Source organism: Antechinus flavipes, chromosome 2, assembly GCF_016432865.1.
Source record: "Antechinus flavipes isolate AdamAnt ecotype Samford, QLD, Australia chromosome 2, AdamAnt_v2, whole genome shotgun sequence".
Taxonomy (NCBI): domain Eukaryota; kingdom Metazoa; phylum Chordata; class Mammalia; order Dasyuromorphia; family Dasyuridae; genus Antechinus; species Antechinus flavipes.
In genome coordinates, this window is record NC_067399.1 from 42,770,629 (window position 1) to 42,879,536 (window position 108,908).

Sequence of the window (108,908 nt, forward strand, 5' to 3'; positions counted from 1 at the left end):
CAGCGGCCCTCAAAGAGCCGCAGCGAGTGCGAAGCCCGGGGGCCTCCTGCTGAGGGGTACGGGCGGCCCTGAAATCCTGGGGGGAAGAAGCCGGGAAGGGGCCTATGGGAGACCAGACCCGGGCCCTCACACTGAGGAAGTGAAGGAGCCGGAGCAGACTCGGGACAGACGCTCTCCAGCATGTCGGGGTCCGACTGGGCCGGCCAAGGGATCCCCTACTGAAGGCAGGAGGCACCTTATCCACTGACCGCTGTGTGAGGGAGCAGACGGGCGTGGGCGGCCGACCGGGAAGTCCTGGGGGGGGGGGCCTTCAGTAAGTGGGTCAGTCTCCCTCTGCTGGGCCAGGCCAGCTCAGAGCTCCGCCCCCTCCCCAGTCCCTGCTCTCCCAGGAGGGCGCCCCCTGGGACCGCGGCGAGTCCTTTCCACGGCTCCCCCCGGATAATAATGCAAGTACCTCATCTCCATCTCAAGCCTCCTCTAAACGGACAGAGGGGAGAGCAGCAGCCGGACCAAAACTGAGCGGATTGAGCACAACTGGTCTTTCCCTCCGGGGTCTTTGTGTTGCCTGAGCCTCTCATTTGTAGTCAAAGGTGCAGACCCAGGGTGAAGAACCACAGGAAGCGAAGGCAATCCCAGCTGAGGAGAGTTAGGGGCTCACCTCCCACCTGTGTCAGAAAATCCCAAAGTCCCCACGATAAATCCTTTCCCCCAATGAGAAATGAGGATTCTCAGAGGCCCTTTTGCAGAGTGCATTTTTGGCGAGTTTTATGTGTTTTTAGAACCTGGATGATGTGGAAACGTTTTCTGTGACTTTCCAGGAATAATCAGCATTCTCGCTTTCTCCAGGGGATGGGGAGGAGCAAGGAAGCGAGATGCTTGGGAAACCTCCCCTCCCCGAAGCCTCACAGGCAGCTACAAAGGGAAGGACGCCGACTGCAGCCACGGCCGTCCCCATGACTTGATGTTTCCCTCGGTACAAAATGTCACACCCGCCTCCCACACACGGCGGCTTTGAGCCAAGCGACCGCCGATGGCCAAGTCCCATAGAAACGTCTCTCGCGGCCTGGGGAGCAGCCTCAGACGAATGGAGGCCATCGGACCAGCAGCCACACTTTGCTAACAGACTTTCCGGGGCTAAGGGTCGCCGAGAGAACCTGAGAAGACACGAGCTCTTGTCTCTTCCATCCGGATGTCCCGGCTGAGGGCAGCACTCAGCCACCTGGTGGGCTCCAACAGCCTCCCTGTGAGTCGGCACACAGGACGCTGGGGGCAGGGCCAGGGAGAGATGCCCACTCGGGAAGGCTTGTGCCGATCTATGCAGGAGGCCGACCAGACCCCGGGGGGCCCCATCCCCTGCCCATTGCATCAGGGTTTGGAAAAAGTGCTTCTTTCTCCCATGTCTGCATGGAGGCCCCAGGCCCGAAGGCCCTGATGCCAAGTCCAAAGGCTGAAGCTACTCAGGTAAGCACTGGGCCAGGGGATGCGATCAAGCCGGGCATTTCATGGCACCAGCACTCACAGCCTCTCCCCGCTCTGGAGGGCGCAGGAACGCCAGGGTGAAGTCCTTCCCATGGCTCTCTCCTTGGCTTGTAATACAAGGGACCTCATCTGGAGCCCCACGTGGGATGGCACAAGGAGAGGGGGGCATGGGGAGAGACTTCTGGCCCCTTCTGTTTCACTTGCCACATTCCAAAGACAACCCTTGCCGAGGTGGAAGCCTCCCTGGCTTAGTTTGGTGCTACCCTAACCCAACACTGGTCACCTGGAGAAGACAAACAGGCCACAATAGCCCCAGGAGAATCCAAGAACATTCACAAAAACCTGCCTGTAGTCACCTCCCAGCAGCCCATGTCTCTAACCTTCATCCTGGTTCAAAGGACCCAGGGGAATACTCTGAAAGTTAATCCCCGAGATTTCATGTATTCCAACTCCACGTGTGAAATACCTCATTGGAAAAACAGCTGCTCTGGAAAATAGATTCAGAAGAAACAACTTAATTAACGGCAAAAGTACTCTTCGTGAGGTTACTAAAGAAAATTGCTCCCAAATTTTAGAAACAGATGGAAATACTGATTGGAAGAATCCAGAGATCACCTTCAGAAAGAGATCCCTTAAAACCCCCAAGGAACATTATTGCAAAACTCCAATACAACCATCTTAATGAAGGAGACCAGAAATTGCTTCCCCCTCAGGGGAGGGCTAGGGATGGAGTCTGGGAAAAGACATTTGGAGCCTGGGTTGCTTGAGCATTCTTGTGCAGGAAGAGGGGGGACCTTTCTAAGGCTGACATTCTAGGAACACTCTGGGATTGGCATCCAAGGCCTAAGAATAAGATTGAAAAACAAGCTGAGGAAACGTTTCTGCCCTTACTCCTTCGCAAATATTTATGGGGAGAAAGCATCAAACTATGGGGAAAACCTGAGGCCCTCCAAGGAAATGGAGTCCAAGGTGTCACACTGAGTTGCTCATTCGCCAGCAGAAAAATGGCAAACCAACCTCCCCCAAGAGTAGATCTCAGTAAAACGGACTGCAAACAGCACAAGTCCATAAAATACCTTTCTTTTTTCCCCATAGAGCACTCTTGTGAAGGGAAGACAAAGCAGCAGGATACCATGCCCTCTCAAGGGATCCCTCTTCCCAGAGGGTCACCTGCAGAATGCTCATTATCACGGAAGCTTTTGGCCTTCTCTCTTCCCTCCAAGAATGCCAGAAATGGATGCTGAGCTTGACAAAAAGGATCATTGGGTTCCACAGAAGACAGCAGAACAGCAACAGCAGATTCTGGCAGAGAATCTCAGGTACCACCCTCTGCCTTCAAACTATCTGGATCTTTGAATCCCAAATAGATCCTTTACCTCAGCCTGAGTGAGGGTAAATCCAACCCCACGATCATTCCTTCAGGCCAGACCTCCGAGCAGGATGTGACAGTGCCCCCTTCCCACATGCTGAATCAAAATTCACAAGAGAACCTCAAGTTTCACTCCACAAGATCCCACAGATGGTGAGCCCTTTTATTTATATCCCAAACCATTCTTCAGGGTTCACAAAGAGATCATACGGATATCAAGCTATGTCCCAAACAATATCAAACATCAGATAACTTGACTTTTCCTTGCCTCAAAGATTCACTTCATGGGATGCTTAGCAACCAAGACTATCTTAAATATGGAAACAAAGAATTTCCCCAAAGATCGCCAGAGGGAGAGTCCATGGAACTAAATCTTCTCCCATTTCAGATCACTTGATTCAAAAGAATACCTCCCAGCAGGCCCTACACCCCATCCCCTGCCAGTGTCAGCATGTGGGACAGATGAGATAGTCCCCATTATCAACTGCAGGACATTTCTTCTACTCCTAATGGTCATGAAGAGGGAGGTAAGACTACACCTCAAGATCAGCGATCACTTCCATTTAGTCATTAACAATAGGAATAAGGACACCATTTGGAACACCCCCAAGACAAATTCAAGAGCACCAAGGCTATTGCTGTCCTCTTTATCAACAGAAATCATTAAAAAGCAGCTAAAAAAAAACCTAAAATAAATCCCGAGGGCTTCCATGAATCTCAAGCTTCACCAACACCCTCCTCACAAGTGTCCCAGGAGAACAGATTTCAGGGTGAACCTTTAGGCTATCTTGGGGATCTCAAGCCCTTTTATTTATAGGCCCAACCACATTACACAGGTATTTAGCACCCCAAACCATTCCATTACAAGCAGTGCTTCCAGACATTCAGCCAGAGGCAGAGGAACATGTCCTTCAGTATCCCTAGGAAAAAAATTAAAAGGCTGGAAATTAACTGGATGCTGCTAAGTTGGAGAATAGCTGAAAAAAATTATGGCATTTTAACATGAAATTATTTTTCCATAAGAAATGATCAAGAGGCTGATTTCAGAAAAGCCTGGAGAGCCTTGATGAGGTGGAGATGAGTAAAGTGAGCAGAACCAAGAGACCATTGTACATAACATTAAGTTTACATGATCATCTCAACAATGTGGTAGACAATTCCATTAAACTTGGGAGGAAAAATAGTGTGCGTCCACAGAGACCAATGGAGACTGAATGTGGATTAAAAAATAGTATTTTTACCTTTTGTTCTTTGCTATTTCTTGTGGTTTCCTTCCCTTTGGTCTGATTTTTCTCATACATGACATAATGGAAATGTTTTAAGCATCATAACAAGTTTAAACGTTAACTCTTCCGTTCTTAGAAAGGGAAAACACAAGTGTGGCCAATCTCCCAGGACAGAGTGCAATACCCTTGGTCAGAGCCCACAAGCACCAAGACGGGCAGGGTGGGCACCGGATGTGAGCAATAGATAGCCGAGAACGTTTCCACATCTTCCCAACTGGCTGCTGCCATTGTTACTCTCCCTTTCCTACCAGAGAGAAGGTTGTCTCAGAAACCTCCCAACATCACCAGTAGGGAACAACTCCAAGGCTTCTCCCTTGGCTATTGTGTGCTCTATGAATAGTGCAGAGAATGTCCAACCAACATCATCCCAAGGGGATCCCCTCTATTCTTTCCCTTTGACCAACATGAACTAGGAGATACCTGAAAATACCTCCTGGGCAAGGTGAACCCCAATGAATCCTTTTCCTTACTGTTGCCTCTTTACCCACTTTACCTGACACCATCCAAAGGCAATTCCCTTCACCCCAACATCTTATTTCCAGAACCAACAGACATTTGAATCATTTCCACCACCATCTTAAATTCAGAGTTAATATGTACGCAACCTTAATGGGAACATTTCCCCCCACTTGGGCTCCTAGATTCCTTACACTCATTGTACCTTTCTCTTATCTGGATATAATCAATTACAGCAAGATATCCTACCAATTATAAGCTATCTGGAGATCAAAGGGAAATGACAGAATCACATGGAAGAGAATTATGACCTACATCTGGTCTAATGGGAAACAGGGGGACCTCAGCTGCACCACTGGAGGCTGGACCAGCTTCTCACCAATGAAGCAACTAAGATCTGAACTATATCCTCTTCCAATCCAAAGTTCTCTACCCTATTTGCTTTACTTAGTGTCTATGATCTTGTTGGAAACTAAGTACACCTGATCCTTATAAGATTCTGGGGTCATTTCCTCAGCAATTCTGCTCTCCAATGGGGCCCTAATTCTCTGGTCTCATGAACAAGTGTTGAACTCGGAATTTGATGAAAGCCATTGCAAGTGTTGAACTCAGAATTTGATGAAAGCCATTGCCCTCTTGTCTTACCTTCAGCCTCTTGTCCTTTCAGTTATAGCTTCCAGGATCCACATTTTTATATCTGCCATTCATGTGCTCTCTCCCCCTTCCCCCCAATCCCACCCCAGACTCCCTAATTTCCTCTTACAATTCAATTATCTCCAAAAATTGATTCTCAACTGTCCTCCAGGCCCAAAATACCCACTGGATTTTGCACTCAGAATGACCATGCATATTGACAGGGAAGTTAATTTCACAAGTATTAAGCTATTAGATGCCAAATATTGAGGATAAAGATAAATATCCCGTTGTCTAAGCTCACAGAGATTACAATATAAATCATATAGGAATAATGGTAAAATGGGCCAAGAATTTTAAGTTGGAAGAACATTTTGACATTATATAATCCCTAAAAGAAACAATCCCCAAGATTATGAGCAGCTTAAGGTAAGATGTAACTTGACTCCAGGCTTTCAGTTGGGAGGATATCCCAATTTTATCAAGTTGAACCCGCTTACTAAACTGTCCCCAGCCACCCATCTTGCAGAGATCTCCATTCGCTGAGCCCTCAAGTTGTCTGCACCCTATGATGAGGTTGAGCATCCTTTACAAAACCTCTTTGCTTTAGATTTCAGGACCCTGGAATAGGTGGTCGTCTATGAAAGAACAGTTTTGAGACACTGACCACAGGTCTGATTCCAAGATTCCCTCCAACCACCAAATTCCTGTTAACTTTTAAATCCTTTACCCTAGACGTATTCACGCTCAGCATTGTTCTTATTTACATTCCATTTAATCGTGTTGTTCCAAATATCAATCACACTTTTCTTTTTTACACCTGGCTTAAAGAAATCTCAAATAACCTCCCCTCCCCCATCCCCACCATCTCCCAAATGGATTACACACACATTTTCCAGAGAGATAGCTATTTCCTGTGCATGTGACTACAGCCGCCACACTTTCTCTCTTGTGGTCCCCTCTGTGGTCAGTTTCTCGTTTGTAAAAAGGGTATCCTAAGTGAACTGTAAGTAGCTTTCATGCTGTAAATACTATGATCCCATGGAAGTTCATTTTAGATGTGACCAATACTGATTAAAATGGTAATCAAGTTATCCTGTACCCTCTCTCTCCTACAAGGTAGGTGACCAGCTGATCCTACCATATTTTATTATTTGTCTAAATGCCCAGCACCTGGATTTGCATACAACAGGGGTGTTCCGGGTGAATCCAAACCCAGGAATAATCATTTGAGAGTTAACTACCTACAAAAATGTGAGAAATGACACAGACCACAGAGTAAAAAAGGTTGTAGCCAGGGGATGCATGGGCTGGGAAAAAGCAAAAGAACACTCACACTCAAGGGGGAAAAACGTCCTTGGGTCCATGTTTCATAGGATGTTGATGTCTTTTCAACAGATCCTCAATGCTTGAATGATAATAAACATCTTTCCTTGCATCCCATCCCTAATCCCCCAATGTGAAGAACAGCAGACAACCATAAAAGGTGATCAAAACACTTAATTACTGACTCAGTTTCACTATTAGAAAACTAGATCACGAATAATTTAGTGACAAGATTTTCCATAATTGGTTCAATTCTTAACATAATTGGAAAGTAGAAACTACAATGAAGCACTTTTTACCAAATAATATATGACCCTCAAGTTGACAATTTTTTTTTTTACACTGATTGGTAGCATATCCCATTTCTATTTCATTAAAACTCCCAGCAAAAGTCAGCCATTCTGCTTAAAGGGCCCCCAAGATGCCTCTTCCCCAAATAGAAACTAACTATTCCAACTCACTACCTTGGACTAGGTGACACCAAAGCTTCTCCCTTGCCAAAGGGCCCAGGAAATAATCTAAGGGATTCTTCAATGTTGCACACTGTCTTATTGCCACAGGTTTTCCCAGAGAGTGAGTTCAAAACTCTTCTTTTCTTCCCCTGGTCTTCAGCAAAGCCCTGCAGAGGTTAAAGTAAGGAACAAACACTGGGGGAAAACCTGGGGGCGACACATCCATACCTCTGGAGATGGCATTTTATAAACAACTTGTACCTAAAGTAATGGAGCTGTTAAATTTCTTTTCAGAGACTGGGGAGACATTGCCAGGACAAAAAGGACATCCAGATAAAGACAGAAATGGGGGGGCAGGAGCTTCCCTTTCTCACTTGGGCCTTCCTAAAGGCCGAGACCAGGAGCCTTCAGTGTTTCCTTCAGAAGGCTTTGTTTCTCCAGTCAATTCTAAAATCTATTGGAGAACTGTGACTAAGTTAATGGGGAGTTGGCTTTATCTTCTCCTCTTCTCCCAGATAACATTTAAGTCAAAACAAATTATAGCTCTTGTTCCTCCCCCACCCCCATCCCACCCCATAAAGGAGGCATAATCCCTTAATTTCACCCAAGGAAAGGATAAAGTCAAGACTGTCAAACTTTCCCATGGTATGGAAGAAACCTGAAGTAAGAGGAAAGATTGGAAACCAAAGGAAGCAGAAATTCAAAAAAAAATTCAGAAAGGGAAACTAAAGCAGATCAGAAGACAGAATTGGCAGCGTCCATCCAGAGGCCAACAATCTACCCCAATGTTGAAAGCCACAGATAATGCCAGAAGCAGTTTGAAGAGATTCCACAGCTTCAGGAATTTCCCCAGATCCCCTCCAGTCTCCCTGCTGTGATGCTAAACTCTAGGGAGCTGAAAACAAGGAGCTGACATTCAGGCAAGAGCCCCAAAGCTCCATCTGGCTCCTCCTATTGCAAGGGGTGTACAAGGAAGAGTTGAGAAGAGCTAGGCTCCATCACCCAAACCCATTTCTCCACATGAGCCAACACATTCTGGGAACCAGACTACATTCTACCAGCCACGCCATGCTGGCAAAATCAATGAGACACAAGGAGGTGCTGATGACTTCTTCCCACAGGACTGATCTGAATAGCACAATGGGTTGTTAGAGATGTCGTCTAGTGGTGAAAATTGTGGGACCCCAGAATCCAGGGAAGAGTTTGGACTGCTTTTTTCCGAGGTGGAAAGTCACTTCTTCTATAAGGCCCTAAGAAGAAATTAGGTTGGCTGGGCCCATCCTATATTAGGGTTAGGGAGCAGGTACTCGGCAGCCTTATAAATCTTGCTGTCAGGCCTTCTCATTGCCTCACATTTCCAGGTCTTCCAACTAGTTTCTATGGAGAGAAGCTTCGAAGCAAATAGCACACCAGAATTCAGGAGACAAGACAGAGTTGGGGATGTAAGTGGAGGCCCTTAAGGGGAGAGTGAACACTTAATAGTCCCTTGCTGTACATGATGGTCCAGCCATTTCTATTGCTACAGATGATAGAAACCTTTCTTCAGTACAATTATCAGGGACCTGAAGTGATGTCCCAAAGCTTACATGATTTTCATTGAGAGAATATTGGCCAGGTACCTTGCCAGGACAATGAAGGCATGTAGCACTCAAAACTTCTCTGGGGAGATGGTATCCTCCTCCTATGTCCCTTTTCTAGGGCCTCCTCAAGTCACAGAGGCAGAGACCTGCTGCCTTCAATGCTTCCAGTGGAGAACCCCAGTCCTAAGATCATCTATCACCAGTTCCATGTCACATTTCCCATAGGTCCTCAGTATTTGGGGGACCCTGTTGTGAAATTAACCTGGCAATGGAATAAAGTCACTATGATTCCATAATGATAATGTTATGGAATTGATACTGGGAACATTGTAGAAGTCAAACCCCACCCTAGGTTTAGTTCCTTTACATATCTTGTGTATTGTTATTATCACCAAACAATTTTTTCCTGCTGTGGATGGCAGGAAGAAAAGAACTGCTCCATCCCAACATGAGATCTCTTCCCAATCCTTTTTGGCTTTGAAGCTGTCCAACAGGCCCATCTAAGCTGTGTCTTTTCACCTCAGCGCTGTCCTTTTACATTTTGCTGCAGACAGGTTGGCACCCTGGGATATTCTTGTCTGGGATAAGAGAACAGAACCACAGTGGACATAGAAGCCAAATTATCCAGATGTAACAGTTCCCTAAGGAGAGTCCTAAGATGGGAACACATTGGTTTTTTCTTTTGCTTGTGTTGCAAAGAGATTTGTTCAAAAGTTAATTTCCATCCATGTACACCTAATCATAAAAGCTTATGTAAACATTTTTCTTTCTACCTCCCCCCATTATTTGCACAATTATTTTGTTGTTGTTGTTAAATCCAAACATAATTTGAAATGAGGTAGGTAATTTCTATGTATTCCCGCCTTAGTCCTTTTTTTGGTGACTGGCCGAGAGTTGTGCCAATTTGAAAAACAAACAATCCAAATGGAACTGATGATGCACATCCAGAGGGCGTAGGTCAACTCGAACCAATGCTTTTCAGTTGGCTATTTTCTCAATCTCATCCAAATCATCCGTGTCCAATCTGTCAATCTTCTTATCTGCAAAGGAATTCAGCCAGACACAATCAAAACAGGAGCACCTGGACAGTCTATTTCGGCTACTGCTGCAACATGAGCATAACCCTTAAACTTCTGCCTTAGCTTTACCTCAAAGGAATATCCAACTACTGACAAAGAGGTCTCCCCTTCCTCATTTGACTCATGAAACCTTAATGTAACCGAGCGCAGCATCGAGCAGCTCTGGATACTTTTGTGTGAGGGCTTTGGCCCTCCAACACAACAGTGGACTCCTCTCTTCCCTCCCCCTTCCCTGGTTCTCTAACAACAAGGAGGGAGATGGCAGAGGAGAGAACCAGGGCTCTGCTCAGGAGCCCTGGCCTTCCTCACTTCACTGCCCCACAGGGGAGATGCTCTGAGACACTCACTGAAATGCTCTTGGATTCTGTTGAGAATGTTCATGCTGTGCTTGCTGTCCACCATGTTCACGGCCAGGCCCCGCTTGCCAAAGCGCCCCGTGCGCCCGATCCGATGAAGGTATGTCTCGTTGTCTGGATTCCCATCCTTGTCCACAGGCAGGTCAAAGTTGATAACCACAGACACTTGTTCAACATCGATACCTGCGGTGCAGGAAGATGGCAAAGCTGACAAAAAGTGCCGACAGCCACAGTCTCATGGGGCAAACTTAGCACTAGCAGCTGGTACCCACAAAACAAGATAAAGGCCCAAGGGCTATAACAACAGTACAACCTGAATGGATCAGATCCACTCAAGATGATTCTCTCCTTAGAGGGAGAGTCAAAGCTTTTTCCCAGGGAGTTCCAGGTCAAACTGCCTAATGCTAGCCATTTGTCACATTTGTCTACAAGCTGGAGCTATTTAAACAAAAAGCAGCAAATAGGAGGCAGAACCCTGGATGGCAGGGCTGAGGAAAGTCTCTTCTCCTACAGCTTAAGATCAGGAGAGCTCCACAATATCCAAGAGCAGAAAATTCCTAGAGGATCATCTAGCTCCTGACTGCAGACAAACCACCAGAACACAGACCACTGGAAGGCTCAGGAGTCATGTTTGTCACCCGGAGGGGGGACGACCAAGTGGCTTAGCACACGGAGGGACAATCCATCTCCAGCAGACCACTTCTGCAAAGGCAGCAAAGGCTGCTGACTGGGGCTCTGCGAAAACCCAAACAAGCCCCAGGCCTCCTTGCTGGGCAGCCTCTTCTCACCTCGAGCACACACGTTGGTGGTCACCAACACTTTTTCCTTGCCCTCTCGGAAGCGCTCAATCACTGCAGCTCTCTGTTCCACCATCATTTCACCACTCAGGAGGGCCACCTGGTGGCCTTCTTTGGACAGTTCAGCAGCCAGCCAACCAGCTGTTTTGCGGGTCTAGAGTGAAAAGAATTTTTTTTTTTTAAAAATACTAGAAAGTGGTTTCAATCAATAAGTTATTACATGAAGAAGACTTTGTGCTTTAATTAAATAATTAAGAGTCAAATTTCTGAAACCTTTTAAGAGTTTTCAAAAATTTTCCCACTGGGGCATTTAGGACTCTTTCCCCAAAAATATAATGAAAAAGCTAGAAAAGGCCTTCAGTATATTGGGTGGATCTTCTTTGGTGGACTAATAGGAAATCTAAACAAGAACTGTATAGCCTGAGAAGGTATGGATGGCTTCTCTACACTGGTCAATGGCGTAACCACATTAATGAGATAAGAACTTCAAAAGATGATGCTTTTTATGTGATATTAGTCTAAAAGATTTTTAATAATGAAAACCTGTCAAGTTCCATTTTTTTGACATTTGTCCAAAATACATCACCCCATTTTCAAATCAATTATATTTCTGGGAGAAGGGTAGCATCTCCTGTAACTTTTCTTCCTATCATCAGCCAACACTTATTTAGTAATTAAAATGAATTTATCTGAAAGGGAGAGGACATAATTTTTTTTCCAATTTGGTGTTACTGTCTTGCCCTATTGAGTGCTACTCACATGACAGAAGATCATGGCTTGTGCAATGGTGATGGCCCCATAGAGATTACAAAGCGCCTGGAATTTCTCATCCCGGTTATTGCACATCACATAATACTGTTTAATGGTGTCCAATGTCTCTTCTTCTCGTTTCAGTTTGATGATATTTGGGTCTGGGACAACTTTTCGTGCAAATTTCCACACAGACTCCTCAAAGGTGGCAGAGAAAAGCAGCATTTGACAATCCTTAGGGAGCATCCTAAAAGGAAAGGCCAAATGCACAAATCAGAATTTTGAACTGGTAAGTTACAAAATGTACTTTCACATATTAATGAACAGTTCTAGGGATTGAAGACATATCCACTCCCTACCTTCTAGCAAGAAGTATTGCTCATTTCTAGCTTGTATCAAAAAGCATGCAACAAGACAGAGTAAGAGAAAACCCTCTAGGTTTTAATTTTTTTGGCAGCAGCTCAAAAGGAAAATTCATGAGCAATATTCAAGGCTCTGACACAGAAAACACAACTTGGAAGTCAGGAAAGATTATGAATCTCTATCCTAGATTTAACCAATAATTTACTAGGACTTGTCCAAGTCACTTAATTTTCTATCTGGATTTCCTTTATAAATGTGCAATAATAATTCAGTCTCTACTTTGTTCACAATGAGACTGTGAAGACCAAATGAACTAACACACCTTACACCTAACAAACTGAAAAACTAATGAAAAAGGGAAACGTTCAGTGGTGGAAAGTTTGGGGATAATAGACACAAATATATTGTTAGTAGAGTGAAGAATTGTTCCAATCCTTTTATAAAACAATATGTAATTATATGATAAAAATCATGATGTTGTTCATATCCTTTCATCCAACGTTGCTGGGCATATTTTCCAAAAAGGTCATATTAAAAAAAAAAAAAAAAACCCTGCAAACAAAACTGGATACCTATGAAAGGGTGGCTGAATAAGTTTTGTTCTATGAACTTAATGGAATATTACTGCATGCAATATGATATGCCAAGAATTCAAAGAAATGTATGAATACTTGTGAGAACTTATGGAGAATGAAGAAAGCAAAAGCAGAAGAACAGTATCTATAAAGCCCACAGTAATACAAATGAAAACTGCAATAAAAGCCATCAAATGGAAATTATTCACATTGCCTTATGTTGGTCCCAGAGTTCTACTGCCTGAGCAGCAGCAGCAGCAAACTAGGGCATAGGACAGAGATAAGACAGACACCCACTGTTATGAGGACGGTGTGATTTCAGAAACGATAGCGTGGAAAAACAGCACCAACAAAATTGTAGGGAAAAAATAGAAGTGTGATACAAGCACATGACTTATTTTTGCCCTCTATGGAAAGTGTCACCATGGACAGCTCCCTGCAGGCTAAAGCTCACCACCTATTGTGCGTAAGCATCTCTCCAGCAAACATAGGATCCTATCAGCTAAGAGTTGGAAAGGGCTTTTCCTATTATCAATGAAGAAATGATCCCAGAGCATTTTTTTTTCCTCTTGAAGATCATCTACCTGACTAGTGGTTAAGTCAGAACTACTCTTACTCTGTTAAACACAAGATGATAGTCAACTGATTTTAAGAAAACACAAAGCTCCCCATCCCTTTCTTCAAAGTATGGTCAAACTGTTGCCAGCAGAACTCTTTGATCTCCCCTTGACCAACCCGAGAAGGATTCTCTTCCTCCTGCTACGGCATATGCTCCAGAGGAGGAATGACAAAATAGGCAACCTTATGCTGTCAGCTACAGGGGACTAAGTTGCTGGGAAGGGGACAAATAATCAAATAAATGAAATGCTGATATTCAAGTGGACCTCACAAATAAACAAATCCCTGTAATTATAATGTGTGTATTCTGGTGGCAATCCTAAAGCTACCACAACAAAGATCAAGTGTCAAGAGTTTTAAGCATTCTGTCACCTTTTTTTCCCCCCAACAGATAACACAACTATAGCTTGCAAATTGCATTCCTATCTTAAAGCCAAGCAGGGAACTATTCTGGCATCTCTCATTAAGAAATCGCCTGTTTGATTCAGCAAATTCTTCAGCTTCTAGGTCTTTGTGGAAAGAAGGCAGCTTTGGAATAGAGCCAGTTTCCTCTAAGAAGATTCCCTGCCCCTGTCCCTTTCCCAACAAGGCCTCCATACCTCTGGATTCGTATACTCTGATCCTGATGGCCTTGGGTGGCTATCATTACGTCAGCTTCATCAAGAACAAACACCTTGATCTTCTTGGGATCGATGAATTTCAGTTTGGAGCACCAATCCAGAACAGTGCCAGGAGTACCAATCACAATCTGCTCACTGATCTTCTGGCCTCTTTCCACTATTAAAGCAAAAATATATTCTCCATGAGATTGCTTCCGTCATCAAAAATGATTTTTAAAAAGCAAGAGAAATCTACATTTGCTCATTGTCTGCTCTAGAAAGTCTAGGCCCACTATATGTGATCCATCTGCATGTTGTTTCTTTCTTCATGCCTCTGTGACCCTGTCATTGTCATTTCTTTGGCCCAGAATACCACCCTGTCCTGCCTACCCAGACCAACCCTAGCCAACCTTTTGGAACTAGCTCAAGCTTCTATCGTCCTCAATTACTATTTTCTGACTAGTTCCACCCAGATTCTTTGTAAAGTTCACATCTGTAGTGTGATTATGTTTTGTGGACCATGAGCCAATGAGTTTTTCATGCAGCTGTTAAAACTAAGGAGAAGGAGTGAATTAAGTATCATTTTAGTTCAAGATTCCCCAACTTTTTTCAAACAATATTTTTTAGATGACCATCTCTACTGATAGAACCTTCTAACAAACTTGCCCAAAAGAAATTAAAAAACTAGCAAGACTCTTGGTCTGGATTTAATTACACCAATTCCTACTCCACTGAAAAAGCATTTCCTCAAGTTACGACAGATTGAATATTCCAGGGAATGTTCCCTTCCAGAGGATTTCCTAGTGTTTGATTTCTTTCATCCAAAGTCTAAATTGCTCCAAACTGACTCATTTCTTCAAGACTGCTATCTGTGGGTCTTGTAGGTTCACCAAATTCCACCAGTATTTATGTGCAATGTCCCTCAATTCCCCCACACACACACACGCCACCACCATTACCATCTACTAGTCTTTAAAAGTGACTCACATTTGTTGCCTCGAACAGCATAAGCCAGCTTAAGTTCCGGATAAAATTTGCCCATCTGTTCAATCACCTTTCCTGTCTGAAGTGCGAGCTCATATGTCGGTGAGAGGCATAAACACTGAAAAGCACAGAGTACAAAATAAGATGTATTTCAGCATAGCCATTTACTAAGGAAGCCTCCTACATTTTCCTACAAAGCAGTAGCACTGAAAACACTTGTTTTCAGGAACTAAGGCATATAGGGGATGAAGGAATTTTTACTTTTCTGTGATCCAACAACAGATGCAATGAAGGGCAAGGAACAAATCCTCCACCCCATCTTTTAATTACAATACCACTCACAACAGCCTTTTGGCTGCATCATAGTAAGCAGGCAACCTCAGTGTTCTATGCCCTGAATTGATCAACATTCCCAAGCTGGCTTTTCACGGCTGTTTTGAGATTTCTTTTCAGAGACAGATAAAGCATTACCTGTAAGAGCTATAATTATGGTTTTTCTAACATTCAAAGCTCAGGGGCAAAGAACTGCTCAAGTCTACTTGAAGGGCTTGAGATTCAGGGAGTAAGCTTCCCCCCACTCCAAAGACCCAATAGCTTTTCATACACCAAATGTCATCTGTTCTCCAATGGTGCATCAATCAGGGAACCCTCACCCACCATATCCTCACCTGGGGGTATTTGTTCAATGGTTCCACTTGGCTGAGCATAGCCAGGACGAAGGCAGCTGTTTTACCAGTACCAGACTGAGACTGGGCGATGAGGTTCTGGGGCCTGCATCAATACAGAGTAGCAATCTCAAAAATCAATTTTGAAAATCAATTTTGCTTTTAAAATATCTAACAGCCTAAGTTCAAGGATTGATGTGAAGATAATTCAAACACCAACTTTGTAACAAAACTACATTTTTTGGGTTTGTGTTTTTTCTTACAAACTTAGACAAATAATCAAACAGAGAAAATGAAAAATAAAATCTGGCATAAACTCCTAACAGTTAATAAAGCTAAAACAAATGAACTAGACAAAAATACCTTGGCTCAATGTCCCTTTTCAAGTCTGTCTGAAATCCTAACTGGCTTTTTTTTTTCCCTTCTTTTAACATAGTACCAAAGACTACAATCAAATGGATAAGTATTTAAAATTAAGTTTTTAACACTCCTTTTAACTGGCTCAAATATTTCTGAATTAAATGTGTTTCTTGTAAATAGCATATTGATGTAATTCTGTTTTAAAATCAATTGTCATTTTATTAGTGTAGTTCACTAATTATCAAGTTTATCTATTCTTCATACTGTTATTCATTTTCTATCTCTTTTCTTTTGTTTCCGCAGCAAACTTCTGAAATATCTGTGATTTATCTATCTTTGAGAAGACTAATTTCAAATACACCTAAAATAGAAGTGGGAGTTTTGATTTTTCTTCCAAGAATCGTTTCAAATATTTCTGTTTCATGTATTGGTCTACCTGCCATCTTGGGGAGGAGGTGGGAGGAAGGAAGGGAAAAGTTGGAATAGAAGGTTTTGCAAGGGTTAATGCTGAAAAATTTATCCATGCATATATCTTGTAAATAAAAAGCTATATATATTAAAAAATATATAATATATTTCTGTTTCATCTTAAGTATACGGATTTCTGCTGGCCTGTGCTTTTTGCCTCTGCTTATATTACAGTACTATTTCTCCCATGTTTCTGTGGCTCAAGAATTTACAGACTCCTTCTGGACACCTCAATTTTCTTCCATGATTTAACTGTCAGAGCTTGGATGTCTGGTCACATTCAATGCTGGGTTCTGCTTTGTATTACTGCTGCCTATTATTATTAATTTAAGAAAGCTTTCTTCAATAATGTTTTGGACTATCATTGCAATTCTTTACATTTTTAATCTTCCTAGGAGACAACATGGAGAGATGCCTCCTCTCAACTTTCTACACCAATATCTGCATTTCTAACACCGAGATTAAAGATTCCTACATCATGCTCTAAGCTAGTCATCTTTAATAGATTTCTTCATTTTATTAAATAATTTTGAGTAAAGTAGAAGTTAAATATTTCAGGTTAATAAAATTACTAAAAATACTTCATAGCAAAGACATCTTAAAGTCTCAGATGTTATTAATGATACTATAATCTTAAAAATGATTTAAGCTAAACCACACCACTAAAAATAGCCTGTAATTGGAAAACATTAAAACTACATCATAAAAGGAATAAACTGTCCAGATACATACGGTTCAGCCAGCATCATGGGTAGTGCATTCTCTTGTATCTTAGATGGCCGGTTAAAGCCCATAGCATAGACACCTTGCAGAAGCTGTGGTTTCCTGGAAGGAATATAATGAAAATTATAATGAAAATGAGCCATTATTCCAAATCAAATACCTTAAGTGATAATCAAACACTTTCCCATTCTACTTCCCATCCAGCAAGGAGCGGTTCCTAATACTATAAGCCAAAGATTTCTCCAGGACATTGACCTTTAACACCACTATCTTCAACTTCAACACCTTTTTTCAAACTTAGAAAGTTCATAATAACTATCTTTTTAAAGACAACAAATAAATTTCCATCCATCCACAAAAAAGGCCAGGCCTGGATGTTGAGTTTTTGTTCAAAATAACAGGAATGAGGATTATATCAAGTAATTTGTAGCAGGAAATTTTTTAAAAGAACAAGTATTTAAAGTGAAGTGATTTTTCATCATAAAAATATTATTTAAGTTTTAAAATACTAGTATAGGTTTGATTACTTACAGACACTTAAACAGATGTAGGTCAGAATGGGAAAGCATATAACACTAAAACCCAAATAAGATTGTAAAAAATTAATAAATATAACGACAATGACCTAGCCTGAAACTTAGATGTCAATTGAAAAGACCTAACATCTCTCTTAGAAGGAAGATAATTTGAGGGAGGATCTCAATTCTCTGAAAGAGATTTATTCTTGTCCATGGTAATTAAATTAAGATTAGAAATATATTCGTTTAATTTATTTAAGAAAAGAATAGCTTTATTCACCCTTGATCAGATTGAACAGAGTAAAGGTGGAAGTGGGACCCTTGACAGGTTCCTGGGGCTATAGCAGCCACTACTTGCTAACATAGGCCTTCTGCCCACTTTAAACTATAGCATAGGATTGGACTGGGGAAAGAAAAGGTAGTCGGAAAATCTCTTCCTGAGCTCCAACAGCCTAAGTCATTTTCTTCAGCTCCTGATTCAAATATTGTAGAGCGGAAACTCTATTTTATGCTTTAAAAAAAAAAAAAAAAAACCTATTACATTATAGTTTTCTAGTCTTCAGTGATTAAAATCAATTAAAGTCAAAAGTTATATGGTTCAAAAATATGTTGCATTAAAAAATTTTTTCAACTCCTAAATATACTAAAATAACAAATTTTAAAATCTTAATCAGCAATCAAGATTAGATCCATTAAAAAAAAAAAATGTTGTATGTGCTAGCAAAACTCTAAACAAACCATATGCTTATAGTTCTACTCTACTGTAAAATTTCATTTTTTGCTTCCTAATTACTTTAGAATGTATATTGTTAGTTGCTTGGAATAGAGTATTATGATTAGCAGTAGTAGTAAATCCTTTCTCAAAGCAAAAATGCCTGTATATTAATAAACAATCAGGCTAAAATGCAAAGCATAACTTTCTTTTACAATAACAAAAATGTTGCTTTCACAAGCAGGTAGTTGCTATTCTACAAAATGTCAAGGAAAAGGAAAAAATAAGCAAGTACAGAGCAGGCAGCTAAATTCACAATACCACATGAGGCTGCTCTTTTAGCTAGTCTTGCTAGGTGGTTAACACTGTTAACCAAAACCAAATCTAAATTTAGAAGTATGTATTTTTTTTTCCTCTAAAGATTTTCTCCCTATATCTTACTTGTAATTCAACAGGCTAAGGGCACATTTTGCCAGCAGCCTCACAAACACAAAAAGTTCTCCTCTCCAAGTATAGCTTGTGTCCTCATCTGAAAGGACAGTGCCACAAAACTGTTTTCTCAATCTGTTGCCAAGGATATACTAAGGAATTACAGAATGTGAAAGACTCGGCCCATGATTAGTAGTCACTTTTCTTTGATAGAATAAACTCAATATTTCAAATATAACCTAAAATGTATTTTTGAATCAAATTTTAATTCTGTATCTACTGGCTATAGACTATAACCAAAGACAAGAGAATCTGTCTTTTAAGGAGACCGATTTTTTGTCACGTTGAATTCATTCTTTAAACAAAAATAATAAAAAAGGTGGAATAATCCTTCTCCAGTTTGGAAAAACAGCAATGAAAAAGACAAATCCAAATAAAAGCTTGACTGGTGAGTACTGACTTGTGTAGCCATTTAAACAGAATTTAAACAAGTAGGTCAGTGTTTGAAGTCTGTTAAAAAGGAATAAAGAAAATGGATCTCTAATAGAGCTACTGCTTGATCTTAGCTGTCAATTTTTCACTAACAACCTGATTGGATTCCACTAAGCTGTATTTAAATGCTTTTAAAACAAAATACTGTTCTATAAGAAATTCTTATTTAAGAAAAGCCTAAACTTATATGAATTGCTGCTAAATGAAGTGAGCAGAACCAAGACAACATTGTACACATCAATGAGATTATTCAGTGATCAACTGTGATGGACTTGGCTTTTTCAAATAGCATAGTGATTTTCAAGGTAATTTCAATAGGCTTGTGATGGAGTGAGTCATCTGCATCCAGAGAGAGGACTGCTAAGAATGAATGTGGATCAAAGCATGGTATTTTCACTTTTTGTTTGTTTTTCTTCTTATTTTTTTCGCCTTTTGATCCGATTTTTCTTATCCATATGGCAATGTTTAGAAGAATTGCACATGTTTAACCTATACTATATTGCTTGCTGTCTATGGAGGAAGATATGGGGAAGGGAAGGGAGAAAAATGTGCGAAGTTTTGCAACGATGAATTTTTTTTTTTAATTTCTTTGCAAATATTTGGAAAAATAAAAAGCTATTGGGGAAAAATACTAGAGTGTTTTATTAACACGATATAGTCCAGGCAGCCCAGCTCTTGTGGCCCAGTCCAAAAAGGACTGCGGCAAATACCCCAATTATAAACCTTACAAAGCCCTTGGGGACACAAACTCAAACAAGCAAAACCACTCTTATTTTTCGTGGAGTTTATATATTTTAACACAAGACATTAGAGATCCAAGAAGGGCAGGAAAAGAGGCTATGAACAGAGCTGAAGGTGAGACCATGGCCACCTGGTTTGGAGAGTTCAATTCTAGAAGATATTCTCTTTGTGAAAGGCTATACTGGGTATTAGAGAAGTTGTTTTCAGATGGATGAAAACAGCACAGTTTTTATTCTCAAAGATCTGACATCTAAAATGAGTATGAACCACTTCATAGAATTCCCAATCCCTCTATTCTTGTCCACCTGCATTTTTAATTTCCTTCACAGGTTAATTGTACACTACTTCAAAAATTTTGTGCAGCAAAATAACTATATGGACATGTATACATATGTTGTATTTAACTTATACTTTTAACATATTTAACATGTATTGATCAACCTGCCATTTGGGGGAGGAGGTGAGGGAAAAAATTGAAACAAAAGGTTTTGTAATGGTGTTGTAAAATTACCCATGCATATATCTTGTAAATAAAAAGCTATAATAAAAAATTTAAAAAGTTAAAAAGATTTGCCATCTAATCGGAGAGGGGAGGCAAAACAAGAATGAAAGGACTAAGAGCAAGAGAGAGATCCAGACAAAACTCTGAAAGACATCTGGACAGGGGACAAGTTAGGGAAAGTTTCATAGAGGAAGCAGAACCTGCATTGGACCTTAAAGGAAGAGGTGTCCTGCCTGGGAGCCACAAGAAGATTCTGAACAGAGAGGGCATGGGCAGGTTGATGCTTTAGGAAAATGGTTTTAGGGGCTGCATGAGTTGAAGAGAGACCCCAAGAGCAGGGAGACCAGTTCAGAGGCCAACCAAACTGTGTAAAAGAAAAACGAGGACCTGAATGAATTGGCAAAGTGAATGGGAAGAAGAACACAGATCACAAGTCAGAAAAACAAGCGTCTGTTCAATCCCTACACTATGTGAGCTGAGCACTGGGGATGCAGAGAAAGGCAACAACCAGAGTCCTTGCTCTCCTAGAAGCTCCTAATGTCAGGGGAAGCAACAGGCCAACCATGGACCAGAAAGACACAGGCAGGATAAGGTGGAGCCAGACTCCACCTGGGAGATCTTGTCTAGTGAAAGGAAGAACAAGGAAGCCAGGAGGGGCCAGGATTAGGGAGGGGGCCAGGTTAGGGAAGACACGCAATGTCACACAGATGTATGCATTTGAACCAGAAAAGGATAAACTCCAAAACCTGGAATTTACTAAGCAGAGGGTAATACTGTTGGATACTGTCTTTTTTTTTCCTGAGGCAATTGGGCTTAAGTGATTTGCCCAGAGTCACACAGGAGGACCTGAGTTCAAATCTGGCCTCAGACATTTAATACTTCCTTGCTGACTTCAGGGCTGGTGTTCTCTCCACTATACCCACTAGCTGCCCCTGTTGGATGGTGTCTTTAGGAAAATCATCCTCTCAAGCAAGCCAATGGGTTCCCCACAGGCACCCACACAAGAGAGAAGTAAAGTAGTTTGGAGGAAAAGTAGAGAAGATTCCACATAGGGGAATCTTAAAGGAAACTTGGGACTCTGGTGGAGGTGAGAGAGGGCATTTTGGGCATGGGGACAGGAGGCAGAGAGAAGCTATGTTTGGTTGGATCACAGGGAGGCATGCAGAAGGAGGCTGTAAATGTTTATTCTAGGTGAGACAGGGAGCCCAGGGGAGTGATAGCTCAGCAGCTGTGGGGAGGGGGTTTTGGGGGGAAAGACATTGGAGGCAACAACCAACAGATGAGGAGGCAGGCTGCTGCAAGTGTGACAGCTGTGAGTAGAAAAAAGGGGTGGGCAGGGGACAGGTGCTATGGACACAGAAATGGTCAGAACCAACAAGTGACACAGTGGGAAAGAGAGAGGAATCGGAGATGTCAATGTGATCCAAAGGCTGCAAAGACAGAGGTCCCCCGTCTACAGAAAAGGTGGGTGAAATGATACACTCCTGCAAGCCAACTAGGGCTTGAGAAAGGAGAGCTCAGGACCCAAGGGGAATCTTCCAGGCATACCTGAAGAGATGCAAGGGCCTTGATCAAAATGAGGACCAAATGAGGGATTTTCAAGAGAGGCCAAAAGGCAGAAGGAGAAGCAAGAGTGTCAGAAAGCCCAGGCAAGGAGGTAGAGGAGAGTCAAGAGAAACAATCCTTGCATATGTTCAGGGAACAGAATGTGCAACTGCAACCAAAACCTCCCTTCAACAAGGATTATTTGTGATTTTAATTTTAAAAATTAGTCTTTTAGGGCTAAAGCACGTGAATTCTAGGATGTCATTGCTACGTCCAACAATTAAAAAATACATTTGGATGTGATAACTCTTTTATCCATTCCTAGAGCACTGAAAGCTTTATATAAGGAGTCCCTCACATCAAGCCTGGGACTGAGGCAGGGCCCATCTCCCCAGTTAGCTCTCTTCTGTACAAATCCCATCCTGACTTCTCAAATGCATAAATTCTTCCGGGGGGGGGGGGGGGGGGGGGGGGGGGGGGGGGAAGGACAAAAAAAACACAAGTGATACTTACAGCCGAAGCTCTTCAAAAGATTTCACTGAATAGAGGGGAGAATTCGGATCCCTCTGCAGAACTTCCACTTGATTGGTGTTGTCCACTAGATTGCTTCTAATCAGCTTGTTTAGCAAAGACTGAGCGGCTCGGTCTTCTACAAATGGGAGGACACCGGCTACAACCAAATTGCCCACCTACCAGCCCACTCCTCCCTCACTGTCCGAGAGCAGCCCTCCCCAGTCTGGCCCATGATCTGTCCTCCTTAAGATTTCAGAGTCACATTTTTCACTTCTCACTTTGGCATCCAACCTATTCACAAAACTATGAAAAGGATCAAGTTTTGCACAGAAGGTGGAGGAAAAAAAAAAAAAGCAAACCACTTAATGGGCAAGGCTGACATATTGCAATTTTTATCTAGCATCGTGACAGTGCACGCTCTCTCTGTAATTAGCTGACTGACCATTACTTGGAAGCCTGCTAGACAAATGGACAGATAGATTTCATCTCTAGATGACTTCAGGAATTTAGGATTTTGTGCTGCCAGTCCTGTGGAACAAAGCTCTCCGAGAGCATCATATTCCAATCGCTACTTCTGCACAGGGTCTTTGCCAAGAAAACCCCAAATAAGGTCTGATTGAGCAAAGATACCAAAGTGGTTCCTCTTCTCTTCTCCAGCCCATTTGACATATGAGGAAACTGAGGGAGCCTAGGTGAAGTGATTTGCCCAAAGTCACAGCCAGGAATTGTCTGAGGCACATGGAGCAAGTGTCTTACTTTTAACTCACAAAGATTACACTTTCTAATTTTAAGCCCAGTTCTCTATCTTCTGTGCCATCCACCTGCCCTAGACAGTAGGCACTCAGTCTGTTCTAAATAAAAAGATTCTAAGTTCTTATTTTTTAAAAAGCAGCATTGAAGCACAGCCAATTTGATTTGTTTAGAATTTAATTCCCAATGAATTGATCCAAGAAAGTTCCAATAGACCTGGGATGGAAAATACCATCTGCAACAGAGAGAATTATAGAGACGGAATGTCAATCAAAGCATAGTATTTTCACCTTTGATTCCTTTTTCTCTCATGATCCCCCCCACTTTGATCTGATTTTTCTTGCACAACATGACAAATGTGAGAAAATGTTTTAAAGGATTACTTGCTATCTTGGAAGAAAAGATGAGGGATGGAGAGAAAAAATTTGGAACACTTTGTAAATGTTGGGGGCAGCTGTGAGCTATGGAAACAGCACAGAAGATAGAGTATAGGCACTGGAGGCAGGAAGACAAGCTTAAATTCTGCCTCAGACTTTCTAGCAGTGTGACCTTAGGCAAGTCACTTAACCCCAAATGCCTTGTACCCTCCTTCCCAAGGAATGTTGAAAACTATCTTTGTGTATTCAGAAAAATAAAATACTATTGGAGGGGAGAGGGGGGAAAAACTTATTTACCATAATCTACCTTCTCTTGGCTATAAAAATTGCAAAATTACCTTTCTCTTCTTCATCGGTCTTCCCTGCATTCTCATCAGCTTTGACAATATCTGTATCAGAAAGAAGACAGATGTTATTTAAGGGCACCTAACATATTTGGTCATTTAAATACGACAGATTTAATTTCAGCATTATCTAATGGTATAATACTTTTAGTGGCTATTTTGGCCACAACAAATGGCCACATTCACAACAAACGCAAAGAAGAGCCAACATGAGTTTATGTCATCGTAAAGATAAGGCATTGGCACATGGAGCAAAAATTTGCTCAAAGATGATTAAAGCTAATTCCAATGATCTTGTGATGAAGACAGCCATCTACCTCCAGAGAAAGGACTGGGGGAACAGAGTGTGGATCATAATATAGCATTTCACTCTTTTTGTTGTTGTTGTTTGCTTCCATTTTGTGTTCTCATTTTTCCCCTTTTTAATGCTATTCAAATTCAAAGCAGAACTCTCCAAGGAAAACACACCAACTTTTACATTGACTGACGGTTACTAACTACTCACCGTTGGCATCTGGCTTGATTTTCTCTTCCTTGAGATGCAAGTTGCTTAACTAAATGGAAAATAAAAAGCAAAAGTTTCAGGCAAATTATCCAAACAGAGACTTCCAACCCTAAGAGCCTCACCAGAGAGACTGGAGACAGGAATAATCTCTTACTTTTTACAATAACTGAGTCTAGAGATTGGGGTTGAAGGCCAGATTATTCTCTTGTCTTCAAAGTACCTGTTTTCCATGTTTGCTTCATGACTGATGAACCCGGTTGATTCTGTTCGTCAGTCACACATTCCTAAGTGAGTCAGTACTTTTAAGTGGACAGAAGTTGATCTAAGCATCAGGAAAACTGGGTTCAAGTCCTTACTCTGACACGTGCTGTCATGTGACTAAGGCCAAGTCACAAAGCTGTGGATGCTGCAGGCATGTCAGACTCAAAGATACACAGGGTAAGCTACACCTCTGCCACTTGTCATACGAGCAGTGAAAACACAGATTACAAACCGATGTAGTATAGCCTTTGGGAATGATGTAGTAGAAACCCCAATACTTTTCAGGAAACTTCCAGGCCTTAGTAATGTAGCTACTGAGAATGCTGTGGCATAACCTTGGAGAATATATGTGAAAGAAAGGGAGTTGAGCCCGATATCTTTATTCCACACCAAGCTATCCTTCAAGATGTCCGATTTGTCATTCAGAGCTCTGAATTGCTATCTTGCATTTGGACACAAATAATGAGCATTTCTTAGTTCCAAGGACCTTGTGGTTGAGGAACTTACCCTCCTGAGCAGGACTAGAGCGCCCATGTGAGCCCAGTCTCCCCTAAGAGCAGTTTGCTTCTCCTCTGTCTCTGACTTTAGTGCTTTTTCACTCTCACTGCCCCGCCCCCCTCCCCCCAGAGATCCATTTTGATTAGCCGGAGTACCTTTCATGAAATAAGGGGCTTCTTTTGGCTACGAGAATGCCTTTGTGAGTTTTTCCACATTCTAAACTGATCTAACCTAGGCCATTCATCACAAACCACCTCCAAAAACCTTCAGAAACACAAAACGTCACCTAAACATCTCAGACCTATTTAATTAGATTTTCTCCAATGAATCTCAAAACGACATGTAAAACTTAAAGAGTGTCAGTGGGCAAATAAACTAGGGCTTATGGCTTTACTGGGCTCAGGCCTGGTTTCATTACTGTTTAAAACCGTGGTTAACATCCTACAGTTACTACTCTTCATTCCCAGTCACTGTGAGCCCTTATTCATGGAAAGGGTCTTTAGGCCAGAAAACACTCTTGATTCATGATTTGGAGCTATCAAGATCAAGAATTGAATATTCTTTGCTCTAGCCATTTTTTCTGGCTGTCTTTCATGCCTCCCTCCTGGCTTCTTGACTTCCCTTAAGACAACTAAAACCTCCCATCTTTTACTGGAAACCTTCCCCAGTCCATCTCAATTCTAGTCCTTCCCCTTTGCTGTTTTCTATTTATTTTGGTCCCTGAAGTCCCCTGAAGGTAGGAATTAGCTTCTGCCTCTTTTTGTATTCCTACTTCTTAGCACACACAGAGCCTGGTAAATGTTAGGGTGCTTAAATAACGGTTTTTGGCAAATTGTGACAGCAACAGCTTGAATTTATTTAGTACTTTATGATTTGCAATGTGTTTCACTCCCAAAACCTTAGCACGCATGCGGGGCAGATATTTTAACTACCATCTTATAGATGAATAAACTGAAGCTCAGTAGGGTGAAGCACACAAAGAATGTCTGTTTGCATAAGATCTTAGGTCTGTCAGTCTTCACTGCTGGTTCCACAAAGGGAGGCTCTAATGAATGTAACAAAAATTCACATGTATATTATGCTTGCTACATAGTTTAAAAGAGCCCCTAAACAGTATATTGTCACTTTACCGATCAGGAAACCGAATATCCAGAAAGGTTGTAAGTGACTTAGAAAAGGGCCCTCTGAGGTTATCCCGGTCATTTCCCCTCCTCCCCACAACTCCCATAGCTTTGAGGATACCTATCTAATCCCCAAGATCACATGGGGAATAGAAGACAGAGCTGGAAAGTAACCTCATGTTCTGGGGACACATAAAAAACTTGACAGATGTTTATTTCTTCACTTCCAACTTATCTTCAATCACTCAGCTAGCCTGGGGCTTATTCCCATCCTGAAACCAGATCTTAAGTGTTTCAGCCACTGGGCCCGCACTACCTCTACCTAACATTAGATCTCTAAGACAGACCCAACTGATCCAGCTCTAGTCTCTCTCTCTACAGCCCTCTCTCCCATGAAGGTTAAATTCAAACTGCTTCCCAAACTCAACCTCCCTAAATTTCCTACTTCAGTCAAGGGCACTAGCATCCTCCCAGTCATCTAGGGCTTGCAATCTAAACGTGAGATTCAACTCCTCGAGATCTTTTCCCCAAATCCAAATCTATGGCCAAGTCCTGTCAATTCTATTTTCACTGAGGTTTGACCTAATGAGATGCCTACATGCCCCTCTATTTTCATACCACTTCTCAAATACATCCCCTTTTTCTTTCCTCTGACTCATACTGCCACTCCCCACATCCCATAGCAGGCCCCCATAGCCTTACACCTAGAAAACTACCATAGACTGTGTTCAGGTCTGCCTGCCTCAAGTCTTTCCCCACTCCAATCCATCCTCCAACCAGCAAAAGCCATTTTCCTAAAGCAACCATCCAACCATGTTGTCCCTCTAGTGACTGGCTCATCTTCTCCTGGACCAAACACAAAGTTTGGTCATTCAGAGTCCTTCCTCACCTGGCCGCCTTGCTGTTCCTCCCACGAGGAAACAAAACCTCCCAATTGGGAGGCTTTTTTAGGGGCTGTTTCCCATGCCTGGAATTCTCTCCTCCCACCCTTTCTCCTGGTCTCTATGATTTCTATTATAAACCTTTCCCAGATTCTGCAATTCTAGCTCATACCATAACTTGCCATATTGTTGCCATGTTTCCTCCTCTCTGTGCACTCCTAGAGAGCAGAATTCTGATTTTTTTACTTTTTCTGCAAGCCTAGTATGCAGCACATAGTAGGGGACTGAATGAACACCCATTGAGTTGATTTGGGATTAGGCCCCAAACACAATCCTTGACTTTAAAGAACTTTATTCTACTGAAGGACACAACTTGAAGACTGAGAAAAGCACTAACAATCACAAGGAGTAGCCAAATGAAAGCTTCAGAGAATTGAGTCACACTGTGCTTTGGGGGAAAAAAAAAAAAAAAAAAAAAAGCCAGATTCAGAGGGGCAGGGATGAGAAGACATCCCTGGCAAGGAAAGGAAAATGAGGGCACAAACATTCCCCCCCCTCCCATCCATTCCCCCCTACCTGATCCAGGGCCCCATTTAATAAACTTGCTTTTCCTTCTCTTGCCCAGTCTTTTCCATCCTTCCCAGGCATCTCCTTAGCATGCATGTCATCATCACTTCGCCCATCATCCTTATCCTCTTGTCCTACGGGAAACACTCTACAGACAGTTGGACACCCTGTTTCCCTAGCTCAGAACAGGTAACTTTTTGATTTATCTTGACCAGAATCAGAACTAAACACCACTTCCAGTCACTTCTGCAGTGACAGAATTGTTCTCAGCTCTTTTTCTAGCTCCCCTTGATATGGTTATTTTTCTCCCTTAGAATTTTCAAAGGGCTAACAAACTGCATACTTTTTGATCCAGCCATAGGCCTATATCTCAAAGAAATTAAAAAAAAAAAAAAAAAAAAAAAAGGAAAAGGACCTATTTGGTCCAAAAAATTATATTATAGCATCCTTTTTTTGTGGTGGAAAAGAACAGGAAATTGAGGCAATGCCCATCAACTGGGGAATGGCAGGACAAGTTGTGGTAAATGATTGTGATGGCTTACTACAGTGCTATAAGAAATGATAAGCAGAATGCTTTCAGAAAAATCTGTAAAGACCTATAAGAAATGAGTGAAGTGAGAAGAACCAGATTATTGTACACAGTAACAGCAATATCGTAATGACCATCAACTGTGAAAGACCTGGTTAGCACTGAGATCAATAAAATGATCCAAGATAATATCCAAGATAATTCAGATAATTCTATGGGACTCTAAATGAAAAAAAAAAAAAAAAAAAAGTCACCTACCTCCAGAGGAAGAACTGTTGGTAAAAAAGGGGGGGTTGGGAGGAGATTGTCTTCCTTCTTGTATTTGTATCCAAAGTGCTTAGCCCAGTGCCTGACATTTGCTAGATATTAATAAATGCTTGGCTCTTTGTCTCCCAAAGGCAAAGAGTATTGAATTCAGGGAATAGTTCATAGTAGTGGTGAGAATGTCAACTGTATGAAGAGGAACAAAGACTGAAAAGCAGAGGCCACAAAGGATCTGACAAGTCAGTGGGCTACAAGATGAGAACAATGTCCCTCAAGGAAGTCACTAGCCCCAAGGTGAGGGGCTTATCTTCCACTATACCTCCCCTCATTACCCTCTACTGCTACAACAATGGTAGCTTCCCTATTTCCAGGCATCTGGAGCAGCAGCACCAGCAGCTTTTATCTGTGCTAATGGGAAAAAGATCTTTCCCCATCCTTCTCATCACCGACACACACATCTGAGGTTTTGGCATCATATTTGACTCCTCACTCTACATGACTACACATGCAGTCAGGTGCAAAATCTTATTTCTACAACCAGAACATCTCCTTCACCTCCTTCTCTTTGCTCATATGATAGTAACTTCCCAGACTACTTCACAACATAATCGCAAAGAAAACGCAAAGTGCATAAAAATTATTCTTTATTTTTCAATTATATCTAACACTTCCTGATCCCATTTGAGATTTTCTTGGCAGAAAATCTTGAAGTGGTTTGCCATTTCCTTCAAAGTCATGACAGATGCGGAAACTGAAGCAAAGAGAGAAGTGACTTACCCAGGATCACCTGGTTAAATAAGTGTTTTGAGTCCAGATTTGAACTTGACACTCCAAGAAAATCATATTATCCTTCTGATTGGGCTCACTACAAATTTTATGTTACACAACTTCAATAGGGCCCTCAAAATGACCAGGCAATTCTTCTAGCTCTTCCAAACCTTTACATACTTCCTCAAATTTCTCATGACTGTCTTCGCCAGCCTCTTTGAGGACTTTGTCTCATATTTTATACAAAAAATTGAAGCCCCTTGCCATGAGCTCTCTCTTCTATCCTCTTTTCCCCAGCTTTTCACCCTCAGGTCATTTCTGCCACTCTCTTCCTTCATCCCCGTCTTACATAAACTGGCAGCTCTACTTACCAAGGTTAACGGCATTATTTGTTCAAGTGGCCCCATTCCATCCTGTCTCTTCTGTCATCCCCACTATCATTTATTTTCAATCTCTCCCTCTCTACTGGCTCATTTCCTACCATCTAGAAACATGACCCATTCTGCTCTATCTTGAAAAAAGGCCTCACTTGATTTTTCTATCTTCCTGTAACTCTTTCTTCTGTTTGCAGCCAAACTCTCTGAAAAGGTCCTCTACACTAAGATTTTACTCTCTCTTCTCACTAGGCACCTTAATCCCTCTCACAATGTGGCTTCTAATCTAACCATTAATCCATACTATTCTCTCCAAAGTGACCAATGATCTAATTGCCAAATCCCATGGCCTGCTTTCAGTCCTCATTGTCCTCTCTGGAGCCTGAGATCTTCTCATTAGGATATTCCTCTTTTAGTTCTTTGCCTCCTGCCAAACTATCACTTCTCAAGTTCCCTTGCTGGATCCTTGTCCAAACCACAACACTCTCACCCTTCTGGGACACACAGACAGCTCTGTCAGGGTCCTCTTCTCTTCTCTCTCCAGACTACAACCACCTTTGGTGATCACGTCAATTTCCATGGCTTTAATGGCTGTCTACCTGAGGATTCTCAAATCTGCCCAACCTGAGTCTCTCTGCAGACTTTAATCTCGAATCTCCTACCCCATTTTTCAGACACTTCAAACTGAATGTATAAAGAAGCATTTAATATGCTTCTGTTCAAAACTTCATTCTTTCCCTTGAAGCCTCCTCTACTTCTCCATTCTAGATCACTAGAGGAAAATCTCATCCTTTCATCCCTCAGGCTCTCACCCCAGGAGTCATCCAGGGTTCTTTGCTAGCTCTCTGCTTCACTCCTAACCTCCATTTCCAAGCTGTTGCCAAACCGCATCACAGTTCACCCTTATGGCATCTTCTGTCAAGATAGTAAGAGACAAACCATTCTGGAGAGCAATTTGAAACCAAGCCCAAAGGGCGAGCAAACTTCATTCCCTTTGATCCAGCAGTGTCTCTACTGGGCCTGAATCCCTAAGAGATCATTAAAAAAGGAAAAGGACCCACATTTACAAAAATGTTTGTAGCAGCTCTTTTTATAGTGACAAGGAACTGGAAACCAAATGTCTATCAGTTGGGGAATGAACTGATGGTAGTTATGGTATGTGAATGTTTCTTATAGAAGAATAATATTCCATAACAATCAGCAGGATGATTTCAGAGAGGCCTGGAGAAACTTACATGAACTTATGCTGAATGAAGCGAATAGGACCAAGAGAACATCGTACACAGCAACAGCAAGATTGTGATGATCAATTCTAATGGATGTGGCCCTTTTCAACAATGAGGTAATTCAGGACAATTCCAACAGACTTGTAACAGGGAAGAGCATTCAGACAGAGGTCCGAGTGTGAATCACAGCATAGTACTTTCACTTGTTGTTTGCTTGTTTTCTTCCCCTCTCATATCCCCCCCACACCTTTTGATCTCATTTTTTCTTGTGCAGCATGACAAACGTGGAAATGTGTTTAGAAGTATTGCACGTGTCTAACCTACACTAGATTGCTTGTTGTCTGGAGGGAGAAAGGGGGTAGAAGGGAGAAATTTGGAACATGGGGTAAATGGTGCATGTATTTTGAAAAATAAAAAGGTATTATATTAAAAAAAAAAAAAAAGTAGGAAACACTGCTGTAAGCCTAAGTTTGATATAACCACAATTCTTTGTGTTCAGGCTCTGGATAACCTTGACCTCTAGCAAAATCATATAATTACTATATTGCTTTGATCAGCACCCAAGTGTTCTGAGCTTGGACAGACACCAGACAATCTCTGACAAACATCCACATTCTAGTCACAAATCTCTGATAAGACTCAAACTTGTCACACCCTGGGACATCAAGGCCACAAGCTCACTAGCTATTGGCATAAATATTTTGAGACCTGGCTACACTGTCTCCAGCCCCTACAGTAAGAGTGGTGGTCTGGTCCCTGTGTCCTTGCTTCCAAGCCAGTTCCCTCACTTTGAAATTAAGCTTGTTTGATTACTGACTTTCCAGCCTCTAAACTGCTGGTTGGCTCTGGCCATCCAAATTTAAGAGGCCAACTCCATCCAGGTGACTATCCCCAAATGTTCCCTCTTCTCTCCAGACATTGCCAGCCCCAGCACAGGCCCTAGTCCCCCCCAGCAGCTGCTCCTCTTTCCAGCCAAAGTGTTTTCCTAAAGTGCAGGTCTGTGCAGGTCTGCGCACGTCACTTCAGTACACTCCAGAGGCCCCCTTTTCTCCATCACAGCCCCTTCCTGCCTCTGTCGTCTTCTTCCGCACAGTGCACTGGCCTCCTGGCAGAGTTTCTCCCAGACAGAACACTCTCCCCCTCTGCATTTCCCTGGCTTCCTTCAAGCTCCAGCTAAAACCTGTCTTTTACAGAAAACCTTTCCCAGCCATGCTTAATGCCAGGGCTTCCCTCTGTTACTGATTTCCTGGTTTCCCTGTACATAATTTGTATATCTATATTATTTGTTGTCTCTCCCATTAGATTAAGCTCTTTGTCAGCAGGTGCTATCTCTTGCTTCTTTTTGTGTGTTTAGTACATAGTAGATCCTTAATAATTGTTTTAATAACTGATTTAACAATTATTAAGCACTTATTTCCCAGGTACTGAGTGTGCTAAAGCCCTAGGGATACAAAGAAAACATGAGAAGAAAAAAAGTTCCTGTCTTCAAAGAGTTTACATTCTATGGGAAGAAAACAGCAGAATAAATAAACACAAAGTATATACAAAGTAGTTTCCAGGGGCTCTGTTTAGAATGAAACTGTGTGGGCAGATGGTGTTTGAGCAAGTTGAATTCTCTAGCCTTGTAAATCCTTTAAGTTTGATGTATGCATCTGCCACAGTGTAGTAATGGAAAAGGCAATGATTTCTTGTCCAAGGGAAAGGGTTTAAACACCATTTACTTGTGTGACTTTGGCCAAAGCACTCTAACCTCCTAACTCTCAGCTTCCTCATTTGTAAAATGAGAGGGTTGAATTATTTTACCCTCAAGATCTCTAAATCCCACATTACCAAAATAAGCAGAATTAAGGCAATTTATCACTTGATTTTCTAAGATTCAATGTCTACATGAAAAACAGGCTGATGGATCAATTAAGCTCCCAGATAGAGCTAAGTGTGTGATGCCAACAGAAGGTGAGCTCCTTAGGGGGGGCAGAAGACCAGACTGCCAAAAGTGAGTCAATTGACCCAGGCTGAAAAGAACAACTTAAAAGCTTCTTTGCTGATAGTAAAAGAGGAAGGAGAAGGGAAGAAGAAAAGAGGAGTGGAAAAGGAAAGGAAAAAAAACAACATGCATTTAATTATCAAGGATTTTATAATAGAAAGCACAATCAGAAAAGGAAGAATAATGGCTCATTCATTTAAACCATCTGCTCACTAAAACAATAATAAAAAGGAAAAATTGAACAGCTTTCTTTAACTTCCTTTCCTTACAATATCAATGATAAATAAGACCATTTAGGAACTACAACAGAACTGGTTTCTTGGATATCAAATACTTCTTACTAAATAATAAACTGAGATCTTTCTTAGCCTGTAAATATTCCAAGAACATAGTCTAAAACTAAAGCAGGTATTAGCTCATTCACAAATTTATGAACTACTAATCCCCACACCCCCAATCATTCACAAAACTGCAACCATGAGGAAATGAAATAATCATGGGTCTTTTTCGTGGCTCATCAATTCAGAAATGTTAGTGGTTCAGCACACGTAGAATATGTTAGAAATCTAGGTTTCTCAGGGCAGCTAAAAAGAGCACAAACCCTGAAGTCAGGAGGACCTGAATTCAAATCGCACCTCAGACACTTAACACTTACTAGCTGTGTGACCCTGGGCAAATTACTTAACCTCAACTGCCTCAGGGGGGAAAAAAAAAAATCTAGCCTCTCAAAATATCCAACATTTCTTCTTTCAGTTTATCATAAGAGGAGGGGGAAGAGAAGAGGACAGGAGAGAAGGGGAAGAGAAAAGGACAAGAAGAAAGAGGCCAATAACGTCTTTAAACTTCCAGGCACTCACTCTAGAACAAAAATTCTGGGCCTAGTTCTAGTTGCCCTAAATGTTTAATCAAGGACATTTACAATCCCCATTTTGTGTAGAATCATGCATCTATCTTTCAACAAAGCAGAAAAACATATAGAAGATGTCAATAAAGCTCTATTTCTTTATACAAAAACATTCACCATTAACCTCCAGACGTCTCAAAAAAGTGCCTTGGGGCAGACCTGAAACAATGCAATACTCAAATTTCTAAGATACAAAAGTCAGCAACATTGTTGCTACCATAATTTTTCAATGCCTGCCCAACTTTCAGATGTTTAGCCCTGCAACTGAACTATAAATAAATCTTTATGTTAAACTTTGCTATCAGAAAATTAACTGGTCAAAAATTTATCATGATACTGTCCTAATACAGAAGGCAGTTAATTTATCATTACTATTTCTGATAATCCTTTTGGGCCATGAAAAGGGCCACTACAAAAAGTCAGATGCTCATAGCACAAATGCCACATACCATTATAGTGAGGGATGCTTTCTTCAATGTTTACAGAAACAACCTTATTACCTTTAAAGCACCAGAAATTGTCCCCACTGGAAAGGCAAGTCTCAAGTAGATAAATCTGACAAAACTCATCTTTCAACTGCAGAAACAGATCTATAGACCAAGTTGAGCTTGGATATTATTACAGGACCACACATGACACAAAAGCTAAAGATTCACTTCACGGCTTGAACTAAAGATTCAAAAACAAGTCTTAAAGGGAGGGAATTAATTTTGCAAATGATGTCCTGCTGCATCATTAGATGGGAAATTCCCAAATCCCCAGCTGTAGGTACTTCATTAAGTTACTTTCTTACAGCTGATGCTCGGCTACGAAGTCAATATAAGTTTTGGAGGGGAAAAAAGTGACTTTTTGTGGGGCTTTTTAATCTCCCCATCATTTCTAATCAAACTTTTCTCAGGCTCCCCCCTAAGTGCTCAGAACCGTGACACACTGGGAGATACAAAAAGAAAAATGGCAAAAATCAAAGATTGTACCTCGAAGAGACACAAATACATAATTAATGCAAAATAAACACCAAGTAAAACACATCAAGCAGGACGTGTTGGGGGGACTGGGATGGGGGGAGATATGACTACAGGTGAAAATAAGAAAAAGTTCCTTCAAGTGGCACTGAAGCCGATTCTGGCTGGAACTGAGGGAATGTTAGCTGAGGAAATGAGATGGGGGAAGCGGCCAGGTCCATCTCAGGAACCCATAGCTCAAGCTGCAAGGAGTCCTCAGAGTCAGTCCTTCCCCCTAACTCCCGGCCAGAACCCTCTTGAAAACTAACCTAAAAACTTAAAACTAACCAATTCGGTGACTTACATGAATGTATGCCACGTTGCATTCATTCCTTTAGGGCAGAGCGCCAGCAGGTAATTTCACCAGGTCTCTTGGGGTTTGTGGGCTAGGACCAAGCCTTAAAGCCAGATCCCCTGACTCTCATTGACTGGCCAACAATAGGTCCCAGCCCAAGCCCCACCTGGTTACTGTTTGGGCCCCGATTGGCTCAGAGCGAACATAAATAACAACTGTTTCAGTTTGAGGCCATTACCTGGAGGGTTCCCCCTCCCCCCAGAACATTCTGGCCTGACCTCTATCTTAGCCTCAATCAGAGTGGGGGCGGCCAGTTAAAACCATAACACCAACAGGCCCAGCTCCCCCACAGCACCTGCAGCTGCCGATCTCCATCCGGCCACTGGACTCAGAGGACAGAGGCGGGTGTCCTTGCCCAGGCACCCTCCCACTTTGCGGCACCATCAGCCCGATGCCCGAGTCCTCTCCGAGAGGAAGGACCACCCCCCACCAAGCCGCGCTCTCCCCTCCCCTGCAGCCCTTCTTCCAAGAAGGTCTTTTTCACCGGAGGCTCTGGTGCATCACGTTCCATCTCCACCCAGTTGCCTTTCAATGAAGGTTTCGTTTGCATCACTGCGCCGTCTCTCGCTCTATGCTCATTTCTACCAATGGCTTAGGGGAGGGGGGGTCTCCGCTTTGTCTCTAAGCCGCTACAAAGCCCCCGGTCCCGACCTCCCTGCTTCGTCTCCCTGACGCTCCATCCGCAGCAGAACGGCTGGTCCGAGGTCACGCAGACGTGACCAGCGTTTCCCGATTAGACAAAGACACACCAGTCCCTAGCCCGCAGCAGCTCTCCTCTCCCCTCATCTCCGCTAATGGGCGTGGAGAGGCTCGCCTTCTCCCAGCAGGAGGATTCGCCGCTGCCCCGCGCCCTCGGCCGGCCGGGGTCCTAGGGGCCTCCTTAAGAGGCAGACGCGGGGGCAAGCGGCACAGGTGGAGCAGGGGGCGTGGAAAGGGGCGCAGCCGCGGGGAATTACCCAGATTTGGCCTACGTGGTGTGCAAGCGAGGGCCGCAGTCGCTGCACGAGGGCCCGCGAAAAGGAAGCATGGCCACGGCTGGCGTTCCCACGCGACCTGGGCCTCTTCGTAGCCAGTCATCTCCATTTTACGTTAGAGGAAACCGAGGCTCAAGTGGGCCACACAGCCCACCCCAGGAGAGGGACCGGCGAGCCAGAGGCAAGACCCTCGAGCCACCCCGAAGGCCAAAGTCGAGGAACGCCCGCCCGCGCCGGAGACTGGAGCGCGACGTGGGCTGCACGCGCTGCCCAGAAGCCGCCCACCCTCCATAGGGCCTGCCGCCTCCCTTCCTACCCCGGCCTCCTCGCGCTAAGCGCGGTCACTCACCGACTCGGCCGCCGCCTCCTGCTCGTCCACCGCCAGGGCCCACGAGTCGGTGGCCATGGTCTCCAGGGCGCGGGGCGCGGCAGGCAGACTCAGCGGGGAGCCGCGCGGGGGCACGCACACATTCGCAATGGCGCCGCGGACAGGAGAAGGCGAGCGGGTTGAGAGGGAGACCGCGCCGCGAAGGGAAGCTTCAAGGCGCCTGCGCGGCCCCGCCTCGGCCAGCCCAGCCCGTCCCACCCCTTTCGCTCCCTCCCACGCCCCCATCCCCACCTGCTCGGAGGTCCGACCGAGACCTGGGTGCTGAACGGACTCCGGTCCTGGTGACGTGCCGAGCCACCCCCACGGCATCTCCAGTCTTCGGTCAAGCACCTTTTCACGGCGAGTGTGCTGCCCGCCCCAGAGACTCCCTGCCGAGTGCAACGTTCCGAAACTCCAGGATCTTCCGCAGCGAATACGCCCTCCAGTGCAGCGCCCGTCCGCTTAAAAAGCCTGCGGAGCGCGCCGCCTCGGCACTGCAAGGGGCTCCGGGGCGGGGCTATCCCGCCCCGAGGCCGGAAGCCCGCCTTCAAGTTCCTTCCGTGGTGCCCGCCGGTTCTGCGAAGCGTTTGGGTCATCCTCCGCGATCGTGGTAGTCCCCCACTACGAGAAAAACCCCGCCAAACTGGCTTTGCCTCTGACCCCTGGTGACGTCCCGGCCGTCCCGGAGGGCGAGAAGGAAACAGGGCGGGGCACTGCGTGTGCTCGAGCCTCCGTTCTAAGGTGGTGTCGGCCCGGCGTCCCGTGGGCTTACGACCGAAGGGCCCAACCCTCCTGTGACTCCGCTCGGGCGCCTCTCGGCCAAGATGCTCATTTGAGAGAGGAAAGCGGACCCCGGGGGCAGCTACTTGCGCGGGCTCACCCAGGACTCCCAGACCGATGCTGCCGTCAGACTTCGCTGCCATTTCATTTACAGGAATGGACTTTTCCACTTTAGGCCCCCAAGTCTGATGTTACGATTAACTGTCATTTTAACCAAATTCTACTGCCACGGTTTGGGGTTAGTCTAGGGACGAGATTATTCCGGAAATCATTCTGCATTCATTTAATTCCATTACAGAAATAGGTTAAAGAAATGCATCCATGATAGAGGTGTCCCCCAGCTGGTCAATCAATGGAAAAATCAGTCTCCAAAGCTAATACCGACAAGTCCTGGTTCTTCCCCAAACTGGATTGAGGGCAAATCAAGCACAAAAACCCCCTCTCCCATTGGCAGTCAAGTTGTGCAGTATGGATGAACCTGGGCCTCTGGCTCAATGGGAACCCTTAATATACTTAGAAATTCCTTCCACCCCAATTTCTCCTTATATACTCATTGGGGTGCTAAACTATCCAAGTCTGGTTCCCAGCATCTTTCTACCTTGCTGATTTCTTGATATAGGATTAAGTTGAAGATTTCAATTTGGAACTATTTACTTAGGAAGATTTTACATTTAAATTACTAGTTTGTAGAATTTGGTAATCTTTTATCCAGAGGAGAAAATGAAGACAAATTGTTGGGAATGGGAGGAGGAAGTTACTATCACACAGATAGCCTTCAGGAGCATCAGCCTGCTCATGCAGGTCCTCAGACTTCAGAAGTCCAAGACTTCTGTCATTATGCCTTGCTGACTTAAAATAGTTGATACCAATAGAGAGCAGTCCTCCAGAATAACAAGTCAACAAGGCGTTTTAACTCCCATTCTCTGAGCCTTCCATTTAGCTTTCTACAAAACAGCCTTGACAACATAGCTCTTGTTCCTCTCCACATGGCCATCAACTTTGGGGTAGATGGACTTTGCCCCCATCAGTCTCCTCAACAGCAACACATTCTCCATAAGGGTGAGAAGAGGACCAGGACTTGGGCTGGGGCATGGCCACTCATCCTAGCAGTGGCAGTTACCTCTTGGCAATGGCAGCTTACAACAGCTCTGGCTGCTGTTGAACCCAAGCTTTGGGGAGAGCCATAACTGGGGTCAGATGGATAGAGGGGACAGCCAGTCAGATGAGGGGGAGGGGCACTAAAGCAGCCCACTCTTATGGGGTAGATTTTTGGGGGCAGAAGAGGCAACTATGGGAAAGGATCTGACCTGAAAGACAGGAAGCAGCATTTTATTGGTCTTCAATAAGGGACAGAAATCCTGTCAGCTGTAGTTAAACCAATGGTGATAATATCAAGTCTTTGTAACTTGTCCTTGGCAGCAACTTGAAAAGAATCCACCAACCAATAAATCAATCAGCATTTATTAAGCACCTACTACGTATCAGGCACTGTGCTGGGAATACAAAGACTGAGGCAATTCCTACTCTCAAGGAGCTTACATTCTATATATTCATTCACATTAGTGAAGCTTCTGGAGAGTATGAAATAAAACATTTCACAAACCATATTAAATAGGGGGAAATGGGGCGCTAAGAGGAAATTTGCTTTGGGGATTTATCAAGCAGTAGCTCATAAACACAGGACAGATATGAGAATTAAGTGATCTCTTTGCTGCTCATTTGCAACCCACTCTATAAAAAGCCATTTATGAGTTTGAAGACTAGACATTCATTGGATAAATAAAAAATTGGCATTTTAAGGAGGTAAGGCAGTCCCACAGATGACCCAGAATAAAATACTCCCAACTTAACTGTTATTCTTAACTATCTGGCATACTCCAAAGTGGAAGGTCTGGGTTGCTTAAAATTGGGAAGTCTTTAATGAGTTGACTATATATTCAGGCACATAAATGTGAGCCATAGTGAACACATGGTCTAAGACAACCATTAGCACTGACTTGCCCCGAGATGGACTAATGGTGCCTATGGCTAGACCCACTTGTAACTATGTCAGTTTTCTGTATTTTGTTGAGTCAGCAGTTTTCCTGCTGTCTGTCTGAAATCATCCCCTCTCCAGGATCAAGGTGTTCAAAAAAGGGAACAATGAATAAAAAGGGAATGTTTTCCAGAGAATCAAAAAATCATTAAGTCTTGTGTTGTTCAAAAAATAAAAACATTTGTTACAGTATGATTCGGTTTAGCTTATAGGTTAATAAAATTAACAACCAAAACATTATTGAGAAGTGGCCTCATTCCATTGGGCTGGCATGGCTGAATGCTAAGAAAACCATGTCTATTGTCTCTTTTGACCTGGAGTAAAATCCTTCCCAGGAATTTAATGTAGAAATATGCTTTCGATTTAATCAAAATTGTTTCTATGCATTAAAAAAAAATGTGATTTTCATTCATTCCTGGGTTTTGGGAGTAATAATAAACAGATTCAGAGATACAACAATGGGCATGGGCATGCAGTTCCTGAGGCCACAGAATCCACAGACTGGATATTCTCTTAACTCCTCTACTTCAGTAAATTGGATGGAGTAAAAAGATCTATCACACTGCAGGGCAATTAACCTCAAAGTATTCATCTCTAGACAGGATCCTAAAAATAACTCCAACAACTCTCAGGAAAGCAGAAATTCTCCCTTTTACAATCTTGTACTCTCAATCAGTGCTGTACACAAGGCAACTTACAAGGGGAAATCCTAGTTTGGCTACTTCTTCCTTCCCACTTAGGTCCCTTCAGTTGAAAGTAAAGTGATGAGGGTTTAAGTATTTAAGCCAAGGGTCTGAGAGTTAAAATGTACCTGATAAGCATTCTCAAATTTCTCCTCTATTCACCCTCTGCAACTAAAGCTAGTGTAATTACATATTCTTTTCTGGTAGGCCCCAGCATCCAGAGAGCTTAAGCCAAGGTATCAGTGAGACATTGGGCACATATGTATGGGTAAGACCAGACAGAACATGTGGGGCTGATCCTCATTTTCTCCATATTAATCTTAAGACAACCTATTTCATCATTTCACTCTCTTAAGGATTCGTGTTTTCCTACTGACTACCAAGTTCCAATTCCTCTGTGAAGTTTTATACTTCATGTATCTACTCCTCAGGATTCACTCAGTTTCCCTTTGGCCTACCCCCCAGAAATACCATGTTCATTCTCCCCTCTTTAGGTCTGCACAGACTCAGCATCTGTCTACGTCGCATGCTCTCCCAATTCCTGTTTCTCCAAAAGTCATGCTGCTCTCTTTCAAAATTCATCAAGTCTTTCCTAACCTTACAATTTTAAAAAATCTCTCAATTTTTGAGTTATTATAAGCACCATCTTGATGTTAATTAAAAAAAAAAAAAAGAAATAAGTGACGATCAAACAATCCTGTAGCCTCATTCATCTCCATTCCCTGGGCTAAGAAGATAGAACCTAATGACCTTTCATTTTACTTTCAATGCCTTTTTCCTGAAGAGCTTGCATCATCACATCAAGATCCTTTTGATTTTTTAATCAGAGATCAGGAATATGAGGCTCCCAAAAGGAGCTGACCAAAATGTCCTTGTGATTTGAGTTTCTGTGAATTTAGCCTTCGATACAGTGACCACCCTAGGGTTAAAGGTACAGCATAATGATTAAAATCTATTAACATCAAATAGGGAATGGATGTACAATTAGGCATTTCTCATCAATACAGTCAGATATGATGCTCAGGTGGCCAATGAAGACATTTTTTGATTGATAGGCAAAATAGAGAGTTCTAACCAGACCTGAGTAGCAAGTCTGCTCAAAGGTACAAGTCAGAACGAGAAATTGATCCTACGAAAGCAATTCTAGATACTGTATTCATTCATCTCTCCTCTGTGCCATATATGCTCCACAGCATCCATGGCCTTGCCCTCCATTCCTTAGCAGAATTCATCAAGACAGCCATAACCCATATGGAAGAAGCAATAGCCCACTGCTCCTTCTTAAAAAGCTTGACAGAAAAGACAAAGACAAGAAACCAACAACAAAGGAACAGATCATATCATTCAAAGGAGGAAAAAGACTTAATCCAGTCACCCATCCTAGATCAATGTCCCTTTTGCTAGAGGATCCTTTGGAGGTTCGCTGGCCTTGGTCTGCTACTGTTTCCCCCCTTAAATCCACCAGAGGAAATAGCAGTTGAGCTGTATGTTGGGAGAACCAGCCTAAACCCTAGCAGGAAGCCTGTTCTCCCTATCTCTTACCAGATTTCTGTGAGGTTACACAATTATTTCAACCCAGCTAAACTAAACTTTCTGCCCATTTACTTTCATCTTTAAAAAAAAAATAGGTAAAAATTAGTTTGAAATTTCCTTGTGTTAAAGGCTGGGGTTGGGCAAAAAGGTGGAGGAAAATAGAACCAAAAACATTAAGGAAGTTTAGGGGCAAAGTTCAGAAAGATTCTAAAAGGCTGAAGATCATGAATTGGCTTTCTTAAGTGTAGTTTATATTAATTATGACATAAGAGCAGCTATTAAGATATGCCCATCCTGAGATAGATGGAGATGTCAGGAAAGAATTTGATGAGTTCTTCCTCTCACTAACTATATGAAAAAGAGAAAGAAGCTTCATAACCCAAGAGAAGGGACACGCATAAAGCAATTTGGTGCCATGAGCACACCTAGCAGACACAATAAACTATCTTAACTAGAGAAGCTCAGAATCCATTTAGTCTATCTGGGGTCTAGAGCAATTCTTCAATGATAAAAAAAAAAAAAAAAAACCTAGTCCTTTGGGATTTGAGATGGTAAGGTTAGAGAAGCAACATTTCTGGGAAATCGTGGTTCCTCCTCCCCCTTCCTTAGCATCTCCGGTTTAGGAAATCAGAACTACCCAACAGCCTTGTATCCACTGAACAACTATCCTCCCCCATTTTTTCTTTGGATAGGAGAAGCTTAGGAAGGCCATTCTATTTTGAGAGGCATCAGGTCTGGATTATCATTCAAAAGAATAATTGGTCCTTGTTAAAGGACCTTGTAGAGAAACCTAGACTAAGATATCCCATCCTGGGAAGATAGAAGGCTGGCAGTCCTAAAGCACATAGACAGCTGTGGTTTATCCTTGTTCTTTCTGTCCTTTTTGAAAGAGGCTACACAGTCCAGTTTGAATGCCAGAAAGAGCAAATTACTATTGCCAGTGAAAAAATATTCAGTGTAAGATGGCCCCATAACATTTTTTTGGTGACCTCTACTGATAAAGGTATAAATGAGCTTGAAATCAAAGCTAGAGATAAAACACGTCAAAGATAGGGCATTTCTAGTACACTTCTAATTATGACTGCAGGTATTTGCATACCAACCACCTCAGACACTGAGTTAGAATCTCTATTTGAAAAGGATTTCTTATAACCCAAGTAAGTGATTGCTCCTAGCCTTCTCTTTTGGATCTGGACAGTAATGCCAGAGTGACAATACATGTGACCATTGATGGCTACGGTGTCCAGGGTCTCTTCCAATCTCATTCAAACACTTCCTTCTGTCTTTTCCAGTCTAGTCACAAAAGCAGAGATTTTCAGTATCTGGTTTTGCTGAAGAGGAAAAGATCCAAAAACATTTTTCTACTTTCCACTGGTTATTGCTGATTGATCCTGGGCATAACAGGGATGCTGGAAAAATATTTCCTACCAGGCATCAGAACAGCCACATGGAGTGGAATGGTACCTATGATGCTACACCAAAGTTTGTAATGACTTGAGTCAGTACAACAGCCAGAGAGGTTAAGACAGGATTCTGGAATATAAACCTAAATGCAAGAAAGGCTCCAAATTTAAGTACTTGCCCTCCTTCAGCCAATTCCTGATTGCTTTGCCTGGCTGGAAATAGCAAGAGGGTAAAAGTATCCCAGATTTGCTTCATCATGCTAGTCTAGGAAATCTTAACTCATAAAATACATCGGATTCCCCTACTCCACTCAATCTAATAGTTCAGCATGCCTCAGGGCCCTGGTGGCCAGCACCATACAGCTTCTACTACTCAGTTTCTCCTCATTTCTACAATGTCACTTTTGCAGATAGATGCAAGCAGTTACATACACTAATATATGCCTATCCCAGGCGAAAGAAGAGACATCTATACACTACCACAAGAAGGTCAAGAGGCAGAAATTAACCAAAGCTTTGACAAGTTCTTAGTTTACATTTAAGATTGGTACACATTAACTTTAAATAAGAAAGAAAGAAATTTGTCAAAAAGGTAATTTCTGTGTATTCATGCCTAATCTTAAGAGCTCATGTAAACATTTTTTCTCTTTCTATCCTCCCCCCATTACTTGTACAATTTTTTTTTTTTTTGTTAAATCCAAACGTAATTTGAAATGAGGTAGGTAATTTCTATGCATTCCCGCCTTAGTCCTTTTTTTAGTGACTGGCCGAGAGTTGTGCCAATTTGAAAAACAAACAGTCCAAATGGAACTGATGATGCACATCCAGAGGGCGTAGGTCAGCTCGAACCAATGCTTTTCAGTTGGCTATTTTCTCAATCTCATCCAAATCATCTGTGTCCAATCTGTCAATCTTCTTATCTGCAAAGGAATTCAGCCAGACACAATCAAAACAGGAGCACCTGGACAGTCTATTTCGGCTACTGCTGCAACATGAGCATAACCCTTAAACTTCTGCTTTAGCTTTACCTCAAAGGAATATCCAACTACTGACAAAGAGGTCTCCCCTTCCTCATTTGATTCATGAAACCTTAATATAACCGAGCGCAGCATCGAGCAGCTCTGGATACTTTTGTGTGAGGGCTTTGGCCCTCCAACACAACAGTGGACTCCTCTCTTCCCTCCCCCTTCCCTGGTTCTCTAACAACAAGGAGGGAGATGGCAGAGGAGAGAACCAGGGCTCTGCTCAGGAGCCCTGGCCTTCCTCACTTCACTGCCCCACAGGGGAGATGCTCTGAGACACTCACTGAAATGCTCTTGGATTCTGTTGAGAATGTTCATGCTGTGCTTGCTGTCCACCATGTTCACGGCCAGGCCCCGCTTGCCAAAGCGCCCCGTGCGCCCGATCCGATGAAGGTATGTCTCGTTGTCTGGATTCCCATCCTTGTCCACAGGCAGGTCAAAGTTGATAACCACAGACACTTGTTCAACATCGATACCTGCGGTGCAGGAAGATGGCAAAGCTGACAAAAAGTGCCGACAGCCACAGTCTCATGAGACAAACTTAGTTGTTGGAATCTTTACAAACTGCTAACTCATTAGAGTTGATAGATTATTGATCTGATCTTACAAGATGATGTTCTGGGCCAGAACCTGAAACAAGATACTAAGTAGAACTAATTAATACAATGCTTGTGTTTGCATCTTTACTCATTGGAGTTCACACGTTTGGGAAATTTCAGGGTTCAGTAGTCTAGTATGAGATATCTGAATTCACACCTCTCTTGAAGCTCTTAGGGCCAGAGAGCACTATGGGAGAAAACCCATAATCCCATTCTCTCAGAAGAGTCATATATAAGCCAGTGAAGAGTGATTCATTCAACAATATTTTCCACTTGGCTGGCTGGTAGCGGAAGAAGAGTTTTGAGAGGAAGAAGCTACAAGTCGAGAGTTGAGCAGCAGATTGAGAAGGCTCTCTCAGAGGCAAGACAGATTCAACTTGGTGCTGGCTCTGGAGGCTAAAGAAAGCAGAGGCAGAGGCTGAAGGACAAAACCTTTGGATTTGGATACATTCTGAGGGAGCTCTTGGAACCAAGCAGAGAGAGAGGCCTCAACTAACCAGGCTACTTTGGAAGGAGAAAATAAACGTTTGTATTTTTACTAGCTGGCTGCACTTGGGATAATTATTGATTTGAACTGATACTAAGGCTGCCTCCAAGAAAATCTCCCCGACAATCCAACCTGCTCTCTCTCCCAGAGAGAACCTTTATTATTATTTAAAGAAGAACAAGAATCACCACACTTAGTACTAGCAGCTGGTACCCACAAAACAAGATAAAGGCCCCAAGGGCCATAAAAACAGTACAACCTGAATGGATCAGATCCACTCAAGATGATTCTCTCCTTAGAGGGAGAGTCAAAGCTTTTTCCCAGGGAGTACCAGGTCAAACTGCCTAATGCTAGCCATTTGTCACATTTGTCTACAAGCTGGAGCTATTTAAACAAAAAGCAGCAAATAGGAGGCAGAACCCTGGATGGCAGGGCTGAGGAAAGTCTCTTCTCCTACAGCTTAAGATCAGGAGAGCTCCACAATATCCAAGAACAGAAAATTCCTAGAGGATCATCTGGCTACTGAATTCAGATAAACCACCAGAACACAGACCACTGGAAGGCTCAGGAGTCATGTTTGTCACCCGGAGGGGGGACGACCAAGTGGCTTAGCACACGGAGGGACAATCCATCTCCAGCAGACCACTTCTGCAAAGGCAGCAAAGGCTGCTGACTGGGGCTCTGCGAAAACCCAAACAAGCCCCAGGCCTCCTTGCTGGGCAGCCTCTTCTCACCTCGAGCACACACGTTGGTGGTCACCAACACTTTTTCCTTGCCCTCTCGGAAGCGCTCAATCACTGCAGCTCTCTGTTCCACCATCATTTCACCACTCAGGAGGGCCACCTGGTGGCCTTCTTTGGACAGTTCAGCTGCCAGCCAACCAGCTGTTTTGCGGGTCTGGAGTGAAAAGAATTTTTTTAAATGGAAATACCTGCAAAAAAAATTAAGACACCTGCAAAAAATGGCTTCATCTCATTGAAATAAATGAAGGCTCTAACTCTGAAGGCAACTAAGAGTTACAATTATTAAAATGCCTCTGTAGGGTTTCAGTAATAACTTGAAAGAATCTAGTATTTTGGAGAATTTTTTGAGTAACTACAAAAAAGATAAACACATGTGCTTTAATTTGCCCCCAGTTTTTCTTTACAATAATGATAAACTCTAGAGTTCAATAGTTTACAACAATAATCTCCTTAGCATAATAATCAGAAATCCTTTTTTTTCTTTAGTAAATAAAAGAATTTCAGGCTGAAAAAGTAATGGCTAAGCTAACAACACACAAGTTGAATTTTACCTACTTGATGTTATAGCTGGATGCTACTCACATGACAGAAGATCATGGCTTGAGCAATAGTGATGGCCCCATAGAGATTACAAAGGGCTTGAAACTTCTCATCTCGATTATTGCACATCACATAATACTGTTTAATGGTGTCCAATGTCTCTTCCTCTCGTTTCAGTTTGATGATATTTGGGTCTGGGACAACTTTTCGTGCAAATTTCCACACAGAATCTTCAAAGGTAGCAGAGAAAAGCAGCATCTGACAATCCTTAGGGAGCATCCTAAAAGGCAAGCCCAAGCTATTCAGCATTAACTAAAGTCTTGAATTGGAGGAATATAGAATGCACTGCCCTCACAGCTTAGTCTGTCTCTTATGTCCCAAAATGTTGTAGAGTTGTGGCAGAGAATAAAGATTCCCCAAGTCTCTCCTTTCATCCCAGGACTCAAACAAGACAAAAATCTTCTAATTAAAAAAAAAAAAAACACAAAAACAAAAACAAAAACAAACAAACAAAAAAAAAAAAACAGAACATAAACCAGTGTCAACAATTAAATCAACATACAAATCAAAAGGCATTTATCCCAAATCCTTAACATTTAACAGGTAGACCAAATGAATTAATATATACAGTACAATATTTTTATTTTTTCCACACCATCCAAACCTACCTAAAATTCCTCCTTTCCTTTTATTTTTCTCCATATTTAAATGATACTCATCGTCTTGTTTTGTTTAAGCGTTTTTTGGTTTTGGTTTTGGTTCCATTTTAAGTTCTAAGTTGTCTTAACCATACTATGCATGCTTCTATTTTATCAGTTCTTTCTCTGGAGGTAGATATCAGCAGTAATTGCAATACTCAAAATAGCTTACTTGTTCACAATTATTTTCCAAACAGTATTAGGATTACCACATATATAAAATTCACTTGATTCTGCTCAATTTCACTATTACTTCATGAAAAGTCTTTAGTATTTTCCTAATAGCAATCTGCCTGTCATTTTCTCTCTCTCTTTTTTTCCTTTGCTGAGGCAATTGGGGTTAAGTGACTTGCCCAGGATCACAGAGCCAGGAAGTGTTATGTGTCTGAGACCACATTTGAACGCGGGTCCTTCTGACTTCAGGGCTAGTACTTTATCCACTGTGCCACTTAGCTGGTCCCTGCCTGTCATTTCTTATAACACATTAGTGTTCCATCACAATCATCTATCACAACTTATTTAGTCAGTCCCCAATTGATGGGCATCTTCTCAATTTCCATTTTTTTGCTATCACAAAGAGAGCTACAGAAAATATTTTGGGAATACATAGATTCTTTTCCTTTTTTCCTGATCACGTTGGAAAAAGAGACTTAATAGTGGTACTGCTGGGTCAAAAGATGTACATACTCACACCCATATTCACAAAGGTTACATACAATTTTAGAATACTTCTACATAATTTCATATTTCTCTACAAGATAGTTAGATTGTTCACAATTTCACCATCAGTGTTTAGTACCCCAATTTTTTCACATCCCCTTCAACAACTGTCATTTTCCCCTTATAATATTTTATCAATTTGCAAAGTATGAGATGATTTCTCAAAGTTGTTTTACTTTGCATCTTCCTAATCAATAATGATTTGGAGATTTTTTTTTAATTTGATTATAATATAGCTTTAATTTCATCATCCAAAAACTGCCTCTTTGTCTGCTTTGACCATTTTTTGACCATTGGGAAATAATCCATATTCTTATAAATTTAACTAAGTTCTCTATATATTTGAGATATGAGATCTTTATCCAAGAAACTCAATAAATTTCCCCAATTTTCTGCTTTCCTTCTAATCTGAGCTACAATGATTTTATTTGTACAAACCCATTTAAATTTAATATGATCAAAATTATTCATTTAACATCTCACAATAACTTCTCCTATCTCTAAAAGTCAGATAGGCAATGTGTTTCATGTTCTACTAGTTCTTATATCTAGGTAACATATTCATTTTGATCTTATATTTGTAAATGATATAAAATATTGGTCTATATCTTGTTTCTGTCAGACTGCTTTCCAGTCTTCTTAATGACTTTTTTTAAACCAAATAGTGATTTCTGATCCCATAAGTTTAAATCTGTCTGTCAAACACAAGGTTACTATAATCATTTACTACTGTGTTTTATGTCTATCCTGTTCTACTGATCCATTTTTCTATTTCTCAGCAAGTACCAGATAGTTTTGCTAATTACTGCCTCAAGAATACAGTTTTAGATTGGCTATTGCTAAGCCCCCCTTTTTTTTTCATTAATTTCTTTGATATGTTCAACCTTTTGTCCTTCCCAAATGCATTGTTAAAATTTTTTCTAACAAAGTATTTTTTGGTAATTTAATTGGTATGGTATTGAAGTAGATTAGTATAGATATAACTATCATTTTAATTAAACTAGTTTTGACCCAATTGTGAACAATTATTATTTCTCCAACAATTTAAATCTTAACTTTGCTTCTTTAAAGTGTTTTATAGTTATGTTCATGTAGTTTCTGGGTTTGTCTTGGCTGGTATACTCTCACGAATCTTATAGGTATTTTCCATGGGATATCTCTTAACTATTTCATTTTGTTAATGATATATAGATATGTTGATGATTTATGATGATTTATTTTATATCCTGATAATCAACTAGCCTTTAAGTTGAATCTCTAAGATCAATTCTGATAGAAGTGTTTATATAGACAATAAGAGAATCCAATTCAGTTCCAATTGATCAGTGACGAACAGAACCAGCTACACCCAGTGAAAGAACACTGAGAAATGAGTGTGGACCATAACATACCATTTACACTCTTTTTATTGTTCATTGCTTGCATTTTTTTCTTCCCAGATTATTTTTACCTTTCTAAATCCGATTTTTCTTGTGCAACAAGAGAACTGGATAAATATGTGCATATAAATTGTATTTAAGATATACTTTAACATGTTTAACATGTATGAGACTGCCTGCCATTTAGGGGAGGGAGGTGGAGGGAAGGAAGGGAAAAGTTGGAATAGAAGTGTTTGCAAGGGTCAATGTTGAAAAATTACCCATGTGTATGTTCTGTCAATAAAAAGCTATAATAATAATGAAAAGTTGCATCTGTAAGATTTTCTAATATCATCTTGTCTGCAAAAAAAATCGTTCTATTACCTCATTGATCATTTTGATTCCTCAGATTTCTCTTTCTTCTCTTTTTGAAACTGCAAGCATTTCTCATACAATACTGAATAATACTGGTACATCCTATGTGGTTTTTCTAACAGTCTTCGATCTGACTTATTACATAGCTTACTAAGTTCACCAAAACATACCAGGAACAACCAAAAAAAAAAAAAAAACATTGCTAGCTAACAGTTACTAACATACAAAAAAATTTTTTTTAATTGCTTCTTTCAATCTAGTGAGCTAGATTTATCCAGATAACTGTTTTAGTTATTTGACCCTGGGATTTACTTACTGTCCCAATACTCTGCATTCCTCTTTTCATCTCTTCTAAGAAACTTAAAAGTAGGAGAGTTAGGGAGAAGTCACTGTATCATTTCTCATGGTTTAAGACTTCATCATAATTAAATTATTCCAAACAAATGAAGTTGCATCTATTTATAAAAATACAAAGACTCTACAACCTTTAGTTAATCTATCTAAAGGTTGGATATCCTGTGAATGAATTAAAAGCACTAAATGATGCAGTGGATTGAGCACCAGGCCGGAAGTCAGAAAAACCTGAGTTCAAATCTGGCTTCAGATATTTACTAGCTAAGTAACCCTGAGAAAGTCACTTCACCCTATCTGCTTCAGTTTTCTCAAATAAAGAAGGAAATGGCAAACTCCTCCAGTATCTCTGCCAAGAAAACTCCAAATGAGGTGACAAAGACCAGACATAATTTAAATGACTCAAAAACAATGGCACCTATGCACAAGGATGGGTTTTGGAGTTACAGCAACAACTACAGAAAATGATCTGTAGTCTGACATTCTGAGCTTGCTTCCTGTAGAAAGATTTCCTCTCTTTATTCCCACAAGCATCCCATACCTCTGGATACGGATACTCTGATCCTGATGGCCTTGGGTGGCTATCATTACGTCAGCTTCATCCAGAACAAACACCTTGATCTTCTTGGGGTCAATGAATTTCAGCTTGGAGCACCAATCCAGGACGGTGCCAGGAGTACCAATCACAATCTGCTCACTGATCTTCTGGCCTCTTTCTACTGTTGAAACAACAACAATAAATTTTCCATGAGAGTTTCCATAGTCATATGATTATTAACAAAAACATTACACAGACATATTTGAACATAGCTCTCTTGGAATCTTACTCTCATCAGATTTGGCTCAAAGAGAAAATATTAGACATATCTGGTTTACAGAGAAACTTCTCCCATACCTCATGGAAAAGTGGGAGGGGAAAATAGAAAAGGAAAGGGGTAGGCTAAATAGAAGAAAATACAGAAATAAGAGAGGAAAAGTTTAAGAAAGGGGGAGGGACTCTAAGGGGAAAGGAGGATTCTAAAGAGGGAAGGCTTCGTGATGCCCATAAGAACATAGCTCTCTTAAATGGAAGGACAAATTATTACAACAGAGTTTAAGTGTCGACGTACATAGGAAAAAAAAAGAAGTAAAACTGAAACAAGCCAGGGGGTAGAGAAAAGTTCTTATTTCCTATTATTTATATGATTACAGTGACAACAGCAAACATCTATGTGATTAATTCCATTTCCTCAGTCACTCTTGGAGATAAGTACCAAAGTACTATTCCACTTACAGCTGAGGAACTGGGACCCATCAAACCAAAGTGGTTTGTCTACTTATTAGAGGTCATTCTGAAAGCAAGTTTGCATTCTTTCTTCACATTCTTTATATACATATATCCAGTCCTATCATTTCCTCCTTACAATGGCTCAGGTCTTAACCTCTTTTTCATTGTCACTATCAATAGCACAGTCCAGGAACAATCTGATTATAAGAGACTTACAGTTTGATATACAAATGGATAAATGTTCGTGTTTGCTAATGTTTATCAAGTTGATTATAAAAGAAATATAAAACTAAAAAATAAAAATATTTTTAAAACTTCAGTATAAAATAAGAGAGACAGAATCTGAGATTATCTGAGTTAAAGCTTTAGATTTTCTTGACCAGTGTATTAATAATGGCCCTCAACAGAGAAGGTAAAGTAGATGAGATCAAGAATTTATATAGACCAAAATACAGATTAAAAAAAAGTATTTCTCAAATTTTCTATAATCATGGTAATCTATAACCATGTTAAAACCAGATGTACATAGTTTGAGAAAAAAAAGAACACTAAAAGAAGAAAACTACAAGAGGAGGAAAAATTAAATTGTTCCCCTTGCCTTTAAAGGCAAATTGACATAAATCTCTTTTTTTTTTTTTTAAATTTTATTTTATTTAATAATAACTTTGTATTGACAGAATCCATGCCAGGATAATTTTTACACGACATTATCCCTTGCAATCACTTATGTTTCGTTTTTTCCCCTCCCTCCCTCCTCCCCCCCCCAAGATGGCAAGCAGTCCTATATATGTTAAATATGTTGCAGTATATCCTAGATACAATACATATTTGCAGAACCGAACAGTTCTCCCGCTGCACAGGGAGAATTGGATTCAGAAGGTAAAAATAACTCGGGAAGAAAATCAAAAATGCAAATAGTTCACATTCATTTCCCAGTATTCCTTCTTTGGGTGTAGCTGTTTCTGTCCATCATTTCTCCAATGAAACTCAGTTAAGTCTCTTTGTCAGAGAAGTCCACTTCCATCAGAATACATCCTCATACAATATCGTTGTCGAAGTGTATAATGATCTCCTGGTTCTGCTCATCTCACTTAGCATCAGTCCATGTAGGTCTCTCCAAGCCTCTCTGTATTCATCCTGCTGGTCATTCCTTACAGAGCAATAATATTCCATAACATTCATATACCACAATTTATCCAGCCATTCTCCAATTGATGGGCATCCATTCATTTTCCAGTTACTAGCCACTACAAACAGGGCTGCTACAAACATTTTGGCACATACAGGTCCCCTTCCCTTTTTTAGTATCTCTTTGGGGTATAAGCCCAATAGAAACACTGCTGGATCAAAGGGTATGCACAGTTTGATAACTTTTTGGGCATAATTCCAGATTGCTCTCCAGAATGGTTGGATTCGTTCACAACTCCACCAACAATGCATCAGTGTCCCCGTTTTCCCGCATCCCCTCCAACATTCATCATTATTTTTTCCTGTCATCTTAGCCAATCTGACAGGTGTGTAGTGATATCTCAGAGTTGTCTTAATTTGCATTTCTCTGATCAAAAGTGATAAATCTCTTTTTTAGTCCAAGTCCTCACTTTCTGCCTGTCAGAGTCCTCTGTCATCACACATCTTTTTCATCCTCAGTTTCATCTGCCCTAAAATAAACTTTCATGGCCTTCAGGTATGCCTCCTCATTATTCCCCCCATCCAAATCATGGTTTGTTTTTTTTTTCCTTTGCCAATATAATTTCTATTATCTAAATGCCCTCCATGTTATCAAGTGCACCTCTATAAATTCTATCCATCTTTTCAGTGCCAGCTTGATAACCACATCTCCTATAGCAAACCTTCCCTTATACTTAAAACACTCCCTTTGGCTGTGTGACCTTGGGCAAGTCACTTAACCCCAATTGCCTCAGCAAAAGAACCAAAAAACAAAAAACAAACAAAAAAAAAAAAAAAACCAAAGAGCTGCCTTATGAAGCAGTTAAGCATTATTCAGATCAGTGCTTTCTCTTTTTTTTTAATAAAGCACTATCTCATGAGTGATTTTTTTTTCAATTCTATAAACTTGACAAGATAAAAATACTTTTTTCTAGTCTCACTGTTTTATCCACAATTTGCTCAAATGAGAAAATAAAATGTTTACTATTAACAAGAGGCAGCTAGGTGGTACAGTAGGTTGAGTACTGGGCCTAGAGTCAGGGAGATACAGCTTCCCGAATTCAAATCTGACCACAGATCCTTACAAGCTGTGTGTCCTTGGACAATTACTTTACTTAGTTTGCTTCAATTTCCTCATCCCTAAAATGAGCTGGAGAAGGAAATGGCAAACCACTTTGCCAAGAAAATCCCAAATGGGGTAACAAAAAGTTGGGACAAAAGCAAAACAACTCAACAATAAAATATTAATAAGAATCCAACTACATTTAAGCAAAATGTCACATCAAATTAATTGCTCTGTTATTTTCTGCCTTTCCAACTTTTTTTATTTTGTTTTGTTTTGGTTTTTTGTCTTTTCAACTTAAAAGCTATATAATTTGGTTTGAATGTTTCAGAAGTATTTTTTTTTTCATTCAAACACGTATTTTTAAAAATTAAGCTGTCTTTCATTGTTCCTTTCTCCCCCAATGAAGCAATTTTTTAAAGCATATCCCTTTAACATATATTTACATAGATTAGCAAAACAAATTTCTACACTTTCCATGTCTGAAAACTTAAGTCTCTTTCTGCATTTTGAATTCATCCCCGCTCCCAGAAGGTGAATATGGTCTGTTTCATCTTTATCCTTATATTCTTGTGGTAAACTTGTAGTTTACCTTGTGGTTTACTTTGTATTGATCAGATTTCTAAAATTATTCAAAGTTATGTTTCTCGGGGCGGCTAGGTGGCGCAGTGAATAGGTGGCACCAGTCCTGAAGTCAGGAGGACCAAAGTTCAAATCTGATCTCAGATACTTAACACTTCCTAGCTGTGTGACCCTGGGCAAGTCACTTAACCCCAAGTTAAGTGGGTTAACCCCACTTAAAAATAGGAAAAAAAAAATAAAAAAAAAAATACCAAAGTTATGTTTCCATATAAATGGTTTTCATCCTACTCTTCAGCTCATAAAATTCTTCTAGGTTTCCTCTGAAATTGTCCATATTCCATTACATTCATAAAACACAATATGATGAGTCATTCTCTAAGGGTATAATATTCCCTTAGTTTTCGATTCTGGGTCACAAGATTGCAGATATAGAGGCCTTTTCTCTTCTCTTTCTTTTTTAATTTCTCTAGTGATTGGCCTAGTAGTGATATATCTCTATCAAAATATGTGCAAAGTTTAATAACTTTATAAGCATAGCTCCAAATCGCTTTCTAGAATAGGACCAATTTACAGCTCACTAACATGGTATAGGATTCCCATTTTTCCACAGCAACCTCTCCAGCATTTGTTATTTTCCTCTTTTATCATTTTTGCTAGTCTGACAGATGTGAGATGAATGCTCAAAAAATGGCTTTATTTTGCGTTTATAAAATTTTTTCATGTTATTGCTGAAAGTTAAAATTTTCTCCTTTGAAAAACACCTATTTCTCTACCCTTCAACCATTTCTCTACTGGGGAATGGCAACTCATTCTTCCTATATCTTAGAAATGAGACCTTTTGGAATTGTGAATACATCTAGCCATTCTAGAGAGCAATTTGGAGCTATGCTCAAAAAGTTAGCAAACTGAGCATACTCTTTGATCCAGCAGTGTTACTACTAGGCTTATATCCCAAAGAAATCTTAAAGAAGGGAAAGGGAAAGTATATGCACGAATGTTTGTGGCAAGTCTTTTTGTAGCAGCCAGAAACTGGAAACAGAGTGGATGCCCGTCAGTGAGAGAATGGCTGAATAAATTGTGGTATATGAATATTATTGTTCAGTAAGAAATGACCAGCAGGAGGATTTCAAAAAGGCTTGGAGAGTCTAACGCAAACTGAGGCTGAGTGAAACGAGCAGGACCAGGAGATCACTATATACTTCAACAACAATTCTATATGATCAATTCTGATGGACCTGGCCATCTTCAACAATGAGATGAACCAAATCAGTTCCAAAAGAGAAGTAATGAACTGAACCAGCTACGCCCAGTGAAAGAACTCTGGGAGATGACTATGAACCATTACGCAGAATTCCCAATCCCTCTATTTTTGTCCACCTGCATTTTTGATTCCCTTCACAGGCTAATAGTACACTATTTTAAACTCGATTCTTTTTACACAGAAAAATAATTGTTAGGACATGTATACATATATTGTATTTAATTTATATTTTAACATACTTAACACATATTGGTCTACCTGCCATGGGGGGAGAGGGGGAGGGGGAAAAGAGGGAGGGGATGGGGGAAAAGAGGGGAAAAATTGGAACAAAAGGTTTGGCAATTGTCAATGCTGAAAAATTACCCATGCATATATCTTGTAAATAAAAAGCTATAATAATAAAAAAAAAAAAAAGAAAGAAAACAAAAACAAAAAAAAAAAAGAAATAAGACCTTTATCAGAGAAACTGATACTACTACAACTTAATGGTTCTTCAAGCTTTATAGCATTGAAGGAACAATCTCTCCACTGTTTTCTTATAATTCTACAATTTATTAAATAAGATTTTTATTATCTTTTATTTCTACATTATCTTTATTGCCCTTGTTCTTGACCCTCCCAGGTAAGCCATACCTGAAAAAAATAAGATTAATCAGTTTGGCAAAACTAACCAAGGCATTTAAAAAGTCCAACATCACACGTATTCCAATAAGAGGGAGTTTTTGTTCTTTTTTTTTTTTTTTTTTTTTTTTTTTTTTTTTTTTTTTTTTTAAAGCTTACTGTATCATCCTCCTTGTATACTCACATTTATTGCCTCGAACAGCATAAGCAAGTTTAAGTTCTGGATAAAATTTGCCCATCTGTTCAATCACCTTTCCTGTCTGAAGTGCGAGCTCATAAGTTGGTGAGAGGCACAAACACTGAAAATATAAAATAAGACATGCTCTCCTTGTGATTTAACAAAGTCATTTAGCATCAGTGAATTCTAAAGTATATAGTTTAAGGAAATAATTGGACATTTTGTTTTCGTTAGGTAAGGTTACTTAATGATTTTACCTCTCCTAGTGACATCCATCAACCAAGGTTAAATAGCATTAAGAAGGAATTTTCTCAGACTATAAATCACAATACATACTATTTGCATTTCTTCTGGCTACTAAAAGCCCTAGAGTACTTCTAAAGTACTGACTCACAGGATTGCTTATTCCTACCTATTTTACTAGCTGCTCTATTTAAGGTAGGAATCAAAGAATTATAAAGGTCTTGCCTAAGCTGGCTCATAAGAGCATGAGACATCATTTTAGAAGCTCACTTCCTTAATTCTCTACCTTAACCTTAGAGATTAATTATTTTGCATTGTTCCAAAGGCTTTTGGGAGAAGTAAGAGATATCATTATTAATAGCTGTTCTCAGTAATACGTAGTAGTAGAAAAGGGAATGTTTAAAAGTTTCGAGATACACTAGCAAAATATGATCCACTTCTTAGGGAGTCTTGGTATATCTACTATTAAAGGAATTGAGACACCAGTCCTTTTATCATATGGCAACATCTCTCAATTCATGCTAGTCAGGGAATACTGTTACAGGAGCAACCTGCTAGTGGTTGTGGGGGATCTACTTCTGACCAGCAGAATAGATCCCTTCATGTGAGAGGATGATAACAATACAAGGGGACTGACAGGCAGTTGCTTTCTCGGACCTCTCTTCTCTTCCCTCGAGCTTCTGATTTATTTCATTCCCAATTCACAAGCAACATCAGTGTCAATAAAGACTGATTTGCAATTCCTTCAAGTGTGTTATGATTCCACCCTGTGGGGGCTTTTGCACTTAGGTGTGGTCCTTAACAAAACACTTGGCACCAAACTCTTACCTGGGGGTATCTGTTCAAAGGTTCCACTTGGCTAAGCATAGCCAGGACAAATGCAGCTGTTTTACCAGTACCAGACTGAGATTGAGCGATCAAGTTCTGTGGGCTACGTCAAGACAGGGTAGAAATTAGTAAATTAAAAAACAAACAAAAAAATTATTTGGGGGAACGTAAGTAAAGGAGTCATAACAAATTCTTTCTATGACAAATATGGTTTTGATACCTAAACCAGAGAGTGCAAAAACAGAAAAAGAAAAATGCAGAGAAATTTTCCTACTAAATCTTGATGTAATAACTTTATTTCTTAAAATTAGTAATTTATTTATTTTGGATTCTAAATTCTCCTTCCCTGTAGCTCCTCCCCCACCTATTGAGAAGGTAAGCAATATGGTTTCAATTATGTGCAAGAAGTCATACAAAACATTCCATATTAGTCATGTGACACAAAACTTAATAAAATACTAAAACAAGGCAACTATAGCAGTACCTCACAAAGATCAGACACTATGAACAAGTTGGATTCATACCAGGAATTCAGAGTTGGTTCAATATTAGGAAAACTATACACACAGTTAACCATATCAAAATCGTGTTTGTATATCAACAAATATAGAGAAAGCTTCTGAAAAAATACAACATCCATTCTTATTAAAAACACTAAAAAGCACAGAAATGGAGCTTTTAAAAAATAAGTAATATCTATCTTAAACTAAGAACAAGCATTCTCTTTAACAGGGATACATTAGAAGCTTTTCCAACAAGATCAGGGGTAAAACAAGGCTGTCTATTACCAATATTATTCAATATTGTACTAGAAATGCTAACTATAGAAATAAAACAAGAAAAAGAAACTTAAAGGAATAAGAAAAGGCAAGAAGGAAAAAGCCATCACTTTTTACCAATGATTTGATAGAGAACTCTAGAGAATCAACTAAAAAACTATTTGAAATAATTAACAACTTTAGCAAAGTTGAAGGATGCAAAGTAACCACAGAGAAATTCATCAGCATTTTTCTACATTACCAACAAAATCCAGTAGTAGTGATGAGGTAGTCTAGTTTTGGGGGCTCCCAGTATGGGAACCAAAAATATGATGGTCTAGGTTTTGGGGTTCCCCTTAGTAGGGAACCAAAATGAGATTAGGGTTTCTAGTTAAATGATAAGGTCTAGTGGCAAGTTTGGGGTTCAAGGAACCAAATGTAGAAGTTTGGCTCCCCTGCACCCCCTTGGGATTGGGTGCAAGGGAGTGCAGGGGAGTCACACCTCTCCATTGGGATTGTATACAAGGGTAGGGAGTTTTGGGGAACCCCCTTCTGGCTGGGCAGAGGATTCTCTATAAAGGAATTTACAAACCCAAAAACCTAGATTGATAAAAGAGGTTAATTATAGGGATTGCGAAGGTTAGAAATGCCGACAGAGAGTCATAAAGTTTCCTTAGGGAAATAGGTGAGGGTAAAGAGAGGATAATACTGGAAAAGAATATTATTCCAGTGGGAAGAGGCTTCCTTGGTATAGCATGGCATAGCCTAGCATGGCATAGCTTGGCATGTTTAGAACCGCTGCAAAGGGAAGATTTTAGATTGGCTCTTTCATAATAGGAGCTTTGGCTACAAGCTGAAGGGGGCTAGTGGGTGGAGTCCAAGTTGGCTCTATCTACAAGCTGGGTTTCAGCTTGGGCTGGCATTTGAATAGAATTCAATGAGTTTCTTTAATTTTATAGGGTTGGAATTCTTTTGTTCAGAACTGAACCAACCCCACCTAGATAACAGAATGAAACTGTCTTGTTTCCCTCAGGTAGGGTGTCCCTCACTGAGGCAAAGTTGAAGGAGATTTTCTCCTTCAGGGAGTTTTAGAGTTTCAGGGTCCCTTCCTTCAGTAGGAAACAGAAAGATAAATACCATTTAAAATAACTGTATATAGTGTAAAATACTTGGGAATCTACCTGCCAAGATAAATATAGAACTACAGGAATACAATTACAAAATATTTCTCACACAAATACAGATTGAAATAAGAAATACAGATTGCTCCTTAGTAGGCCTAGCCTAAAAATGATACTACTTAATTTGCTCATTCAGTACCATGCCAACCAAATTATTAAATGATTATTTTATAGAGCTAGAAAAAAATAATAACAAAATTCATCTGGAAGAACAAAAGTTCAAGAAACATTAAGGGAATCAATGGAAAAATGTTAAGAAAAACAGCTTCAAAGTACCAGATTTCAAATTATATAACAAAGAAGTAATCATCACTGGTGAAGAAATATAGTAATTGATGAGTTTAAGAAATTAGATACACAATATATAGAAGCAAAAGGCCAAAGTAACCTAGTGTTTGATAAACCCAAAGATCCCAACCATTGGCTTAAGAATTTACTATATCACAAAAACTGCTTGGAAAATTTAAAAGTAATCTAGTAGAAACTAGGGGAAAAAAATCAACATCTCATATTATATACTAAAATAAGATCAAAAAAGACTACATAATTTAAACATAAAGGCATGATGGCATTAGCAAATTAGTGAAGCATGGAAAAATTTACCTGACAGATTTATGGATAAGGGAACAGTTCATAATCAAACATGAGATAAGAGGGGGATCATAGGAGATAAAATAGTAATTCTGATTACATGAAATTAAAAAAGGTATGCACAAACCAAACCAATGCAGCCAAAATTAGAAGGAAAATAGGAAAGTGAGAAAGACTATTTTACAGCAAATTTCTCTGATAAAGGTCTCACTGTTTTGGTATGAGTGGAAGTTGAAATAGGAACATAATACCTATTAATAAAGAAGTAAAAAGGTACAACCAAAAACTTAAATGATTATATATAGCAAGTTTTGACATTTAAAGTGCCTATTAGTGATATTAGATACTATTCAAAACTATCTTCTAAATCACACTTCCTAAAAACAACCTTTTCAATTCAATGGAAAAGTTAACACTAATAAAAGGAGCTGAAAAAAAAAGGAAATTATAAAAAGGCTAAACTTCAATTGGATACATACGGTTCAGCAAGCATCATAGGTAATGCATTTTCTTGTATTTTAGATGGTCGGTTGAAACCCATAGCATAGACTCCTTGTAGAAGCTGAGGTTTCCTATAAAAATGATAATGATACACATTTTACTTGTAACTATCAATACTAAAAGTCACATTTATACTCAACAAATAAGAACATACATCATCTAAAAAAGTACTACAATTTAATTAAACCTTTACTATTTAAAAATAAAAGTATCCATGCTAACCTATCATAATTTCTAAGAGAATAGAAAAACATTTTTTTATAATAAGAGAATACATATATCTAACCAGCTATACGGCATTTAAAATCCTCATTAGATTATATGGAATGCTGTATTTTGAATGAAATGCCTATATTTTTGGTGAAGGTAGTGTTATGGCCATTACAGACTAGTAATTAGAAAGACTTACAGTCGAAGCTCTTCAAAAGACTTCACTGAATAGAGCGGGGAATTTGGATCCCGTTGTAGGACTTCTACTTGATTTGTGTTGTCAACAAGATTGCTTCTGATCAGTTTATTTAGCAATGACTGGGCAGCTCTATCCTCTGTAGTGGGGGGGAAAAAAAACCGCTTTACAACAATGATGAAATGCAATTCATGAAAATCAAAATAAAGTGGTTAAATGTAATAACAGCCACAATACTGGTTCATATTATCAATACCTTTTCTTTTCCACCCTTTCTCCTTACTACCTCCATCCATATTATCTATTCTTTCTTTTGTCTTCCCTACAAACCCCATCTACTAAGAAAACTTCTACAAAGAACAAGTAAAATTCAGATGATGAAGTAATGTCTTGTCTACCCTTACCTCATCTTACAGGACAATTTTTACTATGATACTTTTAACTTTACTTTTTTAGTATGGGAATATTTTTAAAATGTCTAGTATCCTACAGTCAGTCAAAAAGGATTTATTAATTTTTTATTATATGACAAACACATAAGTGTAAGTCAAACAAAGAAAGGCAAAAGAAGGTCCCTATTCTCAAGGAGTTAAACAGTCAAGTACAAACAACACACAAACACACACAGAGTAAATTAATCAACAGAGGAAAGACTCACTACAATTAAAAGGGATCAGGAAATATGCACTCAATCAAGACATAAAAGTATCCTGTTAAAAGAAAGACAAAGGGGGCCAATGTCACTCGCTTGCAGAATATGTGGTGGAGAATTCAGGAGTATAAGAAGACTACAAAGGTAGGTAGTGGCCAGGTTATGAAAAACTAAAAAAGACAAAGATCTTATATTTCAACCTGGAGGCAAGAAGGAGCTACTGGAAGTTTACTAAATTGGAAGAGGGATGTGTGTGTATATGCATGTGAGAGACATGATCAGACATGAGCTTTAGGAAGAAGGTCAATTTAACAGCTGAGTGAAGGATGAACTAGAGGGAGGAAGGGACTTGAGAGGAAGAAACCACTCTCAAGCTCTAGCCACAGATCCAGGATAAGGTGATGAGGGTCTGCACAAGGGTGGTGGCTGGTCAAAAAAGTATGTGTAACCAAGAAGCAAAAAATCAACACAACTGACTGGATATAGAGTTAAGACAGAATAAGCAGTGAAAGATGACCTAGAGATTAAAAGTATTACCAGGAAATAGGGATGTCTTGTATAGTTAGGAAGAGAGGGAGAGAAAAAGAAGTGGAGGTGTCAGGTACACCTGATCTTCTCCAAAAAGAAGACGAGCTATAGGAGGGCAGCTAATGGGGAGGACAGATCAAGAGAGGTTTTCAGGTGCTAGAGAAGGGCATGTATATAGATAACAGAGAAGCATCTGGGACACAGGAAAACCCTGAGGACTAGCCAAAGACAGAAGATGACAGAGAAGACCAGATGGAATGGGATCTCCTGAACAGGTGCAGGAGCTTCTCCTGGCAAGAAGAGCCCTCATTCTTCATGTGAGACAGAAGGGAAGGAGGAGTCCTATCCTAGTAACAGAAGGTATCATCTGGGTACTACAAGAATCTTAGGACAAGAAATCTGATGGCTCTCTCTGAATGGCCTCAATTTTTTCAGTGAAATGTGAGACAAGATAATCAGCTTTAATGTACAGGAAATGGTGGTTTGGAATGAAAAAAGTTTAAAATTCAATGAGGTAAGTGGAATAATTAATCAAGTAGGGAGCTATAAAAGGATTTCTTGTTGCAATGAGGGCTCAGTTAAGATTATGTAACACAGATCTGTAGAAGACCTAAGCGATAATTTCATAATTTCATCCAAGACTTGGCAGGGCAAAGTCAGAGATTCAGTAAATATTTGATGCTAAAGATCACTTTAAATACAGATCATTAGCACAATCTCTTTAATATATTAAAAGTCTAGGACTTCTTTTTCTATCCTGTGATTCATATTATTAAGTGTTAAAGTGAAGCCTTACAAGTAAGTCCAATTCTTTATTTTACATTCTCTACTTTAAAGTTATAGTTACCTTTCTCCTCTTCATCTGTTTTTTCTACATTTTCATTGGATTTCACAATAGTACCTGAAGAATGAGACAAAAAAAAAAAAATGGTTATTCAAAAACATATCCTCTACCCACGAGTTAATTATCACTTGTTATGTTAATATAAACTATGTATGATTGTTATAAGATCTGAGAAAAAACCATAAAGGAAACTACATTTCATTTTTAGCTCTGTTTATAATTACGAGGTTACTCACCATTGGTGTCTGGTTTGACTCTGTCTTCCTTCAGATGTAAGTTGCTCAACTATAGGAGAAAACAAAAAAAAATTTATATATATATCAGAACCATTATCCACCCAAATATTTTTAGCTCTGAGACAGAAACAATTTAATCCCCAAATATATCAAGGTAATTGGTCTCTTTGGGGTAACTTCTTTGTTTAAAAATTGGAGGAACAAAGGTTAAAGCAACTAATAAAATTAAAAATGATTTTTAACAATCCAAACTCAAAAACTTTTTTTGATTAATGCTCCCTAAACAGGATTAGAATTCATGAATTTACCAATTATTCTGAAATCACTTCTCTTATAATGAGAAAATATCAGTTACAACATCAGTGCATTCCACTGTCCCAGGTTCACATAGGAATCATCCTTAACTCTTCATTCTCATTCACCTCTCATATCCAATTAGTGGTCAAGTTTTGTCCATTCTCTCTCTCAACATTTCTTAACATATGTTTTCATATAGCACAAAGATTATGATTCAAATACTCTTCATTTTTTAATTATCTAACTAGTCTCCCTTTAGCCAGTCTCTCCAATATCTAATCTACCTCTCAAATTGCTGCCAAATTAGAATTCCCTCCCCACTCCCATCTCACCCCAAAGGGGAACACAACATTACCAAAGTTTTTTAATAGTTTGTCAAATATATAGTTATTAAGATTATCTAAATATCACTTAACTCATAAAAAGGGTATAGATGATTCTAAAAAATGATTCTACAAAATAATGAATGCAACTCCTGCAATCCAATAATGGTTCCCAAAGCCCAACAGTACATTCAAACATCAAATTATTATTCCTAAAGCACAGATCTAACTATCTCAGACCCTGCAAGAGGTTACAGTGACTCCCCAGTGACTCTTGGATAAACAAAATCCAACCCAACTCAACCTCTCACATTTTATACATAAAGCTCTTCACAGCCTGGCTCCAGCCTGAGCACTGTGATTTCCCCTCAGATGTCCGATCTTGCCAAAAATGACCTACCTGCTCTTCCCTGGACACAATCTTCCCTCTTTTGCCTGGAATGCTCTCTCTCCTCCTTCTCTCTCAGAATCTTCTATCTCCTTTCAAAATATGACTTTAAGGGCCAGAAACAAGAAGTTTCTCCTGTGTTGGAATCCTTACTAACTGCTAACTAATTAGAGTTGATCTAATCTTACAAGAAGATGTTTTGGGCAGAACCTGAAACAAGGTACTAAGTAGAACTAATTAATACAAGGCTTGTGTTCACACCTTTACTCATTGGAGTTCAATGAGTTCACACCTCCCTTGAAGCTCTTTGGGAGCATAAATAGAGCTTCAATGGGCCAGTCAAGGAAGTTCTTCAGAGTGAAGAAGCTACAAGTCGAGATTTCAGTGGAGTTACACCAGAAGCCCTCTCTCCGAGGCAAGGCAAGAAAGAACATACTTCACTTGGCTGGCTGGTCGCGGAAAAGAGTTCAGCTGCATTGGAGAGGAGCACTCTGGTGCAGACACAGAGCACTTTGTGAGATTTCACCGGAATGACATGAAGAGTGGTGCTGGCTCTGAAGGCTGAAGAAAGCAGAGGCAGAAGCAAAGGACAAAGCGGCAAGAGCTCTTGGAACCAAGCAGAGAGATAGGCCTCTAAGCTAACCAGACTATACTGGAGATAATAAAAGATCTGAACTTTTATCACCTGGCTGCGTTTTGAGAAGAAAAAGCTCACCACATTTTGGCGCCCGAACAGGGACCGATTCAGATCCATCTGAACTAGATCACAACATTTTGGCGCCCAATGTGGGGCTAACAGACCCCACCCCACCCCCCAGTGGATTTCAGTGGAAAAGCCTCTGATCCTGATCCAGTGGAAAAGACTCTTCAACCCAGAAATTAGGGTGAGTGCAACAAAGAAATTTTGTTAGAAGAGTTAAAGTAGAATTTCATCTAAGATGGGACAGATAGTTAGAAAACAGCCTGTTTCTGTTCAAGGAAAATGTTTAGAGAGCATTGTCAAAATTATGGAAAGCCAAAGTTTAATTATAAGTTTACAGCAAATCACTGAATTTTTACAAACTGTAAAGGACATATGTCCTTGTTTCTCTCTTGATAAGGAATTAGATCTAAATGAATGGAAATTGGTTGGAGAGGATCTTTGTCAATTCTATGATAAAAATGGGCCTAACTCAATAATTAATACATATAATGTAATACAATTGGCTATAAGAAGTTATTTAAATGATAGAATGATGAAAAGGAAAGTACAGGAGGAAGAAGTGCCAACTTTACTAGGTGAAAAGGAGGATGAATCAGATGAGAATGGAGTTAATTACAATTCTGAGTATGATACTTCACAGCAGGAGGAATTAGGTAATTCCACATCTCATGACCCTCCCCCCGCAATTAACCCTTCATGAGTGGAACAAGGGGGAGGGAGAGAGACAGAAACACAGTCAGCTTCTCCTGTAAAGCAGAATTTGACAAGATTAGAAAAAGCATTAATTAAAGCAAAAAATGAAGGAGAAGATATATCTGATTTTATAAATGCATATCCTGTGATTGAAGAGCTCAACTCCTCAGGTCAAAAAGAGAGAAAATAAACTCCTTTTAATTTGGGAAAAATTAAAGATTTGAAAAAGGGTTGCACTCTTTATGGGGCTACATCATCTTATGTGAAGATATTACTGGATAATTTTTCTTATGAAATCCTAACCCCGAATGACTGGAAATCCATAACGAAAACTTGTCTAGAACCGGGACAAAATTTATTGTGGCTTTCGGAGTTTCATGAATTATGTAGGATTCAAGCCCAATGCAATAGGCAAACAGGAACTATTGGACAAATCACTTCTGACCAACTAGCTGGTCAAGGTCAGTATGCAGAGAGTTCAGAACAGATTTATTATCCCATAACAGTGTATGAGCAAATTTCTAAGGCTGCAATAAAAGCTTGGAATTCTCTCCCTGGACAGAAAGATGGAAATAATGCTTTCACAAAAATAGAGCAAGGTCCCAATGAACCTTTTGCAGATTTTGTGGGACGTTTACAAACAGCTGTAATAAGAACCATTGGAGACAATGCAGCAACAGAAATAAAGACTAAACATTTGGCTAAGGAAAATGCCAATGAGGTTTGCAAAAGAATTAAATGGGGGCTAGACAAAGATGCTCCTTTAGAGGAAATCATAAGACGCTGTGCCACAGTGGGCACAAATGCTTATTATTCCCAGACTATGATAACATGGAAAGACAAGGTCCTTCTTGGCAGAGGAATTCTAGAGAAACTCGTCGATGTTTTCAGTGCGGAAAAATTGGACATTTGAGAGCTCATTGTAGATATGGAGATAGAGTGAGAAGACAGGGTGAGAGAAAACCCAAAACCCCATGTCCAAAATGTAACGGAGGCTTTCACTGGGCCTCTAAATGTATATTGACCCAGAGGAATGAGAGGCAGGGCCCAGCTCTAAAGTATCAATCAAAGGACAGGTGGGGCATGATAGCAGCTGAGGTTACACCCAGAGAGACTTTAGAAATTCAGAACTCTGATGTCATCAACCAACAGAAAAGCAATCAGGATTACAGTTGGGAAGAATACAGGCCTTTTAAGACAACAAGACAATATCCAATGCAAACAACTCCAATGTAATTACCAGATGATGATGAGAAATCCCAAACTTGGTAAATAGAAGGGAATTAGATTAACTGCTTGGGGAAGAGGATCTGCTTATATTTCCACAGATGGAGAAAGAATCAAATGGCTGACAAGGAGACTGTTAAAAAAGACTTTTAAAATCTTCAGGAATCATTGGATTTCCTGACACAAGAGGAAACTGTTTTAGTTCTTGAAAAACCAGCAAGAATCATTGGGTTCCCTGAGATTAAAAATTGTTGCTGAGACCTTTTGCAGTACTTCAGAACTTACAGGAATTATTAGATTCCTGGCACATGAACTAATGGACAATGGATTGCTTATGGACTATTTCTAGGACTTATGGACATGTGTAAATCTTCAGGTTGATTCATGTTGTTACATTACTACTAGCCTGTGTTACATTGCTTTGTGCTTATGTAAATTATGTATAATGCCTCCCATATTGATGGATTTATGTATACCATGTATATCCGTTAAAGTTCTGGCCCATATTGATGGATTTATGTGTACCCCTTCAGAAACCCACTAATCTGATTAGATTTCCTATTTCCTTTGGTGTTTTCATCTAACAAAAGAAAGGGGGAGATGTTGGAATCCTTACTAACTGCTAACTAATTAGAGTTGATCTAATCTTACAAGAAGATGTTTTGGGCAGAACCTGAAACAAGGTACTAAGTAGAACTAATTAATACAAGGCTTGTGTTCACACCTTTACTCATTGGAGTTCAATGAGTTCACACCTCCCTTGAAGCTCTTTGGGAGCATAAATAGAGCTTCAATGGGCCAGTCAAGGAAGTTCTTCAGAGTGAAGAAGCTACAAGTCGAGATTTCAGTGGAGTTACACCAGAAGCCCTCTCTCCGAGGCAAGGCAAGAAAGAACATATTTCACTTGGCTGGCTGGTCGCGGAAAAGAGTTCAGCTGCATTGGAGAGGAGCACTCTGGTGCAGACACAGAGCACTTTGTGAGATTTCACCGGAATGACATGAAGAGTGGTGCTGGCTCTGGAGGCTGAAGAAAGCAGAGGCAGAAGCAAAGGACAAAGCGACAAGAGCTCTTGGAACCAAGCAGAGAGATAGGCCTCTAAGCTAACCGGGCTATATTGGAGATAATAAAAGATCTGAACTTTTATCACCTGGCTGCGTTTTGAGAAGAAAAAGCTCACCACATTTTGGCGCCCGAACAGGGACCGATTCAGATCCATCTGAACTAGATCACAACACTCCTGACTCTCTCAGTTGTTAAGTCTCTTCTCACCTCTAAAACTGTCTTGAATATATCTTCTATTTCACTATGAACATGTTTTATCTGTCCATGATAAACTGGAAAAGAGGGAAGAGACTGCCACTTTTGTATCCCTGGTGCCTAACACTGTAGCCACACAGCAAGTGCTTAATATTAATACTTGCCAAATTTCATCTGATGTGATCCAAGTTGTCATTTCTCTAATATTACATACAAAAAAATAGCTAATGTTGGATAGCAGGCTGACAAAGTTAAGTCAAATCAGTCAATAAACATTACTAAGCATCCAATATGTGTCAGGTACTATGCTAAGTGCTGGGCACATAAATGTAAGAAAATTAAGTGACAATAAGGCTGGCCCAGGAGCCCTCTTTAAGGCTCTGGGAGGAGTTTTTTGCTTCTCTCATCAGAGGAACAAAGGCAAGTGAGAGTGATAATAATGATGTGGATCAAGTCAGTGAGGATTGAGTAAGTTTTAACTATGTTTGGGGTATTGTGCTAATTACTGGGCAAAGAATGGCAAAACAAAACAAAACAAAACAGTCTTAGTATTTGGCTCTTTTCAACAATGAGGTGATTGCAAGGTAATTCTAATAGATTTGTAATGGAAAGTGTCATCTACATCCAGAGAAAGAACTACAGAGACTGAATGTGGATCAAAGCATAGTATTTTCACTTTCGTTAATTGGTGATTGTTTTTTCCTAGTGTTTTTTCTTCTTTCATCTTTTGATCTGATTTTTCTTGAGCAGAATGATGAATATGGAATTTTTTCAAAAAATACTATGTTTAACCTAAAAAAAAGTCCCTGCCCTTAAGGAACCTATAATCTAATGGGAGAGACAATATGCAAACAACTATGTACAAACAGGATATGTATACAGGGTCAACTGGAACTAGGAACACAAGGAAAGGATTTACTGCAGAAGGTGAAATTTTAGCTGGGACCCTAGGGAAAGAGAATTGAGGAGAGAGAAAATTCCAGACATGGGAAACAATTGCCCACTGAAAATGCACTGAATCCCAACATGGAGTATATTGTGAAATGAATAAGCAAGAAATAACATGTGAAAAGAAGGAAGGTATACAAAAACTTGAAAAACTGAAGGGCTTGGATTATCAGGAGCTTTAAAAAAAAAGAGGATTTTATATTTGGTTTTCTAATTACTAGGAAGCCACTACAGTATACTAAATGAGGGCATGACATGGTCAAAGTTGACCTTTAAGAAGATCTAACCACTGAAGGGAATGGACTGGTGTGAGGAAAAGACCTGAAGTAGAGAGACCAATCAGTAGGCTATTGCAGTAATCCAAGTTTGAGGGGATAAAGGTCTGTACCAGGGTTGTAACAATATCAGAGGAGAGAAGAGAGATTATTACACTAGAAGATGTCACCAAGGAAGCATCAACAGGACTTAGCAACTGATTGAAAATGAGAAGAGAGTGAGGAGGAGTTGAAGATAACACCTAAATCATGAGCCTGAGTGACTGGGAAGATGGTGGTGCTCTTGAATACATAGGAAAGTTAGGAAAAGGAGAAGGATTGGGGAAAAATTAAGTTCAATTATGGACCCATTAAGTTTAAGATGCCTAAGAAACTTCTGGTTTGATGTGTCCAATGCAATTAAGAAATGTGAATTTAGAAGTCAGGAGAGAAGTGCTTATTGTGGTTGCTGATTTGTTTCGTTGTGTGGACTTCTGTGAACCCCTATGGAGTTTTCTTGGCAAACATAATGGAGTGGTTTGCCATTTCCTTCTATAGATGAGGAACTGAAGCAAACAGGGTTAAGTGACTTGCCCAGGGTCATACACCTTTTAAGTATCTTAGAGCTGAACTTGGGTCTTCCTTGCTCCAAGGGCACTCTTTCAATCTATTATGCCATCTAGCTATCCAGGAAGAGAGATTAGGGCAAATCTGTCTGAGAAACCTCAGCACAGAGATGATAAGAAAATCCACCAGAGCTGAAGAGATGGCCACATGAAATAGTAGAGAAGAGGAAAAACTCAGGGCAGGGTCCTAGGAACCATTTACTATTAGGAAGTATGAGCTGGATGAAGATCCAGCCAAGAACACTGAGAAGCAGCAGTCCTGAGGAAGAGAACCATGTGAACATAGTGACACAAAAACCAAGAGTAGAGTTATGAATATGGGAATGACTCTTAGCATCAAAGACAGCACAAGGATTGAGAAAAGACCATAAAGTGATGATCACTGATCTTTGGAGACAATATTTCAATAGAATGATGAGATCACAAGCCAGATTACCAAGAGTGACAAGGAGAATAAAAAAGTGGGGCTATCAACTCTACATGGCCTGATCAAGGTGTAATAGCCAGGAAACATGGTCAAAGAATATAAAGTATAGAAAATAGCATTTATAAACATGAATGATTATAAACCAAATAGGGTAAGAAATATGCTTCCTCCATGATATTACTATATGCCTAAGTAGAGCCTCAAATTCAACTGCCCCTTAACTACAATGAGACTACTTGGCATAGACTATAATTCTATGTGTATGTGTGTGTATATATACACACACACACACACACACACACACATACACATATATATAAAACTTACATATTATATAACATATAATTTATATGTAATATATATTCAATTCAAATTCCAGTTAACAGTTGTAATATTCCGTATTGAGACATCCAAATTCCAAAACTAGAGATAAAAATGCAATTGGTGTATATATATATTTTGCATTGTGGTCTGAAAAGGAAGTATTTACTATTTCTGCCTTTCTGCATTTGATTATAAGGTTTTTATGCCCTAATACACAGTATTATTCATCAGAGCCATATCTGAGATTAATTATAATCATAAGAATAACTAACACTTATATAAGGCTTATTACAAGCCAGATACAACACAGTGCTACATAAGCACTTTTACAAATATTATTTCTTTTAATTCTCACAACTTTAAAACATAAATAATCTCATTATCCCCTTTTTTCACTTGAAACTGAAGCGAATTTGGTCAGTCACAAATTTGTCTAAAGCCACATTTGAATTCAGGTCTTCCTAAACTCCAGACCAGCAAACTATGCAGGAGTTAGAAAATGAAATCCTGATCTTACTTAAAAGATTCTCAGCAATCAAAAACCTCGAACAAGAGCTAGTTCCAAAATATATAGTTCACCAAATACCTCCATGTCTATTAAATCCTTTTCTGATTCTTCTCTGTCAAAATATAGTCAATACCTTTACCATCATCAACTATGTGACGCAATCCTGAGATACTAAGTAAACTACTTACTTCAGATATCCAGAAGTGTCAAATTTAAGCGTCATAGTTCCAATATCCTATATTACAATTCAACAAGCATTTGCTAAGTCCCTACCTATATACAAAGCACTGTATTGTGCTAGTAGGGCCAGCAGATTAAAAAAAAAGTTATTATCCTCTGCCATCAAAAAAATGAAGCCTATAATTCAAAACTTATGCTTCTATGTTTCCTCTCCAACCTAATACAAGACAGACAATGGAAAGTACTAGAAAGGACTCAGGCAAAGGACAGATAAAGTCCACTGGCCTAATATTATACATGGGAAATCAATCCAAGAGAACTGGATGAGAATTCAAAGCATAGAAGCAAAAAAGATATTAAGGAAATAGGTACAGAGTTTATTCAATAACCAACTCAAATTTTCAAAAGCTATATGTAAAAGACAAAAGTAAAGCTGTAGAGGGCCAGAACTCTGGAGAAGTATACTTGAAATAAGGTGTTAGTTAACTCAGTGGAATTGATGAGATGATGATTCTCTAGTTCACATATATACTTAGTACTTAGCATAGTGATGTAATGGCTTTCTAATTCATACATATTCAGTATACTGTAATGATGTAATTGTACTAAGGTATATAAGAGCTAAGAAGGACTGGAAGAGAGACATTCTATCTTTGACCATCCTCCTGGTGGCTCTCCTGACTCCTGCACTAACATCAAGGCTGATCCCAAGGTATTCCAGAAAACTAGCCCAAATATTACACAAAGCTAGGCAAACAGATTAACAAAAATAGAATAGTCTTATAAGATTATCAGAATCTTTAATCATCAGAATGAATTGAGGCAAGTAACACAGGCAAAGGACAACACAAAATGATTCTTGTTTTTATGCTTGTAAACTAAATTTAAAAGGGCAATTGGAGCATCAGAAAAGAGAAGACTAGTGCTCAGTATACAAAAAGAGGCAGAAGACAGTTCCAGACCTTTGCAATGGATATTTTTGTTACAGGATATGTTATTTAATATATCATCCTTCCTACAAACAAATGTCTGACCTTAAGTTCATAATCTAATAAAAGAGACAAGTAGACAAATTTTTATGTGCAAACTATATACATGAAAAAAAGGAAATAACTCAAAGAGGAAAGGCATGAGAATTAAGGGATTGGCAAAGACTCCCTGTCACAGACAGGGTTTTAGTTGGGACTTGAAGAAAGTCAGTAGTTGGAGAAGGAAAGCATTACAGGTCATCGGGACCTGTCTTGCAAAGGTCTTGGAAGACAGGGAAAAAAAAAAAAAAAAGGAAAGGGCTAAGTCAACAAGCACCATGAGACACACCAGGGACATAAATATAAAAACAAGAAGAGTCCCAGCCCTCAAGGAGCTTCCCTTCTACTGGGGTCTATCGTAATAAACAGATCAAGTTAAATATTATAGATAATCTGAGTTTTAAAAGTACTAACAACTCAGAGGCTCAAGAAAGGCTTCCTATAGAAATATCACCTCAGCTGAGCCTGAAAGAAGGTAAAGCTTCTATTGAGAGATATTTTGAAGAATTAAAAAGCCTCTATTAGAGCACCATTCTACTCTAAAGCAAGTATTTTAAAAAGTTAAAAGCATTAAGTAATATTTAAATCACTCTCCAGAAAAAGCCAAGGTTAATGATATATTTTTACAAATTCCCTGAATTCCGGAGGATCTGAGTTCAAGTATGGCCTCAGACACTTAATTCCTAGCTGTGTGATCCTGGGCAAGTCACAACTCCAATTGCCTCAGAAAAAAAAAAAAAAAGACCTAATAGGTATTTTCAATACTCATGGAAGGTTAGGTCTGAAGGAGAGGAAGGGCAAGAAAATAATTGCATTTGTTGATCAGTTACACAAGGAGAAGATCCTAACCCTAACAAAGGAAAAAAGACAGTTAATAACAACACTTCAGGTATCTGTTAGAATAAAATCTAAAAGGGAAGTCATGTTGATGAAGGGAGCCTGAAACTGAAGGGGGTACCCCAAAACTCTCTGAAAACAATTCTCCTTGAACCCTGCCTCTCTGTGAGACCCGCCCCAAGGAACCAAGAGAAGTGGTTTATCTTGGTGGGTCTAGTTGAAGTAATCTCACTTAGCTGGACATCTAGATTTCTATTGACCACTATATTACATTGTTGACTCATAATCATTCCCAGTAAGGAGTCTCATCTAGGACTGGGGGGCAATGACAGCATTGAGGGAATCTCATTTGATTGAAACTTCTCAGATTTCTTTATAAAAACAGAACTTGGGGCTCAGTCCTTGCAGAGGACTTGCCATGCCACGCCGTGCCATGCTATGCCAAGGAAACCTTTGCCCAATGAAATAATATTCTCTTTCACCATTACCCTCTCTTTATCTGCCTTACCTATTTCCTTAACAAGACTTTATATCTCTCTGTTGGGACGTTGCCACTAAGGAATTCAGCCTTTCTATTTATGTATAGCAAAGACTGACTTCCTGAGGCCAATAATAAACTCCCTTTTATCGGTCTAGCTTTTCAGGTTCAAAAATTCCTTTACTAAGGAACTTTGCGCTGCCAGAAGGGGGTTCCCAGAACTCCTTACCTATGTACCAATACTAAGAGTATTTAGGGGAACCAAACCTCTTCATTTGATTCCCTGAACCCCAAACCTGCCACTAACCTCATCATTTAACTCCCTGACCACCAGGAACCCTAATCTCATCATTTTGGTTCCCTGAATCTAATCTCATCAATGTTGGGAAGACAGGAATAAGCACTAAACTATATACTGATGAACTATTGCTGGCAAAAGATATGGCTGAATTTTGGCTATCTTTGTAACTAATCATACAAATAAATTTAAGAGGTAGCCTTTCTAAACTACTACTATTCTTTACTACAGATGTTTGAGAATACTTATTTTAATACTTATAATTACAATGTTTACAGAGAATGCCTATCCAAATAAATGATATCTTACCATGAATTTCCCAAATTGCATTTTTTTCAAAAAGTCTAAATCTTCTATCTAAATCCTTTGCAAATACTTATGATTAACAATGTTAGATGTAGCATTTTAATATCTTTTCAATAGAAGATATGTTATTTAATATATCATCCTTCCTATTAAACAACAACAACAAAAAACTTGCACCAAGTTATAACAATTAGAATTTAATTTTCAGGTAAAAATATACTAATAAATAAAATACATTTTCTAGCATTTTGTAAAGATCCCAGCACAACCCAACCATAGAATGCCCACCTGGTTCTAGGAATTTAGCTTAGATTAGAACAGATCTCACGATCTCACAGACCCATAAAGCAAAGCCTTCAACTCCTTCCCTAATTCCTTTATTTTCTAACTCTTATTTTCCATCACTAATGATAATATACTGAACTCAAAAAACATAAGGATGAAAGAAGCACGAGTTAACCTCCTATAACTCTCTTTACTTTGACCAAAGAAAAAGAACTAAATGTTACATATCTCCCTGGAAACATTTTCTACTTCTGGAAATTAACCAGCAAACCCAAACAACAAATTGAAACCTATCACAGTACTATTATCACAACTACAAACTTTCAACTGGCCTTTATCCAAGCATTTAAATCCTAAAATTCAGAGATCAGTGAAGATCTATATTTTCCTTCTTGTTAAACAACTATTAAAGGAACCTTTAGCGTTAATTCTAGGGAACTTTCCCAAAGAAAGGCAGAATGGTGCTGGTCTCAGCCAAAAATGAAAGGGTGGCAACCTGAAGCACCCACCTCACTAGCTTTTTCTAAACCATATTTCTCCTTTGTCCTAGACGGTACATATTATTCTTAAGTGCCTCGGGTCCTTAGAATGCCCACCCAACCGGAACTGTCCTCAACTAACACTGCTCCTTTATAGGGCTCTCCTTCCATTAGAGCCTGCAAAATCAAAAGTATCTTATAAACCAGATATTACAGTATTAAATAATAGATGATGGTTTAATCAGTTATCAGTCCCAAAGGTAATAATGCTTTTCAAATTACATGAGAATTGGTCCCAAATCAGGATTATCTACCCGTTCTCCACTTACAACCAATAACAAACACTTGTCCAAAAAGAGGTTGGGAGGGGGAAAGGAGAGGGGTTTTAGTATAGATGTGGGCACAGAGGGCAAGCGACCCTACCCATAAAGGGGATGAAATCAAACAATCCACAAGTGTCTATCGAGCACCTCCCACGCAGGGATAACAAAAACAAAAACGAGTCGGGGCCTGTCCTCAAATACCCTGGAGGAGGGGGCCCGGCCCTGGAGAACACCGGCCACACCGCGGAGGCCGCCCCCGGGGCCGGGCAGCGCCTCCGAGAGCCCGGGCCTATGGGACATCCCTGCTCCCGCGCTGCTCAGTCCAGCCGGAGGCGAGGGCCGGAGCCCGGCAGGTCCCAGCCGAGCCCGCCCGCGCCTGCCAGCTGTCAGGGCTCGTTCCTTTTCCCCCGAGGCAGAACAGAAGTAGACAAAGACCACTGCGCGATTTCGAGAGCTCCGGCCTCCCGCCGCCTCCCGGCCCCGCTCCCCCCGCTCTCCCGGGGCCCAGGCTCAGTGACAGTAGGGCCAGCTCACCGACTCGGCCGCCGCCTCCTGCTCGTCCACCGCCAGAGCCCACGAGTCAGTGGCCATGGCCCCGGGCCGGTGGCTCGGGCTGCAAGGATCCGAGGCTGGCACGGAGGACCCCATGAGCAAAGGCCGAGCGGCGGAGGGCCCGAGCGTCGCTTAGAAGCTGGGCTGGACCAGAGGCCACAGCTTCCTTTCCGGGGCGTCCAACCCCGCCCCGGTCACTCCAGAGCCCCTCCCGCGGCCCGCCCCCGGTCCGCCTCCTCCAGCGGATCGACATTGAGAGAAACCCGCAGTCCTCTAGAAAAGGGGTTCCAAGCCCCTAATAATTAGAGAAGGACAGATAAGTCACGGCAACTTTGGTTCCACCTCAAATCTGGCAATGACGCGTATAAACTGCTCTTCTGGGCCTCAGTTTCCTCATCTGTAAAAGTCAAGAATGTCGAATTTTTTTTAAAAAGTCCAGCAGCACCAGATCTCAAAGTATACTCAAAGAAGGGACTATGGCAGCTATTTTGGTGTGTTTTAAAAAGAGAAACTGATCAGTGCGCACAGAAGCAAACGAATACAGTAACATACTCTCTGATAATAAACCCCCAGACTTCCACATCCCAGGCTAAGAACGAATCCACCAAAAACAATGGGAAAAGTAGAAAGCAATCTAACAGATATTTGGTACAGACCAACCAATCCCAATAGATACTTGACTTAGATGTTAGAGTGTTATCTTTAATTAGAGGAGAAAAGGGGAAATACCTTCACCATTGCCAATAAGGAAAGAGTCCAGGATCAAACAAAGGTGACATTTTGATTACATAAGATTAAAAAAAAAAAAAAAAAAAAAAAAAAAAAAAAAACCAATACAAGTGAGAGTAAAAGGGTAATAGTCAAGGGGGGGCGGGGATGGAAGGGAGAATCCTCACAAGTTTCTCAGATAAAGGCATCCTATCCACAATACATAAAGAACAAACTCAATTTTATTAAAACGAGTCATTCCCTAGTAGATTAAAGGCAATATATTAATACTTAGTTTTCAAAGGAAAGAATCCAAGCTGTCCACAGACATATAAAAAGATTATCCAACTAATAATTAAAGGGGAAAAAATTAAAACTACTCTCTCACATTCATCAGATTGGCTAAGACAACTCCACAAAAGGAAAAAAATAATCATTGGAGGTTTGAGGGAAAACAAGCTCATTAATACACTGCCAATGGAGCTGTGCATTGATCCAGGTACTTAAGCAATTTGAAACTATGCTTCAGAAGTCAATGAATTTGGGCATAGTTCCCCAGAGATGCCACCACTAGGCATATACTTCAAAGACATCAAGAAAGAGAGAAAGGAATTAGTATATATAAAAAATGTTTACAGAAGCCCTTTTGGTTATAGCAAACTGAAAACTAATTGTTGAGCAGCCAAATCAATTATATTTGAATATCACTACATCAAGAGACATGATGAAAGGGACAGTTTTCAGAAAAATCTTGGAATACTTATATGAACTAATGTGGAGTGAATGAGCAGAGCTATGATTGGGGATTGTCAGAACAAACTGTGATAAGTAATGGAATATTACTATGCTGAAGAAACTGCAAACATGATAAAGATTTATGTGAACTAATACAAAATGAAGAGATGTAAAGTAAACAATACATACTAGGACAGCAATACTGTAAATACAAATAATAATCATTATAATAAAAAGTGAAAGTTGTGACACTACAAAGAATTATTTCTGTTTTATTGATCATTTTTACAGATTTTTGGCTCCTTCCATTTTTCTTTTAAAAAAAATTTCTCTAAGATCCCAAGATGAAAACAATCTCAAATATCACAGCCAATTTCTGAAACTTTCAGGTCAAGGAGAAAATATGACAAAAGCATCCAGAATCAAACAATTCAAGTATAATGGAGTCACAGTCAGGATTACATAGTATTCCAGGAGAGCAATGGAGCCAGGATTACAACCAAGAGTCACCTACACATCTAACTATAATCTTTCAGGAGAAAAGATAGATATTCAATTTAATAGAGGACTTTCAAGCATTCATAATAATAATAATAAAAAGATCAGAGCTGAATAGAAAATCAGATTTAAGAACTCTGAACTTTGTAATGACTAAACCATGATTCCAGAAGACTGATAATGAAATCATGAAAAGTGATGGTACTCAAGACTCAGAATAAAAGTTTTTTGGACATTGGGAATGTTTTGCTTGACTATGAATATTTTTTGTTACTTTTTTTTCCAATGGGAATGGAGGAGGAGAAGGATCTATGGCTAGAATTTGAAGGAAGGAACGAAGCAATAAAGGGAGGGAGGGAAGGAAGGAGGGGGGAAGGAGGGGAAAGGAGAGAGGAAGGAGGGGGAAAGGAGAGGAGAAGGAAGGGAGGAGGGGAAAGAGCGGGGAAGGAGGGGGGAAAGGATGGGGGAAAGGAGAAGGGAGGAGGGGGGAAAGGAGGAAGGAAGGAGAGAGGAAGGAGGGGAAAGGAGAGGAGAAGGAAGGGAGGAGGGAAGGAGGGGAGGAAGGAAGGAAGAGAGGGAGGAAGGAAGGAAGAGAGGGAAGAAGGAAGAGAGGGAGGAAGGAAGGAAGGAAGGAGGGAAGGAAGGAGGGAGGGAAGGAGAGAGGAAGGAAGGAGGGAGGGAGGGAACAACAAAGGAAGGGGAGAGGGAGGAGGGAAGAAGAAAGAAAGGAGGGAGGGAAGGAGGGAGAGAGGAAGGAAGGAAGAGAGGGAAGAAGGAAGAGAGGGAGGAAGGAAGGAAGGAAGGAAGGAAGGAGGGAAGGAAGGAGGGAGGGAGGGAAGGAGGGGAGGAAGGGAGGAAGAAAGGAGGGAAGAAGGGAGGGAAGGAGAGAGAAAGGGAGGGAAAGAGAGAGAGAGGGAGGGAGGGAAGGAGAGAGAGAGGAAGGGAGGGAAAGAAAGAGAGAGGAAGGGAAGGAGGGAGGAAAAGAGGAAGGAGAGGAAGAGAGGAAGGGGAGGAAGAAAGGAGGGAAGGGAGGAAAGAAATGGGAAGAATTAAAAGTTTTTTAAATGCACAAATGGAAAGTCAAAAGTAGAGCAGGTAGCTTTTGAACTTTACATGCTGAATTTAATATACATATTTTCCAAAAATGCAGCTTTAAACCATAATTTCTAAAGTATAAATGCTACAAACTTACCAAAAAACCAACAAAATTATTGCCTTGTCTCATTAAACTTATTCAAAATTCACAAAAGTTTAACAGAAATTTAAATATTTACCTTTCAACTGATTTTTTGTAATTTATAGCATTTATACTTTTGAAGTTAAAGATTAAAGTTTAAAATATCATTAAAACCTTTAGGATACCTTATATACTTAAAAAGAAAAGTAGTACCAAAACAGAGATTTCTGATTTCATGTACATTATCTTCCATTCTAATGGGACTATAGAAATGCTCATTTTATTGAGGGCTTAAGGTTCAGAATTTTTTTTAAAATGTTTTTTCTTAAAAGATTAGCTATTACAAGGTAAAACCATTTAATCCCAGTTAAACCCTCAGTTCCTTCACCTGTAAAATGAGCTGGAAAAAGGAAATGGCAAACCAACCACTCCAGTATCTCTGCCAAGAAAATCCCAAATGGGATCACAAGGAGCAGGACATGACTGAACAACAAAAAGTCTGAAAGGAGCTTACAATTTTTAATATACACTAACACTTTTATAAAATCAAAATACCAACCTTCTAAACTTCCCATGTTACTGAGAGTAAACACAGTTGCAAGAACTCTCACTGAATTTGGAATTAAAGAACTTGAGTGCAAATTCCTTAGCTCTGCATTTGGAGTTATAGGAACTTGGCTCACTCGGATCTGAACTCTGACTATTATAGACGTCTCAGTCTCTCTGGGCTTCCAATTCCTTATCTGTATAGTGAAAAAGTGGATCTGGATGATCCTTTAGGTACCTTAAACACCTCGAAGCAGAATTCTTTGTGGCAAATGGCAGGAGGGGAAATGTTACACTATTTTATTCTCTATAGTTGACAAATCTGCACAACAAATGTTTTCTCTGGTACCTGTTAGAATTACTCTAATAATATCTCTTGTTACTGTGCAGTTCATTCTAATGGAAGTAAAACTGAAGAGCAATAATTACCCTCCAACTTTTCCTTCTTCAACTCCACTTTAAATACTTCAACTACCAGAAGATTCAGACTCACCAAAAGAGAAAGGGAGAACAAATAGCCCTGCGACTACTCAGCCTCAGAAGAGGGGGAGCCTGGGGCAGCTAGGTGGAGAGAGTACCTGCCCTGAATTCCGGAGGACCCGAGTTCAATCTGGCCTCAGACACTTAACACTGCCTAGCTGTGTGACCCTGGGCAAGTCACTCAACCCCAAATGCCTCAGCCAAAAAAAAAAGAAGAAGAAGAAGAAGAGGGGGAACCTGGTTTATTTCCTTATTTTTTCCCTCACTGTGTTCAAAATTTTTTTGGTTCTTTTTAATTCCTTTTATTTGTTTTTTCCTCTTTTTAATTCCTTTTAAACTCAGGTCCTATAATTACTAAACTGTGATTTCATTTTAACTCAGTTTCACAATCTCCAAACGCCCTGGAGATTTGTCAGAATTAAGGATGAGATTTTTCTTATTCCCCATTGTTGCTTTTTGGGGCACTAAACAACTTGATAGCCAAGCCCTAGTTCAAATTCTATCCCAGACATTTACCAGCCTGTGCAGCCCTTACCCAGTTAATGACCCTTCAATAAAATGAGATGGCTGGATCCACCGATCCCAGGGATTATTCCATGTCCTCTTCCTTCCTCATCTGAGCAGCTGACTGGGCCTTGGGAGGGGGGTGGAGGTATGGGGGCTGCCTGAATGGACTAACCACAGGCCTGGGCCTCCTCTTCCTGCTCCATGCCCCCCCAACATTAATCTCCCCCAACCCCCAACAACACTTACGTCCCCCACCGGCAGGGCCAGAGAGAAGAGGCCCAGGGCACGGCCTCGGGCTCGGCCACTCCTGCCGGCCATGGCCTCCACAGCTCCCCCCTGGGCAGTGGCAGTTACAGTAGCTCCAACTGTCACCCTCAGTAGGGCCCAGTTGTGGAGGAGGCTGTCATTGGCTGAGGAGAAGATGGATGGATTGGGACAGCCAATCAGGACCAGGGAAGGGCCCTCAAAAGCAGCTGGTCCTTGGGGTAGACATCTTGAGGAGACTTGGCCAGCCTCCCACCTGGGGGAGCAAGAGAGGCCCATGGGTGGCAGAGCCCAGTCAGACCCCAAAGGCCACCCCCACCCTGCTCCCCAGGGCTGCAGATTCCTTCTCCCCCAGGTGGGGGCAACCACACTTCTAAACACCTGGAAGCTAGAATCATCATGGGACTAGGCTACCAAGCACCCCTTGCCATTCCCGCTTTGGGGTCTTCGGAAGCCTTTCTTAAAGCAGTTAGGGAACAGATTACTCCTACTCTAGCTGCCAGTCCAGCCTGAGAGGTGATCCCTTAGCACAAGCCTTCCAAGCTGGGCACGTCAACAAGGGGAGTATCCCCCATCCTGCTCCTGAAGCAGGAGAGAACCTTTCTTCTGAGACCTGGGTCTTGAACTTAGGCAATACTATGACATCAACTGCCCACAAGGTTCATAAACAAGGCCTGGTCAGCTCTAGGACACACTTCAAAGGTTTGGGGAAGAACAAGGTCGGGCAGCCAAGCAGGAAAGGAGAGCTGGAGTTCAGAACCATTCTCCTCTCTAAGTGAAGCTAATAAGAATCAGCATGAGGATGATTTCAGAAAGGCCTGGAGAGACTTGCATGAACTGATGCTGAGTGAAATGAGCAGGACCAGGAGATCCTTATATACCTCAACAACAATACTATATGATGATCAATTCTGATGCACGTGGCCCTCTTCAAAAAGGAGATGAACCAAATCAGCTCCAATAGAACAGCAATGAATAGAACCAGCTACACCCAGCGAAAGAACTCTGGGAAATGAGTGTGAACCATTACATAGAATTCCCAATCCTTCTATTTTTGCCCACCTTCATTTTTGATTTCATTCACAAGTTAATTGTATACTATTTCAAAGTCGGATTTTTTTTGTGCAGCAAAATAACTATATGGGCATATATACATATATTATATTTTCTTTAACATATTTAACATGTATTGGTCTGCCTGCCATCTGGGGGAGAGGGTAGAGGGAAGGAGGGGAAAAATTGGAACAAAAGGTTAGGCAATTGTCAATGCTGAAAAATTACCCATGCATATATCTTGTAAATAAAAAGCTATAATTAAAAAAAAAAAAAAAAAGAATCAACATGAAAAGAACTATCTGCCAGTTTAACTGACCAGAATCATCTTCCCTAAGAGAAAGGCATAGTATGTTCCAACCAGCCAGTATCTCACTATTTTTAGTGATAGCATACGCATGTGCAAAGTCAATGAGTGAGGTAGGCCATATCACCCTAAATCAACTCATAACATATTAGTCAACATTAAATTTAGTTATAATTCCTATTAATTTTCTAACTTTTCACAAGCAATTTTTTTTCCCTTTAGGTGAGTCCGAATCCAGGTTTTGTTTCTTATTAGCTCTATGATCTTATCACCTAATCTTCATTTAGGCTTCAATTTCTTCATCTTTAAAATTGAGGTGTCCAACTCACTGCCAAATGGAGCCCCTCCTTAAGTGCTGCAGAAACAAAATTAAACTTGAACAAAAATTTAAAATTTTACACGGACTTTGCTCATTTGTTATTTTAGGTCCACATGCAGCCCCAGGGATCCATTTCTAATTGGTTTTGATACCACTGAATCAGACAATTATGACCTCTGGGAATCTGCCCCCCAGCTCTTATGAACCACTTATGAAATGAGCCAAGGGGCTGCCAAGTGAAAGTTATCAAAGAACCTGTCCTACACCTGTTTGAAAGGTTTAGCTTTTGATGAATCATCTGCTCCTAGAAAACACTGGCAGAAAAAAGACTGGCTACTGAGGGCTTTCAGTTTCCCTTCGGGACTACTTTTTTAAACTTAGATTCTAAACTGAATTCAACAAGAACTTTCCCCTCCAGCCAGGCTACTAAGTTCCTATGCAAATCCCACCATCCTTCAATTTACATTTAAAGTTCCAATTTAAGGGGAAAATTTGTTCTCAGTTCCTCTACAGAGACTTCCTTTATCTCTTCACTTCACATTGATTTCCTGAAATGAGAGGCCAAGATGACTTATCAAGTCTCTTTTAGCTCTGTTTTAGGATTCTATGAATTCTGATAAGACTTATTAGACTTCTTTAAATTTGTTATATACTAATTTGTTTTGTTACTTAGCTACTTTGTGCATGTAATAATCTATTTACCTAACAAGGTAAACTCCTAGATATCCTACAGAAGTTTAGGAACCAGAGAAGCAGAGCTGCCCTGGGAATGAGGTCCATTTCCCTGTATCCAAGAGAAGTTATCCAAGGACCAGACAACTTCCTGGTTCAATTGGGACTCAAGACAAAATGTGCTGATTAAATGGACATTGGGAATGAGTTACTAGAATAAAAGAGACCATTCATGTAGTTTGAATACATGCCTGCCTAAAAGACTATTTATGAAGAACTCATATAATTATTTTAAGCATTCACTCAGTGGTCAAAAAAAGCAAAACAAAGATACTCTCAAAGACCTCTCTAAAGAACTTTAGAACTGACTACATGACAGGGGACATTCTGGCACAAGACCATCCAGCATGGCATGCCCTCATTAGAGAAAAGTGCTGTGCTCTATGAGCAAAGCAGAATTGAATCAGCTCAGAAGAAACAGAAAGAATGTGAATATTTAGAGACTCCACTCCAAAAGTTCTGTGACTAGTGCGTTCTAAACTCATACCGATTTTTGCAGCCATCATCAGACTGTAACCTGATTCTAACGGAGTGGTCCTTTACCCCCTAACTCAAGACCTCAGTTTCTGGTCAGATTCCAAGATTGACATGAATTTTCTTGTAAGTACACATCTCAAATAACCCCTATGTCTTTATCTGAAAACTGAGGCAGTATTATCAGTTACTGTTTCCATGTTCCTTTGATTGTTTACAGACACCTAGGGGGTAGTAGGACAACTCTTTTTCTGATTTCAGGTCAGCCTATTTGCACTCCCTCTCCCAATCTGGAAGGTCTCTAACCTATCCTCCAATTAGAAATCAGATTAGTAATAGTGTATTTTGGTTAACTTCCTTTTAATTAATTGGTCTTATTTAATAACTTGTTTTAAAGTATAAAAGTCTGTCTCCCCCTCTACCTGGGATCCAGCCCTCAGGTGAAGAGATCTGGTACAGATCTGTGATGCAATTGCATGAATTGCTTAATAAATCAATACTCTCAGTTGATTTAGCTTTTACCCACCATAGTACTGAACTCCCCTCAAGACTAAGTTAACAGTACTCTGTCTCCCAGAGGAGGCTCCTCCTGATCCCATTCCTCCTCCCCCCACCCTCCATCCCCAGTACTTTGGGTTTATTCTTTATGTATACTGCATTTTTAAAAATCTGCAGATAACTCCATTTTCCTCAAATATAAGCTCTACCCCATTACTGGCTCTGAATCTTCTGTGTCTTGGCACAAAACAGTCCCTAATGTTTGTTGACTGCCCCTAGGCCGGGCGCCTCCTATTTTCTTGGCAGGTTCAACCAAGGCCAAACTGTAACCACGGGGCCTCGGGGCACAATGCCCAGCTCCACCACTGGGCTCAGGGGCCGCTCTCCCGGCGCGGCCTGCGCGATGCCAGGTTCCTTGGTGCCCACCATGGGCCTTTTCTCTGCAGCTTTTGCCGCTCTTGACCCCACTCTCTTTCTGGAGCCGCAGGCCCCCCCACTGACTGCGGGCACCACCCCCCGCCCGGACCCCGCCCGGGAGCCTCACTTCTCTCCCTGTGGATTACTCCCACCACTCGGCATCCAGCCCTCACCTCTCTCCTAAGTGAGTCAGCATTTTCAGCCACGGCTCCTCGAAGAACCCTCTCCTGCACTCCGGCCCACTGTCCCCATGTGGCCACCTTCTGCCGTCCAGCCTCGCTGCTCTGGGCTCCCTGCATCAGTCCTACTCTGCGGCCGCCGGAGCGGTATCTCCAGCCTCGGGGCCTTGTCCCTTGCTGCCTCCCGGGCCTGGCGTGCTCCTGCTCCCGACCCGGCTCCCTCTCCTCTCTGGGGCTCCCCTGCATGCCCTACGTTTGGGCCCTTTCTTGAGGGCACCGGCCTGCAGACACCGAGAGATTTGGGGGAGCAGACACGGCCTATATCCACAGCCCCGTCTCCCAGGGCCCTGACACTTGTCTCTGGCCAGCCGGGGCCTTCCCCCACCTGGGCCTCAAGGCCTGGCTCGAGGCCTCAAACTGGCACCCTTTCCACAGACCCAGCTCAGGGTCTTTATCCGTTGCCTCTCGCCAACGTCCCCAAAGCATGACCACGCAAAGTCAGGACAGCGGTATTCTGGCCAGTCACTGGACTTGGAGCACCAGTGTCCAGCATCGAATGAGGTCAAAGCTCTGGCCGTCTCATCTCTCGGCAAAAGAAAATGGCGGCCTGGATCACCAGGCCAGTTGGAGTCAGCGTCACGTGACAGACCCCGCCCCTCCGCTTTCGGCGCCATTGCATCAGCCGGCTTACTACGCCCCGCGCTTGGTGCGGTACGGGGCAGCTGCGGATGCCGGGATTGATTGGCGGGGCAGAGAACCAATCGGCGGCCGCCGTGCTCCGGCAGCCGCACCTTCGCTCTCAGTCCTCTCGCTCCGATTGGAACACGGGCAGGGCAGCTGGCAAGACTTGTGTGGAGTCCGGCTGATCTTGAGCTGACGGATACGGCAATCTTGGTCCGTCTCAGGTAACGGCCTCGCGGCGGCTGGAGAAGTGGCCGGAGTGCCCGGGGAGGTGGGAACGGGTCGGGGTCGGAGAGTGGTGCGAACCCTGCAGTGTCCCCCGAGACCGGAGAGCCGGGTGCGAGGTACGGCGTCCTGGAGGAGTTCCGGCGCCCCGGGAATGGAAGCGGCGGCGGCCGCGGCCATCGGGCCTCCTCCGGGGGTCCGGACTCCCCAGGAGTCGGGCAGGTCGGCCGCGGGGGGGACGAGGTTTCTTCCCGGATTCTCCGGCCATCTCTGTGAGGGCGGGAGGAGGGAGTGGGGGTGAGTGAAGGGCTCCCTGTCTACACCTGCCCCAGCGTCACTGAGCTTTAAGCACCCCTGGGGAACGAACGGAGAACTGAATCAACACGGCGTTTTTTCTTTGGTTGGTTTTATGTTGGGGTTTTTTTATAATTCCGCCTACCCGGGGCTTTAAAAAACCCCTTTGGGAGAAAGAGCCTTCCTCGCCTTGTTTTGGGTCCTGGTGGACCTTCCCCGCTGTAGACTCCCCTCCTCGCGGCCACGTGACCGTGCTGCACAGCTCGGGTCAGACCCCATGCTGGACAATAATGTGGGGACGCCGGTGGAACCCTCATTTTGTCTGCGACTTTTATTTCATAAATATTTCACGTTTCTGTGTCACTATCCCTCCCAGCAGTGTGGGCCATTGTTACAGAAGGAGGATGCTGACCTAGAATGTCTCGGGGTTTGAATGGACTACTGGTTGAAAAGCGTCCTCATCTTTTCTCTCTTGTGATTGATTGTGCTCTCTGAACCTTTCCATTGCCTTGTGTCTGAGGGAAAGCTTGTAGACCCGGTCAGCTGGCTTTTTATCGTGCTATGAGCGACCCCGAGCCCCTAGTTTACATCATTTACATTATTTGGGGGAAAGAAGAGTAAAACAATAGAGTTCTTGGTACTCAGAAAGTATTTCTCAAATTCAGTCGAACTCCATGGTTGATCGCAAAGATTGGGAGAGGGTTCAAGAAGAAAGAATGATTGATGAGGCACCGAACTTTTAGGTACTTGCTCAGCAATGTAAGGATTTTCATCAATTCTGAAACTGAATAATATCATTTCCTCTGGTCTGATTTGGCTTGGCTTGAGATCCCAGAATCTTGTATATGGCGGTCCTTTAATTAATAGCTCCAGATTTCATTAACATTGTTTCTCTATATCCCTGGTCAGCTTTGAGTGTTTTTTCCAAGATGGAGTCAACATTAACTGCCCGTGAAATCCGGCAGCGGTTCATTGATTTCTTCAAGAGAAACCAGCACACCTATGTCCATTCCTCTGCCACAATTCCACTCGATGATCCCACTCTTCTTTTTGCTAATGCTGGCATGAACCAGGTAGGCTTGCCCACAGAATGGGGATTTGCTGTTTATGTTTAAGCATGGAAATAATGAGAGGCAAGAGAAAGGTTACTACAGAGATATTCAAAGCTAGGACATGATTCAGTTTCTTGGGAGAGAAGTATAGACTTTTCCTTCAAGATCTCTTTTATGAAAGCAGCTAGTATTCATGTAGCACTATGTGCTAGACATTGTGCTAATCACTTTCAATTAATATCTGCTTTGATACTTTCAAAGAACCGCAGGACTCAGAAACTTCATTTTCCATTGATTTGGACCCTCCAGAACTGCTTTACCACCATTCCAAGTCATACACCAGTGCCTTTGCAGCAACAGCTGCTAATCCCAGTCTCCATTATAATTCCCATTTGGAGAAGTTGGATCATTAAAGAAAATGACCAACATTTGGAGATTTTGTTTCTCCAAAGGAGAATGGGATCATATATTTAAAGCTTAGAGACACCATTTGGGCCATCTAGTTCAGGACCTCTTTTAGTTGAGAAAACTGAGCCTGAAGAAGTTAAGTGATTTGGCCAAGAGCATTTCTCCTCCCTCTCCCCTCCTCATATTTTTATTTTGCTTTTGGAGAGGCAATTGGGATTAAGCGACTTGCCCAGGGTCATATAACTAGTAAGTTTAAGTGAGTAAGGCAGAATTTGAACTCCGTTCTCCCAAATCCAGGAATGGCACTCTAACCACTGTGCCATCTGTCTGTCCCCAAGAATCTCAAACAGCCAAGAAACGTAGATGGGATCTGGCCCTGGACCCTCTGACTACGCAATCCACTGCTCTTTCTGCGATGTCATTCTAATCTTGTGTTTTTAAATTGTTATTTGCCCCATTGAAGAAGAGGAATTATAATTCTATTTCTAGTTCTATTGCTTGGTGTGGAATTTAATGCTTTTCCCTCTCTGAGTGTTAGGTGGGGGGATGGGCCATCCCCCCCTTCTACCTTTAAAGTTCTGTGAGTCTTTGGTTTTCAATTATGCCTATTTTGAGGAATACATTTAAGTAACATCTTTGAGAGTAAATTTTCCTTAATTGCTGTTTATCTTACCAGGAGTATTCAAAGAATTCCATAATTTCTTATACTGCTATCCTTGTGTATCTTCAAGACAGATGGGTAGGTTTTATCTGGAAAGAATTTGTTAAATATCAATAATGATATTTTTGTTTCCCTGACATCCTTGCCAAAGAATAAACTGGAATTTTTTTTTTTGCTGAGGCAATTGGGGTCAGGTTGACTTGCCCAAGGTCACACTGCTAGGATGTGGTAAGTGTCTGAGGCTAGCTTGGAACTCAGATCCTCCTTACTTCAGGGCTGTTATTGTAACCACTATCCTACCTAGCTGCCCGAATTTTTTTTTTTTTCCACAGACCATTCCTTATCTGGAGGAATGGGACAGTTTCTTTGCCCTAATCTTATAGAAATATTTCCTGTTATCAGCTGACTTTTTCTTTTCCATAGCCTTTGGGACCCTGGATAAAGAGCAATTTTTTCAAGTGTGTGTGTGAGCCTGCTATGTATAACTCTACTTTTGAGGTACAGATCTTAAGTAGTTTCTGAAGTTGAAATTTCTTCCTTTTTTTTCTCTAGTTCAAGCCCATCTTCCTTAACACAATTGATCCCTCTCACCCTATGGCCAAGTTGAGCAGAGCTGCTAACACCCAGAAGTGTATCCGAGCTGGGGGCAAGCATAATGACCTAGATGATGTGGGAAAGGATGTTTATCACCACACCTTCTTTGAGATGTTGGGCTCCTGGTCTTTTGGGGATTATTTTAAGGTAAACCATGGCATGTTTTTGAACAAAATGATTATCTGGATTGAAAGAGTCAACTTGTTTTCACCATAGAAAAAAAGCATCTTAAGAAGCCTATATTTCATAACTTCTGTTTTCCCACATGGGTTTCTCAGTGTCCACCTTGAACATTAATGAGTTTGGAATGCAGGCTGCCTCTGTATTGGGGGGGGGGGGAGGGGGAAGGGCGGGATTGTAGCGGTGTGGCTCTTGACTTGAATTGTTATTTGTTATTTTATCAACACAAAATGAGTAGTTCCATTAACTCTTCTCGTGCTTTATGCAGGAACTTGCCTGTAAGATGGCCTTGGAACTTCTTACCCAGGAGTTTGGCATCCCAGTAAACAGACTGTATGTCACCTACTTTGGAGGAAATGAAGCAGCTGGTTTAGAACCAGACTTGGAATGCAAGCAGATCTGGCAGAACTTGGGGTAGGAATATATGCAAGTAATCCAGAATATAAATGAGTGCAAGATGATTTTTCATCCAAAGAATTGCTATTTTGTGTTGGTATTTATCCCATTTCTCTTGCGTCACTTTGGTTAGTTTATTTCATGCTTTGAGTTGGGAATTCACCATCTTTGTCCCTTGGTACATACCTTGCTTGCTTATTACTCAATACTCTCTTGTTAGTTTTTGATACAAAACCAATTTGTCCTTTGTGAAAATATAAAGGTATCAAGGAAGAATAGAGAGAGTAGAAGGACCTTCTCCTGCCCCCCCAAAAAACCATTAAAACACTATAACTACCATTCAATCCTGTGTTTTCCCTACTTTGTAATCCTGTATATCTAGACAGTCAGCAGCGTGTGTCTGTATTTTTTTTTCTCTAGGCCTCTAATTTCATTGGTACTTCCTTTGAAGTGGAGACCAGAGCAGTTCTTGATCATTCTCTCTCTCTCTCTCTCTCTCTCTCTCTCTCTCTCTCTCTCTCTCTCACACACACACACACACACACACACACACACACACGTGAAGTCCTAAAATCCCATTTTCTGCTTCTCGATGTCAGTTTTTCTCATTCTTCTCAAGACTATCACATTCTCCTTTGTCTTCACATTGGCCTGGGAAGAAGAGAGAGGATTTTGTTTTTTGTGTGTCTGTTTTAATGTTTATCTCTTTGTTTGTTTTGTTTTTTTCGTTTTACAGACAGAACAGAGGTAGTGAGAAATTAAGAGATTTGGTGAGGCTGCCCTCTATTCCCATTCTTTCTTCCCTTCATCCCCCTCAGGCTTTCCAATGGCCTCCAAGGCAGGAGGATCCATTTGTACTATTGGTACAATGGTACCTGATAGATGACTCAGAGCCCAAGGGTTCAAACAGCCCTTTTATTGAAAACATTCCAATGCCTTCAGAGAGAAGCAATTCCTTAGGGAGTCAGAAGAGGTTTGGGGAAATAAAGCAGATAAAGGCAGCTATGCTGCCCCAATCTGCCTCCAGCAGTCTCACGCAGGACTGTGGGAGGTTGTGGAAATCCTCTGTCCAGTCGCACCTATCCCTTCCCAAGCCTTAGAGCCCGTGATAAGGGAGAGGTGACATCAGGGAAGCAATAGGAGCATTTACTAGGAAATTTCACATGACACAATTATTTAATTGCCACACCTCTCCATCCTACCCCCATTTCCAACTGACAGGATTGCTTTAATGTGAGCACATAGTTTTACAATTAGGAACAAAGAATGGGGAAAGGATTCCTGGTCCCTGTGAGGTTGCCACCCTTGAGGGCCATTTTGAGGGAATATGAAGCTCTTTAGAAGGAAAGTGAAAGCGAGCTGATGCTAAAAGGAGCAGAAAGGGAGCTATCATCAGAGTGTCTTACTCAGTCAACAGGCATTCATTGAGCAAACCCAGGATTGGGGTGAAATAGATGAGATAGCAACATTGGGAAGAGAATTAGCATTCATGAAACAGCTGGAGAACCAGAGAAGATAGTACATTGAGGGTTAAACTGTGTCACGCAGACTCTTGATTTCTTTGCGGGCTCAGAAAAGGAGAAACAGTGGTGGTGGAATAGGTGTGATTTGAATTGGGTTATGAAGCATTGATAGCATTTGAAGAAGAAAGAAGGCATCCTGGTACAGGAAAACGTGGTTAGCAGCCTGAACAAATGAAAGGTAGTGAGGGGAGGATGGTCTCATTAGGTCATATCCTATGGGGGATGAGATGAAGACACAATAGATGAGTTCTGATCCTGAGCTGCATGAACTTGGATGAAGTATTTAACCACTTTATCAGGTATTCCTGCCCTGTCATACAGAGCCTTAAGAATATAGAAGGTGTTGTAAAGGGGAAAAGTAATTACTTCTGAAGTTTTGTAGCCTGAGAGATTTAAAGAATGATGGTGTGTCTGATGGAGAGGTTGACGGGGATAACTAATTTAAATTAGTTAAATTAGGAGGGATTATTTTAGCTCTGGGTATATTAAATTTGACTGTAATGTTTAAGTAGAAATGCAGAAGTGAAGCATAGTAAGATCAGAGCTGGAGGTGAAGATTTAGGGATCATCCTAGAGAAATCATTGGCCAAGTCATTAAAAAGAGAGTCAGTGTCTTGATTCTCTTTTTTAAAAATATTTATTTTTCATTTAACAAGCATTTGCATTCTCTCCCTCCCACCTTCCATTACACACTTCATTCTATTTCTATAGCGTTTTTAAATATGTCAATATATCCTTTACTCTTTACTACACTATCAAAATGTGAGTTTGGGCTTTCATCCTCTCTGGCCCATTTTAACATCTTCTAGCTGGTCTTTCTGCTTCCCAGCTGAGCGTTCTCTCATTCACTTTCACCCAGCTCCCAGCAGCACTAGCTCGAGCTTTTCCAGGCCTGGAAATCTCTCCCTCCTCACCTCTGCTTTCTGAGCACTTCATTCAGGATTTAACTCATATGTGGCTGCCTCTGTCCAGCTCCCTGACCCCCTTGTCTGTCCAAACCTTCTCTCTTTAGGGAGCCAGGTCTTGGCGGATCTGCCCGCCCCAAGTATGAGGCAGGTGTCTCCCATGGAACTAGGCCCACATTAGGGCCTTGCCTAATTGGGACCTTGTGGGGCCACTACAGCAGTGGAATCAGGAGCGTGTGCCTTCCTGAGGAGCGGAAGCCCTTCTTACTAATTACTGCCCAGACCTGAGTTAGGTCGGTGTGCCTACATCTCTGATTCTGGATTCTTTGGGCAGGCTTGAGGACAGCAAAATTCTTCCTGGCAACATGAAAGATAATTTCTGGGAAATGGGAGACACCGGCCCCTGCGGGCCTTGCAGCGAAATCCACTATGACCGGATTGGTGGCCGCGATGCTGCACATCTCGTCAATCAGGATGACCCCAACGTCCTGGAGATTTGGAATCTAGTGTTCATCCAATTCAACAGGTGATGTGCTGCCTCCTTTCTTTCATTGGAGCATGTCAGGAAGTAGGTGTTTGCAGTGTAGGACATGGCAGGTTAGAGACAGAGGGCCAGGGAGACCTGGGTTCAAGTCTTGCTTCTGACATACAGGACTGTGTAACCCTTGGCAAAATCCCTTTACTTCTCCCTGCCCCGGGCAGTTCTCTAGGCTTGGAAGTTGCAGAGCAGAAAGCAATCTGCATTGGGAAAGGGAGATTCCTCCCTAGGAGTGTCTGGAGCAAAAAAAAATAAAAAACCTGGCCCCAACAGTTTAAGTTACTTTAGAATCTTTCATTCATACTTCACCACGAGGGGAAAAAGCAGACTCAGAAATAAGAGGATGGTAGTTGTTACCATCAGGGAGTTTTCATGAGCTGAAGCTTTCCCTTTGTGAATGATGACCCTAAACTGGGAAAAGCACTAAAGGAATGGAACTGTCCTTTTGGAGGAGGAAATTTTCATTTTATTATGTTTTTCTGCTTTCCTCCCTCCTTCCTCCCTTCCCCCCCAAAAAAGGTCAGGTCTGAATTTTTTTTCTTGGGATATTCTTATCTTAGTGATGACTCCTTATCATGTGAACCAAATTCTGCTTTAGGTCCGGAAAAGTTCATAAGTTTTCCCTGAAATCTCATTTTTGACTTAAGCCTGCTATTTTAAAACTAACTTTTTAGAACTTCATTTTATCTCAGTTCTGTTTCTATTGTGGAAAAACAAGTGAGCACAGTTTGTCTTTCAAAGGCCAAAGACTTGGGTGACCTCAGCCTGGATCCCATGATTCATGTTAGATTTTCTCTGAATCATGCAGGGAAACTGATGGCAACCTGAAACCCCTTCCCAAGAAAAGCATTGATACAGGAATGGGTCTGGAGCGCCTGGTGTCCGTGTTACAGAACAAGATGTCCAACTACGATACAGACCTGTTCGTCCCCTACTTTGAAGCCATTCAGAAGGTATGAGCCTGTGTCCCACAGCTACTGCTTGGGACAGTAGCTAGGGCTTAGCAGTGTAACCAGAGATTCATTCATTCATCAACAGTTTATTAAGCTCCTATTGTATGCAAGCCCCTATGCTGAGAGGTGGAAAAGGGGAAAGACATCTTTCTGGTCCCCTGTGTGTGTTCCCTTTCTTGTCCAACTCCAGAAAGGCCAGGGCCCAATGACTTAGGAGAGTAGTTAGGAGCATCATCAAGCATGTTAGCTTGTGAATTGTCTCATGTCCTGGATTTACAATTTGGGTCGAAGGGCTCCTTAGCAGCCATTTCATCCAAGCTGACCCAAAACGGGCAGCCAGTGGGCCCCATGGCACAGAGAGCGCTGGGCTGGGAGTTAGGAAGACTCATCTTGCTGAGTTCAAGTCCAGCCTCAGACTCTTCCTAGCTGGGTGATCCTGGGCAAGTCACTTCTCTCTGTCAGCCTCAGTTTCCTCACCTGTAAAGTAAGAGGGAAATGGCTAACTAATCGAACATCTTTGCCAAGAAAACCCAGAATGGGGTCACAGAGAGTTGGACACAACTAAAATGACAGAACAAAGAGTCCAAAGAAATCCCTATCATAACCCCTAGTGAGGGCAGACTACCCCACACTGGGACAGCCCTAATTGTTGGGTGTTTGTCCTCCCATCATAAGTGGCCTCTTTGCAGTGTCCACCTTGGTCTTGCTTCTGTTCTCTGGAATCAAACAAATCGCATCCCTCTTCTACATCATAATCCAGCAGCTACATGAAAGAAACCATGATTCCTCCCACGTCTTCTCAAGGCTCAATGGCACCTTCCTTCCAGAACTACTTTGCTATGTTTTTCTTACAGGGCACTGGTGTTCGGCAGTACACAGGGCAGGTTGGAGCTGATGATGTAGACGGGATAGATATGGCGTACCGGGTGCTGGCTGACCATGCACGTACCCTCACAGTGGCCCTGGCCGACGGTGGCCGACCCGACAATACAGGCCGAGGGTGAGCCCATTCTTGGCCTGAACAGCTCTTTACCAGGCTGGTGCTTTGACACCAAGGAGAGGGAGAAGAATTTGAGCAAGTCTCAAAAGATTCCGCCATTTAAATCTCTGTACCTGTTGAGTACAAAGTAATAGGATTTTATTATTTTTCTTGCCAACCTGTTTTTGTCTGTCTTTGAATCCTTGGTTTAACACAGTGCTGCAAACAGCAGATACTTAAGGTATAAGTAATTGATTTTTAGATTTCCCAATTTTAGTTTCGGGTTATATTTCACATAAATGACAAAAACTGTATTAAAGGAAAAAGTTTTCTATGGTTTTTCTTATCAGAAATGCTTTCACTATACTATACTGGGTGGTGATAGGGAGTTGATACTGGAGTTGATACTGGAGTTGATTGAGTAGGGGAGTGACATGTCCAGGCCGGAATCTTAAGATAATTTTGGAAGCTTAGTCAAAGATGGACAGGAATGGGCAGAAGCTTGAAGCAGTGGCTAGTGCAGAAGTACAAGGGGGGAACATACCAGAGATTATGTAAGGAGGGAGAGAATGAGGAGTTGAGGATGACACAGTGTGAACTTGGAGACCTGGGAAGATGGGAATACCCTTGGAAATGGGGAGGGTTTTAAAGGAAAGATGGTGAATTCATTTGTGCATGTAGTGATCTGTGTCTGTGGTGCAATTCTGGAAGTTAGGAGAGAGGTGAGGGCTTATAGTAATTCTGAGAACCATCAATGTAAATGTCTAGAAGAGACTTTTAACTATAGGAGAAACCCATTTAAGTGATATGAGGGCTTGGAATCCAAAGGAATTGGCCTTTAGATTATGACTTGAAGTCTCAGAAAGTTTTCTTGCAGAACCAGGAGGCACTGGTGTAATATCATGGATGGTATCGCCTGCACTCTGATTTTCCATCAGTGGTCATTTGAGTTTACTTGGTTTGCAGGCAGAGTAGCCATTGTTGCACTATCTACCTTGAACCTGTTGTTGTGCTTATTTATAAATGTTTCAGTGGTAGAGGGAGTGGGAATGACCTGGGAAAATATCACAGAATGGGTGAAAAGGTCGCTTGAATTGTTGAGGTGAGTTTCCAGAAGAGCTCCTAGAAAGAATCTGGCTTAGAGCATCTCTGAGTACTTGACCAAACTCTGTCTTCTCCCAGCTATGTGCTAAGGCGGATACTCCGGCGGGCGATTCGATACTCCCATGAAAAACTCAATGCCAAAAAGGGTTTCTTTGCTACCCTTGTGGATGTGGTTGTCCAGTCATTGGTATGTTCATTCTCCTAAAGCAAATATTCTGAGGGGAGCCGCATTGGCCGGCAGCCACCACAGGCTCCTGACAGCACCCCTTTGTTCCTCCTGTAATAGGGTGACGCCTTTCCTGAGCTAAAGAAGGACCCAGACATGGTGAAGGACATCATTAACGAAGAAGAGGTGCAGTTTCTGAAGACCCTGAGCAGAGGGCGGCGCATACTGGACAGGAAGATACAAAGTTTGGGAGATTGCAAGACAATCCCAGGTGAGAACACGATTTCTTCTTCTGATATCCTAGCTTCACTTTCAGACCAGTGACAGTTGGCTTCTATGGCCACTAAGAGATCGGTCTCACTTTGGTTAAAGTACTCACCAGATAAAGGTAGGGTTTTCTTTCCAGAAAGAAAAATCCAAGAAAATTAAATGGACATGATAGGGACCATACTCAGAGACAGATAGCTCTCTTCCATGGCAGTCTTTTCTATTCCTTTTATCACTTTCCATTTCTTCTGGGGGGGAAAGGAGCTAGCTCATCAATTTTTCCTGGCATGACTCCCACTCTTTTTTGTGCCCATGTTCTTCGCAGGTGACACAGCATGGCTACTCTATGATACATATGGTTTTCCAGTGGATCTCACTGGACTGATTGCTGAGGAGAAAGGATTGGTCGTGGATATGAATGGCTTTGAGGAGGAGAGAAAACTGGCTCAGGTAGCATTTGAATGGTAACAAGGAGATATCTCCCCACCCCTCCCTTTGCAAAACCAAACCTGTTTTTTGGGGTCTTCCTGATGGGGAGGTTTAGCCACCTATAGAGGTGATGCATACTTAGTGTTTGTCCCATGTGACCCATATTTATTATTTTGCCAGCTAAAGTCCCAAGGCAAGGGAGCTGGAGGGGAAGATCACATCATGCTGGACATTTATGCCATTGAAGAGCTTCGAGTCAAGGGTCTCAAGGTCACAGATGATTCCCTGAAATATAATTATCGGTCAGACTCCAGCGGCACTTATGGTATGTTGCTATGTTTATGCTCCTTCCATCCCTTTGATTTCATTTATCGGTTTTGGGAGTGTTCTGGCTGCACCAGATCCCATTTCTTTGTTTCTCATATGGCAGTTAGGTTACCAGCGTGGGTTAATTTTAGCAAGTATGATAATAAGCATAATTTGAAGAATATAGGTGGCAATGAGAATCTCTGTCCTTATCTACACTTTCTGGAGTTTTAAAACAAGACCAAAGCCCTCAATTATAGAATTCTCCTTGGAAGAAATAAGAGGATTTGTGGCCACTTTCATCTTACCTGAGAAGGGAAGGTGACTTGCTTGGCTGGTTGGTGGCAGAACTTGTTGGCCTTCAGCAGGCCTGACTCCCAGTGCCCATTCTTCTCTTTGCTGGTCTGCCTAACCAGCTTCTGCTTAGAAATGTGGCAGGACGAGAAGGGCGGGCACTCCTGCCAAGTCCAGTGAGCTGCTGCTATAATGTGCACTGGCCAGTTCTTGACCTTCTCTTCTTGTCCTGCAGAGTTTGAGAATCCCATGGCCACAGTACAGGCCCTACGCAGGGAGAAGATGTTTGTGGACGAAGTGTCCACGGGCCAAGAGTGTGGCGTGGTGCTAGATAAGACCTGTTTCTATGCTGAACAAGGAGGGCAGATCTATGATGAGGGCTTCCTGGTGAAGGAGGATGACAGCAGTGAGGATGTAAGTGTGACTGCTTCCTGTTAGCCAGACCAGGGGACCTGCTGAGACAGGTGGCAGTGGGAGGGGGAGGGGGGAAGAGCCACAGCCCTAGACACAAGAGCAGATCCCTCTGCCAGGATCCCCAGTTTCCATACACACTGGAAAAGAAAGAATTCATGTTTTGGTTTCTCTGTTGAGCTTTGCTTCCTCAGTTCTGGCATATTCCCTTTTCTATTTCTGATAGTTGATTATGGATGTTAGTTGTTCAATTATGTTTTGTTATATTCAATATTGTTTGTTCAATTATTGTTTTGTTTCATCATTGATTGTCAATCAATGTTCAATTATTGGTTTGTTTTGTTAAATCTCACTCTTCACCTTTTTTAGAAAACTGAATTCACAGTCAAAGATGCTCAGGTTCGAGGGGGATATGTGCTCCACATAGGGACAGTCTATGGGAGCCTGAGAGTTGGGGATCGGGTCCGACTGTTCATTGATGAGGTGAGTGACATCAGCTAATTAGTTATTTTTTACGTCACCTACATTTCCTGCAGTATCCATCTTTCAGTCCCTTCCCCAAGAGCCACCCCTCATCGTAAAGAAGGAAAAAAAGGGACATACAATTCTTTTTGTACAGCAAAATAACTCTTTGGACATGTATACATATATTGTATTTAACTTATACTTGAACATATTAACTTTATCAGTCAACCTGCCATTGGGGGAGGGGATGGGGGAAGGAGGGAAAAAATTGGAACAAAAGGTTTTGCAGTTGTCAATGCTAAAAAATTATCCATGCATATATCCTATAAATAAAAAGCTCTAATAAAAGGGGAAAAAAGGATATAATGCGTTCAGGACCAACAACCAAGGTCTTTAAACAGTCAGTCACTATATACAGTGTTTCCCTCAACCTCACCAAAAATCAAGGGAAGGTGTCTTCTATCTTTTCTTTGGAGACACATTTGGTCATTACAATTTTGCATCATTCTGTTCAGTATTTTTGCAGTTAGTCATGGTTCTTTTTCATTTATATTGTTTTTCTATTCTTACTTCATTTTTTATCAGTACATTTAAGTTTTTTTCCCAATTCTCAGTATTCATCATATTTCTTATTTCTTAAAGCAGAGAAATTTGCCTTTGCATTGGAGTGCCAGGGTTTCTTTAGCCATTTCCCAATCAGTGAGCATTTGTTTTTTCTTTGATACCTCAAAAAGTGCTGCCAGAAATAGGTTTGTGTATAGGAGGCCATTCTTGTAATTGGCAACATCCTTGGGGTATATGCCCACCAGTGAAAACTTAGAGCACAGGCTTTTATTTGTATAATTTCATTTGTATAATTTTCCTAAATTATCAACCTGACCATTTCACACCCATCCTCCCTATTTGCCACTTAGTAAATGATGTACTTTTCCCTTGGGCATTTAAAGCTCTTTAACTCTGACCCTTTTGTGCCATTACACTTTTATAATACTTTAATTCCCTCCTCCAACCCTAGAAGAGAGCCTTCTGGCCTGCTTCAAGCTCCTCACACCTGATGCTCCCTCTCATCTCCCATCTCTGTACACCTGCACTGGCTGTGTCTCCTCTGTGATCTCAGGCTGTCATCTGCAGTGGGACTTTGCCAGGGCCCTCTTACTACCAGTACCTTCCCATCCCCAGGCTCTTTTCTGCCTATGATGTGTTTGTCTTGTATGCCAGCTAAAGCTAGGTGGTCTGCCCAATTAGAATAGAAGATCCTTCTATTCTAATAAATAAAAGCAAGAATGCTTGTTTTTTCAAATGTTGTTTTGTTTTGATCCTCATAACAATCCCTAGAGGTAGGTGCTGTTGTTGTCCCCATCGTTCAGGTGAGGAAACTGAGGCAGGCAGACATTAAAGGACTTGTCTACCATCCTATGGCAGTCGTTCTCAAACTCTTTTTCTCAGTATCTTTACGGTATTAACAACTATTGAGAATATGTCAAAGAGTTTTTCTTTATATGGGTTACATAATAGATATTTATCATAAATAGAAAAAAAAAACAATTTTGAATTTTTAGACCTTCTGAAAGGATTTCAGAGATGCTCCAGGATTTACTGCACCACACTTTGAAAAACACTGTCATAGCTGCTATGTTTCTGAGGATTTGAATTCAAGTCTTCTTGACTCCAGATCCATTCCTCTGTTGTGCTACAAGTGAATTATGAATTATTTTATAAATGCTGTTAACACTAGATGTAATTAATTACAATAACCTAATTGTAATTAATGAAATAACATGGAAGTTTACTAAATTCCAACTTTTTTTTCCTCAGGAGTATTTCATTTTCCCAAGTACACGTAAAGATAGTTTTCAACATTCATTTTTTTAATTAGTCTTTTTTAATTTTAAGATACATGCATGGCTATTTTTTCAACACTGACTCTTGCAAAACCTTGTGTTCCAAATTTTCCCCCTTTTCCTCCCACCCCTCTCCTAGATGACAAGTAATCCAATGTATGTTAAATCCAATGTAGGCATAAGTATTTATACAATTCTCTTGCTGCACAAGAAAAATTAGAGCAAAAAGGAAAAAATGAGAAAGAAAACAAAATGCAAGCAAACAACAACAAAAAGAGAGAGGATGTTGTGTTGTGATCCACACTTAGTTTTCACAGCCCTCTCTCTAGGGTAGCTGGCTCTCTTTATCACAAGATCATTGGAACTGACCTGAATCATCTCATTCAACATTTATTTTTGAAAGACTTGGTGTTTCAGATTTTTCTCCCTCCTCCCCAAGACAGCAAGTAATCTGATACCCCTTAACTATATGCAATTGTTGTAAACATATTTCCATACTGAGCAAGAAAAATGAGACCAAAAGGGAGAAAACCAGGAGAAAAAGCAAATAACCCCCTTCTTTCCCTCCCCCTTTCCCCTCCCCCCAACCCCCAATAGGTGGTCAATCTCTGTAGTTCTCTCTCTGCACGCAGATGACATTTTTCATCCCAAGTCCATTGCCTTAGATCACAGCTTTGTTGTAAATCTGAACTTTTAAGTGATGGCTTCCTCCTGGTGTTGGGGGGAGAGGAATAAGGCTGGCACCCCCGTGCTTTTATTCTTTTAATCTGGCTTAGCCTTGAGGAAGGCTCAGACCCTGCCTTTCCTGTGGCCTTTCCCCACAGCCCCGTCGGAGGCCTGTCATGAGCAACCACACCGCCACCCACATCCTGAACTTCGCCTTGCGCTCTGTGCTCGGGGAGGCGGATCAGAGGGGCTCCCTGGTGGCTCCAGACCGCCTCCGCTTTGATTTCACTGCCAAGGGAGCGATGTCCACCCAGCAGATCAAGGAGACGGAGAAGATCGCTAATGGCATGATCGAGGCGGCCAAGGTGGGAACTGCTGCTCGCTGCGGCCCCGACTCCCACACCGGCACTTCCCATTTCCTGGTGCCCTAAATCCCTCCCACGCAAAGATTTCCTGACCCCCTAGAGCTACCACCATGACTTTCTGTGGCTTAGACAGGCCAGTGGGGAGATGGGGTTGGAGACTGAGGGTAGCCCCATCTGCCATTCTTGCCTCGCCTTCAGAATATTTTTGACCTCTCAAAAAACCTTTTATTTTCTCACTCTTCCCTCTCTGCCTCATCTTCCCCACGTAGCCTGTGTATGCCCAGGATTGCCCCCTGGCTGCGGCCAAAGCCATCCAAGGCTTGCGGGCTGTTTTTGATGAAACCTATCCTGACCCTGTGCGCGTCGTCTCCATTGGCATTCCCGTGAGCAAGCTGCTGGATGATCCTTCAGGCCCTGCTGGCTCCCTCACTTCAGTGGAGTTCTGTGGGGGAACGTGAGTGGCCTGGGAGCAGTCTGATGATGGGTGGGGAGGAACTGCCATGAACCTGTCTTGTTTCAGGGACCTCCGAGGGAGGTGAGAGCCACAAGGGGCCCATCCCCACAGTTTATCTGTGACTGTAAAAGTAGACCTAATGATATTCTTTAGAAGAGTTTGAGATTCATTATTATTCAGTTATTTGAATACGGGTGTGTCTAGACTGATTCTGACCACGTGGCTTTATATATATATTTGAATTTCAGAGGGGCCGGAGGTATTTGGTGGCACCTGAAGAAAGTAGTACTCTTCCCTGACCTCCAGCTAATTCCCCCTAGAAAGCTCCACCTGTCAGCAGTGGGGTCTCTGAACCCCTAAATGAGACCCCATTGAATACTGTGGAGCCAGCTCCTTAATTCTACCACCTGTGGCTCAAATGTTGTGGCTATTTCAGTTATAGGGGAACTCTGTTAGTAAAAGAAACAGGTGCAGGACAGATGTCAAGGCTCAGTGAGGCCTCCTGGCCAGAGCCCCAAGCTCCCTGGGACTTCTGTTCTGTACTTGTCTCTGCTTCAGTGGGCAGCTCAGAGCCTTTTTGGGAGTTCTAGCCTCTGTCCTTTAGAGAGTCTAAAACATCCCTCACCCCACCCCCTCCCAGCAGGACTGCTGGCACCTTCCTAGGAGGGCCACCAGAATGATTATTCTCAGAACTTCTCTTCTGGCTGATAACCTTACCCAGAACAGTAAGTACAGAGGTCTACCTATGTTTGTATACTTTCAAGGGTTGGATCAGGCCATTACCCCTGGCAAACATTTAAATGTTAGTGAATGTTGAATGGGATCTTAGATTTAGACCATCTAGAATTGGATTTGAGTTCTGCCACTTACTAGCTCTACATTGGACACAGTGTTTTCTGTAAAGAAAGGAGGTAGGACAGAATTATTTCTCAGGACCCTTTCAGCTTCAGTATTCTAGGATTATGTAGAAAGAAGAAAAGTAGAGACATCCCCAGAGCAGCTCACAAAATGACTGTCTCAATAGCCAGAGAATTGCCATGTTTGAAACAGTGGGAACTTTATAGAAACACGTTGGAAGACGCCCAGAATTAGAGGATCACAGTCAGCCTTGCCAAGCTGCCCCTCATCTTGAGGGACTTTGCCTATCCCTGGCACTTGGGAAGCCGCTTGGAGGAAGGAGAAGTCCAGGGCCACAGAGAGACTAGCTTACGGGGCCAGAATGCACTCCCAGAGCTAACGATGCTGAACCAGGTGTTCCCTGCTCTCCCTGCCAAAGGCTGGCTCGCCCGGTTCCCATTTCCAGCTCTGCTGCTGCTTAACTAGTATGTGCCTTCTTAAAGCTGATTTCTTCTGGTGCTTTTGTTTCCAGATTTTTCACTCTCCTGTCCTGATACAGAGGAAAGCACAGGGGAAGAGAGAGTAAAGCATTATTAGCATATCAGCCCCAGCAGAGCCAGGGAACCAGGGAAGGACGTTTGCTCCTCCCTTCTTTGGGCCAAAGGGCCATGGTCATAATTACTCATTGTTCCATTTCTTTTGGGAGATCCTTTCCACTTGCATTATATGGTTTCTGAATCAGTGCCTGAGACTTTGCTGGGCTCTGAACTCCTTATGGTACAGTGGTACTCGGTTTCCTTTGTGTTCCTCGATTCGCTGATAGTTTCCCAGTTGCTGTGAATGATTACCTTGGCGGGGGAGGAGTCGGCTTTTCCTTATCTTTGGCTCCCTAGCGTTTGATGCCTGGCGGTGGGGCCTTGGTTCAGCAAGTATGGGCAGAGCTGCCCGTACTGGCCACTGTGCCAGGTGCTAGGGGTCATTCATGTCTGGCTGTGGTTTCTTTTAGGCACTTGCAAAATTCAAGTCATGCTGGAGCTTTGGTGATTGTGAGTGAGGAAGCCATCGCCAAGGGTATCCGGAGGATCGTGGCTGTCACTGGCACTGAGGCTCAGAAGGTGAGCATGAGGGGCCGAAGGCTTCTGAGGGCAAGGGGTCCTGGATCTGGAATCCTTAAGACCAAAGTTCAAATCCTGCCCCAGATGTTTACTAGCTGTGTGACCCTGCAGAGGTCATTGAACTCTACTTTAGCTTTATTCATAAAATGGGCATAATAATAGCACTGACCTCATAGGGTTGTTGTGAGGATCAAATAAAATAACCTATGTACAGTTTTGAAAACCTAAAAGAATCCTGAATATTAGCAGCTATTATTAATTTCAAAGATGGAGCCATTCACAGATTAAAAGCTCTGTGTAACTCTCAGGCTCTTGGGGCCCCTCTGACACCAGCCCAGTGTCTGAAGAGATGTCTTTGGCCCAGTGGTATTGCTAAGGTTTAGGTTTTGGGGTTCCCTTTAGTAGGGAACCAAATGATAAGGTCTAGATTTAGGGAACCAAAATGAGATTAGGGTTTCTGGTGGTCAGAGAGTTAAATGAAAATGTGTAGTGGCAAGTTTGGGGTTCAGGGAACCAAATGGAGAAGTTTGGCTCCCCTGTACCCCCTCGGGATTCGGCCCAAGGTTAGGGAGTTTGGGGGACTCCCTTCTGGTGGCGCAGAGATTCTCTGTAAAGGAATTTACAGACTCGAAAACTAAAGTTGATAAAAGGTTTATTATGGGGATTGGGAAGTAAGATTAGAAATCCTGACAGAGAGTTATGAAGTCTGGTTAGGGAAATAGGTGAGGGTAAAGAGAGGGTGGCACTGAAAAGAATATTATCCAGTGGGCAGAGGCTTACTTGGTGCATAGTATGGTATAGCCTAGCATGGCATAGCATGGCACGTTTGGAGCCCCTGCAAAGAGAGGATTTTAGATTGGCTCTTTTATAATAGGAGCTTTGGCTATCAGCTGAAGGAGGCTTTTGGGTGGAGTCCTAGTTGGCCCATCTACAAGCTAGGTTTCAGCTTGAACTGGAATTTGAATAGAATTGAACAGAACAGAAGGAAACTAGTCTTGTTTCCCTGGGACGGAGTCTCTCACTGAGGCAAAGTTGAAGGAGATTTTCTCCTTTAAGGATTTTTAGAGTTTCGGGGTCCCTTCAGTAAGGGCCACGTGTTCTTGGCTTCTGGGGTGGCTCTTCATGATGTACAATGGCAGCCTCCCTGTTGGCGGATCTTAGAAGCTGGTGGGGCTGGACGCAGTTGTCTTCCTGCCTGAAGTCTCCCTCGCCCGTTCTAGGCCCTCAGGAAAGCAGACAGCTTGAAGACATCTTTGTCTGAGTTGGAAGCTAAAGTGAAGGCCCAGACAGCTCCAAACAAGGACCTCCAGAGGGAAATTTCTGACTTTGGTGAGGTATGAGCCAGCCCGGCCTTCCCTTGAGTTACAGCTGAGGAAAATTTGGGGGGGTCTTGATCGCGAGTGCTCTTGTTTCAGCTGCTGGCCACCACAGTGGTTCCTCAGTGGCAAAAGGATGAGTTGAGAGAGAATCTCAGAGCTCTAAAGAAGATTATGGATGACCTCGATCGAGCCAACAAAGCAGATGTTCAGAAAAGAGTGAGTCGGGGGAGGGACCGCGTGTCTGATGGGGGACACAAGCTTCCGCCTAGCGGGTCCTGAGCTTGGGCTGTTGGGTCTGCAGGTGCTGGAGAGGACCAAACAGCTCATCGAAAGTCAGCCCAATCAGCCCCTGGTCATCATGGAGATGGAGAGCGGCGCTTCAGCCAAGGTAACTCACTCAGGTCCTGGGACGAATGCCCGAGCTGGGCAGCTGTGGCTGTGGTTCAGCCTTCTCCCCTCAGACACAGAACCCTCTCTAGAGCCCCTTCCCCTGGCCTGGTGTTCTTTCCCTGCTACTCAGCTGAGCTCCAGGACACATGGGGAAGGCAGGAGTGTGGGCACCATAGCCCTGGTCACCCCCAGATTGAGGGTGGCAAACTTGCCATCTCAGAACTCTCTAGGCCACTCAGGCCCAGACATCCCGCCAGCTAGAGCTGGTGGAGTCTGAAAGTCCCAGAGGAGGATACCTGGTCTGTGTGGCAAAGCCCAGGACAGGACAAGGAGCTGAAGCCCAAGGACCCTTACGTTGGGGTGGCGGGGCTCCCCGGGACACCTCATCCTCCCGCCTCCTGACCTCGGGCTGTCCCTGCAGGCTCTGAACGAAGCGCTGAAGCTTTTCAAGACGCACTCCCCAGAGACCTCCGCCATGCTCTTCACTGTCGACAACGAGGCAAACAAAATCATCTGCTTGTGCCAAGTCCCCCAGGTGGGTCCTGGGGCCAGAAGGCCATGCTCCCTGTCCTCTGGCCAGGGGGGGCCTTCCATTCTCTGCCCCCCCCCCCCATCCTGGGCTGCAACAAATAGTGTCGGGGCTGGGTTTACCACTTGCGCATCTCTGGGGTCATGGCTGGGCACCAGGCTGAGACCACAACCTCTTGACCCTTCCTGCAGTGTGTCCCCTGAGTCCCCTTTTTTTCTCTTCTAGAATGCGGCCAACAGGGGTCTGAAGGCCAGCGAGTGGGTGCAACAGGTGTCAGGACTGATGGATGGCAAGGGAGGTGGCAAAGATGTGTCAGCACAGGCCACCGGCAAGAATGTGGGCTGCCTTCAGGAGGCCCTGAGGCTCGCCACATCCTTCGCCCATCTGCGGCTGGGAGACCTGAAGAACTGAGGGCGGCTGTGTCCGCTGGCAGGTGTCTCACCTCGCCACAGTGAGTGGAACGCTGCTGACATCTTAAGTCATCCCTTCCTCTTGGCCGTCCGCCCTAACAAAAACTGTAGCATTCTCCGGGACCCATTGGTCCCTGATTCAGGGCTAAAGTCCCTTGGGCCCCGGACCCACCTGGAACCACTACCCACCCAGGAGCCTGGGCTGTGCCGCTGCAATATTGCCCTCCATCCCCAATCTCCCCGGCCCTGAGACTGCTGTCCAACCTGATTGTCCGTCCCATGAGACCCATTACTTTGGGAGTAGGGATGGAAAGGGCTGTACCAAAATTAAAGAACCACATGCGTTGAATGTTGGCGTCTTGTGGTCATGGTCTCAAGGTGGCCTTTTATTTATTTTTTTAAATTTTTATTTATTTTGCTGCGGCAATTGGGGGTTAAGAAAAAAACTCCAAAGAGAGGGAAGGAAAAAAACAACAGAAAAAAGAAAGTGAACATTGCATGTTGATTTACATTCAGTCTCAGTTCTTTTTCTGAATGCGGATACACTTTCTGTCCAAAGTCTATTGGGATTGCTTTGAATCACTGAACCAAGTCTGTCACAGTTGGTATTACACATTTCTTTTGTTTTTGTGAGAGATCATGGCCTTCCCAATGATTGAAAAATGTGTACTAAATTTAATATAATAACAATATTGTTTCTAGTCCTGAACTTTTTTTTTTTGCATTACTTTCACTAACCAACTTTCTTTTCTTTTTTTCTTTTTCTTTAAGTAACATAACCAGGGTCACACAGCTAGGGAGCATTTCTTTGGGTGGGTACACTTCCAAACCCTTTCATGACTTCCCCCATCTTTGTTACTTTAGGTTGAGGAAACTGCTGCTTAATTATCTTAATGCCATTTCCTCAGCAGTCAGTCACTTTGGCTGTGTTCTATCTCATTTTCTGTCTTTTCTCATCTATTAGCTCTATCAGTACAATCTCCAGTTTTTCCATCTTCCCAAAAAACCTGGATTTGACCAGAGAGTGAAGGGACAAGAATTGGGAGCAATCGTTACACCGATGATAAAATAACTAAAAGGAAAATCATATTGAAAAACCAGATTTGAACTCGCATCTTCCTGACTTCAGGGCTGGTGCTCTTTCCACCGCACTACCATGCTGTCTTTTTTTTTTTTTAAGCTTTTTATTTTCAAAACATATGCATGGATAATTTTTTGACATTGACCCTTGTGTAGCCTTGTGTTTCAAATTTTCCCCCACTTCCCTCTACCCCCTCTTCTAGATGGCAAGCAATCCAATATCTGTTATACATGCCTAACCAGCTTTTTATCCTTTACTTCCTCCTCAAATAGAAGCCCTTCCTTTTAGCAAAACATATCAATATAAAGCCTGCCCCCCTGCCCCAATACATCCCTGTTTGATAAAAGGAAAAAGTGAAACCCCGACTTCATCCTAGCCTTCTGAAGCCACAGTGGTCTTTGCCTTGCCCTGAGTTCCAAGGTCTTTCAATGTGATTTTCCTTTTAGTCAAATCCAGATTTTTTGGGAACACCCTGTTTCTCCGGGAAAGCAGGAGGCTCAATGTTCTATGTAAGCCTCCTGTTCTTTCTATGCTGAAATGTTTTTCTGGGCTTTTTAAAGTAGGTAAGGTCACTTGAGGAAAAGCTCCTGTTTATAGAATGCTTTTCAAGTTTGCCTATCACTGCCCTTGTGCATTTATGTTGCGAGGAAACTGCAACAGGATCCTCCTTTTAGGGAGGAAGCTGTTGGAAGTTCAAGTGACTGGCCTAAAAAAATCAGGTGAGATTCAAACCCAGAGCTTCTGAGGCTTCCAGAGATATTTGACAACAGCTGAAACTACAATTAAGGGGATAGTAAATAAGTGAATAAATGAACTAAAAAACTTTAAGCAACTATGTAGGAGCAGACTGAGGGTTGCACACTTGCCATCTCAGAACTCTCTGGGCCACTTGGGCCCAGGAGGAGACTCTCAGACTCTAATCATTGTTTATTTAAAGGAGTCACTCTCGACATCCCGCCAGCTAGAGCTGGTAGAGTCTGAAAGTCCCAGAGGAGGATACCTGGTCTGTGTGGCAAAGCCCAGGATAGGACACGGGGCTGAAGTACTATGCATAGCACCTTCAAGGAGCTTATGCTGTCGATCAAATAGCAAGCATTTATTAACCCACAAACTGTCAGGTGCTGGGAATGCAGAGAGGGAAGCTGGCCAACACCTGGCTCACAGCAGGTTTTAGTGATTCATCCAGGTCAGACAAAGTGACCTGGGATGGGAAGACTGCTTTCCATGACCTGTGCTTAGACTGACTCTGGAAAGAACCACTGATCAGATGGGACACAAGCATCCAGTGTGAGGGGCAGACAGCAAGTGCACCAGCAAAGCTGAACTTCAACAGAGTATGACCCAGACAGGACACTGGCCCTTGTTCCAGACACCATCACCACCCTGGGTGGGCAACATCCTTCCAGCCATCCTTGACTTCTCACTCAGTACATACTCCCAACAAAAATGGGGAAAAGCAGCATTATACAGTAGAGTCCTGCTTTTCCAGTCTGATTCTGATAGCATTTTACAAATATCTGATTTAATCCTCCCAACTCTGGGAAGTAAGGTGCTTTTATTATTCCTATCTGCCAGATGAGGAAACATTAACAAGGTCAAGGGAGTTGCCTGGGATCACACAGCTAGTATCTTGACCCCATCATCCTACTCAATAGTCTCTCACCCTGGGTTCAGCTCCTTTCAAGGCCTCCTTGGACTATTGCAGGACCTCCTTCGTGGCTTTTTGTTTCATCTCTTACCCCTTCCTGAAGCACAGGTCCTGCTATAGCCTGTTCAGTAAACCTCAATATTCCCATTAGGTGCTCAAAAGATCCAGCATAAAATTCTGATGCTGTTAGGGTAGCAGTTTCTAGTTTAAAATAAACATGAATTCATAGTGGCCATTCTCTGCCAAAAGGGACATTAATTTAGAAGTTAAAAGAAAAAAATAAAATAGCACCAGGAGTGGTAAATATGAAATAGATTTGAAAGAACAATTGAGTTATCAGGGATCTGAAAGAACCCATTAAATACATTAAAAGGTGAGTATCACCTGGCAGATTAAGTCCACGAAGAGTGTAGCAGACTATAGTAAGGCGAAAAGCCATTAAGGCTTTTAAGGTAGTAAGGAAAACATCATTAAAGGGAAGGCAGTATGAGAGAACCTCCTAGTCCTGATAATCGAAGATCATCATAAGCACATCTTTTTTAGGGGAAATCTATAAACCTTTTATAGGGGAAAACCAGGGAGGTTCTTAAGGGAGGAGTTTGATAACTTAGGAGGGATCAAGGAGAAGCCTTTGATCAGTGGATGGAAGTCTGAGGGAACCTGGTCCCAGACTGATCTGAAGATGAGCTGATTAATACTTCAAAGGTTGTTTAAGTTGCCCAGAGATTGGAGGGCAGACAGTGGAGGGTGATAAAGAATTCCCAGTCACTCTACAAATGAGACAGTCTGGGATTTGGGTGTTCCTGCTAATAGCCAGGTGGGCTTCTTTCTGACAAGGGAAGAGAATAAGCTCAAACTCCACATCACTGGGGCAATGAGTGCCCTTTACCAACCTTGCCATCTCCTCACTTTGTAGTTCAGCCACTGCCCACAATGTTCTATCCTTCTGAAGAGGAAGAGCCGCCACCATCTTGCTCATCTTGCTCACCTGCCTGTTTGAGCTTTCAAAGCTTAGACAAAAGGCCATCTTCAAAAAACCTTTTCTGATCTCTAAGCCCTTCCCACGAGCTGCCACATGAGCCACCCGTGCACTTAGGACTGTGATCATCCCTAGGGGTGGATGGCGTGGTAA

The 108,908-nt window shown here is 41.7% G+C and overlaps 2 protein-coding genes across 6 annotated transcripts; one reads left to right on the plus strand and one right to left on the minus strand.

The window, feature by feature from the left end:
• Positions 1–6,705: 6,705 nt before the first annotated feature.
• Positions 6,706–75,551, minus strand: DDX19B (DEAD-box helicase 19B). Of its 4 annotated transcripts, none has more exons than XM_051974630.1 (12): positions 75,379–75,520; positions 24,347–24,395; positions 23,836–23,886; positions 22,371–22,506; positions 16,928–17,020; positions 15,371–15,473; positions 14,706–14,820; positions 13,719–13,896; positions 11,573–11,810; positions 10,805–10,967; positions 10,008–10,199; positions 6,706–9,621 (listed from the first exon to the last, which is right to left on the minus strand). In XM_051974630.1, the coding sequence occupies exons 1-12, from the start codon at positions 75,490–75,492 to the stop codon at positions 9,560–9,562; spliced, it is 1,494 nt and encodes a 497-aa protein (XP_051830590.1). In that variant the 5' UTR covers positions 75,493–75,520; the 3' UTR covers positions 6,706–9,559. The 4 variants fall into 4 exon arrangements, with proteins under 4 accessions (XP_051830590.1, XP_051830591.1, XP_051830592.1 ...); XM_051974631.1 differs by lacking the exon at positions 75,379–75,520 and adding an exon at positions 36,673–37,070; XM_051974632.1 differs by lacking the exon at positions 75,379–75,520 and adding an exon at positions 36,403–36,663.
• Positions 75,552–85,080: 9,529 nt separating this feature from the next.
• On the plus strand, positions 85,081–105,396 carry AARS1 (alanyl-tRNA synthetase 1). 2 transcript variants are annotated; one of them, XM_051974633.1, is made up of 21 exons: positions 85,081–85,195; positions 86,400–86,563; positions 88,164–88,352; positions 88,654–88,799; positions 91,544–91,735; positions 92,556–92,700; positions 93,555–93,700; positions 94,862–94,970; positions 95,070–95,220; positions 95,542–95,666; positions 95,826–95,970; positions 96,481–96,659; positions 97,026–97,139; positions 99,787–99,993; positions 100,263–100,447; positions 102,291–102,399; positions 103,620–103,733; positions 103,815–103,934; positions 104,020–104,106; positions 104,530–104,643; positions 104,863–105,396. In XM_051974633.1, the coding sequence occupies exons 2-21, from the start codon at positions 86,420–86,422 to the stop codon at positions 105,046–105,048; spliced, it is 2,907 nt and encodes a 968-aa protein (XP_051830593.1). In that variant the 5' UTR covers positions 85,081–85,195; positions 86,400–86,419; the 3' UTR covers positions 105,049–105,396. The 2 variants fall into 2 exon arrangements, with proteins under 2 accessions (XP_051830593.1, XP_051830594.1); XM_051974634.1 differs by lacking the exon at positions 85,081–85,195 and adding an exon at positions 85,206–85,315.
• The last annotated feature ends 3,512 nt before the right edge of the window (positions 105,397–108,908 follow it).

Bases quoted from the DNA above. Each gene is read 5' to 3' on its own strand.
- DDX19B (XM_051974628.1), bottom strand. From the start codon at position 75,492: ATGGGGTCCTCCGTGCCAGCCTCGGATCCTTGCAGCCCGAGCCACCGG. The intron at 57,061-59,966 runs GTATGTATCCAA...GTCTTGACGTAG, and splicing joins CCTATGATGCTTGCTGAACC to CCCACAGAACTTGATCGCTC. The intron at 56,008-56,957 runs GTAAGAGTTTGG...TTATATTTTCAG, and splicing joins CTTTGAACAGATACCCCCAG to TGTTTGTGCCTCTCACCAAC.
- AARS1 (XM_051974633.1), top strand. From the start codon at position 86,420: ATGGAGTCAACATTAACTGCCCGTGAAATCCGGCAGCGGTTCATTGAT. The intron at 86,564-88,163 runs GTAGGCTTGCCC...TTTTTTCTCTAG, and splicing joins CTAATGCTGGCATGAACCAG to TTCAAGCCCATCTTCCTTAA. The intron at 92,701-93,554 runs GTATGAGCCTGT...TTTTTCTTACAG, and splicing joins ACTTTGAAGCCATTCAGAAG to GGCACTGGTGTTCGGCAGTA.